Source organism: Acipenser ruthenus, chromosome 29 (assembly GCF_902713425.1).
Source record: "Acipenser ruthenus chromosome 29, fAciRut3.2 maternal haplotype, whole genome shotgun sequence".
NCBI classification, from domain to species: domain Eukaryota; kingdom Metazoa; phylum Chordata; class Actinopteri; order Acipenseriformes; family Acipenseridae; genus Acipenser; species Acipenser ruthenus.
In genome coordinates this window covers 22730239-22866808 of record NC_081217.1, presented here as the reverse complement: position 1 = coordinate 22866808, position 136570 = coordinate 22730239, and the positions used below count along the sequence as shown (strand labels likewise).

Here is a 136570-nt window from a genome sequence, read left to right as displayed (position 1 = left end):
CGACGGCTGATAATATTTTACTGTCTCCATTTATGTTCAGCCAACCGTCCCATTGTGATTGATCTTAACGACTTGCACGGATGCTATTGGCGGAGGCCATACATTTCCCTTATATAGTGCAGGGTGAAGAGGCTGGTGAAAGCGTGCCTCTATAGTGAGCTTGTTTCACTGTACATTCAAATGAAAGCTCGCCCCCACCCCCACACTCTTCATGAAGCGGATTCTTTCTCATTACGGGAGCCATGAGATGACACATTACCTGCTCTTTAAAAGATCTGCTAATTACATAATAAGCAGTTAGATCTGAAAAAGCATGTAAATACTCCTGCGTTGCCATGGCACCCAGCATGCTGTGATCTCACTGACATCCAGGCCAAGCTCAAGTTGCATCTTGACAGCCCTCCTGATGCCTTTCAACTCGTGCCATCAGCAAAGCTAAATAGCCAATGTTCTGAACTCTAATTGGGCTGCAATGCACACATCTTCTCTGTGCGAACATGTCCTCTGCTCTTATTGATGTGGAACGACTTCCATCTCTTGATATATTCGCATGGCACCGATTCACACCATACCTTCACCGCAGCAGTCTCCACCGCTCAGGAGATCTGCAGATCCCATGGCCAAGCCAACTGTAAAACACTGTGTGTGACCAGAACACAAACCTGCACTGCCCTGACTCACCCTACACACCGCGCGCTAGTGTCTCCACACATGCTGGGTTACAACAACCTGCAAGTGCGTGTGTTACAAGAGCTTCAGAGAAGCAAACAAACAAGCAAAGCCTGAGAATACAATTCCTTCAAAAGGAAATGTATGCTGCCGACATTTTAAAATAGGTCGAAAGCAGACACGATCAAGTATAGACATCCCTTTATCGTCACATCTTTTAAACAGTATTTACAATGTACTGCAACAGAAATATGAGACTTGGAATGATCTGATCTTTTTAAATGTTTAACGAAAGTCTTTGATGGTGTATCTGAGATGCTTTCAGACTGAACTCGTTTGCAAACCCACAGTATCAAGATAAACGGTCTTTCTTCAGAAGATATTTACACATACAATCAGGAAAACTAATTGGAATTTCAAATGTTGTTCTTCGGTTCAAATAAAAAAAAAAAATTTTGAAAACAGTTTTGTAATTTCAGTTTTAACAAACGTGTCTTTAAAGAGGTTAATAAAAGCTCTGTTATTTTTGGAATTATTTAAACCCACAGGCTGATCATTCACAGCAGTACAGAGGATTTCGTTAATCAAGGTTTTTGATAATGATATAAAACATCAGAAGAGGTTTAATATGGAACCTGCTCTTACTCAAACTGCTCATTTACTGTAACATTACAGGGCTGACTTGGAATTACCTTACATACACTAGAATATCATACGAGCTTGGGATCAAATGAGCATTAACAAGGACATCGCTTGTGGATATCTCTATTTGTATTAAATATGTTGTTTGTGTAGTATGTGAATTTGAGGTTTTACAGTTGTCCACAACACCAAACAGTCGTTTGTAGAATAGATGATCTCAATGTTACTGCTCTGAAAAAAAACTAGGAATGGGTGATACCTAGGAAACATTATAATGCCATTCATTGGGCTTGAACTGAATCGGCTCTTTCAGACCGAAAGGTTAGACAGTTCTGCTGTGCAATAGAGCTTAGCTGAGAGATGCAAGTTTACACTGAAACACGCTGTAAATGCGGCAGCGCCATCTGCTGGACACCCCTGAAATATATAAACGTTGAAAGACCCGAGATTCAAAGCTTAGAGGTTGATTTGATCGGTATTTATTTATTTATTTATTTATTTATTTATTTAGTAATTGATTTGCGTGTTGTGGGTGAAGCACCGTCTAGACTTCTCATCCCAGCTGGTACTGCGAACAGAAACGGCAGTTACCATGGTGATTTCTGTCCGGCTTCCGGCCTCGCATCACTCCTGCAACTGGATGATAACGGACTGACCCCTGCGTTTCAATACTCAGACACGCTGACCGCTGGCATCTTCACACTGAAAGGTAACGACGACGACGTGCTGTCGACTGTTGCTCCCATCTCTTTCTTACCTGCAGCGTTTCGGTCGCGTTGTTTTGTTGTTTTTCTGTTTTGTTTTGGGATAGCTCAACTCTCGTCTTTTTTTTTTTTCTTTTTCTATCTTCACTTTTTAAAACACTTTGTTTATATATGTTAAGTTTTGTCATTTTTTTCATTTTTACTTGCATGGGGGGGCCTGCTGTAATAATAATAATAATAATAATAATAATAATAATAATAATAATAATAATAATAATAATAATAGGACTAATACGTGTGACATTAGCACACACGGCACCATGAAGAGATCCTTCGCACGCTCTCAGCTGAGGGCGAAGTTCACAGTGAACGCTGCCTGTAACCCTTGTGTTGTTGGTTGTTTTTAACCGTTGTTTACTGTCATTCCTCCATCACCTCCTGGTTTGTTTTGCAGCGTGCCCTCTCAAGCGCCTAGCTGACATTCTCCTCTCTGCAACACGAGGTGACTTCAAGCGCGTCTGATTTCTCTTGGCTACACTTATCAAGCCTTCACCAACGTGATGCCCTTGATTAGAGCTCCGGTGGAATGCTAACAGCGCCTGATAATATTCAGCTGGCTCCATTCGTGCCCAGCCGAGCGTGGCTTCTCGACCACTTGTTTACCAATGCGGATTTTATCTGGGCATGTACCATGGGGAGGCACTTTGTGAGTTGCTCCATATAAAGGACCCTGGGAATCTGATTTGCTCGTAGGCATAGGATTTGAAGAGGGTTTTTTTCCTTCAGGTACTTGAACATGATAGATGGAACAGGTTTGATGTGCCATAAAAGGACATTGAGAGAATTTGCCCACGCGCTCGTTTCGTCTCTGGGTCGAAGCTTGTTACTGGCTGAAAGCGTGTCAATCAACCAGGGAAGCAGCTGGTTGGTTGATGTCCAACAAAAAGCTGTTCAAGGAGTGGAGACAATGTGATCTTTCAGGAGACTTCTTATAAAAGGCATCCCCCTCCTGTACAGTGCAGTCTGCACCTCCACAAGGACCGCCGGTCTTTAAATGTGTTCAGTTGCTCACACTGATTCCCCTGCCTAGCCATGGTCCCCTTCTGTGGAGCAGCCAGCACAGAACGGCGCTCTTAATAACCGTGTGATTAAACACGTGTACACGCATGCCTGCGCATTGTTTGATACAGTCCAGTGCAGGCATAGTCTGCTGTTAGCGTGTTACCCACTGAACAGAAGAGCAGTGGCGCTGAACTGTGGACTGGCACAACATCAGTGGATGTGTGAGGCGTTTTTTTTGCAGGGGTAAAGTTACATTGTAAAATTATAAAACACGTGGTTGAAGTGCCGATATATTGAAAACAAAGGAGCTGCCTCACAACTGCGTCAGCACTGATCTGCTGTAATTCCGTGCTGGAGTGACAGCAGTGACATCTAGAGGCCAGTGTGGTGAAGTATTTATTTGTTATACACCAGGGGCAGTGTTGCACTGAACGCAAAGCACTGTTGTCTGCTTTGGAGAAGCATTTAGTTCAAGTGCTGCACTGTGCATACTAGACCTTTAAAAGTGGGACATTTAAAAAACAAATAATGATTATATATATATATATATATATATATTGTAGGGTGCATTTTCAAAACATTCGCTCTCAAGTTTCTCATTTTCTGTCATGAAATGACCTTTAAAAATGATGAATTCAACACTGCTGTGCTGTAAATGCTATGAAAACATCCCCCTAATTGTAAATAACTGCTGAGTCATTTTCTAGGTATCTGACTTGGCAGATTCTTGGTGAACCCACAGTCTTAATGTGGGATGAATATTTCAAGATGGAAGCCCTAGTAATTAAAGCTATGGACCAGCTCCTCATATTAATGGAGACAGAGTGACAAAGAGTATCGGCAATCATTTAGGGGGCTTGTTCTATCCACCGTCCCAGATTAGCTTCCAGTGAGACAGATGTAGAAAGTACAGAATTCGGGAGCGCAGATGTGTTCTCGTCTCATTCTTAAGCTTTCCTGCTGTCTTCTGTTCTTTCTTGGAGTTGGATGTGGGGTGTTCAGGCTTCACGAATCTTTAACCTGCTTGACTGAAATGTAGTTGGAATGATTTCACAAGTTCAAAGTCTTTAATGATTGTATTAATGTTGTTCCCCCCAATGAGGTGCAGTGGCAGTGAGTTAGCTTTACTGACCTGTTGTTTTTATTACAATGTTACACTGTGAACCTTCTCGGTACATTCACACACAGGCAGGGCAATACATAGAGAGAAACTCTCAATAATGAAAGACAGCATTCAAAGTAAAGAGACGGAGCATCTGTTTATAAAAGGACTTGCTTTGAAATATATGCAAATAAAATAAATGGCATGAACAGAATATACGCTACGTGTGTGTGTGTGCATGCGTGCGTGCGTGTGTGTGTGTGCGTGTGTGTGTGTGTGCATGTCTGTGTGTGTGTTAGGCCTTTGAAAAGCCATCAGAATTTGCATTTTCTACTTTTACAAACATCACTGGTATATAAAAACCATAGTGCAGAATTCAGAATCATTGGTTCAGTTTCTTCTCTGCAACAGCTGGTGGGCTAATATTGCACAGGCTTGGGTCATTACTTTTACAAAGAAGCCTTCTCCAAATCTGAAGCAGTGTTCTTCGAAAGCGGTTTATTCTGAAAGCATACACAAGTGGATTGACAGCCGAATTGGCGTGGGACATGAATATGCCAATGTACATGGCAGTCTTAGGCACGTGACATGTGGGGCAGAAGTAATGAACACAGTTCATGATGTGCAGGGGCAGCCAGCAGACAGTGAACAGAAAGAGCACCAGGGCTAAGGACTTGGCCAGCTTGAGCTCCTTGCCATAGTATTTGCTGCTGGAGTCGCTTGACGCCTCCGCTCTCTTGTTCAGCTGTTTCCGGATCACGTAAAAGATTTCCGCGTACAGCCCCATCATGATTGTCAAGGGCAGGACAACCCAGCCGAAGAAGTTAAAGTACACCATGTAATCCATCCTCATGACGGTGGTGAACTGGCACACGATGCTCCCGGACGTGGCGTTCCTTTCATCCACGCCGATCTTTTCCCGGTTGTGCCATCCGAAAATGGGAACCAGTCCCGTAACTGTGGACAAAACCCAGCAGAGGCAGACAGCTCTCCAGGCTCTTTGCTGGGTGACTATTGTGCTGTACCTATTGACAGAACATAACATCATTACAAAAGAGAACTCAATGGAATAAGCTGTAGGCACTTTACATAACATTTCACTATAGAACAGCTACATTGGCTTTAGGGAGGTAGAATTGAGAGGGACTGCGTCACCTCACTGTGCCACAGTGCACCCTGCTGGCCAGGCGCCCTGTGAGCTCCAGCAGACATTGAGGAGGAAACTCCCAGCATAATTCACTCAAGTGTCTTGGAGCCCTGTAAGTAGCATTGGTCTGGTGCCAGGCTGTTCATCAAAATCTAAAACACAGGGCTTATACTTTATATACTGCAGCAAAATTTTAATATCTTCAAACAAATAGTTTGGGACAAATAGTTTTCGCTTTACTGATTTATTCAAAGTGGTTCATCAGGATAATGACCTGGATTGTGCCAAAAATGCAAAGCGGTCCACTTCTCAAGGACAGGATCGGTTTTAATTTCCCTAAAAGCTTTCTCAGCCATTGATCTGCATTGATATATTGCAGGCACGCTTTCAGACAGTTCATAGATTCAGTGCTAAGATCTACACTTTACCCAAACTGGGCTTGCATTGCCTTACAACATTCATTAATATGTACAGTTTTGTTTGCAACACAAAAGTTTGGCTTATTATGTCCCAAAAGAAATATTGTTTTAAATTGAATTTCTACTGACCTATTTTATTGAATAGGAATGTGGAAATATAACCATGCAAGCTTTTTCCTCAGAAACGTATTTTGAATAAGAATTTCCAATTCTGAAAGTAGACGACCCACACTGTGTTGCCTGCTCACTCCCATATGATGTACATCTTCAATATATATATATATAGTATATACATGTGAGCTATGAATACATTTTAGAATATATCATATCAGATGCAGTAGATGCCATAAATGAAGCTGATGACATTTTCATAAAACGCAGTGGAAGAAAACTACTCCCAGATGGTTTCACAGACCGATCAGCACTCAGTCCAATGAAACCAGACATATGAGTTAGAACTGAACAGCAGACTGTGTGCAGACAGACAGGCAGGCAGACAGACAGACAGACAGACAGACAGACAGACAGACAGACAGGCAGGCAGGCAGGCAGGCAGGCAGGCAGACAGACAGACAGACAGACAGACAGACAGACAGGCAGGCAGACAGACAGACAGACAGGCAGGCAGGCAGATAGACAGACAGACAGGCAGGCAGACAGACAGACAGACAGACAGACAGACAGGCAGGCAGGCAGACAGACAGACAGACAGACAGACAGGCAGGCAGACAGACAGACAGACAGACAGACAGGCAGGCAGGCAGGCAGACAGACAGACAGACAGACAGGCAGGCAGGCAGACAGACAGACAGACAGACAGACAGACAGGCAGGCAGGCAGACAGACAGACAGACAGGCAGGCAGGCAGGCAGGCAGGCAGACAGACAGACAGACAGACAGAGCCCTTACCTTGTTGGGATCTTAACTCTCAGGTACCTATCTATTGCTATAGCCAGCAGAGACAGGATTGAGCTCTGTGTGATTATCACAAGCAGGCAAGCGAAGAACAAGCATGTGTAGAATTGAGTTTTTAATCCAAGGCTGACGATGATGGCTAGAGGTATGACCAGGACGCCTACAGCAATATCAGCGAGAGCCAGGGAGACCATGAAGCAGAAGGTTGTGTCCCTCAGAGCACGGTTTATTCTCACCACCAGGACCACTAGTATATTACCCAAGACTGACGCCAGCGCGATCCCAGTTTCAATTGAAATGTACAGCACATCCACATGCCCCCTGATATTCATTTCCTCCGCCATGCTTGAGAACTTCTTGCAGCCGTGCTCCATTCACAGTGCTGGTTTAACCTGGGTCTAGTTTCGATGTGCATCCGATGAGCCCAGCACAAGAGCTGTATCTGCTTCCCACTACTGGCTGTGTGGAGAAAACGGTCCCTCGCAATCCAGAGCCTCTCTGGCTCTGTCCATGGGCTCCACTCTAGGTGGATGCATGTTACTGTTGCATTGCTTTGGTAAAATGCTAGCCCAGCTGTGGGCTCTTTTCAGAGTATCCTACAGCTCTCTGTTACTGAGCAGCAACCCAGATCTCAATGAAAAGCCCTCTCTCATTTGAATGGGAGGAGCGTGTTGCTGTCTGCAGTCCTCTGAAATGCTGTGGGATGCTTGTCAGAACTAGAGAAAGATGTGGTACAGTACTGTAAGCCATCGCTTTAATTAAAAGGGAGGGTCGTGTTTTACTTGAGAACTTGTTGCAGCCGTGCTGCAGTCATAGTGCTGGTTTAACCTGGGTCTAGTTTAAACTTGCATCCCATCAACCCTGACGATTGGCAGTCAGTCCCCAAAAGATGCTTTAACCCTTTAAGCTACAGGGACATATGTGGCGCACAAATAAAAAGGAAACCTGAGTGGCTCTCAAATGTACTTTAAGAAGTAACCGTTTGAAGTGCTGCTCAGCTCCTTGTGTACCTGAGGGGAATAATAAAGCAATTCCTGTTCAGGTGTTTAATCCTTGAATAGAACCGGAGGAATTCTAAGTGGCTGCAGTATTGAAATTGTATTGCCTAAAGTGATGACTCAAGAGCTTTGTTTTGTGAAAGTCTAATTCTCGTGTTTGATCCCTGACTCAGCATGGAATTGGCACCAAGTGAAACTGGTAGCAATTACTGAGCACACAGATGAGCTGGATTAAAAAGAGCCATCGACCAGCTGCAATAGATGCTCTAAACTAATGCAGTCAGTGGATCTGTTCTCCTGGTATACCCTGGTGTGGGGCATGTTCTCCTGGTATACCCTGGTGTGGGCATGTTCTTCTGGTATACCCTGGTGTGGGGCATGTTCTCCTGGTATACCCTGGTGTGGGCATGTTCTCCTGGTATACCCTGGTCTGGGCATGTTCTCCTGGTATACCCTGGTGTGGGGCATGTTCTCCTGGTATAACCTGGTGTGGGGCATGTTCTTCTGGTATACCCTGGTGTGGGGCATGTTCTCCTGGTATACCCTGGTGTGGGCATGTTCTCCTGGTATACCCTGGTCTGGGCATGTTCTCCTGGTATACCCTGGTGTGGGGCATGTTCTCCTGGTATAACCTGGTGTGGGGCATGTTCTCCTGGTATACCCTGGTGTGGGGCATGTTCTCCTGGTATACCATGGTGTGGGCATGTTCTCCTGGTATACCCTGGTCTGGGCATGTTTTCCTGGTATACCCTGGTGTGGGGCATGTTCTCCTGGTATACCATGGTGTGGGCATGTTCTCCTGATATACCCTGGTGTGGGGCATGTTCTCCTGGTATACCCTGGTGTGGGGCATGTTCTCCTGGTATAACCTGGTGTGGGGCATGTTCTTCTGGTATACCCTGGTCTGGGCATGTTCTCCTGGTATACCCTGGTGTGGGGCATGTTCTCCTGGTATAACCTGGTGTGGGGCATGTTCTCCTGGTATGCCCTGGTCTGGGCATGTTCTCCTGGTATACCCTGGTGTGGGGCATGTTCTCCTGGTATAACCTGGTGTGGGGCATGTTCTTCTGGTATACCCTGGTGTGGGGCATGTTCTCCTGGTATACCCTGGTGTGGGCATGTTCTCCTGGTATACCCTGGTCTGGGCATGTTCTCCTGGTATACCCTGGTGTGGGGCATGTTCTCCTGGTATAACCTGGTGTGGGGCATGTTCTCCTGGTATACCATGGTGTGGGCATGTTCTCCTGGTATACCCTGGTCTGGGCATGTTTTCCTGGTATACCCTGGTGTGGGGCATGTTCTCCTGGTATACCCTGGTGTGGGCATGTTCTCCTGGTATGCCTCCTTTCAAGACGATAATGACCATAATAAATGTACATTTGGCACAGACAGCAACACACAAAGAGTAAGCACCTGCGTGTTTTTAATCACTGAGAATTATTAACCTTGGAGTGTGTCTTTCAGGACCGATTGCGTTGCTCAGTCTTTCCAGGAAGGTCTCTACACTGCTGCTGCAGTTAGAGAAAGTGGCAGCAGTGTAGAGAGGTTATATGAAATCCAGTCCGCCCTTCCTTACTTAATACATTGTCAACAACAGGGCTAAAGGGACCCAGGTAACTTTGTGAGGTTACAGGATCTAAATAAGAAGCACAGGGATTTCAGCAGCAGTGGCAGTCCACCCACAAACAAATATAAACCTGGAAGAGAAAAGGCAATACCCTGACCCTAACCTAACCCTAACCCAACCCTAACCCTAACCTAACCCTAACCCTAACCTGTGCAAAGAAAATGGGTTGTTAATGTAGTGATCATGGGGGGGAGATTCCAAGAATGTGAACCCACACTATACTACAAAATGCAGTGTTATTAAATTACATTGTGCCTATGCGGTGTTATTGAAATGCATTGTGTCTATGCAGTGTTATTGAAAGTATGGTCCTACATGTACTCTTTCATGGGTTGTCATTCCTGTGTGAAATCTTTGTGTTTCATGTGAATTGATAAATACTGGCTGTGTACAGTCCTATCTGAGCAGACATTAGGTAGCTGTTGATGAATCTTATCAGTTGTTATTCATAATGTATCGGTACAATATATATGTATTATGTTACTTTATGTGTGTTTTATATGCCGGCAGGTGAGATAAAGAGTTTGTTTGATGAAGTCAAAGTTTATTCCCCTCAGTAGCCGGCCTGTTCCTGTCTTTCATTTCATTTGCTAAACATTACTGCAGTACTGTCTTCAAACCCAATGTGAACGAAGCCCTTAATAGCAGGGACCTGAGGTATGCTGAACAGCTTTATCTTATCTGTGTATATGTTATAAATAGCTTACTATACTAACTAACCATTAACCAATAAACTGAGCTGCTGTTTTACAAAGGAGTCCCAGCATTGCAGCTGCCATCCTCCCTCTGTTCTCAACAGAGGGCCTTGGCAGAGTTTCACACATTGTGTTCAGACTTGTGGCTGACAGATAGGAGAGTATTACTGGCTGTTGAGCTCATGGATTTGTCTTAATTGATTCCCTGACTGCACTTTAGAAGTCAGTTAACACGAGCTGCGTGTTAACTGACAATCTTTTAAATGGGATGCACCACTTCTTTAAAGCAATTGCATACAAGACACTTACAATAGAAAAACACAAATCACTGCAGCCTGCTGGAGCTGTGCCTCTCATCAACTTAAAAAGCAGCCCGCCTCTGCTCACACGTCCAGCCCTGTTATATATATATATATATATTGAGAGAGAGAGAGAGATTATGTCAATTACACAGGAATGGTCTTCCTAGCCGGACCTGGGTGTTTTTAAACAGAACGTGCTTCTAGCTGCAAGACCTCACACTGTGTGAAATCAATGAGCACATCTACTGGAGGGATTGTATTGAGACCCAGACTTGTTTAAAGAACCCAGAAAGTAAAAGTGTACACACACAAGAACTGGAATAAATACATTATATATACATACAGTAGTGTGCAGATTTATCAGAACACCTCATTGATATCCTTTATGTACCTACCTGCACATCTGGGTGTGAGAATTTCAATTTCCGCTCAGTAATCAGTAGTATATAACAGGCACTCGTGTGTGAAAACGTTAGACCACTTTGTGCTTTAATTACGCATTTTAAACTACTTATAAAAAGTTAATATGCACAACAAATCCAAACTGCAGAAGCAACACATTTGCACACTACTGTATATCTATCTATCTATCTATCTATCTATCTATCTATCTATCTATCCATCTATCTATCTAGTTTCTTCTGCCTCTTCTGTAACATCATCACTTTAAAACATGTTGGGCCAGGTTCTCAAAGCTGTTTACTCCAGCTCGTTATTAGCTCGTGTTTCTCTGGAAGGGTTTGTTGCACCATGCTGGCTGCAATGGAAACCCCTGCATGGACCTGACATCCACATGCTTACGGAACCCATTGTATTAAACAGGGGCTGTGTTTGTGCGGTAGCCTGAATCTTCCCATGTCTAATCCATTGGGTAAACCAATAACCCTGAGTTTCTGTGGCGATCCAGTTCAGAGACACCTGTTCTCTATTTTAAGAAGCTGCTTCCTCCATGTGGCTTGAACTATGTTCAAGTTTATTTTAAATTCCCCTTTTAGTTTTTCAAAGGTATTGTTTAGGCCGTGACATGATCATTTAACTTGACTCGTGTCTTTGTGGGGAGTCTTTTCTACATGCTTTTGATATCGGTACCCAGCTGGGGGCTGAGGCCATGACACTCCATGTTCATTAGCACCTGTAGTGTCTTATATATATATATATATATATATATATATATATATATATATATATATATATTATTATTATTTATTTCTTAGCAGACGCCCTTATCCAGGGCGACTTACAATTGTTACAAGATATCACATTATACATTATTTCACATTATACAGATATCACATTATTTTTACATACAATTACCCATTTATACAGTTGGGTTTTTACTGGAGCAATCTAGGTAAAGTACCTTGCTCAAGGGTACAACAGCAGTGTCCTCCACTGGGGATTGAACCCACAACCCTCCGGTCAAGAGTCCAGAGCCCTAACCACTACTCCACACTGCTGCCCCATATCATTGATGTGTGATATATAGATATGTATGGACCATGCATTCCTTCAGCAAAGACCGCTGGATACATGCCATCATTCCTATGGAAACTGAAGCCATTCTCTCAGTGTCAATATCAATCTCTTTCAGCTGCTTTGTCAACCACTCTATTGAAATGGAAACCACAAGCAAACCCTGAAAGTGTTTGGCTTTGATTAGAGATGCTTCAGCAATTTCATTTCCCAAATAATAACCTTCCAGGCAGCTGGGTTGGTAGAAAGTTTGATTTGGTCACAAAAACAAGATCCTGCAAGTGGCATCTTTATCTTGAAGTTTTTAGCTTTGGTAACACTTTACATTGTGTCTCTAATTACTGTAAATATACACAGTCGTTAGTACTGTAAATGCAGGTGTACTTACACAGAATTACAATCTTATTATGCATAGTTACAATGCACTTAATGTGTAAAATATTTTTGACCGGTATATGTAAGTACAGAATTGTATCAGAAAAGGTTGAGAATTAGGTTTAGAGTTAGCGTCAGGGTTAGAGTTCTATCATGCAAGGAAATGTACCCATGAAGTACATTGTAACACACATAACTACAATGTTATTATGCATGAAGTACCCATGTATTTACTAAGTAACTAGTGTGTAAATACACAGTTATTAGAGACACTTGATGGAAAGCGTTACCTTGGCTTATTTAAGATTTTCTGTTGGTTGACTTATTTTAAGTGGATAATGTCGACCCCACTTCAATATTATTTGAATGTAATATTTAAAACTTTTCTTCATTTAGATTGTGAATTTCCAACACCAATCACGGTGTCCCTGAAAGACATTGAAAACAGCGATAGGACACACAACACTAGAATTTTAATTCTTACAAATCAGAAACAAACAAAAAAAAAACAGATGTGGGTGATTTAAATATAAACTGCCAAGTGCTTAGACAGGTTCACGGGTATTTCCAAACCTGTTTCCCTGCCTTTCAGAACTGAGGGAAACTGAACAAGCTGCCCCTGGAGTTCATACTGGCCAGCATTGGGTATTAGAAACAAAGACATTCCAGCGAGGACCAGCACTAGCTTGTACTGGTTTTCAACTGGTCATACTGGTCATGATGCCACTTTACACCCAGGAGCTCCAGAGCAGATTCAGTGAGCTACCGGCCTCTGGAGGGCCGAGGCCAGCCTGCAGCTGTCCGATTGAGCTCACCGGGCAGCTGGCTAGTACAGGTCACTAACGACTGGGCCTCACAAACTCATGGGAGCGCCAGAGCCAATGCACTGTCCCAGAGGGATCCCCAACTAAGACCGGCAGTTTTGCACAGCCACGATCCACACCTGTGCTCTCCTGACTGCATGACTCACCCTGCACACCACGGCATGCTTCAGCCGGTCAGCCACTCAGGGGATCCGCATGCTACTGCTTCTTACAAGTGTTACTGTGGGTTCCCGACGGCGCTCTGCTGGGATAGTAAGAGCCACCTGTGTTTTGACAAACTAGACCCCAGATTCAGTAACTAAACCGGTCTACAGACCCTGGTAACTCCCTCTCAGTCAGGTAATAATGATCCCTTTATTGTATTGTATTGAACAACTGCAGGGTACTTTCCAGACACACGGGATGTCAGGACGGTGTTTCAAACCACAATGCCATCCCAGAGAAACCAAAAGCTTTGTATTCAGGACCAGTGTTGAAAGAGCGCTCTCGCCGCCAGTGTAAACAACGGGAGAACTCCATGCTGTGGTTAATAGCTGGGGCTGGGCTGCATGTGAAAGACAGCACTGCTATTCAGTACAGGGCTGGGACACTGAGCCAGCCTTCTTCACAGCTACAAGCACCTGTCATAACACTGCTAATTCACTGGACAGCTACGGACAACAGTTCTGCATCACCCTGTAGAATGAACTCATTAAGCTTCAGAAAGTTGACTGAAACCTGCTGAATAATGTTACCTTAACATATTGAAATGTTACGGAACACTTAGTAGTTTTCCATATACTTGTGAAAAATGTGACGTTTTGCAATCTAACATGAAATACTGTACTACTATTAGGGCTTCCGGTAGACTTTTTGCGATATCATTTTGTAGTTTTTATTTGATTACATGATGTTAAATAAAAGATCTAAATTATGTTCATATAGATTTTTACTCTTTAAATGATGCCTCAATCCTATAATTCTAGGTGTACAGAACTTTTGTCCACAGCTGCAGGGTCACCATGGGCAGCCAGGTTGGCACTGGTTAGACACACAGGTGTTGAAATGGTTCTGGAGGGAGAAGATGAAGGGATGTTGTCTGTCTTTGATACCTGTACTTGTCTCCTGCCCAGCTGTGAAATGCAGGAATACTTGACCCACATAGGAATTTTACTGACAATAAATCAGGGGTGGATACAGTTGAAGATGCCGGTAAACTGTTGAAACATCTTGAAAAACAGGATCTCTCAGCCACACAGCTAGGTGCTTTACCTGCAGAGTCCAACCATACTTAATAGAGCTTGTGTGTGTTTTTAAAAGCTGTTTCATGTCTTTATGTTTTCTTCAATGACTAATAAAGTAATGTATTATTTTTTTATTCTGTAATTAAACATTGAAATACAACCCTGGGGGACATACTCTGCTCATCTTAAAATGTAAAACCAAATAAAACTTATTTTAAAGACATGAAGCCTGTTCTCCGGAGAGTGACAGAGGAAAACCAAGAGTCCGACCCCTTACTGATGTCAAGTTTATTGCAGAGACTCCCTGATTGCAGGTGTCCCAGAGACATTGAGGACCAGCGTGGTCCACTTACAGTGTACAACACATAACACTTTCATTTTCAAGCCATTAAAAAAATAATATATATATATATGAATGAGAATATATACATGAAATGAGATAAGACAGGACAGCGACGGGTATCAAACGCATTTTATGGTTTGTTGATTACTGAAGAAAATCAAGGATATTTACTCTCCATCGTTCTCATGTGTGTGACTCCGTCTTTGACGCATTCTCTATCTCTAACCCTGTTGAGCAAAGGGGTGGCCTGTGTATTTACAGCTCTGTCATATAACAAGAAACTGCTCTAAGCGTGAGAAAATTGCTCCCCTGCAATTAAGTGTCATTAGCTGGATAGCATGGCTTTTTGTTTACCTAGCTCTGTGTGTCAGTAAACTGGCATGTGATTTCCACTATTTTCGATTCTTGTTTTGATAGCATCTAGCTGGAGATGGGTTTGGAACGAGGGCCAGGTGGTGCAGATGCTGAATAATTTTCCTGTAATGCTTCACACCTCTGGAAGCCTTGGTTCAGCCCTGAGATGACTGCTAGTCTCTGCAGGGGGTATCAGACCCACTGTTAGAGAAAGCCAGCTCAGATCTGACACACATACTATACAGTACAGAGGGCCGTCTGAATCGTTCACTTTGAAAATCCTACTGATGTAACCATGCATAATAACATTGTAAGATTTCTATTGAATGATGTAAAAGCACCGTGTCTTCGGGACACGGCCAGCGTTGCAGTCAGAATGGGAAATGGTAGCTAACACAGTAACAGTGCATGTTCTCTCACTGCAATTCCAATATTGCTTTGTGCATATCTTCCTGGATAGTTGCTGTAAATCCTGCTTTGTTGGTTCAGGAGTTGTAAATGTTTATGACTTGGTGTTTCACATCTGATTTATAAAGCTTTTGAGTAAATTTACAAAGCTGCAAATCCTTTTTAGAAATTTCAACGACTGTCATAAAAATATTATCTTCCAGCAAAACTTTATCATCTGTCACAGATGGATGACGGCAAGCTCCATTTATGACATTCATCTTCAACCAAAGCTCTGTGAACATGTGATAATTTGCATGCTACTCAAACGTTTGTTTGCGAAAGAAAATCTCACTTACCGTTCACATGTCCTTAGTTTTCTTCATTGGGCGCTGGTTGGTTTAAAAACTCAATACAAGAGACATAAAATTCTGTCAATTACTCCCAAGCATGTCCACAATACAGTAAAAAGCTGAACAACTTCCTAGAAACCCTTTAAAAAACAACAACGCAATTGAGAAGAGCAGATATTCCTGGAGTGCAAAGACAGACTGGTAGTGACCTCGTAGGACTGGGCTTCACGAAGGGTTCTACTCACCCTTTTAAATCATCGGTCTTATAGATAACAAGACATAAAGAGGGGCCCTTTGCAAAGCATTGTAAATGCTCTGTTAGCTTTAGGCTCCATCAATTAGAAATGGAATATATATATATATATATGGTGTGTAGCTAATATCAGAGCATGAAGCTTGTGATCATGTCGTCCTTGTCAGCTTGTCTTATTACCTTACCTTACCTATTTCTTAGCAGATGCCCTTATCCAGGGCGACTTACAATTGTTACAAGATATCACATTATTTTTTTACATACAATTATCCATTTATACAGTTGGGTTTTTTTACTGGAGCAATCTAGGTAAAGTACCTTGCTCAAGGGTACAGCAGCAGTGTCCCCTACCAGGGATTGAACCCACGACCTTCCGGTTAAAAGTCCAGAGCCCTAACCACTACTCCACACTTATTAGTGGCACTTTGCATATTTGTACAGAATGCACAAAACGTAATGCAATAACCTACCCTTAATGAAGCTGCAGGTTGAATTTCACTGACTAAGCATGTCTCAACATTGGTGGTTTCAAATGCAATGCGGCCCATTATACTGCGGAGCCAGTGATAAGAAGGCATGTTCGGAAACCCTGTTTGCCCAATAACGCCATTTCACTCTCACTGTAATAGGGAGGGTACACCACTGCCTCTTAACTGCGGCTCTCCACGACAGTGATTGAAAGAGGGGACACTGTTTTGTTTTGTTTTCGTTCACGGTTCATTTATTGTACCCCACACTCACTTTGTAAAATAAGAACAAAATATATATGGAAAATGTTCATATGAATTGTCACGAGCAACGCTGGCGTGTTATCCACACAGTATGGTCAGGGACTTCCTGTGGTGAACCTCAGGCCCGTTCTGTATGCTGGACACAGGAAAGTCTGCACAGGAAGTGAGCTCGTAATACCAGATCGGGATAACAGGGCATCTTCTGACTTAGAGGAATAACGAGCATGGGGAACAGAACGGTCAACAGCAGAACAATACAGGGCTTGTGGAAATACTGTTATGCTAATGTTTGTACCACACCTGTAAGTGGTTACCTGGATCTGCACGAGCGTCTTAGAGGCTCAAACAGGCTTAGCAAATCCCTTTAAAAGTTAAAGGGGAAATCCCGGTTAAAAAAATAATAATCATAAAGGCAGCGTGGAAGTTCCAAATGGGGAAAATACCAACTGAGCTTCTGCAGGTGGGGGAAAAAACGACACTGCAGTGAATTTCAAGACATGAGGAAATTCCTTCAGGCGAAATATCCATGGTGCTTATTGGTGTTGATAAACATGATACGACAAAAAACGACACTGTAGTGAATTACAAGACATGAGGAAATTCCTTCAGGCGAAATATCCATGGTGCTCATTGGTGTTGATAAACACGATACAACAAAAAACGACACTGTGGTGAATTACAAGACATGAGGAAATCCCTTCAGGTGAAATATCCATGGTGCTTATTGGTGTTGATAAACACGATACGACAAAAAACGACACTGTAGTGAATTACAAGACATGAGGAAATTCCTTCAGGTGAAATATCCATGGTGCTTATTGGTGTTGATAAACACGATACGACAGTCACCATATTAGCCGAGGAAATCCCTGAAATTCAAGATGCTGATTTCTGGATGCTTCGGTAGAAGTCGTAATCCAGGGAAGATAAATGAAACGCTGCAATAACGTTTCGTTTTGGCACGGTTGGTTAATGAAATAGCCTTTCTTAAATCTCAGGCTCCTGGGTTTCAACCCACGACCTGTAACAATCGCAATGCGTTGTGTAGTGTACATTTTTAAAAAAAGAGCTGAACGAAACATTGCTATAGAGAGGGTACTAAAGCTATACACAGGGGAATAGATTTGAAACCCTTGCTGTCAAATCGTGCTTGGTTTAAACTTTTATAAAACAGCTGTATAATATTTAGAGTAATTAATACACCCCTAACATTAGTAACATGGGCCCCCGATTAGCCCCTGAGGGATCCGATTCGCAATGTGGATAATATAACAAAACACGCAACAAAGACCTCTCGCAGAAACGGTTGCCTGCTTTTATTACAGTTTATTGTTTAGCACCACTGAACACTTGATAAAACAAAACAGACACGGTTGTTTCAATATGATTACAACTGACACGACTTTTTGTTTTCCTTATCAGTTATTTTTTTGTATGTAATCCGTTTTATATTGTTTTAGCGATTTACCCAGTTCCTTTTATTTTGAAACCCTTACCAACTTATGCAAGGTCTGCTTTCCGCCTCACGTACGGATTGTTAATACAATGCTTTTCTTGTATTAGACCAGCCTTATCGGTCTTTGTGTGGCTGCGCGCTGTTGACACCTGTAAAGCGCTCTTCTGTTTGAGGAGAGTAAGTATTGTGGCAAAAAAAAAAAAAAATAGTAATTGCCACTTTAATTAGTAATTGCATTGTTCCTACAATATGCCTCAATGTGAATATGGGATTGCATTGCGTCATTTAGGACTATATTGTGAAAGCATATACAGTCAGCACTCACATCTCCGACCCTGTCACATTTTGACTTCAGTGAAGGTTAAAAGAGTGTGACGCATAACTGAATCTTTCATTTTGACCTGTTCCAACCCTTGTCCGTTTTCAGGGAATACAAAAAAAGATACAATGTCAAAACTACATAGCTGAAAGCACTGTTTTAAAATAAGTAGGCTTCTATTTAGATGTACTGTAGTTGGTTTTGTTGGTACTATATTTTCAAACAGAAATATTTTAATTCAGAACGATAGGACTCTGAAAATATCACTTGCCAAAAGAGATGACTGGACACGTGGAGTGTAACACAGGGCATTCTTTTAAATCTGGTAGGTATTGTAGCAGTATGTAAAATTACCCGTTAATGACCCAACAGCAAAATTAAATTAAAATGTTACCCATGCGCAGAACTGCATGAAAGGCAATGTGATTTAGCAAAAGATTTAAAATAAAAGAACAACGCAGTTTCCAGAATTAAAACAGTATCCAAAGTCAGTCTTCAAAATTGCAGAATATAGTGCTCGATAAGGCCCTGATGCCACAGTTCACTTGCAAATGAAAATGCACAAAAACAACTAAAGATCACAGATTTAAAAACAATACATCACAGTATCTACACCTGTTTAATGATTAACTGTTTTACATCACAGTAGATGGTCTCGTTCGCTTTGTTGCTGCATTTTCGTCGGGTGAACCTGGAGGAAGCGCTGTGTAACTGCACAAGAAAGACACCCCGATCTGCGCATGTGAGGAAAAAGCTGGGCTGTGACGGATAATCAAATAAATTATAACATTGAAGGGATGGGCTTTGTATCAGAAAACTGGTGACGGAGTCAGAAATCGCGTGTGTGACTGTAAGTGCGTTAATTTGTTCCAGTATATAATGGGAATTGATTTGTTTCTTAAGACAAGGATGGTAAAACGTGACTGACAGAGTATCTGAGTGTCTCATATCCAAGTGCTAACTGTATACAAAACATACCCACCCGATTCTCAATCAAAGACACTTTAGTAGCAGTTCTGCCTCAGTAATAATGGTCTAGATCTATTTGTTATTGGTTGGACCCCTGGTTTTATCGGCTGTCCTGTCACATGCGTGACAGCAGGGGGATACCATCGCTACCCAGAGCAGTTCTGCAGTGCCCGAGAGAAATGAATCAAATCAAATCAAACGACGAAAACACAATAGCACTGCAGGGGGCACCTCACCCTGTCCGAAGGGAGCTCAGAACCGAGGTCATGAAATCTGCCTTTGAAGTATGAGCTCTTCATGAGTTGTATATATTATAATAATAAATAATAATAAAACCTACACTTATACAACGTATTTGACCCCAAGGCACTTCCCAATAAAACCATAAAAACAACATCGCGATGGGACCCATCAAAACGCTGTACAATAAATCAAATAACGCTAAATGAAAAGTAAATGGAAATGAAACCTGTTCAGATTACAGTTTACATTGTCTGCGCTGCCCCTTCACTTGTGATACCTCTGATGGTATTTGACTCTGAATGGTTCTTATTGTAATTATTCAAATCGTTGTTTTTTTTTTTTTGTAAGTTCAGGACTTGCTTTTCAGTTACATGCCATAATTACATGCAGCAGTGCAAGCCTCTCATGTTTGCTGAACAGTTTTTGCCGACCCTTAAAAACATTTGTTAATGCGTTACCATTGAATAAACTAGCAGAAGTGCCTCCTATATATTCAGTGACTGGAAATGACCTGGCATTATCATTACATTAAAAACTCATACATATCAGTAATATCACAGTACGGCTGCTACTAGTACATTAGCAGAACCCTACGCGATAGAAGCATTAACCCCTTTGGAGCAAACAACAATAACCAAACACAATAACACGGAGGGCAGAGCCATGGAATATTACACAGTTCCCAAAGTGGAACCCGACCAGGAACTGCCCCAGGTAGCAGATAAGAAGGGGTTGTTAATCTGCTTGTCAGTTTGATTGTCTGAGAAACTTTGCATAACTTGATAAGAATCAACGCAAGATTGGACGCCTGCTTGGCAGGGAACATGAGGGGATTTTGGAAGCACGATATAAAACTGCGGTACAAACGAGCACTCAGTGCAGGAGAAGTGAAGCCCGGTATTGGACGTAATCGCCTTGCTTCCTCTTCTACACACACAGCAGCACAGCCTGTTCGCTCTGTTTTCTAAGAACACACTGAGAGGGTGAATTCCACACTCCTTTTTATTCCTTTTTCATTCAAGGTACCTTGTCGTGTTTCACTTTGCAGATTTTAACTGTAAATTGTTGTATTATTCAAACTATTTGTTATTTATTTAGAATTGCTAATTGTATTCCTAATAATAATAATAATAATAATAATAATAATAATAATAATAATAATAATAATTGTTCATTAATCTCTTTTTTCAGATTGTTTCCAGATGTTGGCCTCCCTACAAACTGTTACTATGGTAAGTACTATATAGTACTGTAGATGTATATAGAATTTAATTTTAAAGTCATTACTCGTATAATCGCTATACTTCTGTTTTATGGGGGTTAAGACAATAGTTAAAGAAGTTGCTTGATTAATGAATTCATTCATTCATTCATTAACGAATTAATTTCTACTGATTTATTTTATCACATGCACTTCGTTTAGATTCTTCTCAAAGCGAACTTGCATAGAGAATATTTTTCCATGTCACATTTGTTTTTAAGCAAATAATAACATTAATAAATAAAAAGTCCCTGCATCTGATAAGCTCAGTCACATTAATGCATGTTTGTTTGCAGGAGCTCAGTCACATTAATGCGTGCCTGTTTGCAGGAGCTCAGTCACATTAATGCATGTTTGTTTGCAGGAGCTCAGTCACATTAATGCATGTTTGTTTGCAGGAGCTCAGTCACATTAATGCGTGTTTGTTTGCAGGAGCTCAGTCACATTAATGCATGTTTGTTTGCAGGAGCTCAGTCTCATTAATGCGTGTTTGTTTGCAGGAGCTCAGTCCCATCAATGCGTGCTTGTTTGCAGGAGCTCAGTCCCATCAATGTGTGCTTGTTTGCAGGTGTAGTATCTATCTCTCTATCTATCTATGTATATTTAACAGTGGTGTGCTTTGCACAGCTCCCCTTCTCTCCCTGCTGTGATGGCGGCACCAGCAGTGACTCAGACTCGTCCAACTCGTTTGCTGTGGCGGACATGGACCTGGATGTCATTGAAGAGTATTTAAATGAACAGAGAAGTACGAGTGCACACCTGGCTGAGGTCCAGCCTGAGCCAGGAGATTGCTGCTGGAATGAGGAAGAAACCCGGATTATAGGTAAGAGAGGGACTTTCCAGAACGCTGCTGGAAACGCACTCCGCAGTCACAACAGGCATGCCGTTATTGAATCACACTTCATGTGTACAGTTACCATGAGCTCGCTCAGCCCGTGTATTTACAGTACACGCTGTTCCAGTCGCCTTGAAACAAACTCATTTCTGACCTGATAAAGTGAGTGTAAAGTCTACATAAAAACAAACAACTCGACAGAGACGCGACACCTCAGAGAATTATATATATATATATCAGAGAATTCAATATATCCTGTTCAAATGTATGCACAAGTAAAACCAGTTGCTGTTAAGAGAACATGGTGTTATTCTGGCTGGGATCAGCCTTTTTTTCTCTGACATGAGAATTTTGCATACCACAGTGCAGTATGAGCAATTTCTGCTAAGGTTTACAGCGACTTGATTAAAGAAAATATACAAACAACTCACATTTCTGTGCAGTTGCAAAAACAGAGATCAACGTTTTCAATGCTGCTTCTCCAGACAGAGTGAAGCGTCTTACTGGGGGACTGCTGGTAAATCTGTTGCCATGTATTCAAACCAGCGTAACCCGATAAGCAAATTAAACTGATGATCACATCAGCACAGCATGCAAATCCCATGGTTCAGTCTGGGGTGTAGCCGCACTGAGACAGTGATTTACTGAATCTTTCTACATTGTATAAATTCTGCAAAGTATGCATCAAAACATGTGTTTCGTGTATCTAGGGTATTTTTGATGTTTAAGTAAATATAGTTGTAGGCTTGTTTGCTGTTCATAAAGTTAGAGTCTGCTTTTGTTTTATTAGAGAACAGCTGGTCTGGACGGTTTCCCTACGAGTGGCATCTTTACAGCACGCTTTCAAACCCCAGCTCTGAATACTGTGGGCAAGCGCAAGCCCCTGCCTGGCACAGCACTGCCAGCGTCGAGTGGGTGAGTACAGCATATCAGTTTACCAGATTAGAAAACAAAGAGGCTTTCAAGAAGTCAGCTTTCAGTTTGTTAACTTTTAATGACGGTTAGAAAAAAATCTGCTCTTTGACGACTTCTCATCACAGCATGAATAAGTCTGACCCGAGTCTGCAGGTCTGTTGTTTAAACTCCTGATCATGAAGAGCATTTCATTGAGGGTAGTTCTGAAAGCCGACACTGAGTGCTCAACTAGTGTGAGTTTCTAACCCTTGCATGGTATACAGGTGGAAACACTTCAGGCTTTCAAGGTTTCAGCAGCACTCAGCTGTGATAAGGCATGTGATGTCATGGTCGTGTGACCTCATGCTCGTGTGAGGTCGTGCTCGTGTGAGGTTGTGGTTGTATGATGTCATGCTCATGTGAGGTCATGATCGTGTGAGGTCATGGCCGTGTGAGGTCGTGGTCGTGTGATGTCGTGGTCGTGTGAGGTCATGGTCGTGTGATGCCGCGTCGTGGTCGTGTGAGGTCATGGTCGTGTGAGGTCGTGGTCGTGTGATGTCGCGTCGTGGTCGTGTGATGTCGTGGTCGTGTGATGTCATGCTCGTGTGAGGTCATGCTCGTGTGATGTCATACTCGTGTGATGTCATGCTCGTGTGATGTACAGTTGATTAGCCTCTGTATCCATTTGCAGTAATACTTGATGCTTGCTTCACATGGTGCCCTAGTGCTGCACAGCACATTCCTCCACCCATCCCTGAATGACTCTGTATACTGAGCCCCCTAACGCCCTTCTGAACTCTCTGCAGGGCCACTGCCAGTCTGGGTATGAAGTGTGTCCAAGCAGCGATTCAGACTCCCAGTCCATGATCTCTGCATCCAATGACAATGACATCCCCACCTTGGACAGAAGAGCAAAGAAAAACCCCAGCAGTCCCCAGCTAACATCCCCCATTGGTATGCGTTCTTCTAAACCAATTGCAGGCGTGCATTTATTTGGAGATTCCTGTGTGATGTCATATGGAAAGCATTGAAGTGATGGAAGTTTACCAGGGCTGATCTGCAGTTGACCATGGCTTAGCTGTGCTTGCACTACAGTGCCATTCCGTCTGATCACATCATAGCATGGGCTTTTCTTTTGTGCTTTTAATAATGTAAGGATATTTGTTTCAGCATTCAAAAATGAAATAAAAATGAATTCATGTTTAATTAATGCAATTGTCATACTAGATACAATCACTGATATGCAACTGCTGTAACAGCATTTACAAAAGTGTGTTTTTTGTGGGGTTCGTGTTTAGTCAAATCTACCGCGGGGTTCTATAAACTCCACAAGCCCACAGCAAGGTTTTAAAAATGAATCTTACTCGCATGAGCAGCATTGTCACCGGCGCCCGCTGTTTCTCCTGCAGATCTCAGCACGGGCATCGCACAAGGTCTTTGTAACTAACAGGTCTTTGTAACTAACAGGTCTTTCTGTCTCTCTTCTCAAACGCCCAGGTAAAAAGAAAGAGCGCCTCTTCCAGTTTCTCTACGAGATGCTCCAGACCCCGGAGATGCGACCCTGCGTCTGGTGGGTGCAGTCCCACAGCGGCAGGTTTCAGTTCTCCTCACAGAACAAGGAGAAACTCGCCGAGATGTGGGGGCGGAGGAAAGGCAACCGGAAGACCATGACTTACCAGAAGATGGCCCGAGCTTTGAGGAATTACTCCCGGACCGGGGAGATCTCCAAGGTGAAGAGGAAGCTCACCTACCAGTTCAGCGATTTCATTCTGAGCAGGCTACAGGGAGAGATCAAGAGAGGGAGCAAATGATAGAGAGGACTGTCAGGGAAGAACCCCTGGAAGAAAAAACCATAAATACTGAGTATTTACTAACCTTGTAACTTGCACTGTCAAACGCTGAGATCTGAAAAAACGCTTGCTTGTAAATTTAATCAGAGTTCTGATCGGGTTGAACTGTGTGTCACTTTTTTTTTTTTTTAAGTGAAACTGCCATTATGAAATCTAGTTTACAATCGTAGATGCTGAGAAAAGTGGAAAGTCGTCAGGCTTTGGAAATATGTCTGTAAATCTAAGGATTACCTTTATTCTTTTTTAAAAGTTAAAACTACTTTATAAGTAGCCATAATGTTCATGTTGGAACACCTGCCTGACTTGTTTACGTTTATTATCATTTTTTTGGAATAAAATATTCTTGTAATATACACCGGTTGTATATTTTGTATGACTTTTTTTTCTCATTAGTACTTTCGCTTGAGAACAGAAATATGCTGTAGTAACTATGCACAATAACATTATAAGTATGTGTAAATGCACATGTCTGTACTATAACTGCCATGTAAACACGCAGTAATTAGAGACTCTTGATATAAAGCGTTACCCAGTTATCCTGGCATTGACATTTTAAAGGAGTAAATCTGGTTGTAGATTGTATGCAGCCGCGTGTGAACGATCCCTACAGTACCGTGCCAGCAGGAATGTTTTGCCAGCCTGGCACTGTGTAAGGCAGGCGCGCTCCTGTTTAATCTCGTACACCTTTGTGTGCAGAACCTTGAACAGCTTTTACTGGGAGCAGCAGCGATTGCATTGTAAGTGTAGTGAGCAGGATTCGCACTGCAGCAGGTCTCAGGTGTAACATCTGGCAGCGGTTAGCTTTTACATGAGTGAATTATCATCAGCTAGACAAACAGAGGCAGCAGACCAAGGTACCTTATCAGCTACTTATTAGGATCGTAAAGGGAGTTTTGTAATGTTAATGTTTTACTGAGTTTTAGTTAAACATATATATATATATATATATATATATATATATATATATATATATATATATATATATATATATAGTTCGCCAGTTCGCGCCCAGCCTTCTCGTGTTTATAAGTGCATGGTTATTTTAGTGAAACCTGCCTGTAATTCTCTTTTGTAGCCACAAGGTGTCATAAGAGATGCACAGACTGAAAGCAGCGCTATAGTTTCCTTACCATTCAGCGCTTCGTATAGTTGTTTATTATTATTATTATTATTATTATTATTATTATTATTATTATTATCGTAACAAACACACAGGGTTCTCCTGGAAAATATAACTTTCAAATATTTCCTTAACATAAACGACTTTGTTGATCTAAATATAAGACCAATAATATTACTATTTTAATTAACGTTAATAAGCAAAATTCAAGCCAAAAACAAAACAAAACAAAACAAAACAAAAAACACAATCTTCAACTCCTGTTTGCTTGGAGAGGAAATCAAAATACAGAGCAAGTTAAAGTTCCTAATGTTTTTAAAATAATAACATGAATTAATAACATATTTATAGACAGTGGAAAGCCCAGGCCGCGACCTCCGGTGGTCATTTCCGCGGTGTGTTGCCTGGGCGACCTGCTGGTCAGTGGCTGAGTGAAGCTGAAGCTGGCGGGGGCGGCGGGGCTCAGTGTGGGATCTGTGGTCGCACCCCCGCCCCACCCAGACAAGGGCGAACACATTTTAAAATAAAAAACCGAAAGCTCAGTGCTGCCCCTTCCGGCTATCTCATTAGACACGTATCAGCGTGTCAACATGTCTAAGTAAGTAAGTTTATGTTTTATAAAACTATAATGGCAGAAGATGTGCTGGAATGTAAAAGTGCGACATACCACGGTCAAAGCCTTGTTAATGTATAGTGGCATATTTAGGGTTAAAGACACGAAGGATATTTGAATAACTTAAATACTGAAACAGAATTCAAATGTACTGCTGCAGCTGTTTGAATGGGAACGGTGGGCGGTATTTTAGTGGAATTCGTATATCTGGCTTCGTTCTTTTTCGACGGGGGCTGTCAAACACTGTAATATGTCACTCACCGTGCACAATAACGTTTATTTATATTGAACCAATTCAAGTTTGTTTTTGTTTGTTTGTTTTTATTGAAACAATGTTAAAACGACTGTGGTTACAATCTCACGTCTGAGTCACACAGCAATAAACAACATGAACTCAATACCACACAGTTGTACAAGAATGATAATACAGAACACTTTGAAAAGTGAACTTTTTATCTCCTAATGAAAGTCAGTTTGGAAGTTTCAATGAAGCTTTTTACTTGTTTAATCATGTAACAGGGTCAGTCGTCACATTTAGACGACTTGCACTCAGGTCGTCACGGCGTCTATTTTGGAACAATTTGATAACCATCCCACATGCCCAAGAACTTTGTTTATTGTTCTTCTTATTCAAATTTTCCAAACGCAAACATAAACATGAGTCCAGTGCTTACACTCGCACACACGCAAAAACAAGTATTATTCAAATGTATCTTTCAGTTTCCCGGACAGGAAAACCGCACACACAGACCTGCATGCAAATATCAGTACGGCACTGCGGTGTCCATGAGTCGGGGTTCTTTCTCCTTACATTTTCCATGTGTTCTTTGTGTTGGTACCATTTCTACTTTCACTGAATCAATGTGCTATTTCAACACAATTCAGTGTATTCTCTGTATAAAGCGCTAACACATTAACAACGTAATCGCATTAAATATTATTGATAAAATACAAGACATCAACATTGGTTTCCAATTCATATAACTTGCACTGTCAAACGCTGAGATCTGAAAAAACGCTTGCTTGTAAATTTAATCAGAGTTCTGATCGGGTTGAACTGTGTGTCACTTTTTTTTTTTTTAAGTGAAACTGCCATTATGAAATCTAGTTTACAATCGTGGATGCTGAGAAAAGTGGAAAGTCGTTAGGCTAATATGTCTGTAAATCTAAGGATTACCTTTATTATTTTTTAAAAGTTAAAACTACTTTATAAGTAGCCATAATGTTCATGTTGGAACACCTGCCTGACTTGTTTACGTTTATTATCATTTTTTTGGAATAAAATATTCTTGTAATATACACCGGTTGTATATTTTGTATGACTTTTTTTTCTCATAAGTACTTTTGCTTGAGAACAGAAAAATGCTGTAGTAACTATGCACAATAACATTATAAGTATGTGTAAATGCACATGTCTGTACTATAACTGCCATGTAAACACGCAGTAATTAGAGACTCTTGATATAAAGCGTTACCCAGTTATCCTGGCATTGACATTTTAAAGGAGTAAATCTGGTTGTAGATTGTATGCAGCCGCGTGTGAACGATCCCTACAGTACCGTGCCAGCAGGAATGTTTTGCCAGCCTGGCACTGTGTAAGGCAGGCGCGCTCCTGTTTAATCTCGTACACCTTTGTGTGCAGAACCTTGAACAGCTTTTATTGGAAGCAGCAGCGATTGCATTGTAAGTGTAGTGAGCAGGATTCGCACTGCAGCAGGTCTCAGGTGTAACATCTGGCAGCGGTTAGCTTTTACATGAGTGAATTATCATCAGCTAGACAAACAGAGGCAGCAGACCAAGGTACCTTATCAGCTACTTATTAGGATCGTAAAGGGAGTTTTGTAATGTTAATGTTTTACTGAGTTTTAGTTAAACATATATATATATATATATATAGTTCGCTAGTTCGCGCCCAGCCTTCTCGTGTTTATAAGTGCATGGTTATTTTAGTGAAACCTGCCTGTAATTCTCTTTTGTAGCCACAAGGTGTCATAAGAGATGCACAGACTGAAAGCAGCGCTATAGTTTCCTTACCATTCAGCGCTTCGTATAGTTTATTATTATTATTATTATTATTATTATTATTATTATTATTATTATTATTATTATTATCGTAACAAACACACAGGGTTCTCCTGGAAAATATAACTTTCAAATATTTCCTTAACATAAACGACTTTGTTGATCTAAATATAAGACCAATAATATTACTATTTTAATTAACGTTAATAAGCAAAATTCAAGCCAAAAACAAAACAAAACAAAACAAAACAAAACAAAAAACACAATCTTCAACTCCTGTTTGCTTGGAGAGGAAATCAAAATACAGAGCAAGTTAAAGTTCCTAATGTTTTTAAAATAATAACATATTTATAGACAGTGGAAAGCCCAGGCCGCGACCTCCGGTGGTCATTTCCGCGGTGTGTTGCCTGGGCGACCTGCTGGTCAGTGGCTGAGTGAAGCTGAAGCTGGCGGGGGCGGCGGGGCTCAGTGTGGGATCCGTGGTCGCACCCCCGCCCCACCCAGACAAGGGCGAACACATTTTAAAATAAAAAACCGAAAGCTCAGTGCTGTCCCTTCCGGCTATCTCATTAGACACGTATCAGCGTGTCAACATGTCTAAGTAAGTAAGTTTATGTTTTATAAAACTATAATGGCAGCAGATGTGCTGGAATGTAAAGTGCGACATACCACGGTCAAAGCCTTGTTAATGTATAGTGGCATATTTAGGGTTAAAGACACGATGGATATCTGAATAACTTAAATACTGAAACAGAATTCAAATGTACTGCTGCAGCTGTTTGAATGGGAACGGTGGGCGGTATTTTAGTGGAATTCGTATATCTGGCTTCGTCCTTTTTCGACGGGGGCTGTCAAACACTGTAATACGTCACTCACCGTGCACAATAACGTTTATTTATATTGAACCAATTCAAGTTTGTTTTTGTTTGTTTGTTTTTATTGAAACAATGTTAAAACGACTGTGGTTACAATCTCACGTCTGAGTCACACAGCAATAAACAACATGAACTCAATACCACACAGTTGTACAAGAATGATAATACAGAACACTTTGAAAAGTGAACTTTTTATCTCCAATGAAGTTTTTTAAATGTTTAATCATGTAACAGGGTCAGTCGTCACATTTAGACGACTTGCACTCAGGTCGTCACGGCGTCTATTTTGGAACAATTTGATAACCATCCCACATGCCCAAGAGCTTTGTTTATTGTTCTTCTTATTCAAATTTTCCAAACGCAAACATAAACATGAGTCCAGTGCTTACACTCGCACACACGCAAAAACAAGTATTATTCAAATGTATCTTTCAGTTTCCCGGACAGGAAAACCGCACACACAGACCTGCATGCAAATATCAGTACGGCACTGCGGTGTCCATGAGTAGGGGTACTTTCTCCTTACATTTTCCATGTGTTCTTTGTGTTGGTACCATTTCTACTTTCACTGAATCAATGTGCTATTTCAACACAATTCAGTGTATTCTCTGTATAAAGCGCTAACACATTAACAACGTAATCGCATTAAATATTATTGATAACATACAAGACATCAACATTGGTTTCCAATTCATTTTCTAACAGCAACGAACAACGGTAACTGATACATGTAAATGTTAGTTACCCGACACCAAAAGAAAATCATATTCAACTATGCCATAAGCGATGCCATGACACAAGAGGTATCGTGTGACGTGGTCAATGACGCATGATGGCTGGCGCGGCCTGAGATTAGAACGGCTTGACCTCAATGGTGGAGACTCTATTGAGCTTCACGTCCATAACTGTTAAGGGCACAATTGTGGGAGACTGATGGGGATTGGCCTCACCTGGCAAACAACGAATTATTGATCAATAATCCCCAGGAGGGATGGTGTTTAAACAGAGCCCTTTCTGCATTTTAGTGGAGAGAGCACCAGAAACAAGGGTGGGATACTGGTAGCATGGCAATGGTAAAACAGGGGATTTCAAAATGTTTTTTTCTGTTTTGTTTATGCTGGGCTGTAGGGTTGAGCTCTCCCCAGGGTAACCCGTACCCTAGTTTAGTTAGTGCATTCCAAGCCTAGGCTTTGTTTTGTGCCTTTTGTTTTGTAGTGCTTGCCAGCACTATCTCCTCATTATTTTGACACACAGCCTTGTGTTGAGTCCAGTGATAAGAAAGATTAAAGAAGGGGTTACTCTTTCTCTAAGCTTTGGCTTCTCACACGACCCTACAGGAAAAGATGACTCCCCCAAGCAGTTAGCTCCTCCCACAAAGCAGGTGACACTCAGTTATTAGCTCCACCCACTAAAAAAGCAACACTCAGTTAAATGTAAATATAAAGGTCTTGTCAGATAGCTAACTGAGCTGCCAGAGACAGACAGCAGATGAGACAAAAGCACTGCCTGGATTACACTTGAGAGAAACACTGTAAAATAATCCATTTCATCACGGCAACATCAAAATACCGTGGAATGAATGACATGGAAGATTTTTATTTTTTTCAAACAACACTGGCTTTTTATGCCCAGCTAATGAGAGCTCAAAACATGATTTTAAGGAAGGTGATTGGTTGTCAAGTTATAGAATATGATTCACTGTAATTGCGTTTTGATTTCCAAAACAAAACAACAACAAAAAAACAAGATTTGTCTGCGCCTTGCATTTAACAGTGAGGCTTTGTATGAAAACCACACAGAACTGAACACGTTTGCATTGAAGGCAGGAGAAGCTTCCTCCTCATTCAAGTCCTCAGCATGGCACTTGAAGACGATATTGTGTATATCGTGGTTGAGGTGGTCATCGCGCTCGTGTCCTGCCTGGGAAACCTGCTGGTCATTGGGGCAGTGAGGCTCAACCACTCCCTGAGAGAGCCCACCTTCTTGTTCATTGTTTCCCTGGCTGTGGCAGACTTAGCCGTGGGAGCTGTGGTCATTCCTCTCGCCATCATCCTTATCGCTGGACTGGAAACACATTTCTACACCTGCCTGTTCATCTCCTGTGTCATACTGATATTAACTCAGAGCTCAATCCTGTCCCTTCTGGCTATTGCATTAGACAGGTATCTACGTGTCAAGATCCCAATTAGGTAAGTAAAGAAGTCCCTGTCCAGGGGTTGTTCATTGTATAGAACTACTGTAAAAGTCCTGGAGGAAAGTCAACGTAAATGAGCAATAAAAATCTTGCTGGCAGAAACCAAATAAATGGCAATATATCAAAATGTAATATAATGCATTTTGGAAAATACACATGCATTTGACAATATACAGTATGCTGCAAAATATATTCAAATATATAAATAAATATAACAAGAAAGGTCATTTGTGCACTACAATGCTTGATATTGACGAGGTGCTGACCAGTATAAGGTAATTACATGTAATGAAAGTAGAGTCTCTACGGCAATGCAAAAGTTCAAAATTCTTTCAGGAAAACTTTCAGTTGAGATGGCTTACCAAAAGAGTTTCAGTAGAGACTTTCATGGTCACACTCTTGTCATCTTGCTTCAAAAGGATTCATTATTTAACTGTTTTATTTTCTTCCAAAAAATTAATTAAAAAACACGATTATAAAAACAAACAAACAAACCGTTTCAACACTATCGTGTCTTCATCAGGTTTTTTTTTGTGAACCTGATGAAGACACGGTAGTGTTGAAACGCGTTGACTCTACTTTCATGACATATAAATAAATATATTATTAAATACATGTACAGTACAGAGCCTGCTGACCCTGGAAATCATTTCCTAACGGTAAGCATGTGCACACTTTCTCTCACATTTACAAGAAGTCGTTTTGTTTTGCTGCTGCAGGTACAAGACCATTGTTACCCAGCGGCGTGCCTGGGCAGTAGTTGCAGCCTGCTGGCTGCTCTCCACAGTGCTGGGCATCATCCCCATGTTCGGGTGGAATAACAAAGCAAGCCTTGGGAACGAGACGATGAACTCCAGCTGCATGAACTGCACGTTCATATCCGTCATTAGCATGACCTACATGGTCTACCTGAACTTCTTCGGCTGGGTGTTGGTCCCCCTGCTGATGATGATTTGTTTGTACGTGGAAATATTTTACAGGATCAGAAAACAGCTGAACCAGAACACGGCCAACTCCACAGAATCCACAAGATATTACAGGAAGGAACAGAAACTGGCGAGGTCCCTGGCTGTGGTCTTGTTCTTGTTTGCTGTGTGTTGGCTTCCTCTGCACATCATCAACAGTGTTCAGTTCTTCAGCCCTCAGACTGAAGTCCCTCAGATCGCCATCTATAGTGGCATTCTCTTGACTCACGCTAACTCTGCAGCTAACCCCATTGTGTATGCTTTCAGGATAAAGAAATTCAGAGACGCGTACACTCAGCTCTGGAATAAATACTTTCACTGGAAAGAGCCTGGATTGCCTGGCTCCACTACAGTGGAACACAACAGTGACGCCCAAGTCACTCACAGCACAGTGGAGAGATCGAAGCCGATCTCAGCTGGCAGTGTTTACCAATGAGAGTTCAGCTGATTTACAGTACATTCGAACTGAAGAGCAGCCCCCCTGAACTCAGGAGAAAGCACGTCAAACCAGCTGCATACTCTTTAAGGCACAAATTCTGCCGTCTTATGCAATTTACTAAATGCATGTGAAATAACTTCATCTTATATATGAGCTTCCTTAACTCCCCCCCAAATAAATATAGGATGTATTGATCAGATATTAATTGTACCAAAACATGTATCTTACCAATTTTGCTAACCGATTTTAATCTAAACTTAAATCCAGCCTCTGAAGGTCCGTGGTTGCAGTAAACAAGTTAATAGATGCAGTGTGTGTGTGTGTGTGTGTGTATTGAGAGATAGATATAGATGTAGATATGCGTGGGTGTGAAAACATATTTCCATGTAAATTCATACAGTAAATATGTATGCATATATTTCAGAATGTATCATTTATACTGTATATAACAGAGCCCACCAATACTTTTGCGGTATATTTCATATGTGTTTATTTATTATTTTGTTCATAATGGTTGTATCACAGTGGTTGCAATGACTTCTCTCTGTTTGGGACACCCTTTTTCAGTGGAATTTGACAGATTTTCCAATCTGAGAAGTTTTTAACTCAAATTTCAAATCATAATATCTATTTTTTTTAATATAATCTATACCCCGTGGAGCAGTTGAAGCAGCATTCGTGTTATCTGGGGAGTGGGTGGAACCTGCCAAAGGCAAAACTGATTAATTGAAATGTATTCATTTCCGCAGCCTAGCTCTTCTGAATTTCACAATGCAAGCACTGCAAGCAGAGTTGCATACATTTGCTAAATCTTTGACTATCTGGCCCCTAGTTTGCTGTTTCTTGCTGTATCTAATATGAAGTCAGTGACCCGTCTCTGAGGAAGAAGCAATCTCATAAACTGCCGACTTGCAGTTTCATACTCCCATTTCGACCTCAGCTGTGTTTCCGTTTCTTAGTCTGAATACTTCCAGTTCCTTAGAAAACTTTCAGTTTCCAGTTTGGCAGCTTCTAGTTATTGGTAGATTCAGTTGTTTGCTTTATATAGAGCCCTGTTAAAAAGTCTTTCCTATGTGCTAACTGTATGGTGTGGTTTGGTCTTAAAGGCCTAATCCAATATTCTAATGCTTTTCAGCTCTGGAGGCCCGGATTTGCACCAGCGCTTCCTTGTAGTCTTGCTGTTTTCATCGTTGCTTGGTCTTTAGGATGAAGAGCTCTTGCTTTTCCAGCATGATGTCTCTGAACTTTGCCCTTCCACTTTCTACAGATTCTCCTTGACCCAGCCTACAGCAATGGACAAACGTTTTGCATCACCTACAACATCAGGATTGAGACCTAATTTAAATATCTATCTATCTATCTATCTATCTATCTATCTATCTATCTATCTATCTATCTATGAATATAATTTGGATCTTTTAACTTTTAATTTGGATCACATAATCAAAGAAGCTGCAAAGTGATCTTGCAGAAGTCTACTGGAAGTGTTTCATGTTAGATTTTGAAATGTGACATTTTTGAATTTGTGTCAGTTGTTTGTTAAACTACAAAGCGGTGTGTGATTTCAGTATGTTAGCGTCACGTTATGCAGCTGGTTTAATCCGCCTTTATGAAGTGTAATGAGTTCATTCTATATAGAGGGTGCTGTGAATCTTCGGACCGTAGCTGTGTGTTGTGCGCACTTTGTCTCCAACGCTGGCCTTCCAGACATTGGAACATTCCGGGTGCATTGTGACTCTGTTGTGGCTGTGACTAAAGCATGATGTTTTTTTCAGTTTCCTCTATTTCTCGTATGTCTCTATTTTTAGTCGATATGTGTTGCCTTGTCTGGTCTTGAATCCTGTGCATATGACCCTTGTGCAGCTTTACATCTCAACCATGAAGTGCTGTATATACTGGCTCTGAACAAGTCAAGGTCTATGATGAATCCGTATCTTTGCCAAACCATTGCCAGTGCAGTGCATTTATAACCATGTACTGTGGTATCCAATGCTAAAAAGATATTTAGCAATGCTTAGTAATAATAACACAGTGAGAGGAAGGGTATCCCAGAAAACCTGATTTACTGTGGTAAAGAAATAGGAATGGCATTGTATAAGCTTGGGGATGGGGGACTGTGGAATTCAATGCAAACTCTATTGTGGTAAACGTGTATACAGTTCAACTGCCCTGGACTGGACGCTGGCAGCAATTCTTTATTATATCATGGCACGGCAGTGGATGTCTGTATTCCTTCACTCGCGATGCTACACTGTGTATTGCTCTTCTGTTTCGGTCACTAAGGCTTGGTCATTCTCTGTAAATGTAACTCGATTCAGGACCTGCTGCTTTCCTGCACCTTGCTTTAAAAGCCTTGTATGGTTTTAGAAGAGCCCACTATAACCTCTGTCAGCTAGCTGGATAGCTTGATATCTTGGTCTTTGCAACACATTACCAACACTGATAGGGCACAGGAAGTTTATTCAGAACTGATAGCATCATCCTGTACGTTCATTTTCTGCAACTGTGCACCATTAAACCTGCTGTGCCCTCCAAATCATGTTCCTGTATAATGTTAACAAATATGTATGTATTTGTGGTTAATGTAGAGGTTGTGTGCACAGGATGACTGTATTCAGTTTGCCTCTGAATGGCCCTTTTGATTCAAACAAGGAACAGAAAGGAGTAGAAAACCCCTCTTGGCATGTTTTCAAGCCCACATTAACTTGTTCAGCTCTGGTTTCTGCATTTAACAACAACTGTGTGCTTTGGAACAGCCGAACAAAAGCTGAGGTCAAAGGTACAAACAGAATGGAGTTTCAGATCAAGCAAACACCGCATGATAAGGAAAACACCCCAAACCTACAGCTGGTACCGTAATGGAAAAGAGTGTGTTATACTGCAATACCACTGAAAGCACGCGTGCACTTCTGACACGAGCAGTACTCTGGGATATCACTTGCTTTGACTTTATCAAATGCAATATCGGCAGTGATACAGGACTGTAACTTTTGACATGGTTGGCAAATTACTGCCCTGCATCCAGCCCTGACCCAAGCAGTTTAGACATGAGTAAACTGTGTAACTGTTATCAAGCACGTGTGTGCTTAGCACTAAGAGTGTAAATATGCATTGTAAAAAATGTGCCGTTCTCTGCAGTTTTCTCTATGAAACCTCATCTTGTTTATGAACTTGCCTGGTAGTTTGATAGTGATTTTTTTCAGCTGTTTTGTCATTTTTCATTCATTATATTTGTGTGGATCTCTCTCTCTCTCTCTCTCTCTCTCTCTCTCTCTCTCTCTCTCTCTCTCTCTCTCTCTCTCTCTCTCTCTCTTTCTTTCTTTCTCTCTCTGTCTCTCTCTCTCTCTCTCTCTCTCTCTCTGTCTCTCTCTCTCTCTCTCTCTTTCTTTCTCTCTCTGTCTCTCTCTCTCTCTCTCTCTCTGTCTCTCTCTCCCGCTCCTCTCTCTCTCTCTCCCCCTCCCCCCCTCTCTCTCTCTCTCTCTCTCTCTCTCTCTCTCTCTCTCTGTCTCTCTCTCTCTCTCTCTCTCTGTCTCTCTCTCTTTCTTTCTCTCTCTCTCTCTCTCTCACACACACACAAGTATTTTCTGTTCTGTTTGAACTGAGGAAGTTTCACTGGAAGTGTGGAACTCTGTAGCCCTTACTGGGAATTACAGTCCAGTCAGAAAATGTGTGCGATAGATTATTTATTGAAACATGCTGAATTACATAACAATTTGTAGTTTTGACAGACTAACTAACATGAAATACTGTACTTCTGTTACGGCTTCCGGTAGACTTCACTTTGTTTTGTTGGATTACATGTTAAATAAAATCTCTAAATGTTCATCAGGTTATCCAAAAAAGAAAAAAAAAACAGGGTGACGCAATCCTAAAATTGGAGCTGATGGAAAACTTTTGCCCACAGCTGTACATACCAGATATTGTACAGAGGATTGCAATCCGCTCTGCCATATACAGTAGTTGCCACTAGGGGGCATATTAAGCTCACGAGAGGAAACCCGACTGGAGGGGGGCGTTCACAGCGCTTGCTGCAGAAAAAGAACGAAAGCGCTTTCAGAGTTTGTTGAAGGAAAACTTGTTTGTACAGCTGCATAGCTGCAGGTTAAATGGCGAAAGCCCTTTAATACTATTAGAGTGAATAAATAACCACCACCCGGAGGTCTGCCAGGTTGCCCTGCTCACTACCATCTCAAGTTTAACAATGAGGTCAAGTTTAATGAACTAGTCTGATCTGAACCCTAATACCCCCTCCCTAAAACGTATCGCCCTAATTGTATGTAGTCATTTTAGTACAATTTAGTAAACCGGGCTGGGATTAAAATAATCCCCAGTGTCATCACGAGGCATAAAAACATGATCCTATCAACTGATAGGAAAAGAGATTGTATTGGCTCGTTTCACAGGAAGGTTCATTTCACAACAGCAGGTCATGCTAACTGACATTCATATTGCAGTAACCATGACCAGGTCATATCAGAAGTAATGTGCTCCAGACTGTACCCAATAAGACTGTCATTTCCACCAAGGGGGTCTGCATCCTCCAATCAGAGAACAACAGCAGCTTGCTGTTGGTTCTGTTGGTGCAATCTTGTGTCGCAGAACGTTTTGAAAGCTGACGTCATGGTCTCATTTCAGACATACGTGTGTGTATCTATCTATCTATCTATCTATCTAACTATCTATCTATCTATCTATCTATCTATCTATCTATCTATCTATCTATCTATCTATCTATCTATCTATCTATCTATCTATCTATCTATCTATCTATATGTTTTTAATAACACAGATTTTATAAACATAACCATACATAATAATATAGTAAAACTTAACCACTCACCACGTTTGTATATTTATTTATTCTGCCTTGCATTGAAAATGCACGTTGCAAATACAATAATATTAATAATAATAATCATAATAATAATTGTAGTAACATTCTAGCAATGAGAGTTGTCCTCTGTTGGAGACGGCCTTCTTCCTGCTCGTTCCCTTGCTGCTGCTGCTGCTGCTGCTGCTCTCTGTGTGTGTGAGCTCCTCAAGGAAGGCAATAGTCTGTATAGTTATCACCTGAATGGGATACTATCCCTCCCACCAAACTATACAACCTACTACCTCACCCCGCGGGAACACTGCAGCCTCCACACCTTCCTTCAGTCCTGGACACTGCCTGGTATGTGTCCTTCAGGTGCTCATCCACTGTGATGTCATCCAGGTGGAGTCAAGGACTGCCCCTTTGTAATAGCAATGCATTGGAAGAACTAGCGGAACCGTCAACATGCCACAGCATAAAGTGTTACCAGGGAGGCGAGTCTCAGCCCAGTGGAGCTGCCCTTGTGCCCTCAGACTGCCCACAATATAAACAGCATTTCTGTTCTTTCCCTCTGGACTCCCACGTGATGCTCAAATACACCTAGCTCTTTGTATCTGCCTTGTCAGCTGGTTTGGTTTAGTAACTATTAACAGCTTCGCTGTTTGTTAATGATTTGTTTATTTTTTGTACTGGCATTGAGGCAAAGGGGAGCTTCACCCATGCTGCATTACACACGGCTCCACGGTATAAAGGAGGAGCACTTTAATAAGCTAGTCACTATGATCGCTGCAGACGAGGCTTCCACACATAGTAATACTGGTATATAGATGATTTTACAGTTCATTGTTTTTAATGATCCTGGAACTACATGTTCATCCTTCTGTACCGGAGAGGATTTAAAGACCCCCGTTCTGAGAATAATGGGGTTCACGCCAGCCCCTGCTGTTCACATCATTACAACCCCCCCCCCCCCCCCCCCAGTCCAAACATAACAATACATACAAGTTCAGTTACAAAGCAATAAGACAAGACTGCAATGACCGAAATGCCGCTGAGCTGTGAAGTCCTTCTTCGTTGGCAGGCGATTCGACTGTCTCCTTAGGAAAGACAGTAGATTGTATAGTTATCTCAGAGGGACAACGCATACTCCACAACTATTCAATCTACTACCTCAGCCCCAAGGACAGCATCATAACTGGAGCCAACCCGGCCCAGCAAAGGCCCATTCCTGCAAGAGACAGACAGAGCCCGGTTAGTTGAGTCACAGGATGCAGCTGCTTTTCTTTCAATCACTTCCAGGTATAGGAGGACCAGGTCCAAGCATGCCACACCTTGAACAGGACCTGGTCTTGACACTGGACAGCCTGGAAACATGTACAACGTCCCTGGTTTGAATGAATGACACCACGAGAGACAGCAATGGCACAGGCGATGGATTCTGCGATTGCATCCCTGTGTCAGGCTTGTAAGATTGTCTTTCTTCGTGGCAAAAGCTGGCTTACAGAGCTTTGTATACATACAGTCATTTTAATTGTGGTGCTGCTGTCTTTAATATATATCCCCAAACATGTATCACAGTTCTGATTTGTTATTGGATAGGGCTTTAAAGCCACTACAGAATTCAATTCCAGTTTCAGAAACAAATCCTTTCTTTTCTCTTCTATGCATTGCTTCCCACACCCATAATAACACAAGGATTAGGCAGCTTATGCAGAAAGATGCACGAATAAGGAACAACATGCATGCCGTGCAAAAATCACCAATATCTTTGACTTTTAAAACTCGACCATGCAAAAGCGGAACACTAGAATTGTAAGCGAGAATGAAGAATTTTGCGATGGCTTGATGCTGTTTTGTGGTGTGTGGTGGTCTACTTTAAAGGCTGAAAGGCAATCCATTAATGAACAGTAAATGACAGAATTGTGATACAATAAAAAGCTTACTGACCAACTAGCCTTTTTAGAAATCTTCACAGCGATTCCAATGTGAAAACCGGAGCCAAAGTACAGCAATAGAAAAATAAATAGATACCCACTTTTTCTTTGGAACCGTTTCAGGTTGTGTTCGACAACACCCTTGTGTGCATGTAAATCCCCCCCCCCCCCCCCCCCTCGACCCCCACCCCGAAGAACCAAATGAAGAATTTGGCAGAGAACTCAAATTGTCATTTTCGGTTCGTACATATATATCTGGGCCTGGTTCAAAACCAGGACTTTGGGATGAGAGATCACAGAACGCATTATTCTATACTCTGCGACAAAGCCTCCCAAAAACACTCAAATCCACTCTGTCATGAGAAGACCAACAGATAAAGAAACAAGAAACGACAAAGGAGATGCTGCAGCAGCACAGGCATATAGGTATGTTACATAACTGCATCATGCAAACCACAGCAAAGCAAGCATGCCCACTGTTTACTGAAACACAATCAAATACACACCCCACACAACACATGGAGGCAACCGTGCAAAAAAACCCAAAGCATAACTCACTGGATCCTCCGGGCTGCATGGCAAGCGATACACAAAGACGCACTGCCCGTGCCAGGAATGAATGCCCATTCCGTCAAAAACTGGGTTCATTCCAAACAGGCTACCCTGCGGAAGCTTGCTGTTAAACAGCTGAATTGAAACATGGCTTCCCCCAGCCCAGCTGCCTTCCACAGCCTGCACAGAGCACCGGTTCTGCTCTGGAAATCAAAATGGCCACGCATCAGCCATTTTAGAGTCTGGGCTTGACACACAAGAATGACACACATCTGTAGGACAGACTTCTCTGTGTGAACAGGACACACTTTCCCAAAGAGGGAGACAGAGTGTTTCTGTTCAAGTATTAGTCTAGTTGGGTTTGTTTGTTGTTATTTTTTTACAGAAAGCTTTTTTAGTTTAGATGTTCATAAATGCCACTGATATTTCACACAAAGTTGATCAAAAAAGCTCTGGTATTAACGTCACAGCTTAACTAAATTGTGTTTTACTAAACACCTACTGTGAAAAAATTCTCTGCAACCCAGAATATATAATACATATGTATATATAAAAAATATATTCATTTATATTTTCTATATAGAATATTATCTTGTCTAGCTAATTCGTGACTATGTGTAAATACAAATTGTGGTTCGCAAACAAGATTACTTTTAAATATTATTAAATATTTTAACATCATATTCATTGTGCTAAATCTACCCTGTGCCAATTCTTCAAAGCATTTATTTTCTCTTTGAAATGAAAACCAGGGCACCAGATCAGAAGTGCTGTCCTTTCAGATGAGTGCTGTGGGCCTCTCAGTAAGCACCAGGCAGCTGGAGGTCAGATTGAAGTCTGAAGGATGGCACGTCTACCAGCACAGCATTGAGGTACCGATACATGCAATGAATCTGCAGCTATGGACAAATGTTTTGCATCTCCTGAAATGTTAGGATTGAGACATCATATATATGAACATAATTTAGATCTTTTATTTAACATGTCATCAAAGAAACTACAAAATTATATCGCAGAAGTCTACCGGAAGCCATAATATTAGTACAGTAGTATTTCACGTTAGATTTCGAAATGTCACATGTTTCAACTGTTGTCAGTTTTTCGTTAAGTATTTGGAAAACTACAAAGCGTTGTGTAATTCAATATGTTGACGTAACATTATTCAGCAGGTTTCACTTGACTTTATCAAGCAAAATTAGTTTAATTCTACAGGGTGACCCACAGACATTTCAGCCTGCAATGTTTGGGTGTACCCCCAGATCCGCAAAGCTCTCTGAAAGCTCTAGTTTATAATCTCAACAGCTGCGGATCCAACCTGACACCAGGTAAAGCATGACAGTGCTGCTGGACATCGTGGTTTCGTGGTCACCACTGCCCTTTCAACTTTACGATATAGAATTTCACAGCGGTGCTTTTAAGATCGGACGCAGTTTCGGTTATTAAAAGAGAATCTTATTTGCAGCCTGTGCTAGCAGGTAAAAGAACATGCATGCATCACAGACGAGAGGGACAGCTTGTGCCACAATGTCAGCAGAGAGACAGATCAACAGATTTGAGGTACAGATAACATAGAAACTGCAGATAAACGATTGCACAGAATTAAGATGGATATAAATGTCATTTGATACAAATGTTACGCAATCATGTTTTACACAACGCTTTATATAATTAATTCTGGTGGTAACAAGAGATCATGCTGTATGTATATATATATATATATATATATATATATATATATATATATATATATATATATATATATATAATATTAATCACAATATCTACATAAAATAGTGTTGCGCTGTCAAAGACTTTTACAGTGAAGAATGTATATTGAAAACATACAATTCAACTAGGCAGACTTTAAAAACCTTAGGACCTGAGGGATAATATCCTTAAATAGCTATTGAAAACCCCAAAACGGGACAAGACTAGCTTATCGGCTAATGAAGGCTTTCAGCTACTTATTAACAATTTCAATTGTAATTTCTACAAAAATCACCTTTGCAACACCACAAATCAGCTTCGTCAATTTTAACAAGAGCATCCCTTTCAGTTTGCAGCTTACTAATACTACTGCATATCTGTGCACCATGTATTTATCATTCATGATTTCTACAATCATTGACCACCCTTGACGTTCTCTTGCATTGCTTGCAAGTTCTTCACCCGATAGACTTTGCTGTGCTCTTGCCATGGCGGCCCGTCGTAATCCATACATGCACGTAGTATTTTGGAGAGCGAGCGACGCAGGGGTGCTCATGCTGTCCCATACAGCGAGGAGGCCCTGTGAGAGGGGCAGTGTTGCAAGACCCAGGGACGAAGGAGACTGGCACCGTGCCAGGACGGGGAGGGCAGAGGCGCTTTGCATAAATTAGCATGAGAAGCAGAAGCCCTGAATGGCACGGGAGTAATTCATTAACATTCAGGACTCCTCTTTGGCCTAATTAACAGGGACACTGATTGAAATGTTTTGGTAAGGAATCAGGGTGCATTAGAGCAGGTCTGTGGTTACTGGGGTGGAAAGAAAAGGGAGGGGGGCGGGGGGGGGGCGATTAATTGAGATGCGGAACTAAATAGATGCTGAACAGTAACAAACAGATTATACTTTAAATACATTAACATGTACTATATATACTGTATATATATAAACCTGTTATTTATCATTTTATAAATATGTTACTATGATCTGTGTTACGTATATTAGTAACAGAGAACACAAGCATTAGATGATTTGTAAACCTGGAATTTAGTAAACCAGTTAACAGGTAGTAAATACAAATCCTTGGGTTGTAGCACAATATAATTATACAGTGGAAAAAAGTTAGTATATATTATCAAAGAAATAAATGAAACGATAAATGTTTTGAATAAAAAATAATTTACAGCAGTTTCCCCTTCCGTTGAAACCAGCGTCATGGGATTTCTTTTAGTATTTCTAAATTCAGCACTATAGTGAGAGTTAAAGAGCGATGAATGAATAGTATTTAAATCAGCATCATTCATATGATCCTACCTTTTAAAACGGGTTTTCTGCATCACATCTGATTGTAATAAACAATCGATATATTTTGAACCTCTGTCTCAAGTCTGTTAATAAGAAAGACGCTGCTTAAACACTTTCCATGCACCTTGTTAATTGCTTTCGAATTTCTCTCAACTTTCCCCCTGCAGCTAGAAAGTAAATTGCATTGGACCCTAAAGCCGTGTATTAAAGCATACAGCTGCTGTAAGTGCCCTCTGGGTTCAAAGGGACAGCCCCTCCCAGCCGTCTGGGCTCGGAGGCAAGCTGTTCACCCCCTGACTGGGCTGCCAGCTTCCCCAATACTGCCAGAGCAATGGGAATCTGGAATGAAATGCCTTTCAAAGACCAATATGTGTTTTCACAGCAAAGGCATGTAAACTAATATGGGGCTGGCTAACCCTTTCAAGGGTTAGACAGATGCCGAGCGTGTAGTGATGTCTGGAGCAGTTAGCTGCCAAAGGGGTCGACGCGTTTAAGCATTTTATAAAAAGGGGCCTTTTACTGTTGAACTGAGGAGCCAGGAGGCCACCGTACACTGTGCTGGACTGAAGGATTGGATATACAGCCCTAGTGAAACAGTGCACTTTAATCTGCTGTGCTTACTGCGCCATGGCTACAAAACAGGAAATGTTTTTCTGAGTAGATTTCCTCTTTTGTTTTGCTGTGGGTAATATATTTATATATTTTTAAATAAATATATATATATATATATATATATATATATATATATATATATAGAGGCCTTTTGTATATATACAGTCCTTAAGTTCCAATCACACTTAACAATAGTTACAAACCTGAATTATTATTTTCTAAAAAGGAAGTCAACAAATGTATTCTCTCCTCAAGGAACCAAAATGAATCGCTGTATAATAAAGGATTAAGGGAAGGAGAGAGAGAGAGAAGGAAGAGAGGTGAATGGAGGGGGGGGATAGAAGACCAAGCCCAGATGAATAAGAAGAGAAAACACAAAAACACAACACGACGAGCACAGCCGCAAAGAAAGTAAAAATGCAGTTCGGACCTGATTCTTCTGTTTAAGAAGGGGCAGACCGGACCTGATTCTTCTGTTTAAGAAGGGGCAGACCGGACCTGATTCTTCTGTTTAAGAAGGGGCAGACCGGACCTGATTCTTCTGTTTAAGAAGGGGCAGACCGGACCTGATTCTTCTGTTTAAGAAGGGGCAGACCGGACCTGATTCTTCTGTTTAAGAAGGGGCAGACCGGACCTGATTCTTCTGTTTAAGAAGGGGCAGACCGGACCTGATTCTTCTGTTTAAGAAGGGGCAGACCGGACCTGATTCTTCTGTTTAAGAAGGGGCAGACCGGACCTGATTCTTCTGTTTAAGAAGGGGCAGACCGGACCTGATTCTTCTGTTTAAGAAGGGGCAGACCGGACCTGATTCTTCTGTTTAAGAAGGGGCAGACCGGACCTGATTCTTCTGTTTGAGAAGGGGCAGACCGGACTTGATTCTTCTGTTTAAGAAGGGGCAGACCGGACCTGATTCTTCTGTTTAAGAAGGGGCAGACCGGACCTGATTCTTCTGTTTAAGAAGGGGCAGACCGGACCTGATTCTTCTGTTTAAGAAGGGGCAGACCGGACCTGATTCTTCTGTTTAAGAAGGGGCAGACCGGACCTGATTCTTCTGTTTAAGAAGGGGCAGACCGGACCTGATTCTTCTGTTTAAGAAGGGGCAGACCGGACCTGATTCTTCTGTTTAAGAAGGGGCAGACCGGACCTGATTCTTCTGTTTAAGAAGGGGCAGACCGGACCTGATTCTTCTGTTTAAGAAGGGGCAGACCGGACCTGATTCTTCTGTTTAAGAAGGGGCAGACCGGACCTGATTCTTCTGTTTAAGAAGGGGCAGACCGGACCTGATTCTTCTGTTTGAGAAGGGGCAGACCGGACCTGATTCTTCTGTTTAAGAAGGGGCAGACCGGACCTGATTCTTCTGTTTAAGAAGGGGCAGACCGGACCTGATTCTTCTGTTTAAGAAGGGGCAGACCGGACCTGATTCTTCTGTTTAAGAAGGGGCAGACCGGACCTGATTCTTCTGTTTAAGAAGGGGCAGACCGGACCTGATTCTTCTGTTTAAGAAGGGGCAGACCGGACCTGATTCTTCTGTTTAAGAAGGGGCAGACCGGACCTGATTCTTCTGTTTAAGAAGGGGCAGACCGGACCTGATTCTTCTGTTTAAGAAGGGGCAGACCGGACCTGATTCTTCTGTTTAAGAAGGGGCAGACCGGACCTGATTCTTCTGTTTAAGAAGGGGCAGACCGGACCTGATTCTTCTGTTTGAGAAGGGGCAGACCGGACCTGATTCTTCTGTTTAAGAAGGGGCAGACCGGACCTGATTCTTCTGTTTAAGAAGGGGCAGACCGGACCTGATTCTTCTGTTTAAGAAGGGGCAGACCGGACCTGATTCTTCTGTTTAAGAAGGGGCAGACCGGACCTGATTCTTCTGTTTGAGAAGGGGCAGACCGGACCTGATTCTTCTGTTTAAGAAGGGGCAGACCGGACCTGATTCTTCTGTTTAAGAAGGGGCAGACCGGACCTGATTCTTCTGTTTAAGAAGGGGCAGACCGGACCTGATTCTTCTGTTTAAGAAGGGGCAGACCGGACCTGATTCTTCTGTTTAAGAAGGGGCAGACCGGACCTGATTCTTCTGTTTAAGAAGGGGCAGACCGGACCTGATTCTTCTGTTTAAGAAGGGGCAGACCGGACCTGATTCTTCTGTTTAAGAAGGGGCAGACCGGACCTGATTCTTCTGTTTAAGAAGGGGCAGACCGGACCTGATTCTTCTGTTTAAGAAGGGGCAGACCGGACCTGATTCTTCTGTTTGAGAAGGGGCAGACCGGACCTGATTCTTCTGTTTGAGAAGGGGCAGACCGGACCTGATTCTTCTGTTTGAGAAGGGGCAGACCGGACCTGATTCTTCTGTTTAAGAAGGGGCAGACCGGACCTGATTCTTCTGTTTAAGAAGGGGCAGACCGGACCTGATTCTTCTGTTTAAGAAGGGGCAGACCGGACCTGATTCTTCTGTTTAAGAAGGGGCAGACCGGACCTGATTCTTCTGTTTAAGAAGGGGCAGACCGGACCTGATTCTTCTGTTTAAGAAGGGGCAGACCGGACCTGATTCTTCTGTTTGAGAAGGGGCAGACCGGACTTGATTCTTCTGTTTAAGAAGGGGCAGACCGGACCTGATTCTTCTGTTTAAGAAGGGGCAGACCGGACCTGATTCTTCTGTTTAAGAAGGGGCAGACCGGACCTGATTCTTCTGTTTAAGAAGGGGCAGACCGGACCTGATTCTTCTGTTTAAGAAGGGGCAGACCGGACCTGATTCTTCTGTTTAAGAAGGGGCAGACCGGACCTGATTCTTCTGTTTAAGAAGGGGCAGACCGGACCTGATTCTTCTGTTTAAGAAGGGGCAGACCGGACCTGATTCTTCTGTTTAAGAAGGGGCAGACCGGACCTGATTCTTCTGTTTGAGAAGGGGCAGACCGGACCTGATTCTTCTGTTTAAGAAGGGGCAGACCGGACCTGATTCTTCTGTTTAAGAAGGGGCAGACCGGACCTGATTCTTCTGTTTAAGAAGGGGCAGACCGGACCTGATTCTTCTGTTTAAGAAGGGGCAGACCGGACCTGATTCTTCTGTTTAAGAAGGGGCAGACCGGACCTGATTCTTCTGTTTAAGAAGGGGCAGACCGGACCTGATTCTTCTGTTTAAGAAGGGGCAGACCGGACCTGATTCTTCTGTTTAAGAAGGGGCAGACCGGACCTGATTCTTCTGTTTAAGAAGGGGCAGACCGGACCTGATTCTTCTGTTTAAGAAGGGGCAGACCGGACCTGATTCTTCTGTTTAAGAAGGGGCAGACCGGACCTGATTCTTCTGTTTAAGAAGGGGCAGACCGGACCTGATTCTTCTGTTTAAGAAGGGGCAGACCGGACTTGATTCTTCTGTTTAAGAAGGGGCAGACCGGACCTGATTCTTCTGTTTAAGAAGGGGCAGACCGGACCTGATTCTTCTGTTTAAGAAGGGGCAGACCGGACCTGATTCTTCTGTTTAAGAAGGGGCAGACCGGACCTGATTCTTCTGTTTAAGAAGGGGCAGACCGGACCTGATTCTTCTGTTTAAGAAGGGGCAGACCGGACCTGATTCTTCTGTTTAAGAAGGGGCAGACCGGACCTGATTCTTCTGTTTAAGAAGGGGCAGACCGGACCTGATTCTTCTGTTTAAGAAGGGGCAGACCGGACCTGATTCTTCTGTTTAAGAAGGGGCAGACCGGACCTGATTCTTCTGTTTAAGAAGGGGCAGACCGGACCTGATTCTTCTGTTTGAGAAGGGGCAGACCGGACCTGATTCTTCTGTTTGAGAAGGGGCAGACCGGACCTGATTCTTCTGTTTAAGAAGGGGCAGACCGGACCTGATTCTTCTGTTTAAGAAGGGGCAGACCGGACCTGATTCTTCTGTTTAAGAAGGGGCAGACCGGACCTGATTCTTGGCTGCCATGATGAATTTCAGGCGTGTTTGTTTTTTAATTTTTTTTTACAATCCCAGCGCATTTCCAACCCAAATCGTTTCCGATCGATAAAAGCTCTCTGCTCCGTGCGCTGCACAGCTTCTTTAAATAAAAGAGCCTGAATCAAAAAGTCACGTGGAAGAAACCCCATTAACTCCCCAAAACATCAAACCCTCTCTGTGAAAAGGAAAAAGACACCTGGAAATGCAGTAATACAGTAATGTGTGTGTGTGTGGAGGGTGGATCCTGTGTGTGTGTGTGTGTGTGTGTGTGTGTGTATGGGAGGGAGGGTGGATCGTGTGTGTGTGTGTATGGGAGGGAGGGTGGATCCTGTGTGTGTGTGTGTGTGTGTGTGTGTGTGAGAGGGGGGGAGGGTGGATCGTGTGTGTGTGTGTGTGTGTGAGAGGGGGGGAGGGTGGATCGTGTGTGTGTGTGTGTGCGTGTCTGTGTGCATGCGTGTCTGTGTGCGTGCGTGTGTCCTGGCAGGCTTACTGCACAAGCCGATACTAATCCCAGCCTCTGAAAGCCTTCAACACAAGGCTTGTTCACGCCTTCGTTTTGGGTCTTCCCTTTCTAAACCCAGCTTGATGCAACAGTAACCCAAAACAAAGCGCCTCTCCTCAGGGAGCCTGTGTGAAATCACAAGTGTCAAGCCCTTCCTTGACGGGATTGTCAGTTATGCAGCCATGCTTTTTAATTATGATTTTCTCTGCCTCCCAGAGGTATTTCTTTCCCTCTGCAGATTGCAGGGAGGAACCACAGAGCTTTAAGGAGCATCTTTCCGTCTCTGTCTACAAATTATAAAATGCTCCAAATACTTCCTATCCATATTAATATCTCACCAAAAATGAAGTCCTTCACCAGCGTGCCTTCAACCCATATTCCAGGAACCCCGAAACAATTCCATTGCAAACGACAGAGATTCCACAATTCTGAACGAGGGAAAGGTTTGCCCCCCGCTCATACAGTCCTAGTTGGTGGGCTTGCCCATTTAATTGCCCTTTTAAGAAAGGAGCTCTATTTTAGAGCTTGATTCGGGACAGCACAGGGGAATGAGGACGTGCTCGTGTAAAGGGAAGCAGTATATTGCACGTTGTGTAAAATTTCTTGAGGCCCGACTGGCTACCCTGAGTTCTGACTCCAGTGGACTCACAAAAGGGTGAGATTGTTCTTTTTATGAAACTTTATGCAGTTTTGAGGAACCCCTTCTTTGTTAAGGCTTGTTAAATTCTGTGTCTTATCAGTTAGCTAACAGTTTGTTAAGCTGGATGCAGGTTATATGAGCTGAATAATTGTGAATCACGACAGTGCTGGTGGCTTTAGTTTCAGTTACTTCAACATGTCTTCAGCGACCATGTGGCAGATGTTGAGAAAATGTCACCTGATTTATTTCCAGGTCGCAAACTCGTGGGCAAAAGCCACATGACTTTCCAAAACAGGAACCGCAAGAGTCTGGATGTGGTCATTACCACATATCACATGGGGTCACTGTCAATTGTGCTGTAGCTGCTGTACTGCCTTCGGGATAAACGGCAGATCTCACCGTGTGCTGAGCCGGAATCAAGAATATTTTTGGTTTGTTTCTTTTTTAACAAGTTCCTTGAAATCATTTTTTTAAAAAGGCTGTTGTTTAAAGGTAAACTAGCCTTTATGTTCAGCTAATTCATTAAACGAGGAGAGCCGGGCCCAGCACAGGCCAGCAGGAAACCTCGTTAGAAACATGCTTTCAGAAGCCAGGTACATGTCGAGACCTGGCTTCTGAAATCAACAAATCCCACGGGCCTCAGGGTGGTCTGGATGGCTCTGCTGAAATCAATCACTGCACTTGAGCACATGCACTGCAGGCTGCTGTGGATCTGAAGAGCAGTGACTCTGCACAGCTAAGAAGCCTGTCTGTAGCTTTCATCCTGGCAAATTCCAGCATAACCAAACCACCGTCATACACAGACACTAACAAGTGCACAGAGAAAATCATCATTTCTGAAGCACTGTTTGCAGTGTGATGGCCAGAAGGGCATCGTTTTAAGGGTTATTAACTATTGGTGACAGAAACTACTTAGTAATTCATTCAGTTGGGACTGTAATGATCACAGCCGCAGCTTTATGAAATGACCTCTTTGTGTTATAGGACTGAATATACGAGGTGGTATAATGAAGCTCTGAAATGGTTACAGTAAATACTGCATAGTGAAGCCATTTACTAAGTACTGTACAAATAACTTAATTGCGGTTACATTACTACACAGGAGATAGCAGTACCTGCTAATAATACAGTATTTACAAAGTAAATTATCCCCCATGACTGAAAGCTTCCCCACTGTATTTCAGTGGACAGTTACTACAAGGTAACTACATTGTAATTATACAACCCGTGTGTAATAATCGCTTATAGACTACAATGTAATAATTACACATGAGATAGTAAAAACTACACTGAACAAGTACGCGCCTGCAATGTATGTTTCTATCAAGTGGTTCGGTTTGTTTGACTCAATCAAGTTTACTCTTTTTCATTTAACAAAGCCAGGAACAAAACATACCTCTCTTTCAAAGCGCTCCCTGAAACCCGTTCTCACTTGGGCGCGTTCCGCGCCGCCATTACACAGCTGCTTATATCGGCAGAGAAGTGTGCTTTCCTGTCTCTCCGCTGGGCTGGGCTTCCACGGGGTGTTTGCTTTTCGAAGGGGGAGGTCTGACCAAGTGTGCTTCTGATTCATTCCAAATTCTTCCAAATGATGTCTTCCACCCTGGGCACGATCGAGGCTCTAAACGGAGCTGTGCTCGTCGTGTTCTCCGTGTGAATGATCTGATTCACATGGTCTAATTAGATCTGTGTCATCGTGTTACTGTACAACGAACGCCCTACTTGCAAAAAAAAAAAAAAAAGAGTTGTAACAGGAAGCTAGTCTGACGGTGACCTCGTTTGGCTTCAGCCTGTGTTCTCCTGAGGGTTCAGTACTGTAGCTCTGACAGGGGGTAGAGAGAGGAGTGAGAATGATATTCACACATATGAACAAGAACTCTGTATGAACTACCGGGACAGTAGAGACTCGGAGCTCTCTGCTCGTGTGCTATTTAAGGTGTAATGCTCATATTTGGTTGTCGGTGGTTTGATTTAATTGCTGATTGCTGCTGACACTTTTTTTTTAAAATAAGAAATGGTGACATGTGCTCTTTCTAGTAGGGCGGTGTGGTCTTGACCTGCTGAAAATGTTGAACTGCCCCCCTTTGTAATGCGGTTCCTGTTGGGTCACTCAGGAACAATAAGAATAGTCTTTGCAATGGCCGCATGTAGGTAAAGAATACAATCCTATGGAAACCGTGAATCACAAGCCCTTTTCCTCTCCGCTGTTTCACCAGTTCATATTCAGCACAGTGAAACACACGTCACGGTGGCTCAACTGATCTGTACAGACTTGACTTGACTTGACTCTTCACACCAACGTAGTCTCCACACAATAACCCGGCAGTTATAAAGCACAGAGATATAATATTCCATAAGGGAACGCAATCTGATACCAGGAATACTCTAGCTGTGCAGAACTGTGATTGTGCAGAGTGTCGCTGCGGAGCACGGCGGGCGTGTGAGCGGCCGAGCCTGAAACCAGACTCATGCTTTTTTTTTTGTTTGTTTGTTTAAATTGAAATACGGCTGTGGAGTGTTTCTGAAAAAAGCAAACTTGTTTTTTTTTTTCTGCTGTCCTTCAGTAATCCGCAGGCTTCTGGCAGTTTTTTACAAAACACCAGTAAGTTTTGTAGTACTGGGTAATAAGAAAACATAATACAGATCCACTTCATTACTGTTCATTAAGGTATCATTTTGAGGGTTTTTTAGTAAAAAATAATATCAGCCTTCATTAAATTTTACTGTACAGCGATTTAGTAAAATGGTGGGAATGCATTCAGCTGCTAAGCATGATAAACCAAAGTTATATCCTGTATAAACTTGACGGTATAGGAAACTATATACAATTGAAGTTATGTATCATTCTAATCATTTTTTAAAGAGGATGCTAAATATAAAATAATATACAGCAAAACGAATTGAATATATTCACAAAACAGAACGTTTCTTATGAATAAACAAATAATGATGACGCTGTTCTGTGCTGGCAAATATTTTTCAAACATCATTTTGAACAATATCAGTGTTTCTTGTATATTTACTTTTTCATTAAAGTGGCCAAAAATAAAATAATTAAAAATAGAGAGAAATGCATTTGCTACATAACCGATCTGAAAAAAAATGAAGACGTTTAAAAAAGTTTCCACAAAAGCCTGTTTTTTTTTTTTTTTTTGGCTTGATTAAATTTAAGACACTAAAAACAAACTTTGATTTTGTTTCCTTCTCTCATTTTTTTTTCACAAGTTTTTTTCACAAGTTCTCTTAAAACCCAATCGACCCCAAAGCCATGAAAAGTTGTCTCACTTCTACTATCACACATTCAGATGCCACTGTTCACATGTGGCAGTTCAAAGTCTGATATACGTGATAGAGCTCTGTGTCGAGTGGAGGGCGGCTGTGTTTTTGTCTGACCAGACAAGCCCTGATTGCCTGACACACGAGCGGGAAGCCAGGCAAGCCTGAACATAAAAAAAAACAAAAAAAACACGCCAAGTTCATCTGAGGAGAGGCAGGAAGTAGATGATAAATCTGGGTAGAGAAAAACAAGGCTGTGCTGTTCAGTCATTACATGAAGTGTCGTTGTCACTGGAGGTCTCTACAGCGCTGTGAAGACCCTGCTTTACACTCTGAGAGCTCAATCATTAACTGTAGCAGAGAAAGTAATCTTTTTAAACATTGCTGCAGACAAATAGTTCACTTCCGGGAGCCACTGTCCTTTGTAAAAATATTGAAGGAAATATGCAGACTTAAATATTGAAACTGAACACACGATAATAATAATAATAATAATAATAATAATAATAATAATAATAATAATAATAATAATAATAATAATGAAAAGTGAGTCATTTCAAACAATGTTCTTTTAATTTACTGATAGTGAGAGGAGGTCCAGCCCAGTATCTGAGTCTCTGAGTCTCTGAAGCCATTTCTCTAATTGCTGGATCAAACTGCCTCCCTCGTCATTGACCGGTTTGATACCATCTCTGTTTATCTGCAGCCCTTTCCTCTCATTTTCAAGTCTCCAAGGAACTTGAACTCCCGCGTTCTTTAAAGCCTGTTGATTAGATACCTTGGCATTCACAAAACCTTCTTTTGCACGTTTCAAGAAAGTTTTGCAAAACTTTATTCTTGAGTTTCAAAACATAGAAAGAAGTGTGTGAATGAGGGTACGAGAATTTGTCTGAAACGTCCTGAAATAAATTAAATTTTAAATCATTTCAACCTTTTGTGCAAAAAAAAAAAATCATTTCTTTATTTTTGTTCTTTTTGTATACTGCAGTTATACCTCCTTTCAAACACATACATATATATATATATATATAGATTGCAATTTCAATGCAATCAAAAATACAAATGAATGGAACCACTCCTTCTCTGGTGAAGAATTGTGTGTGTGTCAGAATACATGAACTGGATCCTGCTGGTTTACAAGCATGTCCTACTCCTCTGAATATAATCTATGAACAACATTCCCCTGACGAGAGGAAGCCAAATCTGCCAGGTTTCATATTGTTTTTCAGCTTGATTCCTGACACCATGTTGTAAAGAGGTGTTGTCAGAAATACCCTGGAGCTAAACACTGCAACTTTTATTCGAACTGGTGCAACCAGATCTTTAAAGTAGATGAATTATACAATCCTTATGAAACCTCGCTCTGTGCAGTAATACAGAGTCAACGCTGCATATTGGTACCATCTGAAACATGTCCTTTGTTTTCTGTGTCTTTCATATGCGAGTTCTGTATGATTTAGGATGGATGAGGACTATGTGTATAATCTTTACTTCGTGTGAAATGCCTGCTCTTTCCTGCCAGAGTTGCTCAGTGGAACCAAAATGCAAAAAGAAGAATGTTCTCTAAATGTCTGCCGATAACAAAGCAGCTAGTGACTTAAAAAATAAATAAATAAGTAAATATTTTTGTTAAAAAAAATTATTATTTGGTTTTGTGTTAAAACAGAACAACGTAACATTTGTTTGTGAGCGACTCTTTTTCGGCACGAGGGGAAAGGCTGTTGAACTGATACTGTAAGTTTAGGCCGTCTTAACCACCGACAGAGAAACCCTAATCCACACAGACCGCAGTGTGCCATCTGTTTCCAAATGAACCAGGCAGTACCCACAGCTCAAACACTGCCTCAGTTGCTGCTTTCGATGCATCTGTAGTTTTGTTTCACCTTGGTTTATACGCAAGGTCTTTGATAATAACTTAAGCTGGACTGTTTCCATCTTTCTAAAATGGAACAAAAAAAAAAAAAAATGACTCTTTGTGACTGCAGATATAAATTTGACAGCACCTTCATGAAGATCTGACCCTCTCTGCTCCAAGCATCTTTTCATTTCCTGCCCTTTTGCTTTCCGAATGCCTCGACCTGGCTGCGGCAAGATGGCGCAGAAAACGACAAGAAGAAGGAGAAGAAGAAGAAGAAGAAGAAGGAGGGAGGAGGAAAGAAAAAGGGGCTGCATGTTTTCAAACACCTTCAGTAAAAAGAAAAGTGTTAAATACCTGTGCAGCTTTTGAAGCGCTCGGGTGGGGATCTCTGCTAGCTGAAGCTGACGGGGGTCATGGCGGCGCTTGGGCGCGGACTCCACAACACGTTTCTGTGCCCCGTGTTCGCCTGCACAAGGAGAGAAAGGGAGAGGGCTGCGCTCACGATCAGCTGCACTCAAACAGGGGATGTGGCTCCCAGTCTGAGCAATTCTGCTGCCTCTCTCTTTTACCCTCTAAGCTGCTTTCTCTCTGCATTCTCCCTGCCCATTTTGGCCCTGCTGCCAAGTGGGAGAGACCGAGGAGAGCGTGAGCAAGCGCACGAGAGAGGGAGAGAGAGAGAGAGAGAGAGAAAGAGAGAGTGAGCCAGTGAGCCAGCAAGAGGGTTGGCACACAGACACACACACACACGCAGCCATAAAAAATAATGCTGTCTCCCCTGTCCTGAATAGACAATGTCATGCAATGAAGTGACAAGTCACATCTTGTGCATGTTAATTCTTTCAGGGGAGGGGAGGGGAGGGGGGGTGCAATACAGTACAATCCCCCCGACTGGCTCCCGCAGAATTTAACAGACCCCTTCAAAACAAAAAAAAGAAAATTTATTTCTGGCAGTTTCACAAGTGGGACAAACACAACAGGATACTTACCGGAGCTGTGCTGCAGATATTAAAGCTGAGCTACTCTAAGTGATCGCTGCTTTAAAACAGAAATGAGAGCGTTGCTTCTGAGCATGCACTGGTGTCTTTTGTCGGCACTTGGCACCCGTCCCAGGTACTGCGTGCCTGACTTTTCCCGTCCTGGGTAATCATTTAACACGTCTTTGGCAGCTTTGCATCTGCCGGTTTTGTTTTGTTTCAGGATTTCTTTTTTTTTTTTTAATTAAATGCACATAAACATCCTTGTTAACAGTGCAGCCGTCACAGAGACTCTCCCGCTTCTCGCTTCCTGCACACCCCCCGCCTCTGAAATGACTCTTTAAATAATAAAAAAAAAAACAGATACGTGGATTTCTTTTTTTGTGCTCCTGCTAATTTTCTTGCTGTGCTAGTCTGCTGGAGTGAGGAATGGTGGTTCTACGAGTGAGTGCTGTTGGTTCAAGAAAAAGGCTGCAGCTCCTGGCAACGGCCGCCAGCTGGCAGAATAATTCCTGCCTGCTGCCCAATCGGAGTCTCAGGTCCCTGTGATCTCACATCAGTGCCAACGAGGGGAAGTGGTGCCGTGCAGTCCAGCTACACCAGCACTGTCCACTTCACCATGGCCTGACAGAGCTGGGCTGTGATCACACAGCCCCGGCCTTTACACTGGAAATAAAGGTCTGTGCCTCTTATTTCCAGGCTTCTTTTTTTCCTCTCAGGCAAAATCAGGGGCAGCAATTTGTGTGACGTCACTTCTTTTTGTTATTTTTTGATTTTTTTTTTTTAAGCTGGCTTTGGACGACGTGAAATAAAAATACAATTTATATAAATATAAATATAAATCTGAAAGGAGGGCGGCTGAAAAGATAGGTCTCTAAAATGTTCTCTCTCTCTCTCTCTCCTCTCCCTCTCCTCTCTCTCTCTCTGCTATCTCTCCTTCTCCTCTCTCTTGTAAAAGTTTCAGCTGTGTGATTGCTCATCCAGCCCTCCCCTGGCAGACGTTCAGAAAGCTATTCTTCTTGTTTCAAAGACCCGCGTTGCACTCCGCCCTCTTTCCACGGCTCTCCATTCCACGACTGTGCCCAGTGTGAGGCTGCAGCTTGTCTATACGGCTCTCTGCTCCCGGATAACGTTTATTGTAAGGATGAAATACACCATCCACATTCTTTTAATGCAGTGTGCAGTCCAACACCACATTCGAGTCCAGCTCAACTCACTATATTTCCAATACAGGACTCAAAACTCCCTTTTATTTACAGACTGTTATATGTAATATATCCCTCTGTACAAAAAGTCACAGAAAATGTTTCTGGCAGAATGGTTGCTTACCACGGCACATCTCACCAGAGGGAACTCACAAATGATTCTGCTTAGCTGTTCATAGACAGCAGGTTTTTGGGGTGTTGTTTTAGGTGAACAGTTGGTTCCTCTACAGCTAGTGGCTTGGTGGTACACTCAAAGATCACAGGCTGAAATGTCACCCTGTAATAACACACAGCGACGGACAAGTGCTCTACAACACTCTACAGAATTAAACAAACTTTGCTTCATAAAGTCGAATGAAACCTGCTGAATAATGTTACATTGGCATGCTGAATTATATACTGCTTCGTAACTGTCCACATACTTAACAGAAGACTGACAGCAATTGAAAAATGTGACATTTTGAAATCTAATATGAAATACTGTACTGCTATTACGGCTTCTGGTAGACTTTTGCGATATCATGTTGTAGTTTCTTTGATTACATATGTCTCAATCCTAAAATTCTAGGTGATGCAAAACCTTTGGCCATAGCTGTACTTTTGAACTGCTGTTACTGCCAAGAATGTAGTTTACAAAATAGCTCTAGCTATTGGGAATAGCACACCTTTCCTTAGTTTGAAAAGGTGTGCTTTAGGATTAGGGTCTTAATAGTGTTGTAGAAAAACATTGTGTCTCTATATTCCCTGATGGAGTTCTGGAAATCAGAATCACTAATTGAACTAGTTCTGTTATTTTCTCTTAACTCTTCTCTTTTCTATTCCAAATACATCTTTTGTATCATTAAAAAAACGTTTGATCGATTTTAGCATTTTTTTTAAATACAAATGACATTAGGTCCCCTTTAACATTTAGTTATTGAAACCGACCATGAAACAAAACGCTGTCCATTTCAGACCACGTAGCGGTGTGTTTTCATGGGCGTGAGTTCATATCAACGGCAAAGTCAATACAAACAGTGCTTCTTAATGCTTTGACGCCAAGCAGAGACGCCTGCTCGAGGTAAAGCTTCCTCAGCCCTCGCCTTCGCTTCAGTGCTTGTGTCTGGCTTTGGAAATTCGAAAGAAGCACCAGCTGTTCTTTCTGAGACTCTGCCCAACACTGCCTGTGCTTCATACTGACATTGCTTTCAGAGACGAGCCCATCTGCTTTCTGACTGACTGCTGCTAGACGCGCAACTCAAACTGAAAGGAGCGCGCAGCTCCACAATGTCACACTTTATATGCCAATTAACTCCCTTTGGTTTTTCTTCACTTAGAAACGCATCATCTTTGCAGTGGATTGTGGGATTGTAGTCCTGGGCAAGGTGCTGTCTCTGATTTTACTCGATAAAAAAAGAACTACAAATCCCAGCTTCCGCAGAGGATCCTGTTTAAAGAAAGGTCACGTTTGTGAAGCAGTTGCATTCGCTAGTTTTGCATTTTCACTGTCAGCTTGCTGCAGTTTATTTGCTTCTTGCAGGCTTTTAAAACACTCAGTGTGGAAGATACTTGCCATTGATTGGCACTAAACTGTAAAGGTGAGGGAAGGGCAGATTTTCTTGTTTTGAAATTGGCACGCTAATAAATGGGTGTGTTTCAATTGATTTAAATACCCTGAACATACGAGTATCTGCACACCCCTACTATAGAAACAGGTAGAAAAAAATACACCACAGGATTGCATTAGAACAATTCTACAGCAAAGGGATGGGCCAGGAGGTCCCTTATCCTCTATCAATGACACAGATCTGCGTCCAGTCGCGTCATGCAGAGCTACACCTACACTAACACACCTTCGCTCAGTAGTTTTAATACGCACCACTCAGAATGACAGCAAACTTCATTCAAAACCAATGTGAAGCTCTAAAATCTTATGGAAACGCAGTCTCCCTGTAAACGCGGGACCCTACACCTTTAAGACTGCAATCGCTCCCCCTCCCCAGATCCCTGTCCTTCCTTAGGCTCCCTGCCAAGGCCTGTGTTGCTTTCAAGGGTTTGTGTTAGCGCCAAAAAAGCTATTAGTCTAGACTGTCTTAATCAGTCACTAATCCGAGCAATTTGCAGTGTTTGAGGTGCCAGTCCGTGCCGCTGCATTCCCTCGTGCAGGAATGACAGCTGTCTAGGGAGTGACAAGACAGAGCAGCTCCCAGCCAGCGTCCCCGGAAAACTGGGGTTGGCCCAGTGTTCAGCCTTCATTTTTTGGCCCTGTCAGAAACAGTACACATTTTTCAATCGTCCCACTTTTGCTATTGTGTTCACATTTTACTGTAGCAGTGTACTCAGCAAGTTAACAGCAGACTCATTTAGTACATTGTGTTAGCACCATTCAGAAATTAAATAAACAATCTCACAGATTATATTTGTTTAATAATTAATAGTCTGTCTTGGACCGTGTCTATTTTTTTTTTTTTTTAATTTATATATATTTTAAATGATATCTGGCTAAAGTTAGTTCCCTCCAAGTTTCCAGTAATACAAAGAAGCTGCAATTTTTAAAAAAAAACAGGAAAACTGAACTCAAGATCACTAGAAAGATCCATCAACGCCTGTCTCTTCATTTCCAGTTGTCCCCCTGCTTTTAGTACGGTGTTTAGGCAGCAGCACCATCTAGTGGGCTTTCCTAGTCACTGCACCCTTATCCAATACACAGTGTTGTATAAATTAAAATAGCTTTACCTATAAACTGTTTTATTCCTTTTAGAAACATAAATAAATAGATAATCAGATATTTTTTTGTTGTTATTATTTGGTATGCCTTCTCCTTATCCATGATCTGGGCTGATTACTGCTAATGTAACCCGAGCCAACTCAGATCGCGTTTGCCATGTGACTTCAGTTTAAGTGTTGTTAGAAACTGTGCATTAAAACACAGCTGAAAGAAGCTTAAAGCTGCTCAGCGGGTCCCTCTTAAATACAGAGAACATTCAGCTGATTTGTGTTTTGGACGCAGGCTGGTAAAACAGCAGGCATTCACCCACGGAGGTCTGGGTTCAGATCCAACACATTTCACAAGTGTACCTGGAGAGTAGACATGATTTGGAGAGCTCTACTCGGACCAGCGGGCAGCTGTAAACTCTTCTAGAAAGTTTTCCAGGTTCTAATAATGAGATACAGATTCAACCTGAACAACAAGGGGAGCACATTGGATACCTGTGATCTGTCACCCACACCAAGCTGGTCTTAAAGAGGGGATCAGGACAGAATGGAACATGGAATGAATTCTGTCTGGGTGGGTGTTTCTCTGCCTGACTTACAGAACTGAGGTGCGCTGGAAGATCTATGAGGTGAAGCTTGAACTTGTCAGAATTGCACAAGACAGTTCCCCATATTCCAATCTCCAGAAAAAGCAGTGGCACAGATCAAATACCCCTCATATTCCAATCTCCAGACAGCGCACTGGCACAGATCAAAGCCTTCTTTCCCATGAAGCTTGGTTCTAACCCATTGGACTGGACCACTAAAGCAAAATAACCTGATCCTGACATGACTTCAATAACACCCCAGCAAGTCTGCTGATTAACAAAGGCTGAATCGAGCCACACAGCAGATGTGAACTGAAAAAAAACTCTCAGAAGGATAGCTGGCACTTTCTTCAATCCTCTTAGAGGGGGCCAGGAGGTTAGGTAAGCAGGGGGGGAGGGGGGGCTGTGGGGAGTCGCGTGTCTTTCTAGCTCTGCATTCACTCACAGGAACGAGAGGCTGACCTCTGCATGCAGTTTTATTCGGACAGCATCGGAATCGCAGATAAGAGACTCATGGGATATTAGTGAGAGACTGTGACAGACTCGAGGTGAGAGAGACGAATTTGGCCAGGCTTTGCTGCTTGGAGCGTTGGGCTTTTTCAGATGTTCCATGTTTTAATTTAGGAGGGGCGTGAGTCAGTGTCGAGGGAGACTATATGAGTCAGACAAGCTAGTATGCACTTCTCCATTGCAGTCATCTTGGGATACCTTCTCAGTGCAGCATCGCTCTTGGACCCTGAAGAAGACCCGCACACTGTGTCTCAGTCAGGGGGAGGTGTTAGCTGTTGGTGAAGTCTGGTTTGAGGTTTGCTGTGGTCCTGCACCCTTATGCCTCTGCAGTCAGATATTCTGCGGGAAGTCTGGACCTCAGACAAGTAAGTAACCGTTCCCTTTTCATGTAAAAGTATTTACATTACATGGGAGTGCCCGAAAAAAAAAAAAAACCTGAAGAAACCAATTCTAGCACTTCTCATAAGCACCCGTGGAATAAAGAGATTTAGGGATACAATTAAGGGCTATTATATCATATAGACAGAAGTCAGAATTTAACCATTAGCTAATTGTTACAGTCCAAAGATGTGCATAAAATACACGATAAAATCAGAAATGAAAAAAAAATACTCTAATATAAACACCTCACAACCACAAGAGCGCCTGTGCGCCACTGAGAGAGGACAACCAGGGGCACTGAACTGAATCCCAACCGCTTAAATATACAGAATAAATATACAGGCTTGGTTCCATAACAAACCAAAACAATAGTAATAAATACAAACGCGGTCTTTCCGCCTCAGATCTTGGCATTGCATGCAGTCTTACCAGCGAGGGTGTTCCGTACCTCAACCACAAGGTGGTAACGTGTGTAGAGCAATACACGCACCAAAACACAATTTAACAAAAAATACAAACACAACACCTTACAGCACATGTTTGTATAATAATAATAATAATAATAATAATAATAATAATAATAATAATAATTTGAAGACTTTGAATTTTAAATCAATTAGAAACATTTCACAGGTCCAACTGCAAAGCCGAAACAGTTTGCAAAAATAAGTTAAAGAAGTAATGTTTTCAAAACATTACGATCCGACGGGTCATATTATCCATAACTCGATTTCCTCTAGCGCCTCTCGACTCGAGGCTACGTTTACTCGTGTTTTTTTTTCCAAATAAGAAAACAAAAACAAAAAATGAAGTTGTAAAGTGTCACACACACCTTTCACTCCAAGATGCTAATGTAACTCCCTATACGCAGTTTAAACATGTACTTTTTAAAAAAATAAATACATAATAAATGACTGTATTGCCGGCATACAGTAAGGCACAGTCTTTATAAATCGGTGACGAATTAAGTTGCACTCAGTAATTTTACTTATTATAAGTACTGTGTTCACTTGATCAGTTTTGAATTTCTTATAATACTACACGGTGATGTAGTGTCAAAACATACGCGTCTGTTGTAATACAATACTGGAGTTGTGTGAAAGTGCTGATCCAAACTATTTCCGCGCTTGTATCACATTGCACGGCGGTGGCTCGTTACCTTCCAGATCTCCTTTCTGGTTTGTTATTTTCACTCGAGTTGCGTGTCTTCCTGTGCCCATGGCTGGCTCTCTTCATTATTACGCAGTTTTCTGGTCTAAGGACATTGACAACCCCATCTCAGCGGTGCACGCGGAGCCTGTGCGCCGCTTCCCTACGAGGTATCTTACCGAACCGGGTCTGTCCATTCCAAATGCGTTCTGTTTGAGTTCTGACTGAGAGTGCTGCATACGTTTTCTAATCAACCCGGATGGCTTCCCCATCGTTTATTATTAAAACAAGCTTTGATTCGAAGTGGAAACGGGTGCGAGGTGCCCGTGTTGCGGATTAAGGGAACAGTAAACTGTAGAAACCCTGTTAATAAAACGATATCAATCTTTTTGTTACAGCGACCAGGATGAAGATTGCGCTTCCCAGCTGCACAGACAGGTAGGGATGTTCACTTTGACCAGGTGTGTTAATCACTGAGCAGTGCCTGAGCACTACCGGCAGCATGCTGATCCAAATGATCTCGCTGTCAATCATTTTCTAACTGAAGCCAAGGGTTTTCAATAACCCTGGTCGAGGGAACCAATGATCACTGTGTCCCTGGTCTTATAAGGATCCATACACGTCCCAGAAGATGACTGTCCATGGTTCTACTGTGCATGCAGGTGGATACAACGCCTATGACACCGTTTGTTTTTTTGAGAATTCATCTTTCCACACTAGAACATTGCTCCTGCCCCCACCCCACCCCACCCCACCCCTCTCTGCTCCGGGTGGTTTGTCCCAAACAGCGTGTCATTTCCCTGCCAGATGGACCTCAGGTAAATCGGATGATCTCCTTTAGCGTTCTGCTGAGGGCTCACTGCTGAGCTCAGCTTTCACAGTACTTCCCTAAGGAGCTGGTTATCTGGTTGTTTTTTATCTGGTCACTATTGGGTTTTCCGTGGATTTTTGAACGCAGGAGGTCCTTGAGTGGATCCCAGTCCCCTGACATGTCTGCAGAGAAGGTAACGTTGTGTACAGGGAGGTGGTCTGCGTGAGGGGTCTCATTGTAATTAGCTAAGCACTGATATGATTGCGTTTGGACTGAGGGAGCTGTTTTACGGTGAGGCTCTGGTAATGCTGGTTGTAATAGACCATGCACAGAAAGTTTGTTTGTACTTGGATAGCTCCCTAAAAAAGGTTTTTGGATTTAGCAGGGTGTTCTGTTTCAGAACATCAGGACACGGTAGTTCCAGTCCAGGACTGCATTGCTTAGAGCTGTGACGCAATCGTATCCAAGCAGAAACTTCAGCTGAGAATCACAACCACAGTAAAAATCCACCCAGAAAAAAAATAAAGTACAGTATGGTTTTTAAAAAATAACACTACGACAACATGAAATCAATTCTGTTCTTCTTCTGAGTTTCTTCTGAAAATGAATGGAATGAAACCAGACACAGGAGGTGTGCTAGTGGAGAGTAAAAGTACATATCTACCTTTAAAACTCACCTACAGGTGTTTTCTCAGTAGCGAGCCCATTACGGAAGTCCCATGTATAATATATAAAAAGAGTTTCTAATTTGTGAGATCGTTGCAGGCGAGGTTTTGGTTGTTTGGGCCGCTGTAGCTGTCTGCTGCTCTGCACTGCTGTGTAAATACACAGGAATTCGAGACACTCCATGGAAAGGGTTAGCGACTCTTGTGTTTTCCTTGCTTTTGGGATTGTCACGTGTGACGGTATAATTAGAGACACAAGATTGTCCAGTAATGAGATTAGGAGCTGTGGGGCTAATCCTCTGCTGCTGTATTGCTGTGGAGACCAGGGTGACCTAGTTTCTCTACCAGGATGAAGACTGGGAGGGCTGGGTGCTGTTTATTAGAATCCTGTCTGACTGGCTCTCTCACTGCACAGTGAACATGATCGCTGGCTTCAGTTTTCACAGATCCACCCCAAACGCTTACCATACATCCCTGGACTCCAATAGACCTTTCAGATCGGATAACAGTTGATTTTACACATTTTTAGCATATGGAACGAATATTAATTGCTGTAAAACATATCTAAACATGAAATCTATCTGTCTGTCTGTCTGTGTGTCTGTCTGTCTGTCTCTATCGATCTGTCTGTCTGTCTGTCTGTCTGTCTGTCTGTCTGTCTGTCTGTCTCTCTATCGATCTGTCTGTCTGTCTGTCTGTCTGTCTGTCTGCCTGTCTGTCTGTCTGTCTGTCTGTCTGTCTGTCTCTCTATCAATCTGTCTCTCTTTTATTATTGCAAAATACAAACAGCCGAATATAAATATACTGAAGATCTGTGATCTTTCTGGCTAGGTTATTACCCCGCGTCCCTTCTCATACCATCATATGCAGACACAATGTAGCATGCCTGCTTATCTGTCTCCTCTTTTATCCAATGCTATCCCTGCTGCTGCTCCTGACGGTAAGATCATGTTGTATTTGACTCTTATTTTACGGCACGTTGTTCTCAGATTGTTTTTCCACGTCTTTATCTTGGATGCTGCTGTAACCCTTTAACCTCCTTCTCCTAGCTTCATAATACAGCTGTAAACGCAAAGCCATCCTGGCAGCTATTAGGAACCCATATAATGTTCTATAGTGTGTGTAGCAGTGTGGATGTGGGGTCCTAGTGCCAGCGTCACAAGACGTCACTCATCATAAGCAATCTCATATATTCTGATGATTCTCTGTTAAATTGGGCGGCCACACCATCTGCATGATCTGAATTGGTTCCTCTCAGCTTACAGCTGGACGAGATAGAGAGACGACCACGATTGCCAGTTCTGATTATGATGCCCGCCTTACTGTGTATAGAGGGGGGGGGGGGGTCAGAAGAAATCTTCATAGAGAAAACTAAACAATATACAGCAACATGCTAAGGACGTTGTCCTCCGATATGGAAATGTATGTTTTCAAAGCCTTGGTTATTACTCCTCTAACCCCTCAGCTGTGTTTGTGCAGGATCCGTCCCGGAGTAGAAACCCAAAAAGAAAAAGCAAGAGCCCAGCGTGAAGCAGGCCAACGGCACAGAGAGCAAACCCAGGAAGACAAGGAAGAGCGATGAGCTCCATCCACCAGAGCAGGAGAGTACTGCCACACAGAGTAAGAGTGATACAGCACTCACACAAAGAGTGATACAGCACTGCCACACAGAGTAAGAGTGATACAGCACTGCCACACAGAGTAAGAGTGATACAGCACTCACACAAAGAGTGATACAGCACCGCCACACAGAGTAAGAGTGATACAGCACTCACACAAAGAGTGATACAGCACTGCCACACAGAGTCAGAGTGATACAGCACTCACACAAAGAGTGATACAGCACTCACACAAAGAGTGATACAGCACTGCCACACAGAGTAAGAGTGATACAGCACTCACACAAAGAGTGATACAGCACTGCCACACAGAGTAAGAGCGATACAGCACTGCCACACAGAGTAAGAGTGATACAGCACCTCCACACAGAGTAAGAATACTTACCTACGCTTTACCATGCTTTCACGCTACGTTATTACACGTTGCCGTGCTTTCACTATGGGGCACCTATAAGGGGAATGTAGGTATTTTTGATTAAATCAAACACTACAAACAAGAGAGAACAATCATGGTGTGCTTTCCCTTTTGTTCTTGTGCTGTTTGTTTGTTAAACTGTAAGCAGTGTGTTTTCTCTTCCCTTCTTCTGTGGTTTAACCCTCCTAGATGGAAAGAAAGTAAAGAAAAAGAAACACGACAAAGAAAAGGATGAGCCGGCAGAAAAAGAACCAAAGAAAAAGACTAAAATGATACCCAAAAAGAAGAAAGGTGAGAGGATAAACAAATATATACGGTACGGAAATGTAAACCACACCAGTGGAACCAGTACTCTACATCTGGCACGCCACTGGAACCAGTTCTCTATAATGAATTTCTGAGCCAACGCCTGCTGGTTTTGTTTATTTTTTAAGACTCGGTGGACGATGATGACGGAGATGAGCAGGATGACCCCCCAGAAGAAGCTCCCGCTAAAAAGACGAAAAAGAAAACTCAAAAAGACACGGCCTCCGGAGACGCCGTGGACAAGAAAACCAAAACCAAAGGTGAGTTTGAGGAGCTCTGAGAACATTTCAACCTAGACAAACCTAGACGAAGGGTGCCTGTATGAAAGCTTTTAACAACGTTCATAAAATCACGTCATCACGTCATCACCGAGAGGATTTCTACGTCTTTGTGTACAGTACAGGCGATGTCCCGCCACCAGAGCCCCTGTTTATTAGGCTTTGTTTAACTGTGAGACCGGTTTCCAATGAGTGAATACCTGAGAAGTGTATTCATAAACTTAGAGCCAGATCACATTCCTCGGCTCTGGTCTTCACCTCTCTTCCAGGGGCCCTGTTTCTGGTTTCAAGTGGGTGTCTTGTTTGTAAGTCAGGGGATTGTCACATTGAGCTTCTGCTGTAGTTTATTTCAGTTATATTGCAGCATCAGTAGACGTTTGTAAAGAACATTGTCCCTTTTCTCAAGAGGAGAAAAATGACACAGAAGCCAAAGGGAAGGTGACTAAACCCAAGAAGAAGGAGTCTGCCTCCATGTTCCAGATACACGGGGACAAACCAGAGGCCAAGGGGAAAAAGAAAGGTGTGTCACGAACTGCCTGCGACTCCCAGAGTCCAAACGATTTTCTTTCAGGATTCATTGAAGAGAACTCGTGGGTGTATGAATGCATGTCAATCTAAATTCTGAAACTGAATAAGAAATTGAGTCAAGTTTTACCTGAGAATTTAAATTGAGGGTTAGGGTTAGGGTAGGAGTGGAGGGTGTATGGAATGAGTTAGGGTTAGGGTAGGAGTGGAGGGTGTATGGAATGGGTTAGGGTTAGGGTTAGGGTAGGAGTGGAGGGTGTATGGGATGGGTTAGGGTTAGGGTTAGGGTAGGAGTGGAGGGTGTATGGAATGGGTTGGGGTGCAGGAGTCCTTTCTCTCTCCTGTCCGTTTCATTGTATTTCTTTTCTGTTTTCTCTCCCTGCACCCCACACCCCTACCCACACTCCCACCCACCCACACGCACACACACGCACACACACCCACACACACACGCACACACCCACCCCACTGCAGAGTCAAAGTCAGAAGGCGAGGAGAGCGGCAGTGACTCCAGACAGAGCAAGACCAAGAAGAAGAGCACAGCAAACACAGCAAACCCCGCCACGATGTTCCAGACAGGGGGCGAGGCCAAAGACAAGAAGGGCAAGAAGAAAGGTGGGTCTGGGGAAGCCTCCGCTAGAGGCTGGGACGCCTGCTCTCTGTGTATCTGGAGCACTGCTAGCATGGTATGTTAATTAAGACATGAATAGAGGGCGCATTGAGTGGGAGAAGAGAGAGCTGTGTTTCCAGGGGAGCAGTCAGGTATGTTTTAACAGTGAGGGAGACTGTTGTCTCTCTGTATGTGCCCTGCAGTTAAGCATGTTTTGGCCTTGTTTTGAGGTCCTGGTTTTTAATGTCAGTTGAATGCTACTTTGAGTTTCTACTGACATTTGTTTATTTCTCATGGTGTCTCCGTGTCTTTGTGTCTCTGTGTCTCCGTGTCTCCGTGTCTCTGTGTCTGCACAGGTCCTGCGAAATCAGAGGAGAACAAAAGCGAGGAGGAAAACGAAGCAGCCCCGAAAAGCACCAAGAAGAAGGGCAAGGGCAAAAAGACCAAAAAAGTGAGTTCTCACCAGCCTTCTGCTGAAAGACAGACTTGAGAAGAATAGTGAATGGTACGCAGAGGTATTTGAGAGATCACAGAGGGGTGTGTCTGTCTGAACCACCAGCGAAGGGTAGTTGAGTCTCATTGGCTGAGCTGTGGGCCACCCCATTGCAACTGCCCATTATTATAGATTCATGTCCTGTAGAACAGTGGAACACTATTGTTTGGCACAACTGTATCCATGGCGTTAGAATGGTGTGACATCATAAGAATCATAACTGCTCAGTGTAGCTCCCAAAGTTTGAGGTCTGTACGGACGGCCGTCCAGCCACCACCACTACATATATATATGTATATTTGAAAGGCTGCGTGTTTACAGGAGGAGCGCCCCCCGTCGCCCGTCATCGAGGTGGACAATCTGGAGGAGTTCGTGCTGGGGCCCGCCCCCCAGGGTGTGACGATCAAGTGCAAGGTCACCCGCGACAAGAAGGGCATGGACCGGGGCCTCTACCCGACCTACTACCTGCACCTCGACAACGACAAGAAGGTGAGGAGTTCACCAGCAAACGTCTCGGGGAGAGGGAGGGGTTTATTATCCAGTTTATAAATCTATAAACTGGGGTGCCAGCGCCTCCTTTTAAATGTGGACTTGGCTTGGGCTGCTAGGTATTGACGCTCACTGTTCCCTACAAGTCTATTGACTCTCTTCTGACTCTCTTCATCAGGTGTTCCTATTGGCTGGGAGGAAACGCAAGAAGAGTAAAACGTCCAATTACCTGATCTCTATAGACCCCACAGACATGTCCCGGGACGGGGAGAACTTCATCGGAAAGTTGAGGTAAAAACAGACGATTCTAACCCGCCCTTGCAGGTGTGATAACATCTTTTCGCTGTATCTTGGAACAACTCATCCAATCATGTGGACACATGTGGTATGAGCAATCCTCAGGTCTTTGTCCGAATTCAGCCCATGGGCTCAAACCTCCACAGTCGCTGCTGAAAATCTGTCAAACATGCATTCTTTTGACAGGTCCAATTTAATGGGGACCAAATTCACTGTGTTCGACAACGGGATCAACCCTGACAGGGCGAACTCTGATTGGTCGAAAGTGCGCCAGGAGCTCTCGGCTATCATTTATGTAAGTAAACTATGTAACAGTAGAAGGAAGGTCTAGAACAGGTTTGATGACAGACAGTGTGGTTTTGTAGCAGCATTTACCTTCCTAAATCATTCAGACATGCCTTTCCTTGCATTGCTTCCTGTTACAGGAGACCAACGTTCTGGGATTTAAAGGCCCTCGCAGGATGACTGTGATCATTCCTGGGATGAACGAGGATAGTGAGCGCGTGCCGATTCGACCCAGGAACGTAGGTGTCTTTTCCGGTCATGAGCCAGAGAGCCTGCCCTGGGTTCTGTTAGTTTAACTGCTGAAACCGAATCAATCTCCGATTCAATGAGCTCAGATTGCAATACTATCACACCCACCTGGCCCTGGAGTCAGATTCAAATTCAGATTCAAAGTGCTTTATTAGCATGACCAGTTTAGGAGTCCCTGATTAGGACCCTGTGACTGTTTTATCTTCTTACATAGTTATTTTTAATGCAATACCAATTGGAATTCATTAAAAAATTCATCTCATTGTGTTTTATTTTGATCCTGTGGAATAGGGTGGAGTCGAAGACAAGATTTCTAAATCTCCCCCAGACCTTTTTTTTTTATTGTGATGCTGAGAGACGCTGCCACCTCGTGGATAAACTGTGAAATAGCCGATGTAACAAACCTCACAAGGCATGTTAGTTATGTGTGTGTGTGTGTATATATATACTGTATATATATATATTAACAGGATACATGTTCTGCTCAGAGTCTCCCTTGTGCAGTCTAACCCCTCTTCCTCGCTCTCTCCTCTCTCTCTCTCTCTCGCCTCTCTCTCTCTCTCTGTCTCTCTCTCTCCTCTCCTCGCTCTCCCCTCTCTCTCCTCTCTCTGTCTCTCTCTCTCTCCTCTCCTCGCTCTCCCCTCTCTCTCCCCTCTCTCTCCTCTCTCTGTCTCTCTCTCTCCTCTCCTCTCTCTGGCAGGATAATGACGGGCTCCTGATTCGCTACCAGAACAAGAACATGGAGAACCTGATCGAGCTGCACAACAAGACTCCGGTGTGGAACGACGAGACGCAGTCCCACGTGCTCAACTTCTCCGGGAGAGTGACGCACGCCTCCGTCAAGAACTTCCAGATCGTGCACAGCAATGACGGTGAGCTTCCCGGCTTCTCTCTGCTATGAGTTACACTGACAGGAAACAGGGTGAACCAGCAGCCCCCACCACGCCCATCGCAAGCAAACGAGTGTTTCAACCGCTGGGCAGACACACTGAGGGGGGATCTAATGCTTATTGCTTTCCAATCCCAGCCTGCTTCCTGGAGTCCAGTTATGGTACGTGGAGTGTCTTCACTCTCTGTCCCTCTCTCTGCTTCCTCCCACAGTGGACTACATTGTGATGCAGTTCGGGCGAGTCGCAGACGATGCCTTTACTCTGGATTTTAATTACCCCCTGTGCGCTGTGCAGGCGTTTGCCATTGCACTGTCCAGCTTCGATGGCAAGCTGGCCTGTGAATAGAGGAGACGAAGGACAGCCACGCCCTCGAGGAAGCGAGACAGCGAGTCGGGACAGGCTGCCCTTTATGTTTGTTTGTTTTTTTAAAAACTTCTAACCAATTCCCCACGTTGGACGTGTCCATGGAAGAGCAAGAAGGATGACAAGCAGGTGAAGGGATGCTGGTGTTTTGACGGCTCGATTACTCAGAGACTGCAATACATGCGGGAAAAGAAAACCTTCTCCCAGCTAATCCAATTCAAAACTTACATTTACAATACATCAATTAGGAATCCAGATTGTATCTCTGAAATCTATCTTTTTTTTTTCTTCATTTTTGATATATTTCAAATATATTCTAAACATTAAAAATATATATCCTTATAATCATGGAAAATGTGTAAACTATGTATGTCTTCCAGAATAAACAGGGATGGTAATTAGATCTGCCTCAATGGCTATAAATTCTAGTACTGCAGCAGAATAGTTTAGTGCACAGTTTTGAAGCTGCATGTAAAATTGATGACTGCAGCCCCTCGTCCCCACCACCTTGGGTACCCTTTGTTCTCCACAGCGGGGTGCTACAGTGCCTACGAGCAAAAACTGCAGAGAACAAAGCGGCTTTGTGCTTCTTTAAACAGTCCTCAGAGATGCTGTGACAGTGCGCATAGTGTGGGCTGTAAGTTCTTGTTGAAGATTCAGTGGCAGTGGTTCTGTACTAGGGGTCCATGGCAGTGAAGGAGCAGCTCTAGTGGTCTGACAGTGACATGAAGCAGAACTCAATCAGGATGCCACCATAACTTTTGCAGTGCCCATCTAGTGTTAGCGAAAGTAAGAATGAGGCGATCTTTCAAAAGCAAATGTAACAGAACAAGCCACACATGAGCAAATTCATCATAGGGTTTTAATGGCTAATACCGCTTTGAGCAAATGTTTTGCAGTGACTTACAGAAGTAAGAGAGACACTTGTGGAAGCAGCGCTGAGCTCTGTGTTGTGCATGACAAGGTGAATGTAGGCTGTTTAGCGGGACACGTACTCTGTTGTGAAGGAAACCAGTGGGAGGTGTTGGAATGGTGCCTGTAACTTTTTGGCTGGTCATCAAGATATTTTTGTACCAGGTGAGAGGTCTGGCTGTCAGGTCAGCGCAGTTACTTTTAAAATGGTCAGACAGACAGAACGCAGATCCGATCCACACGAATCATACCAGGACCCGGGATGGAGCGATTTACCACTTCACCTCTTGGAATGGTACATGCTATCACATGAGGAAACGTGACTGGAAAATGATATTCATACAGCTTTTAAAGCAATGTCAATCAGAGTTACCCCTAAAAGTAAGTGGGAGATTCAATCCAATCCCAGATATTGTGGAAAGCTCTGTACAGTGCTGGGATTTGAACAAGGAGATGATTAAAGTGTCCTGCAGGGGGAGTCATTGCTGGAGTTTAAGGCGTGTTAACAGAAAGCTGGGTACACTTTGCTTAACTCCTGGGCAGGGTGCCAGCAGTTACCTCATCAGGGCTGGTTTTATGAGAAGGGGAGGGACAGAGCAGGGGTTCGAGTTTAACTCTTCGTGACTCGCTGTGGAATGCTGAGAATTCACCAGCACTCACAGGAAGCAGCTCCCTATCTGGAACGCAGTTGCACCTGTCCACAGAAACGAACAGGGAGCCCGAGGCTTTTCAACTCAGCCAGCGAGTCTGCGGCTGTGAGTCGACCTCTTCCCCGTTTCTTCTTTCACAGTTTTTATAAAATGGGAATTTTGCCAAGAAGTGACGGATAGAATTTGAATTTGTCTGTCTCTCGTGTCCAACGTGTATCGAATCCTCATTTTAAGCTCATTTTATTTTTCAACATTCTTTTTTTTTTAAATGTGAGCCCCCTCTATGAACAATATCATCTTTCAATATTGATCACAGCACAACAATGTAACACAACACACTGAAGACTGAATGTGTGGGAAGATGGGGTTCGCATTAAACAGGGTGCAGGGTAGGAAACATCACACGCATACGCTGGGAACCATAACCTTGTACAAGATTCACCATTTACTAACTTGCAGTTACAGAGGGGGGCAGATGGTATAGTTTTACCCCCATACAGTCATTTCTAAAGACACATCACCAAGAAAGTTTCTTCGTCAGTCAGTAAGCCTGTTTTTTAGCAGAAACAGCCATATAGATTGTATATAAAAAGATGAGAAACCTGTTAGAGCAAAAATTGTCTTTCCTTTTGAAAGAAGTTCTCGGTTTGCTTCCTGTCCTTTCAGGCAGTGTTACTGTTTCACTTCCTAGGGCATGTCACCGGCTGCACAGTCTGTCAGTCAACAGGGGAAGCAGCTGGTTGGTTCCTGACAGGAATGAAGTAAGTGGAGAGTGGTGAGGAGAACTCCACTCTGAAGGTGAATGACTGGAGAGAGTGCAAGAGGACACAGCAAGAAGAACATACATCTGCTTTGTTTGTAAAAAAGTTTAATAGTTTTCATGGTCGTACACTGCAGTTATACCTCCTATCAAACCTATATAGCGATACTGTGTGTGCTTTTACTCGTGCGAGGGTTAATTCATAGGCTTTCACGATGCATTTGCAGAACATGACCTACAGTAAATATCGCGAGCGTCTGTTACAAGTCGAGGGAATTCTACACACGGGAGCCTGGATAAATACACACGTCTTCTTTAGTTTGGGTTCATATATCCATTGCATTCCGCCCGAAATGTAGTTGTGTATCTCCGGGTTCTGCTGAAATAAAGACGGGCTAGTTCTGGGGGATTTTCAGCGTGGTATGATACTGCGTGCGTTTGCACCCTGGGGAGAGCCGTGATTCACCGGAGTAATGTGTAACTTGAGGGGGGCGGGGTTTCTAAACTCGAATCTGCCCCCTAACTTTGTGATTGACACCCGTAGATTGCTCCTCCCAAAACTTTTTTTCCTTCGTTTTTCACAGTGCCTTGCGTTGATTCCATACTTTACATTCCAGCTTTACTGTCAAACCAGGAGACGTATTTATTGAAAATAAAAACACAAGGCAAAATAAATAAAGAAATAAACGATTGCGACTCGTAAGCGCCCATCTGTCGCTGGATTTAGACAGACACGGTGTTCTAAAGGTGAGTGTTTGGTTTTTTATTTTGTTTTGTTTTAAATACGTTTTCTTTGTCTCGGTGTTTTTCTGTGAAGTTTTCAATCTCAGTTCCTGGTCGCTGAAGTTTTCGGATCTTTGTCATATTTCACATTTTTTTCCCGTGGAACTCCCCTCGTTTGGGAGGGAAGGGGGAGAAAACAGATTGTTTTTTTTTTTCTTTTTCTGAGCAGTGAATTGATTGGTTTCCTTACTGCTAAAATAAACTTATCTGAGTTTGAATCGTTGGTGTCTTTTTTTTTCTATCTCTGTGAATCCAGTTGTTGTTAGAAGTTGAACATGATGGTTTTTTTCTGTGTTTTTTTGCGCGCAGCTGCCGGGACGTGCCCCCCCTCCCCTCTCTCTCCCCCAATCGATCCGAAGTTTCCAAAACTTTTTTGGGGGGGAATATATTCTATTTGTATCCGGGAACCGGAAAAAAAAACATCAAACTCCAGGATTAATAAAAAAATAGAATTAAAAAAAGCCAGTTTTTTTTAATTTTACGAAGCAGATTGAATATTTTATAGGTAAGTACAAATGCTTTGGCATGTGTTTTTTTTTGTCTAATGAATGTTTTTTATGTGCTTCGCGTGTTATTAAAAGTGATGTGTACATATGAAAATGAGAAAACGATTGCACGATTTGTTTTACGTATCGATATTTAAAAAATAAACGGAACGCGATGTATTTTATAAATAAATAATAAAGCAATAGATAGCTCGATAGATACGAACAATGCGGAATGCCGTGTTTGAGTGCCGTGATTTCTGCTAGTTTTAAAGCACGAATACATTGCCCCCTCGCTGAGTAAATCAGTCCCTCCTCGCTTCTCATTGTTCGCTCGGCTCTCTGACTCGCTGTTGCATTGACCGGGTGAAATGGCCCGGCGGAGTTAACTCCAGGAGTGTGTTGTTTGTCTTATTATTTACAATTATTTAGTAACGTTTTAGCAAAGTGGAGTTAACCAACGCATTTATGTTGTGATTAAAAAACAAACAAACAAGACCCTCTCACTAATTCTGCACGCAATACCGTGTTCTGTATGCCATGTGAAATGCAGGCCCTTTTCGGTCGTGTCGTATGAAACGAGACAGATTCAAGTAGGAAATGACTGCTTAACTTCGCGGGCTGTTTTGTATTTGGCCCGTGGCGGCCGCTGTTAAGTTTTTTTTATTTTTTTTTAATGAAAACTCCCAATAGTTTTTTTTTTTTTGGCATTCCCAGGCCTGTGATCACTCCAGTGGCGTCGCTACCTTGACTGCATTGCTTCACGTGCTGTGTAGAGCAGCTGCGTCTGTCATCATATTAACAAAGTACCGAGTACCGGGTAATGTACCGGTGACGAGAGCACCTCGCAACGTACCGGTGATGAGAGTACCGGGTAATGTACCGGTGATGAGAGCACCTCGCAACGTACCGGTGACGCGAGCACCTCGCAACGTACCGGTGACGCGAGCACCTCGCAACGTACCGGTGACGCGAGCACCGCGCAATGTACCGGTGACGAGAGCACCGGGTAATGTACCGGTGACGAGAGTACCGGGTAACGTACCGATGATGAGAGTACCGGGTAACGTACCGGTGATGAGAGTACCGTGTAACGTACCGGTGATGAGAGTACCGTGTAACGTACCGGTGATGAGAGTACCGGGTAACGTACCGGTGATGAGAGTACCGGGTAACGTACCGGTGATGAGAGTACCGGGTAATGTACCGGTGACGCGAGCACCTCGCAACGTACCGGTGACGCGAGCACCGCGCAACGTACCGGTGACGCGAGCACCACGCAACGTACCGGTGACGAGAGCACCGGGTAATGTACCGGTGACGAGAGTACCGGGTAATGTACCGGTGACGAGAGTACCGGGTAATGTACCAGTGACGAGAGTACCGGGTAATGTACCGATGATGAGAGTACCGGGTAATGTACCGGTGATGCGAGCACCGCGCAGTGTACCGGTGACGCGAGCACCGCGCAGTGTACCGGTGATGAGAGTACCGGGTAACGTACCGGTGACGAGAGCACCGCGCAACGTACCGGTGACGCGAGCACCGCGCAACGTACCGGTGACGCGAGCACCTCGCAACGTACCGGTGACGCGAGCACCTCGCAACGTACCGGTGACGCGAGCACCTCGCAACGTACCGGTGACGCGAGCACCGCGCAACGTACCGGTGATCCAGTATCAGTGCTTTACAGCGCGTCGACACAGCGTTACTGGGCTGATAAAGCTGTAAAGCGCTGCCCGAGGCAATGACCACGTCAGCAGTAACTCTACACGAGAAACAGTGTAGATGAGTTTAAAGATTTACTCCAGGTATGTACGCTCTCATAAGGGAACGGCGCGTTACTAGCGTCGATATTTCTTTGACAGACAGACCTGTGGCCAACCTGCAACGAAAAGATTTAAACACAAATCTGAAAAGCCCATCAGCCATGCTGAGCAAGTGGCCAGTTTAGACGGTCCAGAGAAAGAGATGCGAGTTTTCTGGAGCAGTGGCCAGCAGTTTTCTAGTCCATACAGCGTTATTGCAGCATTACTTTCATTGCAGAACATGTTGCTGCTGTTTTGACGTAGTAAAACCAAAACCAAAGAAAAGCTTAGAAATGATACACCAGAAAAAGCACAGGTTAGCAGGAGCTGTCCTCCATTCTGAATCTATCTGACACAGTGATTCTGGCTGTCTGTCTGGCCACAGTAGCTGGGTGAATCCAGTGGTCTAAGGAGGGGTCCTGGGTGTGCTTGTAGGGCTTTAGGCTTCCTGTGGAATTCCTAGACCATTCTATTGGGTTTTATTAGTTCCAAAAGTGTTCTAATCATTGAAGAGTTCTGATTCTGAGTTCTGGAACTCCTCGTGCTTCTATTGTGGCTGTTCTAAGAACACATTGTGGTTCAGTATATAAATAGTTCTTAAATTAAGTTATCGATTGGTCCACTTAAAAAGGCTCTCAGTATCTATACACACACTTCACACGTGTGCAGCACTAAACCTGTATAACCCGATCTCTCTTTCTCAGGATTGATAACAAACTTACAGGCTGCTCCTAGGGAGTCTAACGTTTCAGTGTTTCCTTTAAGCTGATCTTATGAAATGTGAAAAACGACCTGTTTCCTGAAGTATGTCAGTAAAAATCTCAATGTTTTTATTCGTTCAGCCCCGATGTTAGTGAAACCCGAGCTATCCAGAAGCTCCGATGTTAAACTCGTTTGTGCACCAAAAGGAATTCAAATTAAAAAGCTTAATTCAACTTCTCACCACTTCCAAAACAAATGAGCATGTTCCTAACCGATATTCCGAGTCTTACAGCAATAATGCGAAACCCAGATCCAGTCATTCTATCGCCGTGTGATTTCTAGCAAATTGCAAATTGTACTGTGTACCCAAGTTACAAACCCATTTTTTTGATGAAAATGTCCCTGTTTCCCTAACTTCAGCCACTGTGCTGTGTGTGTGTGTGTGTCTCTCTCTCTCTCTGAGTGTGTGTGTGTGTGTGTGTGTGTGTGTGTGTGTGTGTGTGTGTGTCTCTCTGAGTGTGTGTGTGTGTGTGTGTGTGTGTGAAACAGTTTGACAAGTGCAGGAAAAAAAAGGACCAGGGTTCAAACTGGGGCTGAGCCTATACAAGCTTACCCTGCAACAGACTGGCCTGTGTGTTTAGTGAGTCAGGGCAGGAAGCCTGTGCTTTCCAATATTGTTTCCTTCTAATGTAAACGCAGAGACAGTGTATCAGTCCAGTGTTGTAGCTCAGCAGTCGGTCACAGTGTGTGCAGACGCACACAGTCCAGTGTTGTAGCTCAGCAGTCGGGCACAGTGTGTGCAGACGCACGCAGTCCAGTGTTGTAGCTCAGCAGTCGGTCACAGTGTTTGCAGACGCACGCAGTCCTGGTTAGCAGTGTAACAGTTCACTGAAGTCCTGATACGATGTGTCTCAGCACATGCAGATTCTTCATTATTGAGCTGCAGTGAGCCGTGCTGCTGTGCTTGTGCTCTTGCAGACGTTTCAAACGGCACATGCCTCTTTTACGATAGGATATATCTTGTAAAGAAAGTATCCCGTTTCATCGATACTCCGTGATCGTTACTCCCACAGTAAGCAGTCGGACCCGGCTCACAGGGCATTACCGCCTGGTAGTTTACCAGAGCTACCATACCGACCAGATCACATCCCAGCGTCAGGGTTTCATTGCTGTTGTGAAGTGGTGAAGAGGGCCTTATTGTAAACAGGTTCAGTCTCTCTTTTTATTTACTTATTCAATGCCTTCCTTTTTCCACCGTGGCAAAATACAACATGTTTAAATGTAGCAGGAAACATCGAACACATGTCTGAAATGATTTGTGCTCTTCTGAGAATGTGTTTCTCCTCATTTAAAGAATCGGTCTTATTCACTGACTGGAAGAATCTCACAATTCACACAATAGTCTGAATTGTTTTCCTGCCTTTTCCTGTTGCTGTTTTAAAACCTGAACTGCCAGGGCTGGGCTGAAAACAGCACAGGATGATAGAAACCCTCGTCTCCAGTTACAGTGCCTCAGTTCTAGCACACGCTACTGAGAGAATCAGAAGAGGCTAGCAGGTCGTCTTGTCCCCTGGTCTTTCCGCATGTGTGTGTCACTTCATTTTGAATCTATGTATAGAGTTGTGAGAACAATTGCTGACAGCAGACAAGAGAGTCATTCTGGGAACCTGTTTGTCTGGGTGTTGGTGTGCTGTCAATGGGAGTCTTTGTGACGTGCCTGTGTATCACAAGCAGTGTCCTGTGTATCGCAGCATGTGTACGTTTGGAGCCCTAATGAAAGTCCTTTGGAAAATATTGCACTTGTATTCCATGTATAATAGGCAGTATAGCAGCGATGTACCGGAACGTCACTAAAATACTGAACAGTCTTAACCCCTTTCAAGTAAAGCTGTTGGTATGACCTGCAATAATCCCCATTGAAAACCAGGTTGGAAGGAACTATTGTGCAGCGAGAGCAGAGGGGTGGGCTGTCTGGAAGTTCCACTCGCTCAAGGATTCTTAGACTGCGATAGCGAGTGCATCGTGGTAAAGTCTGGAAAGAATTAACATTCCACCAAGCAGTCTCCCAGTATTACTGTACTGTACAGTGCTGAGGGAGTGGTGCTCAGAACACTGGTTCAAACCTGGAGGTTTCTGTGCGTCTGAGAAGTGTATATACTGTAGCGGGTTCTCCACTACTTCAGTACAGTAGCATCGTTCCTCTAATGGCCGTGAACAACCCACTCGCCCCCTTTGTGGAATAAACACAGAACTTCGAGCTGAATGTTTTAGTGTTGAATACTTTTTTTTTTTTTTTTTTTTAAGTGCTGGTTCCCTCAAGCAATTAATATCAGTTGTAGGGATTTTCCTAAGTCAATATAATGTCAGTGTTTGTGTTGGGAGAGGCTTTGCTCCAGTAAACCTGTGGGATGGACAGGGGCAGAAGTCCTGCTAAAGGGTCGTTGCAAACCCCTCTGTAACCTTCGAAGGTGCGGTGTACTGAAGAGTAGAATAAGAAATGTCTCTGTTTCTGTTCGGTGAGCTTCAGGGGGTCGCTGTTGGCAGGAAGTTGGCTGTGTTGATACTGTGTAGTATAAAGTGTAATTGTTTGATTGCAGGAAGTTGGCAATGTCGTTACTTTTGTATAAAGTGTAATTGTTTCGTACAGTTGTTTTTCCAGTAGTGTGGCCGTTCAAAGCTTCTGGCTAAGAGGAACTATACCTGTAATCTCCAAAATCCTGCCACTGCAACAACGTGAAAAACACAACGAGTCCGGACCGTTTCCTTCCTGTCCCTCAAACACACGCTCAGCAGCAAACGCGAGAGGGTGGAGACCAGCGAAACGAAGCGATGCGCGCCACGGCGTTGTCTTTCACTTTGAGTTAGTTCTGCACAACAAAGCAGGAGCCCTTCTTGAAATTCAGGTTGCCCCACCAGCCTCAGCCCTTCGGCGGGTGTTTTCAGTACAAAACGCCAACAACAGTAACCGCTGTTGCTAGGTTAAGACTTTTCAAGTAAAAACAAAAAATAAAAACTGACGGAACAGGAATCGCTGAGCACCAACTGCAAATGATTTGTGCAGATCCATTGTGAGTAAGAGAAGTCCCAGTCACTCGCGTCACACGCTGCTGCGGGGCGGAGATTCTGTCAAGCTTCCTGGAGACTCTTGCACTCGCACATTTCGTGTCTCAAGTAGTACGCTGTAAAAGGCACTGGACGAAAAGTTTGTCTGCGGTCTTTTTTTTACAATGGTGCTCTTGTTAGTTGTATGACCAGCTGAGAACGCAAATGTTTTGCAGAAGTGTCCAGTAAGCAAAACAAAACCCACGGACACCTTACACGTTTTCAGTTGTTAGGTCTTTTTTTATGGTGAATGATGGCCGACATTAACCAATTTTACTGAACTTGGATCAGAAATAGGGGTGTATCTGTGAGTGTTTGCAGTGTGGCAGAGCTAGGGCAGTGTTGGGTGCGTGTATCTGTGTGTGCGTGTGTGTGTGTGTGTGTGCAGCTGCCTGCCTGCCTGCTGCTCTCAGTTTTGATTGCTTCCTGAATGCTGTGCCAGAGCGGAAGTAGGAGGAAGTTATTGGAAGGGTTGGAGAGAATGTATCCCAGCCAAGCACAGAGCGGGGGGGGGGTGTCTCAGTGATACAGGACGACTTGAGCAACCCTGCCAGGATATTGCAGGAGTGCAGATCGAGGCAGGAGTCTGAATCTCTGTCCTCAACCCTGGCTCTGCCTCGGGCCTGGCTAATCTGCTCATCTCCTGCTTATGAAAGTGTATCGCTGGTTTATTCTATTTGGGGCTCCCACGCATTCGAAATGAAAGCGAGTGATTCATCGCTGTTAATTAACACACTCGATCCGACAGCTTCATGATGTTTACGTCTCATTTTCAGACGCTTCCTGTATGAATGGCTCGTTTGTTTCAGTTGTACACGGATGTGACAGATCAGTTAACTGTCCCTGACCAAATGTCTTCAATTCTATCCTAAAGGACTGTCTGCTACATGTTTTCAGCGTGGTCTCTGTGCTTCGGCGGATGTAGTTGGCTCTCCAGTTTGTTTACATTCCTCTGGCTTCGGCTGCTCGTTGCTTTCTTCGGGCTCACGACAGGCATGCTGTTACGCGCAGCAGGGGGAGGTTATTCCAGCTCTGCTGTAGCTCAGGGAAGCCAAACAAAAACGTACACAACCTCCTCATGTCCTTGGATTTGCGCCGAGCGGTCTGTGTGCCAGTTTGATTGCTTCAGCGCCCGCTGCGGTTGCTGACCGCAATGGTAGGATTGCTCAAAAGGTGCCACAGAGTCCGAATGATGTAAAGCAAAATGATTATGACCCTAAATGATAAGAACAAAAGCTGCTTCTGACTGGAAAATCCTTTTTAAATGAAGGTGCGTCTTCCAGTCATCTCTTATCTCGAATGGCAGGTTATTCCAGTCCAAAGGGGATTGTTAAACTCTTGTGGTAACGCAGAGACTCGCACGTCGTGCAATCACACAATTACCTGCTGAGGCTTTTCTTCCTGAGAAGGTGGATGTCTTCCCTTTGTTGTGGGAGTCCTGCGGCTGTGATGGCCCCGTCTGGTAATCTCCATGTATTTTTTGACCAGGCAGGGTAATGGATCCTCACTCCTCCAAGCAGTAATACCTGAAGGAGATTAAGAACCCGTTTTATTTTTTTTAATTCATTTTTTTTTTTTTTTTTTTAAGAATATACAGGTTTTTATGTTCGAGGTTTTGTATTCTTCTGAAAACAGTCACAGGATATATCCACTTCATGTGTTAATGTGCTGAAGTGCAGCATTAGTCACTCCTGAACATTTCTGACAGGACCAAGTCAGGAACTCTTTGAAGTACTGTGGCTAATCAATCCTTCTTGTGTGAGGCCGTTGCCGTGGTTGCTAATGGGATGTTGTTACAGGTGCTGCTGTCACACCCTCACCTGGGGTCCCATGATAATGACCAGCTTTCTGCTGCCTCGTTTCAAAGTGTCTTCCTGGTCTGTAATCTGTGACCTTTTTGAAATCCATTGCCATCTCTGTTTGAAGCACAGTTAGGGCCCTAACTAGAAATAACACACAGAGTACGACAGCATCTGCTGCCAGCTAAACTGGAGAGAAAGCAGAGAGCAAGAGTCTGGATTCACATGGGCAAGCTGTGTCCAGCAGGCAGGCAGAGCTGTAACACACTCTGGTAGAATATGTTGTCTTACAGTAGTAAAACATTTCGACAAGAAAGCTGGAACATTCTTACTTTTGAGGCCTGCTGCGTGCAGCGCTGTCTGCACGTTTATGATTTGAAGGTAATGCGCTGAGGAAGCGACTGCAACGCCCGTCATGGAGAATCCTGAACAAACAGCACACCGCCTCTGCGCTGGACTCTGAGCGAAAGCCCTTCTGAAGCCCTGTTAACAACAGCAGTGATTGAGACTTTAGTCTAACACAGAATCCTGCTACAAAATGAGGGTTAAGAGGCAGAATGGAGGCTTCTAAAGTGCTGTGTGGTGATACAGAAACCACACAACAACTACGACTTTTACCATGGAAGTTGTTTCACCTTTAATAGAACTTCCACAGGGTATGTTTGCAGAAATCGGCTCACTGCTATCTAGTTCCACATTTGATTTTGTAGGCCCGCTTCAGGTTAGCAAGGCTCTCTGGTAAGCTGAAGTGTCCTGGAGAGATCCATTGTTTTCTCAAGCCCCTTTCTGTTCTGGTCAGACCTGTTCTTGTGCTCAGACAAAGGGAGCTGGTTGGTGAGTCTTTCCTGGCTGCCTGCCACAGAGTGCTCCCCCTTCCTATTGAGGTGCAGAAACCGTGAAGCCAGGCTTTGAAAAGAAGGGCAGGCCTGGACTGGAGAGCGGGCTCCGGGAGTCGCTGTCCACAGGAGCTAGTGAGTGATGGTGCTTCTCCGCTTCCTTCTGAGCTGCGGGTTTCCTTGCTGCTGTTTTTAAATAGGGACGCATATTCAAACAAACGTGATCTATCTCTGTTTCCCCAGGCATTCGTACCCATGTTGAAAATACCAATCTGATGTTTCCTGTAAACAGATTTGTTCATTTTTTGTTCCTGAGCTGCAGTGGAGCTTCCACACCACGCCGAACTACCTTCTGTTACAGATAGCGTTTGAAGGAGAAAACGCCTGACACATGCAGGCAGATACGCAGCTAATCTCCTGATTGAATACTGGACAGGTCATCATAAATAACAACCGATGCGTCGGCATGCCGAAAAGCAAGAAGCCAAACCAAAACCTTCGCCTCTATATTATTACAGTTAGGACAGTAACACCTGCATTGGGGAACCTGTTAGAAACATTCCATCTGTTACTAGAAAACAAGGAGACACCCAGTGTTTTTAATTAGACTCTGACCATGCCCAATACAGCACGTGATCCTGGGTCGCTACCGTAGCTACAGGGGGCTTGAGATTGGAGAGCAGGGTGAGAAAGCGATTGAGCCTTGCAGGTGAAATACATGCCGCCCAGCAGTCGATCAATCCATCGATTGTTTAGTCTCTAGCAGCAGCTGACGAGCACGGTAATGAACGCTTACCCGGGTTTAACGTTGGGATGTAAAGTCGAGGGTTAGCTTTAATAATCTGTGAGGAAGAGACCAGCTCAAGCTTTCAGCTGAAGCGCAGTGGGTGTGTTGGGATGACAGTGATTTAGCACTTTCTTAGTCTTGTGTTTGTGTGTTTCAGTGTAGCCCCGTGCTCTACGACGTGAAAGACGTTGCCAGAATCATTTGTCTCTGTGTTGGTTGTTTGTTGCTGGTGTGAATGTTGTGATTCGGAAGTTCTGGGTGTTTGTCTGTCTTGCTGTGCAAGGCTACGGCATTCCTACAGGAACAGTCCTTGTGTCTGAGCTGGACTCCTAAATCTGTCCCGCCACCCCCTCCCCCTCTCCGCCTGACTTCCCTGGTCATGTCCTTATTTGGGCAGAGACTCTCCGAGCGAGAGGGGGAAGGAGGGGGTCTGGGTGACATTATGGAGCTCCCAGGCTGGAGAAAACAAAAAAACAAACCTCTGTGAAAGGCCTGCTCGCTCACTTGGGAGTTTCTTAATAAGGAGATGTCTGGAAATTCAAGCCTTGTTCTCGGCTCCAGTTGTCAAAGACACATTTTTGTTTTCTGTTTGTTTTTGTAATTTTTTGTGTTTTTGTTTTTTTTTGGTCTCATTAGAAGGGCTCCCTGGTTTCATGAAGGTCACTTTTCTCTTTTGGCTCAGAGTAACTGAAGCTGTCATCTTCTGCACTGTGTGTGGAGCCCATATAGAACACAACTATAGTCTTACAGTACAGAATACTTATGTGTTACTGGGCAATAGTGTAGTATTATTCTGTATGTGTAAAATAATGCTTTTTTAAATCCTCTTTGAACTCGATTTAATTGCAACGCTGTTCTTTTTCCTTCTTTTCATTCTTTCTCTGTTTGGTCTTTTGAACTTTTCAACAAATTAATAGTAATTAATACACATTCTATTTGTGTTACAACAGCTTTTGAAGCATTTTTGGTCTGAAGAGATCACTGTTTAGAGCTTCACAGTCTAGAGAGATCAGTTTAGAGCTTCACAGTCTAGAGAGATCCCTGTTTAGAGCTTCACAGTGTAGAGATCACTGTTTAGAGCTTCACAGTGTAGAGAGATCACTGTTTAGAGCTTCACAGTCTAGAGATCACTGTTTAGAGCTTCACAGTCTAGAGAGATCCCTGTTTAGAGCTTCACAGTCTAGAGAGATCCCTGTTTAGAGCTTCACAGTCTAGAGATCACTGTTTAGAGCTTCACAGTCTAGAGAGATCCCTGTTTAGAGCTTCACAGTCTAGAGATCACTGTTCAGAGCTTCACAGTCTAGAGAGATCACTGTTCAGAGCTTCACAGTCTAGAGAGATCCCTGTTTAGAGCTTCACAGTCTAGAGATCACTGTTTAGAGCTTCACAGTCTAGAGATCCCTGTTTAGAGCTTCACAGTCTAGAGAGATCCCTGTTTAGAGCTTCACAGTGTAGAGAGATCCCTGTTTAGAGCTTCACAGTCTAGAGATCACTGTTTAGAGCTTCACAGTCTAGAGAGATCACTGTTTAGAGCTTCACAGTCTAGATAGATCACTGTTTAGAGCTTCACAGTCTAGAGATCACTGTTTAGAGCTTCACAGTGTAGAGAGATCCCTGTTTAGAGCTTCACAGTCTAGAGATCACTGTTTAGAGCTTCACAGTCTAGAGAGATCCCTGTTTAGAGCTTCACAGTCTAGAGATCACTGTTTAGAGCTTCACAATATAGAGATCACTGTTTAGAGCTTCACAGTCTAGAGAGATCACTGTTTAGAGCTTCACAGTCTAGAGATCACTGTTGACGATGTTGTGTGCGCAGCTTAACCTGGACTCTCTAAAATGCTAACGTTTTTTTGACAGCCAGGAGTAAATAGGGGACTATCCCACACAGATCTTTCCCCTCTTGTGAATTCCCGCAGTACAGGTAGCGTGCTTGTGTGTAGGAGTGGAGAAGGTGCCTGTGTGTGAGGGCAGCTGCTTGTGTTAGCAGGTGTACAGTCGCTGCATAAACATGAGACAGCATGAAAGAGGGGAAACTAATCTCAGAAACGATTGAAGTGGTCCGACCCGTCGCTCCTGCTTCACGTGTCAGAGCCTGGCGAGGGGCGCTCAGGTCTCTGCACATCTCTGTGGTCGTGCCTGCTGTAGGCATCAGACATCTCCCTGCAGCAAACAGCAGGGCAGCTGGCTTTGATAAAGCAAGCTGGTAAACCAGACAGACAGCTCTGTTTGTCTTCTAATCCTTCGATTTTTAAAGATTGCCTTGAAGATCCCTACAGCCCGGTTTAGTCCTCCCACCTGACTAACATTTGCTAACACCGTATCCCTTTTCCAGTCTGCAAAGTCTTGTACATCTCCCCTATCCCAAGCCAGCGAGGGCTTGCACATCTCCCCTGTCCCACGCCAGCGAGGGCTTGCACATCTCCCCTGTCCCACGCCAGCGAGGGCTTGCACATCTCCCCTGTCCCACGCCAGCGAGGGCTTGCACATCTCCCCTGTCCCACGCCAGCGAGGGCTCGCACATCTCCCCTGTCCCACGCCAGCGGGGGCTCGCACATCTGCCCTGTCCCACGCCAGCGAGGGCTCGCACATCTCCCCTGTCCCACGCCAGCGAGGGCTCGCACATCTCCCCTGTCCCACGCCAGCGGGGGCTCGCACATCTCCCCTGTCCCACGCCAGCGAGGGCTTGCACATCTCCCCTGTCCCACGCCAGCGAGGGCTTGCACATCTCCCCTGTCCCACGCCAGCGAGGGCTTGCACATCTCCCCTGTCCCACGCCAGCGAGGGCTTGCACATCTCCCCTGTCCCACGCCAGCGAGGGCTTGCACATCTCCCCTGTCCCATGCCAGCAAGGGCTTGCACATCTCCCCTGTCCCACGCCAGCTGTACAGTGAGATGGTTTATTTGCCATTGGTGGTCGAGCCATTGCTTATGTAATTAATTTACTAGCTGTGTTGTATTCACAGATCAGGCTGGTTTCATTAGAGCTAATCTTGGTATCATCAGCCTTTCAGTCCACTATACCACAGCTAAACCTAGTCCAACCCTAAACCAGCATCCCTAGTGGACCAGACCCCAGATGCTTTGTATGTTCAAATAATCATTTTTATCACACAGCAAAATGTAGATGAAGTGTAATCGGTGTTAATCTTTTTAATGTCTACATTCTTTACAGTCTCGCCTCCATCTCAATAGCAATGGTACATTTCTGTCTGCACTTTTCTAGGTCATGGCGTGTCATTGCATGGGCTAATGAAGGCTATTTCATGGAGCCAGTTCTCTGAATTCCGTTAAGGTTGGGACTGGTGGGAATCATTTTGAGCTATTCACCCAAGCTTAATACCGTATCATTAAAAAAAAAAAAAAAAAACTTAAAATCCTGGAGCTCAATGGAGCTCCCAAAATCACGTCTTGGAGTGTAACCATTAATATGTCCCCCCACTGCAACACCGGGTGTTTCAGGGGACAAGTTTAATGGTCGCACTCTGGGGTACCCGGTGTACTGTGCGAGTTCAAACATGATTTCACTGGCCTGCGTAATGTTTGAGGGTTAGACAGTGACCAGGAGGATCATCGAAGTGAATCAGGAATAGCAGTGCAGTTCATTTCACACCAGTGTTGAATTGTTCTGTAATACCTCCACAGTGAACCTCATGCAGCTTCCCCAGGGCAAACGCAGCCTGGTTGTTATTGTGTTTTAGTTCTGTTAATGCATTGCGTAGAGAAATCATTGGTCAGCTGTAAAGACCCCGGATGGCATCTCAGGAAATGCAGAGATTTCTTCCTGATTGTTTGGGCTATAGTCAAATGCTCTGCCCTTTTGAATTCCCTTCTGAAAATCGAATAAAAACGCCTTTTAATGGTCCCTGAAATGTTGATTGCTGAAATCGGAAACGCTGAAATCACTTCTCTGTGCAAAAGCCAGCTTTGGAAAAAAAAAAACCACACTTGAGAGCATTAACTGGTTTGAAGAAAAAAGTACCGACAGCGGGATAAAACTGCACTGCCGCAAGAATGTGCTGTGGTGTGCGGCGATTAGTTAGCGCTTTGAACTTGATTTTTTTATATAGTAAGATTCATTTGTCATGTGGCATTTTTCAGGATTCGTTTTTGCGTGCCATGTGGTGTCGTTCCCTTTTGAGCGAGAACTCTAAGTGCTGATTCTGATATTCTTTTCAGTCCTGGCTTGTTTTCTGGGTGTGTTGATGAAGGAAATTGAGGAAAGGTGTAGGAAACAGAGCCACTTGATCAGTCTTTAGATGAGAACTGCATTGCTGGCACTAGAGAGCAGTTTAAGGGGCTGTCCCTCTTTGTCAAAGCCCTGATACTGACCGTGCCTCTCTCTCTCTCTCTCTCTCCCCTCTCTCTCTCTCTCTCTCTCGCTCTCTCCCTCTCTCTCTTTCTCTCCTGTGCTCTCTCTCCCTCTCCCTCCCTCCCTCTCCCCTCTCTCCCTCCCTCCCCCCTCTCTCTCTCTCCCTCCCTCTCTCTCGCTCTCTCCCTCTCTCTCCCTCCCTCCTGTGCTCTCTCTCCCTCCCTCCCTCCCTCCCTCTCTCCCTCCCTCTCTCCCTCCCTCCCTCCCTCTCCCATCTCTCTCCCCTCTCTCTCTCCTCTCTCCCTCCCTCCCCCCTCTCTCTCTCCCTCTCTCCCTCCCTCCCTCTCCCTCCCTCCCCTCTCTCTCCCTCCCTCCCCCCCTCTCTCTCTCCCCCTCCCTCTCCCCTCTCCCCTCTCTCCCTCTCCCTCTCTCTCCCTCCCTCCCTCCCTCCCTCCCTCCCTCTCTCCTCTCTCCCTCCCTCCCTCCCCCTCTCTCCCTCCCCTCTCTCTCCCTCCCTCCCCCCCTCTCTCTCTCTCCAGGCCTCCAGCCCGTGCTCTCCGTCTGGCCCAGGAGGAGCCGCCACCATTGCGTCGAACGAGTGGAGCGCGAACGGCAGCCCAGAGGAGGGGCGGGACGATGGGGCCGAGGGGCTGGACAAGTCCATGGAGGGGGATGCCGAGGGGGTCTGGAGCCCTGACATTGAGCAGAGCTTCCAGGAGGCACTGGCCATCTACCCGCCCTGCGGCCGACGCAAGATCATCCTGTCCGACGAGGGCAAGATGTACGGTGAGTGAACTACACAGCAGCATTGCTCCGGCCCCCTCTTAGAAGCAGCATTTAACAGGACTGCTTAGCAGGGCTGCCGTTGGAGCTGGAAGGGTGTTTGGATGCAGAAGGTTGAGTTTGTTTTATTTGTTTAGCGACTGCTCGCAGCTGTAGCCTCTTGGGTTTTGGTACTGGAGTAAGGTGTTGGTTACAGCGCCGCCCCTCAGGCAGGACTTGGAATTGCAGGCAGGGGCTTGGGTGCAGATACTAAAGCTGTATGCATGAGAGCTCAGCCAAACCAAACAGCCACACTTGTTTGTAATTTGTTCTGATTCATTGTGGTGTGACGCATTCTCCAGTGACTCTGTGCTTAAAGAGATTAGAGACGTTTCCCGAGAGCCAGATTTTAAGGTAAGTAGGTCATTGCAGAAACTGCCTTACAGTACAGTCAGGTTTCCAAACGGAAGAGATCATGCCCTGAAGTCGTTGAATTTTTTTGTTTCAGAGCTTATGATGTGTTAGCAAGTGCCATACTCCAGTGAATGCTGTAAAACTGGAAAGTGTTTCGGATGTGTAAAGTCATTCTTAGAGCTCGATGAAATCCGTGTTGTTTTGTTCTGATTTCCATTTGATTTTTTTCTGACTTCCATTTTAAAAAATGTAATTAGGTTTATTTAAATGAACTGAAATAAAGGTGAGCACCACAAAACCGTTAATCTACAGGCGTCTACTTCTTTCATGTTCATTGGATTGAGAGTGTTTTTTTTAATCTAATTGTATTGAAAAATAGTACTGCTAACTTGAAAAACGTGTTGTATATTTATTTATTTATTTATTTATTTATTTTTTAGTGCAGTGTGGGGCGCTCCAAAGCAAACAGATTGGCAGGAAGCCGAGTGTTTTAAAAAAAAAAAAAAAAAAAAAAAAGTTTTGAAATGGATCAATTCTCTATTTACTGCTGTCCCTGTGCCTTCTCTGTGTGAACACTGGGATCTTATTGCTCAAAAGTGACATCTAGTGCACAGTGTGTGTTTCTAAAAAAAAAAAAAACTTACTTTTATAAATACGCTGTGGCAGATCTAGCCTACATTACATGTCTGTGGCAGGCAACTGGAAGAGAAGAGCAGCTTCTTCAGTCAGGAGGAATCCCTTCACAAACACTTCGAAGGGTTCAGTGGAGGGGGAGCCTTTGTTCTGCAAGTCTACCGAAGGCTAAGGTGCAGTGCCTCTGATACAGGGTTACAAATCTTCATTACTATTAAATACAAAGCATTGAGTCGGGATCAGGCTGCTTCTCTCCAGTGCGTGGGATGGGGAATGCGAGCCTCACTGGTTCTGTGGGGGTATTTTGACCCTTGGCTTATCCTGTAGAATTGGTCTGGATAGAGGCCCACATTCCAGTCATTTTTATCTCCAGGCTGAGAGGGACACGCATTCCTCAGCGGCCCGCAGCTCTTTGACAGGAAATATAATCCTGATGTGACAAAAAGGGAAGGTTTGTTTCAACAGCCAGGCATTTTCTCCTTTTGTGGAAGTGTAGTCCAGCAGGCTTTCTCCGTTCCGCAAGGGCTATCCCCTTTCACACGCCAGACTGCGCTCCGAGCAGAGAACCCCAGGATAACTGTGCCTCCCCCCTCCCCAGAAAAGCAATCCTCCCATCCGAACAGAGCCGTCTGCTGCACCCACCAGCGTCTCAATTACTTAATTAAATCAGTTGTTTTCTTAATTGGTCAACACTAAAACAATTTCTAGGTCTTTAGTCCATTGATGATTTAAAGATCCTCCGAAAACCTGCAGGATTGTGGCTCTCCAGGACCAGGGTTGGCCAGCCCATCACTAGCCTAACGGGCAGTGATGTGATGCTCTGTCGGGATGGTCCTGCCAGTGAGATGAGCCCCCCCCCCCCCCCCGGTAAATCGGCATCCCCTTTAAATCATTCTTGGGGGGGAAACCATCAGCAATGCCATGCTGTGCTCTTCTGAGGCGGAAGGTCAAACCTGAAACCGTGCCCCAGATCAACAGTCTGCTGTTCCGAGATGATTGATCATGTGCAGCCGAGGGGGCAAGAATCGGGCAGGCATCAGTTAGCACAAGGTGTTCCTCTCGCTGACAGAAGGGCACATCTGCTCCAAGGGTACGCGGGGAGTGCTGGACAGAGCAGGGCCTGTGACAGCGAGCAGCAGCAGCCTTGAGCTGTCAGGTGTTGCAGGAATAAACCCGGACAGCAGCGAGAAAGAACACGCACAGGGCAGCCAACAGCGACACCTGCTCTCTCCACATGGCGGAGTTTTCCAGTGTGTGTTCCCCTCGTGACTGCTGGAGAGCAGTGCTGTCGGGTGTGTGCGGTTAAATAAAAGCCACTGGAGAAACTGTATCGTTTCAAACAGGACTGTAATGCTGCTGGGAGATGACACAAATTAGAACAAATGAATATGTGTTATGTTCATTATCCCATAGCCTTATAATCGGGGTTACGTTTGGTATTTTGCCATCGCCAGGCTGCCTAAGTTTCAAACACAAAGCTACAGTACAGATTCTTATTTTGTATCGAAGGCATATTGTCAACCATCAAATAACATTCTTTCAGAAATGTCTTTTTTTCAGTCCTGCAGTGACCTCCTTTTTAGCGATGAAAGACTGTTGTCAGTAATGGCAGTAATATTGTTGTCAGTAATGGCAGTAATATTGTTGGCAGTGAGGGCAGTAATATTGTTCTCTTGCATACAGGACATTACCCAAGAGACCGGTGAAGCTTTTTTATTTCATGGCTTTTGAAGTGAAATAAAATGAACAAGCTGCACACTACAGAACTTGTATCCCTGGTTTAAGTGGTTTCCGAGCCTCTGTTTCTACGGTTCTCTTGAAAATGGAGGGATAGTGGACGTTCAGTTGGCAGGTGTTTACCTGGACCACGCCAAGCTGAACCTTCGCTCGAGATCGTCAGCCTGACAGCTGGCAGGCGCATTTAAAATAAATGAAACAAGCCCTCCGTCTCTTTAAGGCAGGGCGGCTCTTATTACAAAACTTTCCATGAAAAACAAGTCAGTACCTGCCACTGCAATTACTGCTCTGTACCTGAGACCAGGTTAGGAGAGCTACACACACACACACACACACAGACACACACACAGAGCTCCACACACAGACTCACACACACACAGAGCTCATCACACACACACACACAGAGCTAGAGCGAGAGAGAGAGAGACACACAGACTCACACACACACACATATACATACATACACACACACACACAGACACAGACTCACGCACACACACACACACACAGACTCGCACACAGAGCTCCACACACAGACTCACACACACACAGAGCTCATCACACACACACACACAGAGCTAGAGCGAGAGAGAGAGAGACACACAGACTCACACACACACACATATACATACATACACACACACACACAGACACAGACTCATGCGCACACACACACACACACAGACTCGCACACACAGAGCTCCTCACACACACACAGACTCACGCACACACAGAGCTCCACACACAGATTCACACAGACTCACGCACACACAGAGCTCCTCGCACACGCACACACACATATACATACATACGCACACACAGAGCTCCACACACACTCACACAGACTCACACACACACACAGACTCACGCACACACAGAGCTCCACACACACACACACACAGACTCACGCACACACAGAGCTCCACACACACTCACACAGACTCACGCACACACACACTCACGCACACACAGAGCTCCACACACACACAGAGCTTCACACACACACAGAGCTTCACACACACGCACAGAGACTCACGCACACTCACAGACTCGCACACAGAGACTCACCCACACGTGCACGCACACAGAGACTCGCTCGCACAGACACACGCACACACAGACTCACGCACGCACAGAGACATACGCACAGAGACTCACCCTCACACAGACTCACGCATACAGTGACTCACACACACAGAGTGACTCACACACACACACTGACTCACTCACACACACTCTTGTATTGCTATGTATCGATGGTTCAGGGGGCATTACATTGACTGCCAATAGAAACAACAGGGAAGCTAAATGTGCTTCAATTTTATCCCTAAAAGGATAGAAAAACAAGGACACACACACTGACACACACACACACACAGAGAGACACACACAGACACACACAGACACGCAGACACACACACACACACACACTCACACACACACTGACACAGACAGAGAGACACACAGACACGCAGACACACACACAGACTCACACACACAGACACACACACTCACACAGACAGAGAGACACACAGACTCACACACACACAGAGACACACAGACTCACACGCAGACACACAGACTCACACGCAGACACACAGACACGAATCGACAGAGGCCTTGTTCAGCTGATCTGTCTCTGCTCCTGCCTTTCTCTGTCTAGTTTATTGAGCCTTTCAGTCTTTCATAAAACCAGGGTGGTTATCAGACATTACTTTTGGAAATGCAGAGGGTGTTTTGCTTGTGTGGCTGCTTTTGTAATTTTCGCATATTGTAGCAACATGGGCATTCCCTAATGATGCACCAATCCCAGGTCTTTATCAGGGAGAGTGGGCTTTGACACTGCCGGGGTCTGTTGGAATGATCTAAACTGTGGCGGATCTTCATCTTATTTTGCGGATCTCTTTTCTCTATGTTTTAAAGGTAGTAAATGATTAAGTGGATCAATGAATCAGCTCAGAATGGGTTTTCATGTGCGTGTTTTTCAAGCGCTGTGAAAGACGTTGAACCTGGCGGGGTCGACTTTCATTCCTTTCTTCCTCTGGCTGAAGAACAGAGAGACTGCAAAGAAAGAGAGGTGTTCAACTGGGGTGTGTTTTGGAGCGTTTTCTGAAGTCCTTCACTTTGTGGGAGGTGTGCTTGACACTGATTATTGCTGAAGCTCGAGGGGGAGGGGGGGGGGTCTTATCTGTTAAAGACCTGAAAATGCCAGGACCCAACCAGGGGAGGAGTACTGGCAGTTAGGCTTGTTACTGAGCTCTGGGTGCAGCCCTAATGATAAACGAATATACTGGATTACGGGCCGTCACTGACATGCAATGTGTGTGTGTGTGTGTTTTTAAATGTAATCTGTGAATAAAATACAGTTGTAAAGAAGACAAGAGTAATCTAGAACAGTTTCGTGAATATCAAAATGTTTTTTTTACCCCCCCCCCCCCCCCCCAAAAACAAACTAAAAGGTCCTTAAAGACAAAATGTAGTTGGTAGAAACTATTTGTGTTGAATGCTGAGGTTATTGTGAAAATCGCGTTGAGGGAGAGGGAGAGGAGAGAGGTGTGTGTCAGTGTGTGCATGCGTGTGTGTGCGTGCATGTCAGTGTGTGTGTGTGTCTGTGTGTGTGTGTGTCTCAGTGTGTGTGTCAGTGTATGTCTCTGTGTCTGTGTGTGTCAGTGTGTGTCTGTGTGTGTGTGTGTGAGCTACTCAGCTGCTCAGTAAATCTCCAGGTCTGTTCTTCATGGAGGAGAGGCCTGTGGGGAACAGCTGCAGCTCAGCTATCCCTCCTGATTTATTTCTAATTTGGACTTCTTAGAGCTCCTGCCAGGCAGGGAGAGGATCAGAGGCAAACCCCAAGGCTCCCGGCCTAGAGTGTGGGTGTTGATTTGAAATCCGAACGTTTACTGAAGTGACCACTGTGTGCGTTCTGCAGTGTTTGTGAAGAGCTCTATTTGCATGGTGGCTGCTGAGTAAAACCAATCAAACTGTTTTTACTTGAAAAAATAAATACAGAATGTTTTTTTTTTTTTTTTTTTAATTAGGGATTAAGTGAGTTATCAGAATTTTAAATACAATAAATACTGTAAGCATGTTTCTAGAAGAAACCAGAGTGGCCAGCTAGGAGGAGACAGTTGTTCATGTATCGATCTGGAAGTCCATGAAACTGTTCAAACTAACATGAGTCAACTGCTGTAATGGAATTGAAGTGACGTCAGCACTGCCACTGTATTCTAAACAACTCTGTAAAGTGATGAATCAGTGTGAAGACCAATCCACTGACTGGTGCCTAGAGGCACTGTCAAGCATTGGGTTATTTCTTACGAATTTACCACCTGTTGTGATCAGCATACATACTGTCACAGCACCATTGGGAGGGACGCGTTGCTCTGAGATGTTCGGAGTGCTGCGATTGAGCTCCTTCAGGCACCCTGGTCGTCCCCTCAGCCTCAGAGGGAAGGAGAGGGCACAGCGGCTTTGCTTGCGAATGCCTGAATCCTAACTGCCTCACAGAAATGCAGCTGGACTGGTTCTGGGGTGGTTTCTCATCGCCAGCAGCATAAAAACCTGTCTTTCTTTCGGCTCTATGAAAATGACTCGAGTTATTTTGGAAGCTCTGTGAACTTTGAACTTTCAGCCAGCTAATGAGCTGAAACAGTCCCTGAAATCTTCATGTTAAAAGCTCCGCTACTGTCACGAGCACAGGATAAATAATGTTAGTTTTGTATCTGTTTTAAAACGGGTTACCCCTTAAGCTTTCTTGTATACTGTTGGGAGTATTGCTAAAAAAATTAAATCTAAGCTCCAGGAAATTGATGCAGCTCATATTATTTTTGAAGGTACTGTATGTCCTTTTGATCTTATCAGTGGGATGTATCTTGGGTTTGCCTGACTGTGATAATATCTTCTGTAGTAGAGCAGGTTTAATGATGTTACCCTATATCGCAACACATAACGTCACTCTGCCTCCCAGCCTCTATACGAACCATCCCCTGTAACGGCTGGTAGCGCATGGTTTCCCGAGAGGCTGCAGCACAGTAATCAGGCTCGATGCACTCACAATAGTTTCAGTGCAGTGTTTGTTTCTGTGGGGGTGGGGGCTGGAGGGGCAGGCTGTCTCTCCCTCAAACGGATTCCAGCAGGTGTTGGTTGATTGGCTGGGGCAGAGTGTTTTCTTTTTCCAGGATAGCAGCGCGGGGGGCAGTGGGTAGAAGCAGATGCACAGGCCTGGCTTTGTGTGGACAGGGTTACAGCCCCTGCAGCTGCTCCTCTGCTCTCCTGTCCTTTCTCACTGAGGTGTGTGCGTGTGTGCGTGCGCTGGGGCAGACCAATCGGACTGGTTTGCACAGACGTGACAGGCTGCCCGGAATGCTCGGAATGTGCAGAGACAGAGGCAGGCGTGAGCAGCCGCAGGAGGAGGAGGAGGAGGAGGAGGAGGAGTGGAGGCTTCTCACTGTCGTAAACCCGTGCAGGGTCCGAGGGGCCAGCAAGGCTGCCAGCTCCTCTTGTGTTTTCCATTGTCCATAAATGGCTTGTTCTCCATCAGTTCAACTGGAAAGTGAATTTGCCTCTAGCCAATTCCACACAAGTTTTATTATGCTTGTATAATGCTGTCCTTAGGGGAAAATAATTGCGGGACATCAATGTGCTTGTGTTTCACATACCAACACACCCTTTACAGTTCTACATAGATGCTGTGCCACGCTGCCTCCCAGTCTCTCAGCTCTAACCACTGTGCCACGCTGCCTCCCAGTCTCTCAGCTCTAACCACTGTGCCATGCTGTCTCCCAGTCCCTCCTCTAACCACTCTCCCACGCTGCCTCCCAGTCCCTCATCTGTAACCACTCTCCCACGCTGCCTCCCAGTCCCTCATCTGTAACCACTCTCCCACGCTGCCTCCCAGTCCCTCATCTGTAACCACTCTCCCACGCTGCCTCCCAGTCCCTCAGCTCTAACCACTGTGCCACGCTGCCTCCCAATCCCTTCGCTTTAACCACAGTGCCACGCTGCCTCCCAGTCCCTCGGCTCTAACCACTGTGCCACGCTGCTCCCCACTCATTTCTTTAACATGTCCCTCACGCAGCTTCGTGAGTGCACAGCCCATGCGAATGCAGCTGTTCTCTTGTCTGTGGTTGGAAAGCTGTTGAGTGCTGCACAGCGATCAGCGCCAGGGTTTATTTCTTCAAACCCCGGGGGATTCCGCTGCTTTCCTAACAGGTGGCCATGAGATAGAGTTCCTCACGACGCAGTGTCTCCCTGGCCAAGAGTCCAAGCACAGCCTTCTCATAGAGCCCCACATGTCTCATTGTGTAGCAGAGCAGCGACACGTTCAAGCGGTCTTACTGAGGCATACAGTAGAGGCACTGTTAGTTGTCTATATTTAGAATTATATTGACCATTAAAAAGCACTTCAAATACAGCTGTACAAGTACATTGCAAACCAGAGATGCTATGTATTATTCAGTATTTTAATTGTTGTACACAACATGTAGTCTTAAATACATGCATGCAGTTCTTCATAAACAATAGTTCCAGCAGTTGAAGTGTAATTAAACCCAATGTACATTCTGCTTCATTGCTGCTTCGCTCTGTAGTATGCTGAGGAGTCCCTGGTTGTGATGAGGTACTCGTAGGTTTGTGCTGCACTGCAGGACTCATGCTGCGTAGAGTCAGTGATCGGGGGGTTAAGATGTGCACCCCACTTGCTTTCTGGTCTCGTGGAAGTGGTCGAGGCTTCTGATACAGGCTGACCCAGGACTCCCCTGGGAGGTTTGCAACCCGGCATGGAAACGGATTACTCTGAAATACAGCAATGGTGCCACCTGCTGGTGAGCCCATAGTGTCATTACAGAGTTTCTTTCAGGCGTTTAACTGGACAGCTGTGGGGTTTGGTTCAGGGGGTCCTCGCAGGAAAAGGTTGAACCAGGAGGAAATGTCCTTTCAAACCCCCCACCCGCCACGGACAGGGGTGCCTAATTCTCAACCCCTTTGTTTCAGGTTACAGTGTGTCAAAGTAGGGAGTTTAAGTTTCTGGGCATGCCCCCCCTGCCCTCCTCCATTGTCCCCGAGTGCCCTCTCACTGCTGCCCAGCCAGCCCCTGCCTGCCATCACTGGCACCCAGCCCGGGCCTCCAGCCAGGGCTAATTCGGGCAGCGCTGGGGGTTTCGTAATGAGGAGGGACACCTGTCCGGCCGGAGCACGCTGCCTCTCTCGCCAGCGAGTGACATTTTCTAACAGCATGCGGTCACCTGTCCTCTGCCTGACTCCCCGAACTGAGGCTGCAGTGAAAACAGACTGGCTTCCCAGGACCCCACTTCTGTGTTGTTGTTTATAAGCGCTCTCGTGCGTCGCTTCGTATGACGTTAACTGATTCCAAGTGAAAGCTGTTCAGTTCGTGCCTTTTTTTTTTTTTTTCTTGTTCTGCTGCAGCAGAGTTTTTAATTACACAAGTAGTGTTTATTAGTTTTTGCTTTGGGTCTGTATTGAGGATAGCGACTCTGCCCCCCCCCAGTGGTGATTACTGAAAGTTTTCCAGTACGTCATGAGAACTTTAAACTCAAAGGTCTGTATTTTCAAACCGTAACTGGCGAGTTAATTAAAGACAGGAGTGAACCCAAAATATGCCCCACCGCTTCTTGGTCTAGCAGATCAGTTGTGTGTAAATTATTCTCAGCAGCTTACATTTTCGCTGTGGTCTTTGAACGGTTGGTGAAAGCTTCGTGGAAAGTGCTGACAGCTGTGGAAATCGTGTGACTGTGTTGCTTGTTTTTACACACTGATGTGCAGCTCCTGTGTTGCTGGTCTTGACACAGAGTTTCTGCTCTTTCTTTCCACCTCTAGGTCGCAATGAGTTGATAGCGAGATATATCAAGTTACGGACAGGAAAAACCCGCACAAGAAAACAGGTAAACGCAAAGCTTTGCTAGTGCCCTTTCTGAATTCACAGCCAGGGGGCGCTGTACTCTGTTCTTGCTGTATTGCACCATGTCTCTCAGTCTGTATAAGCTATTCTTTGATAATAACCCACTGCCCTATTGTGTGTTGATAAAACCCCAAAGAACCAAGACATCGAACTCCAAATGCAGCCTGAAAAATAATCCCCGGGGATCTCGCCTCTCTTAGCATAGCTTTCTTTTACTCTGCTTCCATTCGCTCCCCTGGTCTTTGTGCTAAATCTGAAGTCTATTGTGATTTTAAAGACTGCTTCAATCAATTCCCCTCTTTCCCTTCTTTCTCCTCGGCTGAAGAGATTTCATTCTGTTAACCTGCCCTCCCAGCTCATGGCATTAAGTCCTGGGATCAGCCCAGTTTGTGAAGCTCAAGGAGCCGTTTTTTTTTAATGCTTCACAAGCAGGCTGTGCATTTCACAGCCTGGATTTAACCCTGGACTTTACTGTCGTCATGGTTTTGTAAGCTTTGATAAAACGGGGTAGCAATTCAGATGTGAAATAGAGGCAACCATCTGTGTGGCTCTGTTTACTAAGCAAAAAAAAAGAAAATAGTGTTTTGTTATAATTTGTATATTTATTGTAAACTTGAGATGTGCAAAACTGACCTGTGGTCCAGCCAACCAGACCAATATAATCAATAATGTGTCGAAATAGAAAAACAATCAAACAGTGACACGTTTGTTATGAATACGTTTGCTGATCAATGATCAAGTGTGCTGGACACAGTGGAGCCTCAGTGTTGCACTTTTGAGACAGGTGTGTGTGTTTTTTAGTTCGATTTTCATGCGTAATGATTTCAACGTTCAGCCCCTTTTGAAAAGTGCACTTCATAACCCCCCTGTGTTTTCAGCCCTGCCTGCACCCTGAGTCAGATCGGTGTAGTCTGAGAGCTCTGAAGTGTTGTGAGTGCTCCTGTGTGTACGTGTGTGTGTGTAACCCTGTTTCACACCCCTCCCCTCAGGTATCTAGTCACATACAGGTGCTAGCGCGGAAGAAAGTCCGGGAGTACCAGGCTGGAATTAAGGTAGGTGCCGGCTGGGGGTTCGAGGGGGTCTTGTCGGGCATCGCCTTCCTCTTTGGTTACGGCTTCTTTTTTTTCTTTCTTTCTTTCTTTCTTTCCTTCTTTTTTTTTGTTTTCTTCCCTCTCCGCTCTTCTCTTCTGCAGGTTTCTAGCCATTTGCAGGTTCTTGCCAGGAGAAAATCTCGCGAGATTCAGTCAAAGCTGAAGGTATGCGCTTCTCTGCGGGGGCGGGGCTTGTAGAAGCTTGGCTTTTAGAATCTAACCAATCAGCTGTCAGCGCTGCAGTAGTCGCCACAGGGAATAGGATTTTGCTTTTACTGACTGCTTTGGGGGGGAGGGGGGAGCTAACAAGAGAATTGCTTACAGTGCAGAATAGACGTGTGAGTAAAATATAACAGCAACACATTATTTCAAGTGCCTCTTCCATGCAGTTTTAAGAGTCGGCAAGTGGCTGGTAATAGTTCTATACATTTCCCTCTGCACAAAAGGAAGTGTAGCAGAGTTGTGATGTCAGAGGCACACAGCTGGACAAGAGATTTAAATCAGCCTTCTTTTAGTGGTGTAGTCAGCAGCCTGAGTTCTTAATTGAGTATCACAGACGCCTCTAGCGACAATTATCTCTGCATCAACGACATTTTTCAAAATCGTGTGTCCCTTTGAGAGTGTCCGAGTATATGGGACGTGTGTCCCTTTGAGGGTGTCACAGTATATGGGACGTGTGTCCCTTTGAGAGTGTCACAGTATATCGGACGTGTGTCCCTTTGAGAGTTTCACAGTATATTCACAGTTCAGGTTCAGTAAGTAAATGGATTTTAAATCTGCATGTGACGTTACGTTTTAGTTTTTTATTTTTCTGGTTCACAAACACGGGGCAGCTTCTGCTACGCTAATACCCCCCGGGGCAGCTTCTGTGGCAGATCGTCGCTGTTTTATTACTAACCCCCCCCTAGTGCTGCACCCCCAACCCCTTTCCTGCTCTCTGCTTTGACATCACCCTTTCCTCCTTTCCTCCAGCGACGGGAGTTTTCATTCTGTCCACTCTAAACTGGTGACTGAAACCGTGACTAGCAGACACAAAGGGGCCTCCTGAGTGGGTGTGGGGGCTTCACCCCCGAAACCAAACCAGCCCAATGTCCCATTGAGTCAGAGACGTCCCGAACCATTCCATTCAGCTGTCCTAGAAAAGGGAGCTGTTCCGTTGAACCGGAAACTCTTCTGGAATAACGCTGGCTTTATTGCTGCAAAATTAAATAAGAAAGGTTTTTAAAGCCTGATCTTGCAGGGATCAGCAGTGATGCTGAACAGCAGTTGCACAGGAACGTGCAGGCTTATTAAACTCTATGAAGCGTGTTCATGCATGCTTTTTACCTAAGGGAGGGATAGCAATGTGTTTTACTGATTTGGAGCTGGTCACTCGTTTTCTTTTTAAAGGCGCTGCATGTTTTGACAAACCATCGCAATGTGGTTCACAAGCACAGGGCTAGAATGAACTGTCTAGTGGATTTGGTTTTATGTAAAGCTGCCTGCAGTCTGTCTGTGTTAGGCCATCCGTTTTAAACTTTGAACACAGTTTAATATTGTTAAGATTGTGACATACTTGCATGTAGTTTGATGGGGGGCCAGATTCAGCTGTAGAGCATTAGCTTGTGAGGTAGTTTTGCACGACTGGAAAAATACAAAACATGTTTTTGTCACTAATAAAGATATGTCAGGGTTAATTATTCCTAGTCCTCTCCATCCTTCAACAAGTGCTAAAGAAGTGGGGAGTCACTGCCAGGCACACAGCTGCTTTGTGTCAGGAAAGTAATGGGACTAGGAGTGCCAGCTGTTTCGCATTGGTTTGCTGGCGCTGTTGGTCACTATGCAGTCAGTGGCATTGATTTTGAGGCCAGGTCACCAATGCTTTCTTTGTAATCTAGCACCAAAAGAAACCCTAAAACCTTCATGATGTTTCACTGCAGGTGCTCAGATGTCGTGGTTTATTTTCAGTGTTTTTGATTAGCCTGTGTTGGGGTGATGATGAGGTCAGATCAGCCCTGATGTCTTTATCTGTAAGTGCCCCATCGCTGCCTCCCTGCCTCTCTGTGCTCTGAAGCAGCATGCCTGTGCTAGTCCCTGCAGCAGAGAGGGCTGTGAATGGTGTCTGCAAGACCCTCTGTACAGCATCTTAGGGAAGCATTGATTTTGCCCCAGCTCTTCTGATGGTAGCACGGCCAGTGTTTTACAGGACGTCCCACACACCTGACATTTCCATCATGGCTTCACACGGGACATCTCTGGAATATTAAACCGTCTGAAGCGTCCAGGGTACTGGCATTGCCCTTTTGTTTAGCGAGAGTGAAGTAAGCCCCTCCTCCTCCTTCTCACATAGCAGTGCTTCAGTCACCAGTTTTGTGTCCTGGGTGTCAGATTGGGGTCCTAAGGGTGGGGATAATGAAATGGAACTAATTGAGACTGGCCATACGCGTTCGTGTGGCGGTGACCGATGCAGTGTGTAGCGTTACTGTGATCCTAACAGGTGTAGAGCATCAAATGCACTTTTATTTCACTCTTCCCTTACCTTTGTATAACGAATGCATTCGGTTTGTTCCGTGTCCCGTTGAGATTGAAACCGTGCCCATGAGGAGAGCGCACAGCCAGGGGGATGCTGATCAAACACTGCATTTGACATCCGTTGCTACATTTGCACTCTTAATACAGTACAGCACTGCCCTTCATCTCTGTGATTGCGAGTCTGATTCAGAGTTAAAATGAATAAAGGTTGGATGTAACGGAGGGTAGGTGTTTAGACCGTTCCCTGTGCTTCCTGCTTCCACGTGCTGCTCAGAAACAAAGGTAAGGGAAAGGTTAAGAAAGGGACATTACAGTGGCATTTGAAGCTCTACCTTTTAAATATTTCTATATTAAGATGTTTTTTTTTTTTTGATAAAGTTGGTGTCTTTTCAGACATTTTCCAGTTGCATGTAAACTAGTCTGAGGAAGTACTTTTGATATTTTCTAAACAAAACAAAATCATTGTTAAAATGTTACAAAACTGAAGCAAAGGCTGTCCGAGAGTCCTGCATTTAACCCTCCGAGCTGTTTGTTTGCCCCTGTGCCAACAGGAAGCAAACTTCATAGCAGTTGGCACGGGAACGTCATGCTTACTTGACGAGTGGCAGAGTTTCCATTTGCTTTGTGTTTTAAATTTAAATTGAATTTCCAAACGCAGATAAACACACTGCGATTTCTAGGAGAACAAAAGCTGTAAAATAATCGTGCAATTGGGCTCTCGTTCCTGGAAGAGGCAGAAACCCTGAAGTGATATTCTAGAGTTCGTTTGCCTTTTTATTTTTAATTCCATTTTGAATACACTAATGATGTCTTCTTTCCTTGATTTAGGCAATGAACCTGGTAAGTGAATATTCGCCTCTCTTACAAAATGCATTGCTTGCTCAGGTGTATATATCTATATATCTCTATCTCAAAGCTCCTGGAGCAAATGACCTGCATTAGCATGGCAACATTCACAGCCTCCTGTGCAGAAACCCGTCTTATATAGCTTCTCACACTGCAAACGAACAGTGATGTCTAATCCTGCTCTCCTGGATCCACTTGCAGCTGGGGCTGGGGTTGTGTTTATAGATCAGAAGCCAGTTGTTCTAGTATGTGGAAGATCCAGATTGAAAAGGGAAACATTCTTGCATTTGCTGCATTGCCCTTCACTATGTCTCACATTCGAAGGGTTGAAAGCAATGCGATTTTAAAGCCTGCTATTTGGAAGCAATATGAATGATTTCGGTCTGTTTAAGGAACAGGACTTGATCAACTGTGATACGTGCTCAAACAGGATAGGTCAGCGACAGTGAGGCTCAAAGACTGTCTCCTGGTCGGTTAATACCAAGTAAGCCACCGTCTGCCCTGATCACAGCCTTGACACAACGCGGCACAGACTCCACAAGGTGCTGGAAGACTCCGCTCCGTTCAGTCATCGCCCTCGGGGGGCAGCATCGCTGGGGAATCCGCAACGAGGCTCCAGTAATCCTACCGAGTTTGATCAACCACCAATCAGGACAATCCTGACACGTTCATAACGCTGCCGAGTGACCCCAGAAAGGACAAGCGGGGAAGACGCAGTGAAACGCCTCAAACAGTTGCTTCCAAATACTATGTTTTAAAGTCCTGGTGCGTGCTTCTTTTCAAACCCTCCGAATGTGACCTGGCGTTTTGAAGCAGTGTGCCGATCGGCCCGCTGTGTTTGAGGCTGTGGATCACCAGCAGGATGCTTCAGTGGTTTTCTCTGTGTTTGTTATTCATCTTTATGGCATCTCTTTTTAAACTGTGCTGCTCTTGCAAGTGCGTACTGGTTGTGTTTTGCCAGGGTACTCTGCTTCAGCTTGTTTCGCAGAGCAGGGGCTTGATTCACAGACTGTTTGGTGGGTTTCCTTTCCTCTTAGAAATGTGCTCAGCCTTTATTTTGGGATCCTATTATAGAATGCACATTTTGAGCGTCCTCTCCATTTTGTTTTCACCGTAGTAAACGCTGAGCTCACCCCCTTATCAAGTTGAGTGGTTCAGACGACAATGTATTTTTAATCAGATTTTTAAACGTTTTAATAATAATAATGTGCTCGATATCATTTCATTAAAATGTATATAATTTGAGATTTGTCCTGTATACTGATAGTGTAGTAGTTTCTCTCTTTCTTACCCATTTCATGTTTTTGTTTTGACATTTCATAGCAGTGTTCATCATAGTACAATAGCCAGTATAGTTTCAGGGCATAGACTAGCACCCACAGTACAGCTGGTTAGCACAGTATCTAGCATAGCGTAGGAGAGCATTGTGGATATTGCAGTGATCAAACACCACCATGATCCGTTCACACACACACTTGTCAGGCATGTGCTGTTTGGGTTGTTGTTTTTTTATTAATATTTTATTGTGTTTGATTTATTCTGAAGACTGAATTCTACCTGAAAGTGGCTTTGCTGCTGAAGTCCCTTTTTATATTACCAGCTGATAGGAAAATATAGTTAGCTATCAAAGAAATGTGTGTGTTTTAATGAGCAGAATATTTGGTGTGGCAGCAGAATGGTATTGCTGTGGTCATGTTGTGTTCTTGGGGATTGGGGCACAGTCAAAATCGACTGATTGCTGGAAGATTCACAGTTTATTTTTTTTAGTTCTGTATAGATCAGATTGCTATATTCTGTAAACGTGTTACTGTCGGTGTACTGTAAAGCCACAGAAAACCCTGTGGCATCTATCCTTGTAAGTATTTTGCAGTAAGGGAGTTGAAACATAAAACGTGCAAATCATTTCTTGTGTTGTTTCGTCTGGTAAGAAGTGTCTGTAGAATTGGGTTTTACAAGAAAAGCGATGAGAAATCAAAGGGTGGACAACACTTTAGGAATCGAAGCCCACATGCAGGCCTTGCTGCAGATGCTCGCCATGCCTTCCTCTCTGCTGCGTCTCTCTGCCACTCTCCGCAGGACAAAGCAAGCGGGTGCTTCTCCTGGCTCCTGCCTGCACTGCTGGTACTGAGGATGTACCCACAGCACAGCTCACCCAACTTACAACTAATCTGCCTAAACAAACAAATCTGAGTTAGCTAGCACTAGCTACAGGGATTTTTCAATCAATTTTCAACTAGCTGTTATGTATGAAGTGTCCAGTAGGTGGTGTTAGTGTATATATACCAAGTTCTGGGGGTATGCAGAATTTAAATGGTTAAGTGTTATAAAAATACTTCATTTTGATATTTTACTGATAATTTCATATAATGTAATATAATAACGTTCCTGCAAGGAAGTGTTTTCAGCCTTGTACTAGAATCCTGTGATCACATGATTCGTTGGAGACACAGCGACTGCTTGTGCCAGGGATGGCTCGATTACACACTTCCATGTTGTATACCATAACTATATAAAACTATACTGTGAAAAGCAGCTCTCTTTAGAATGATCTTGGTCCTTTACCGCACTGTTATCAAATGCAAACCACCAAACGTCAGCTTCACACTGCAGAGATACACACCAACTCCATCTGCTGGGCACTTAACGAAATGCAGCTCCTTCCTGTGAAATGCTCTCGCAAGCAGCTGGCGCAGGCTGGTTTGGGAACTGGTGTTGCAATTTGTACCCACCAGATACTCAAACAAAATGTGGGTGCTTCAGTACATCTTAACTGTCTATTATCATCTTAAAATAAAAAACATCTCTGTTTTCCATTCCTTCTTTTTTGTGTGTCGGTTTCAAGAACTGCAGGTTTATTTTGTCTGGCTTTTCTTGCTCTGAGTTCATCCCAGAAACTAGCTCTTGCTCTCCTGTTCTGACTTCAATTCCTGCTCCGCTCCGCCTCCCTTTAAAAGAACACTCCAGCAGGATATATACACACAGAGCTGATTCGTACTGCTGTCCTTCACCAGAGGTTGTATGCTGTAGGTGTCCACAGTTTTTCAGCGTTTTAAATGCTACTAATATACTAAAGAGACTTTTCTTTTGCTATAGTTTTGAGCAGTGGCTCTATTGAGGTCTGCATGATCATTTCTTGCGAGCTTAAAGATTTAGAAAATCTTCAAATTACTTTTTTTTTTCATATAGTTTTGCTGGCTCCCATTTTTAATGACGTTAAATTAAATGACGTTTCATACTAGTTAATCACTAGACACAGTAGAATTGATACCAGAAGGCTTTCTTGGGCCCTGTAAGCTGGGGGCCCATCTCTGGAGTGTTCTTTTATAAAAGCTTGCCAACAATTGAATTTCTTCCTGTGATGACCGCTTTCGGACCTTCATTCCCTGGTGTGGCTTGCTGGCCTCTGTTGTTGTTTCAAGCCTTGAGAAAGTACGTCTCAATTGCGGAGGCTCCGAACACAGAGTGCTCTGGTGAACTCACCTTGGAATGGAAAGTGCCGGGTCACACCGAAAAATAAAACCACTGTTAGATATGTAACAGGCTTAACAAACGATACGCAGCACCTGCATTTACAGCTCTGGCTGTGTGTACTAGAAGGGTACCAATATCACCCTGGGGCAAAACTTTCCTTTGGAGTTAAAGAGCGACACTATGAGTCTCCTTTGGGGTCTTTACACCAGACCCCTGTCACAGGTTCAGAATACAAACGCAAGCAGGTGGACGGCTAATCAGACTCGCTGAACAAACACATCTGCAAGGACTTTGTTTGAGAATAACCAGTGGTGCTCTCTGTCTTTCTAGTGAATATCGTTTGGTAAGCCTGTGTTTTTTTTTCTTTTTTGAACGTGTGTCACCTTGAAATCTCAGTCTTGAAATGTCTCCCTTTTCTCTGTTTTAAGGATCAGGCTTCGAAAGACAAGGCCCTCCAGAACATGGCTGCTATGTCGTCGGCACAGATCGTGTCTGCGAGCGTGATGCAGAACAAACTGGGGCTCCCCCCTCTACCCCAGCCCTCCTACCCCCCGCCGGCCAGGGTGAGCACATCTCCATTCGGGCAGAGCTCAGGGCAGCACCAGGGGCTGAGACTCTGGCCTCCGAGGTCTATAGAGGGGAGGGAGGGAGGGGGAGGATTTTTCACTCAAAGCAAGAAAAGCCAGATTTCATCAGTCGAAAAACAGTCGGATCACAATCATTGAAGTCAGAACCCCATATCACCTTGACATGGCATACAATGTGTGTAGAGAATCGGAAACTCCCCTTTCAAAGTGTACAGCTCCATGTGTATTTAGGGAGGCAGTAAAAGGCGCGCCATTTAATAAATGTCGCTGTGCTTTAACAGAGCATCTGATTAACCTCTTGCTCCCACACGGTAGAGCCTTCATCGAGAGGGCACGATCGCTCGTAATAAGTTTGTACTTGTCAGAGTAGCTTGTAGTTTATCTGGACAGAGCCAGATATCTGAACGGAGCAATATTTCTGAACTGTCCGTGTCTCGGTTTGTTGTTGTTGAAAGATGCGGCGCTCCAGTCGAGCGGAAAGGCTGTGATTGGCTGACTTGGCAGTTGCAGGTACAGGATTGGTTGCTTTCGTTGGTGCAAAGTATTGATTGGCTGGTTTTGGTGGATAATGAAATACATTTGGGCCAATTGTGTCTTTGTTCAGTAGTTGCTGTCCAATGGATTTGAACTGAGTTTTCATTACAAGTCACAGTGAAAAGGCTGGGAGCTGCGCGGGTTGATTTTAAGTTTGCTTCACAGCTGATGCTGTTGAAGCACTGGAATGTGATCTTATCCATGTGTTCTCTTAGTATGTCACTGTCTGTATTCACTCCTTCGCTAACTACAGTAACCCTTACTATGCTTTAGCTAACGTTGATCTAGAAAGCTGGCAGCAATTACTGACGAGAAGAATGTTTAGCTAGATAGTTAGACAGTTCTCTCTCTCTCTCTCTCTCGGTGTCTCTCTCTCTGTCTCTCTCTCTCTCTCTCTCCGTGTCTCTCTCTCTCTCCGTGTCTCTCTCTCTCTCTGTCTCTCTCTGTCTGTCTCTTTGTCTGTCTCTCTCTCTCTCTCTCTCTCTCTCTCTCTCTCTCTCTCTCTCTCTCTCTCTCTCTCTCTCTCTCTCTCTCTCTCTCTCGATGAAGCTGGTAACCCATTCAGCATTATTCCTCTAGCACAGAGCAGACATGCTTGCCTGCATTACAGTGTGGCTGTGCATTACAAGTGAACGTCATGCATACATTACTGTCTGTCAAAACAAAACTCTCACGTGTGCAAAAACGTCCAAGTTAAAGTAAAGGGACCAGCTGTAAACAGACGGGATATCTACTAAAGATCAGATATACAGAAAGGATCAGCCCTGTGAAGACTTAAATAAGACTTCTTTTTTTTTTTTTCCCAGCAGTTTTGGACCGGGCCCATCCCAGGCCAGCCCGGACCTTCTCAGGAGTGAGTACACACAAGTCTTTCTATTTGGGCTTAACGTTTGGAAGGAGGCGAGTAGCTGCTCCTAACAGGGGGAAGCACAGTGCAATGCTTTACTGATAATACAGTCAATGCTGTTTGAGCTTACTCTGTGAGGCAGCTTTCTGAAGCATGACCATTCCGGTTCTGAAACTACATTTACCCCAGTTCTCGAGAGAATAAAGGATGCACTTTACCTGAACTGTAGAAATAACCCTCCTCCAGTTTATCATAACCATGTTCTCTCTTTCTTTCAGCATCAAACCGTTTGCACAGCCAGGGTACTCCCTTCAGGGCCCAGTCCCGCCTCCGATATCCGGTGCGTAGCAGCCTCTAATATTTGAACAGTCCGGAGTAGATCTGCTGGAATGGGTGACCCTGTTGCTGTGGTTTGTACGGCACAGCTGGTATTTCTTTTTGAAGTCTCCTCTCTTTCAGTAGGTTACGAGCCCATGGCTACACCCCTGCCCCCTGCAGCCACAGCAGTCCCTGTGTGGCAGGACCGTACCATCGCCTCCACGAAACTACGCATGCTGGAGTACTCGGCCTTCATGGAGGTGCAGCGAGACCCCGACACGGTACCTACCCCCTGAAACACACTCGATGAGATCTAGGGTTAGGGGCATGGGGCTGCAGACTCACAGTCCGCACACACTGGTACTGCCACAGGACCAGAAAGAAAGAACTTGCAAGACATTAACTAGATTGATGAAGGCAAAACACGACGACAGAAACACCAGCATGGGAATGGGAGTTCCTCCAGCGGCTTCTGAAAGAAATCACAAAGCATACAAGTGAACAGTGGTCTGTTCTCTATCAGAGAGGTGTGGTACACAGGCAGGGCAGTGGGGTTTGTCACAGTGGTCTGGTCTCTATCAGAGAGGTGTGGTACACAGGCAGGGCAGTGGGGTTCGTCACAGCGGTCTGGTCTCTATCAGAGAGGTGTGGTACACAGGCAGGGCAGTGGGGTTTGTCACAGTGGTCTGGTCTCTATCAGAGAGGTGTGGTACACAGGCAGGGCAGTGGGGTTTGTCACAATGGTCTGGTCTCTATCAGAGGTGTGGTACACAGGCAGGGCAGTGGGGTTTGTCACAGCAGTAACCTGACCCCAGCTCTGTGTTTTTTTCCTGCACTACAGTACAGTAAGCACCTGTTTGTGCACATCGGCCAGACGAACACGTCCTACAGTGACCCGCTGCTGGAGGCCGTGGATATCCGGCAGATCTACGACAAGTTCCCCGAGAAGAAGGGGGGCCTCAAGGAGCTTTACGAGAAGGGCCCGCAGAACGCTTTCTTCCTTGTCAAGTTCTGGGTGAGTTCTGGGTGTGCTGTGTGCTCTGTGCTGCGTCAGTCCAGTGCTGTGTGCTGTGTGCTCTGTGCTGCGTCAGTCCAGTGCTGTGTGCTGTGTGCTCTGTGCTGCGTCAGTCCAGTGCTGTGTGCTCTGGGCTCTGGACTCTGTGCTGCGTCAGTCCCGTGCTGTGTGCTGTGTGCTCTGTGCTGCGTCAGTCCCGTGCTGTGTGCTCTGTGCTGCGTCAGTCCCGTGCTGTGTGCTCTGTGCTGCGTCAGTCCTGTGCTGTGTGCTGTGTGCTCTGTGCTGCGTCAGTCCCGTGCTGTGTGCTCTGGGCTCTGGACTCTGTGCTGTGTGCTCTGGGCTCTGGACTCTGTGCTGTGTGCTCTGGGCTCTGGACTCTGTGCTCTATGCTGTGTTCAAGGTGTCTAATGGTTTCGCTCGCTCTTTGCAGGCGGATTTGAACAGCACCATGCAGGACGGGCCCGGATCCTTCTACGGGGTCAGCAGCCAGTACAGCAGCGCCGACAACATGACCATCACCGTCTCCACCAAAGTGTGCTCCTTCGGCAAGCAGGTCGTGGAGAAGGTGGAGGTGAGGCTCCCGGCACTGCTGCTCCGAGCATCGCTGCATCTGCACCCCCGTATCGACCGTCCCGAGGCTGCTTTTCTGTGCGTTCCAGACATGCCAGCGAGCCAGCGTGGCTGGAGTAGAAGGGCTTTCATTTGAGCACGCCAGCAAGGCTCTGAGCTTCCACTGTAAAGCTTCTCCAGTTCATATGCTATGTATTTAATAAGAGTTTGGCACGCTGTGCCGTTCGAATCCCTGTACTGTACTTGGCAGTACTGCCAATAGCTTTGCTAAGCGTTTCTGAGGGTAGTAAATCCTTACACTTTATTTAGCAGGGAGTGGAAGGGCGGTTTTCTGAAAGAAAAGTAAAACCATTGCAATGGGGAAAAAACGTAGAAAGCGCTTAGTGGCAGCAGGGAAAGGATCGTTTGAGTAATGAGCTGCAACATAATAAGCCCATCAGAACAGACAGGACTGTGCCCTGCTGACCCATGCGTTTCTCTCCCTGTGCAGACAGAGTATGCTCGAATGGAAGGAGGGCGCTTTGTGTACAGAATCCACCGCTCTCCCATGTGTGAATACATGATCAACTTCATCCACAAGCTGAAGCACCTCCCCGAGAAGTACATGATGAACAGTGTGCTGGAGAACTTCACCATTTTACAGGCAAGCCTTTGGGAATTTCAACACAAGCCGGGGGTGTGGGTGTGACGCCTCTGTTAGCTCTGCTTTCTGATTCATGGGTTCCTGTGGCGTGGATTCTTATTCCAGTGAAGACTCTGCTGTTTAAAGCACACTGTGACCTCAGTGTATCTCACTCTCAAGTACAGCAGCTGCACCAGAGTGGAACAGTTAACCTGTCCCCCTGCAGTAAAAATAAAATAAAAACACTGCATTTCTTCTTCGTGGTATTTAACACTGATTTATTTGTTGCAGGGGGGAGGCAGTTAATGGTTACACTCGGGGTACCAGATGTACTTGGAGATCATGCTTGAGTTGCACTTGGATTAAAGACCTATCTGGTCAGCGAATGCGATTGAGCGATGAATAGATTCGTTCAGATAATGACAGCTATCCGCAGTCCGAACGGCTTGCGGCTGAAAGCTGCTGTTTGGGTCGTGTTTCAGTGCGAGTGTCCTTGCAGTGATCCTGTGCTTTCCTGTCCTCCTTCTCCCCCAGGTCGTTACAAACAGGGACAGTCAGGAGACCCTGCTGTGTATAGCCTTCGTGTTCGAAGTGTCCACGAGTGAACACGGGGCGCAGTACCACGTCTACAGGCTCGTCAAGGACTAGGGGTCCTGCGGGGGAGCTGGCCACCACGCTGCCTGAAAAAAAAAAAGATTTGTAAAACCAAAACAAAAAACTATTTTATAGCACAGTGGGTATTTTGTACTTCAGTATCAATTTTGTAAAATAGGAAATGTATGAAGTTTTTTAAAAAAACAAAAAGAACTATGCACTATTTTGTGTAAGGGCAAATCTTTTTTTTTTGTTTTGTTTTTTTGTTTTGTATTTAAACAGGTTGCATCAGTAATGTTCCTTTTAAAAATATATCTTTTTTTCAGGGATGATGTTAATATTAGCTTCTGCGTTGAGGGAAAATAAGAAGGTACGGAGAAAAAATAATGTGTGAGAAAAGACGAGGAGAAAAGTGACACAAAGGTCTGGTTTATCTGCAGCATCCATACCTCTCCAATCAGGCAAAATGAGAAGACAGCTTGCTTTTAAACAGCACATGAAACAGTCAGGGGAAGGACCACCAACGTGCAGCATTACAAATCTGACATCCTTTTCCCTTCAATTTTGAAATGGACACTTCAGCTAATGCGCATCGCTCTAAAAGAGGCTGACTTCTAGACCATGTGAGGTTCTTTTTTTTTTTTCCCAGATCCACAATATATACACAAAGTCATAATATTAGACGTGGGTGATGTCACATTCGGGTGCCTCCTTTGCATTAGCTTTTATGTTGAAGAAAGCTGGCAGCCTTAATTAGGCTTCTCAGCCCCTGTGTGCCCCAGCTCTCTCTTCACCAGGAGGGTCCATATATTTTGGCTACGGAGATCTTTTCATTTCATACACATACAGACAGGATAACACACTCCTCCTGAAGACGTTTCAGTACAAATAAACCCTGTTGTGTTGCCAGTATTGGGACGATGTGGCAGGTGGGTCTGTTTTAATTGCATGAGAAACTCTTGAGCACAGGCACACAAAGCCTGCTTGAATTGTTCTGTACCAAGCGGGAGAGACATTTGTGATGCAAACGAACGGTACTGCACAGCGACGGTCCTCTTAACGGCTTGATTAATAATAAGTTGCACTCCGGGACTCTGTTAATATCGGTGATTAAACGGGGCTCTAGCGGGTCAGCCCATGTCTTGCTCCCCGTTTTCATTTCCCTAGGCTGTGCTGACCTCTAGCGGAATGCCCTCGGCACTGAAAAAAAGACACAGCACACTGGTCTTGACTAATGTATTTTGCTTTTTTTTTTCAAATATCTAATGTGAACTGTCAGTGTATGTTTGTGCCACGCTTTTGACACAGTGACTGTCCGGCACCCAGGTCAGTTTGTCCTGCACCCGGACGGTCAGTGTATTATGAAATCCTCTTTCTTCCACCTGCTCGCTTCTCTGTACAGTATTTCAGAACACACGTGTAATGCCCACAAAGAACACTGAAGTAGCTAAATCCCAGGAAGCGGGATATCAGATCTAGAACTGTGACCTTTTAATCTCTAAACTCAGCTTTGAGGTTTTGGATTTTATGTTGTATGCTTTTATCTAAAACGTTTAACTACAGGAGTTGTCTTTTTAAAAATGGCATCATCTTCTGGTTGCTTTTTGAACATTTTCTGACACTAAAAAAAAAAAAAAAAACTACTACCACATCTTGAAAGAGGGTAATGTGCCTTTTCTATGCAGTGTAGATGAAATGTATTAAACAAACTGTCTTTACACAAAGTGAATGGTTGCTTTAGGTGAGGCTGTGGAGCGAAGGGAGGATATGTTACATAGGAAGTCTGGGGGCCTCTGTGTATTTTCTGTGCTGTGAATAACACTCAGAACTGTAAGTCCGAGCAGCACAGATCCTGTTGTGTGTCGTAGATCTGCCACACAACTCCACGAGAGGGGTGTGCGCACCAAAGAAGCATCCTCTGACTATCGGGGGTTTGTGTGAGGGGACAGATACCAGAATTATTTGGATGTTTATGTTCATCCATAGTTTAAACCTATTCTAGTGAGGATTAAAAGCTAACTTTTTTTTTTTAGTTCCATTTTTTTTTAGATTTTTTTTAAAACAAATTGTAAACGTGGCTAAATTGTCAAACGTGTGTCTTGGTTTAAGAAAGATATTCATGAGCGATGCCTAACGGAGTTTATTGTACTGTATAGCACTTCCTAATACAGTAGCCCTGGCCACTAGGGGGTGCTGTTTGTACCTGGAGACAGTGCAATCTCCTGGGCTGCTGTTTGACTGTGCCCCCCCCCCCCCCCAGCTCTCTGTGTTGTCAAGTAGCAAATAAAATGACAGCTCGGAACTACTCCTGAGCTGACCCACCGTTTATTACCTGCCTCTCTACAGACACTGTCAGCTCTGTGCTGCTCCGCGACAGGAAACAACTTATTTAAAGGGCTGGGGGAGGGAGGGAGGGGTATTCTTCAGTTTCAGCAGCTTGTAACCAGAAACAAGTAAACAGGTGAGCTCACGCTTCTGAATGTACTGCCTGGTGGGTCCAGCAGAGGGCGTGATGCTGAAATACACTACAAACAGCCCCAGATGGAGGATGAGCAGTGTCTGTGAAACAGATTTCACCGATCCCCAGCGATGCCTGGCTCGCTTTTTCTAAACTTTTCAAACGGGCAGGCTTGTGCTCCTGTTAAAGGTGTGTGTGTGAGTGTGTGTGTGTGTGTGAGCTGGTAATGAGCGATGTTTAAAATGTGTATTGTTACGCTGACGGACGGAGGGAGGGAGGGAGGGGGGGTGTGTATGTGGTGGTGCAGTCTGACCTTGGTTCTTACTATTGTGTTGCATTCTTGTATATTGTGTTGCCTAGACTGTGAGGGGTTGGATCATATAATCAGTGTATTGTGTATAATCATTCAATAAAAAAGCATGGTGTCTACGGAGCCATTGTTTTTCTGAGACACAATAAATATATCTGTTGATTGGGTGTCCCTTTTTCCCAGTTCACTTGGGGTATGAGCTGCTGCCACACTTTCAACACCTTATATCAGAAATCATTAGAGATCATTTCAGAACCGTGCTTCTACCCAGATTTCAAACTCCGAATGTTCACGTGTGTTAAAAACATGTAACCCAGAGAAGATCCCAGCTGCTGTCTGACGTGATGGGGCTCCTCCAGCGTGCTCTTCAAAGAATGACTGCCACCTGGCTCCAGCTGCTCTGTGAAACTGCTAGATGTGCATGCAAACAATTCTTAGTGGATTCAGAATGCATGCACACAATTCTTAGTGGATTCAGAATGCATGCACACAATTCTTAGTGGATTCAGAATGCATGCACACAATTCTTAGTGGATTCAGAATGCATACACACAATTCTTAGTGGATTCAGAATGCATGCACACAATTCTTAGTGGATTCAGAATGCATGCACACAATTCTTAGTGGATACAGCGAGGGGCTGAACGTACAGTAGAACGGACATCAGCAGACAGCACTGGTGGGGTTCTAGTCATGCAGATTCCTGCAGATCTAGCTAAAAGTGATTGCTGCCCATCATCGATACAACTGACAAAGCTTCTTTGTAATGGTGCAACCAACTGGAAAGCCAAGGCTCTCTGAAACAGACTCCTATACTACTGCCTGTCTAGCAGAGGATCAACCAAACCAACCCGGACACCATCCACCCTGCCTGCAGCCTGGGTCACCTCACCAAACATACAGGAATGGTGCTTGGGTGAGAACCTGGCTACTGTCCTCTAGTTTACATTTCTTCTTGAAACCCCGCCTGTACCCCACTCCCCTCTTTATCAGAACTCTATCATTGCCTACCAGTCTGAACTCTCTGATGGGAATACACACTGTCCAGTATTGTATTCTCTTCAAGGGATTTGATCGCATTGCACCTAACTTTATAACATGATTCCTGACCCCTAACCATAAACCTTGTCTTTCTGTTGGGAGCTCAATGTCCTTGAACGCTATGCAGTAGAGCCTGTCTTACCCGATCCGGTTAGATGGGACACCCTCTATTAACCGATGGGCCTCTGCCACGCACGTTTCATTTACACACGCTGCTACCAAACGAACGGTACTGATGGAAACTGAGCCTCGCACATTGCATTAGGGGTCTGGCACAGTAAATCCATGCCTTACTTAGCGGGACGGAATGCATGCAATTGCAGATAAAAAGACGGTGAGTTTGGGTATTCAGTTTCCCTTTTCACGTGCTGCCGCTTCACGTAACTGTTTAACCGCGTTCCAAATAAGTTCCGATATTACAGGGTGCACCGCAGTTACTGTATCCCTGTTGTCTGGTTGTTTTCGAAGCAGCCATGAGGGATAGATGCAGTGTCAAAATGGTTTTATTTTAGTGTGGATGTGGCCCGGGAGCTTTGTGTTTGACTTGTTTGGATCTCATATAAATGACGTGTCCAGCGTGATAAGGGGCACCGGAGCGTTAAAAAATAAACTAAAGACTACATCACCCAGCATACTTTGCGACGCGTAATGCGTCGCAAGGTTCGTAATGGGCATTGGTCGAAGAGGCACTGCGCTGCTGGTAGTGCCGAGCTTTGCAAGATAGCTTCTGGCTTGTGTTTACTTCTGCACTTCACAGACTACAAGATAGACGACAGGTTTTGGTTTTTATTATAGAGGCCAGTTTACATATACAAAGGGAATTTTATTAAACTGAACACGGAGACTCACCACAAGACTAGCCAGCGGTGCAGCCGGAGGAATTACTGTAACTGCAGTGCTCGACTCTGTGAACAAAAGGTACCGTTACAGCAAAAGTTGAGACTGAAAATAAAATAATAATAATAATAATAATAATAATAATAATAAACAACGTCATTGTATTCGTAATGTATAAAAAGGGGTTAGGTTTATAATAATGAGGCTGCACTGTATGTGTGTTGCTGTCTCACTTCGGTGTCACGGCTCGGGTATGAGAGTTTGTAATTAAGTCAGGTATTTAAATGCATATTTCTAAATTATGCAAGGCTTGGGTATCGCCGGTGCGTGCTGAATTAATTCTACTAGTCGCGCAGCGTGCCATGTGATGTGTTCAGAAAGACTTGGTTATCTACAGCAGATTACTAAGTGGCTGCACCTGGGAAAGGAACCATTGCATTGACTTAGCGCTGCAGTAGTACCTGCTCGACCCGATGCGGTTTGAAATCCCAGCTCGCCGCACGGAGGTGCGTATTGCATCTTTAGCAGCAAAGTTCAGTGCCCTGATCTATGACGTCACAACAAGCCGCAGTTTCAGTTTCACTCGGAACGCTGGGAATCAGCAGCGCATTTCACGTGACTTCTTTAAGCATGCACGTGAGTGCAGCGTTGCATTTACGAAGTGCAGTATTTTAAATATGATTTACACAGCTTTAAAAAAAAACAACCCTAGTTTGTAATGCGCTACTCCAGTTAATTTGAAGTTTCATCCCATTGGATGAAAACGGTACTGCGTCCGGGTTATTGTGATACGAGAGAGAGAAATGCAGATCCTGAAGCATTGCGTCCTTCTGTTGGTCTGTAGGTCCTGTCGGATTTTCAGCATGCTGGTTAATCTAGGAGAGTGTAGGGTAGTGCAAGAGTAACAATGCGTTATTACTGTAAGAGTGCCGGCAGCACTTACACGTGAATCTAATCCACGGAAACGCGTGTTGTGGTTCTGTACCAGATAAGAATGCGTTTCCCGGCTGATGTTTTTCCACCTGTGTGACCACGTGAGTTTGTTTGGCAGCACCAGAGTCCAGCTGGAGAGATGAGATACTGTCTGAATTAAACACACCCTTCATTTCACTCCAGCAGGAAGAGCTGAAGGAGTTAACACTCCACTGTTGCCATGCCGACCGCCCCTGCTATAAAACTGCGAGTGTTCTCTCTCAACTGCTGGTAAGTCCAGAGGTCTCCTGCAGGCTGTAGCACCTGTATGGCTTTGTGTGAATCAGTGACAGTTGTTCTTTGCACCTTGAATGATACTGTAAATATAGATATACATATCTGGAGTTTGGGTTTTGAAAAGCTGACTCAGGAACTAAAGAGAAATGCAGGGCAATGCAGTTTCCCCTTTCCACACAGCCAGCCTGTCACACTGTGAGGCTGAGATTTCAAAAAGTGCTCCGATCAGCACACGGAGACGTGCGAGTCATCCTGACCTCAGGAGTTTATCTCTGCTTTGAATTTCATTTCCTCTGTCAGCTGATTTAAACCTTTCTGCTGCGTCTGCTCTCCAACTCTTCCCCGTGTACCTTCTCTCTCTCTCTCTCTCTCTCTCTCTCTCTCTCTCTCCCCCCCGCTCTCCCCCCTCGCTCTCTCTCCCCTCGCTCTCTCTCTTGCTCTCCCCCTCTCTCTCCCCCCTCTCTTGCTCTGTGTCTCTCTCTCCCCTTGCTCTGTGTCTCTCTCCCCCCTCTCTTGCCCTCTCTCTCTCTCTCTCTCTCTCTCTCTCTCTCTCTCTCTCTCTCTCTCTCTCTCTCTCTCTCTCTCGTCTCTGCAGTTTTGTTAATGTGTTCATTAGATGATTGTGATCCGGGAGACCTGCCATTGAAAGCTCCTCAGCCCTGGCCCCTCTAACTGAGAGAGCCGCACGAGGGATCACTTTGTGTGTCGTCTTGGTTGTGTAACTTCTCTTTCAGCAAGTTTCTTCACACTGCTCTCTCTCTGTTCCAGGGGGATTCACTACTTAAGCCAGCACTGCTCCGAGCGCTATGAGATGATTGGTCAGTTATTGAAGGAGGAGGAGCATGACCTTGTGCTTCTGCAGGAGGTGGGGCTGTGAGAGTGTGGTGCTGTCACATGTCTGATCTCCTGCCTTTACACCAATAAGTGCTGGGCTTTACTGTACAGAAATGAGAAGTCAAGAACTGAAAGTACATATAGCTAGCAAAATAATTCAGTACAGCTTCTATAATATGTATCTCATTCACTTTGTAGATCTCACATATTCTATATGAGAGGCACGTATTAAAATGTGGATTTGATTTTTAATAATATTTCTTTTTCATTGCATGTATACATCGAATATGTATGTAGACACACTTGCACTGTTTTCTGTGCTGTACTTCCCTTTAAAGGAACCCATCCATGCAGATGTGTTCATCCCATCTAGTTTTCTTGAAATCCAGTAGCACAGGCTCTGGGTTCTCAAGTGAACTCCTCTCTCGTTTGCGTGTTTGTTTGTTCTCAGGTGTGGAGTGAAAGCGATTATTTGTTCCTGAAGAAGACACTCGCACACAGCCACCCTTACACCCACTACTTCAAAAGGTAATGCATTATTTCCGTCTCTGATCACAGAAAATGTCTGCAGAGCAATGGAAGGGTAAACGCTAGGGGTACGCCAACCTGTTTAATCGAGAAGACGTAATATGAAGTCATGGTGTCTTTCTCTTAATAAAGGGTTGTGACCTGATGCGCAAAAGGAATTGAAACCTAGCCAATGGAAAAGGGTGTCAAACCCCTTGTTAACATATTCCACTAGGTGGCAGTAGAGACACACTTGTACATGCCTGCTGCAGCTATCAGAGACAGACACACTGGTCTGGTCCACTTTACCAGCTGTAGCGACACCCCTTGTTTACTTGTCAGCCTGTACTCCAGGATTTGAGTCCTTTGTTTGTAAAATGGAAAGCGTACAGTAATGGGTGAATTGTAAGGAACTAACATGGGGGTGATGCTGCGGTCAGTGCTAGGGACAGTACTAATGATAGCCTGCAGGGTAGTTTCAATTGCAGCGAGTCGACCCTGCGAAGCCAGCATGAGGGAATCTAATTGATGCGCAGGGCTCTTCTCCATCAGTGTGTTAAACCCAGTTACTGCTCAGAGCTGTGTCTTGAACCCGGAGCTGGCTGTCCCTGTGGGTGCTGCTGTTCGTGTCTGAGCTGTGACGCGTTCTTTCTGTCTTGTTTGTTTTCAGTGGGGTGATAGGAAGTGGCTTGGCTGTGTTTTCCAAACATAAAATCCTGGACACATTCCTGTACCGCTACTCTATCAATGGGTACCCGTACATGGTGAGTGTTGATTCAGCCTGCTGTTCTTTTTCAAGTGGTGCCTCTTCAGTGCCTCAGGTGTCAGGCTCACACTGTCTCTGTTTGAGCAATTACTAAAACCTCAGATTACATTGTTTGGTTCTCCCTAGATGTTTGTAGTTTGTTGGATGAGAATTACATAAAGACTGACGTCACATTTAGAAATGTTCTGGTTAATTCCGAAGCGACTACATTAAGAGCTATACACGGAGTTGCCTAGCAGCGTGTGTGTGTGTGTTATAAATACATGCGTGTGTGATGTTTATTCTTGTTCCGTGACTTGTGTTGTGTTTCCCAGGCTCACCATGGTGACTGGTTTGGTGGAAAGGCTGTGGGAATGGTCATCCTAGATATCTGTGACCTGACAGTCCATGCGTACGTCACCCATGTGAGTGAAGCATTTGTGAGTTTGGGACTGAGGGCTGTCATAAGAGGGATTTCACCTTCTCTATATAGAAAAGAACTATCCCCAGACATTAGAACTACTTCCAGTAAAAACCTGTCTGAGCGTCGCTCGGGACCAGAGAATTGTGCTGGATTACAGAGTTACTGTCAAAAATGTATAATAACCTCAATGACATCTTTATTAGCATGAGCAGCCCATTCCCTTCACACTGTACCTGCATGGGGATTCAGCACCATTCCAAAAGAAAGACGTCCCCTTGCTCTCACTGTACCTGCATGGGGATTCAGTGTAATGTAGTAACTGCACTGTACTCCAGTGAGGTGTCTCACACACAGAACTGCTGCTTCTCTTCCAGCTGCATGCCGAGTACTGCAGAGAGAAGGATGCCTATCTCCCACACAGAGTGGTGCAGGCCTGGGAGCTGCTGCACTTCATTCGGTAAGGACAGCCTGTCTCTGAGCACGGCTGTGTTTTGAAACATATCCGATTACAATGCGTTTTTCTATTGTGCTCCACTGCACTGTTTAGTAGTGGCTGTGGAAGGAGAGTTCCTCTCTGTCTGCAGGCACACCTCCGGCGGAGCGGACCTGGTGATCTTGGGAGGAGATCTGAACATGCATCCTCGAGATCTCGGGACCCGGCTTCTGCTCGCATACACAGGACTCCGGGATTCCTACACTGAGGCGGAGAGGTTTGAGGTGAGTGCTGGAAACATCTGAGGACCAGGTCTGCTAGACCTCGGGTCACGCACAGGTGGACTAAAGCAGGGCACAGCCAGCGAGTCCGGTCTTTATCGCTCCGCTTCATACAGAGACACTGTGCTTCTGTTTTGCACAGGGTTGTGAGGAGGGCATCACTCTCATCGCAGAGAACCCTTTCATCAATAAGAAAGAGCTGGAGCCCTTTGAGAATGGAATACGAATCGACTACATTCTCTTCAAGGTGGGTTTAATACCAAGCACTGCTCAAGTATGCGCTGTCACTGCACTGTGCTGCGATGCACTGGCCAGCTGTACTGCTTGTGTGCTTCTGAACTCATGGAATATGTGCTCCACATGCCGTTAATACAAGTGATCCTCGGATAGCAGGCTGCTCCAGCGTGTAGCACTGACTGTGCTGTGCAGGTGCAGATCCAGTGTATAGGACTCTGTCTCTCTGTGCTGTGCTGGTGCAAATCCAGTACACAGGACTCTGTCTCTGTGCTGTGCAGGTGCAGATCCAGTGTAGAGGACTCTGTCTCTCTGTGCTGTGCTGGTGCAGATCCAGTGTATAGGACTCTGTCTCTCTGTGCTGTGCTGGTGCAGATCCAGTGTATAGGACTCTGTCTGTCTGTGCTGTGCTGGTGCAGATCCAGTGCATAGGACTGTGTTTGCTGCTGTGCTCGTGTTGTTTTCTAGCCTGTGTGCTCCGTGTGTCCCTGCAGGGCTTGTCGAGAGTCTCTGTGAAGTGCGAGTCTCTCTCCACCACCACGGGCTCCGTGCCGGGGAAACCCTTCCCATACTCCGACCACGAGGCCCTGAGCGGCGTGCTGCTGCTGCGGAGCGAGGAGGGGGGCGGGGACCGGCCCCAGCGCTGCTCAGCAGGTACAGCCTCCATTCCGCTCGCTTCACACGCGGTGCAATTTCTACTTCGTCCTGTTAACCTGTGTTGAAAACACCCCCTTCATTTCAGTTTAAGGCATATGCACTATGTGAAAATACATATTTATATATATATATGTATATATTTTTTTATATGTCTGTATGTGTTTATAGAATTGCATTACTTCACAACAACATTGTAATTTGTCGTCTAGAATGATATTCATGGATTGAAAGATCAAATCAGAGCTAGGTAGATTTCTATTATATCTCTAAACACTGCTGTGCTTGCAGATCAGATCTGAATACACAGGGCTCTGTAAACACTGCTGTGCTTGTCAGTGCAGCCCCCTCTCACTCCTCTTCTCTCCCCGCTCTCAGAGCCGGATCCTGGGCTGGTGGACATGGTGAACGAGGCTCGCACGGAGGTGAAGGTGGGTCTGCACAGCGCTGAGAGGATGCGTGGCACCGTGGCCCGCATGGGGATGATGGGGCTGGCGTTGCTGCTGGTGGAGCTGGTCATCGCGCTGGTGCCCTGGCTGGCACACAGCACGGAGCACGCCTTCCCCCGCGCCTCCTTCTACCTGCTGGGGGCGCTGTCCTTCGCCACCCTGCTGCTCACAGCCCTGCTGTACATCTTGTACTCCACGCAGGTGAAGACGCTGCAGGGAGCGGAGGACCAGATGAGGCTGGCTGTCACAGGGCTGCAGGAGAGGCTGCAGAAACACTCGCAGACACAGCCAGTGGAGCAGGGCAGAGTGCAGGGAGAACCAACAAGCACCCCAGCAAACTCTCCTTGACTTCAGCATTGGAAAGATGAAACTTCAAGGTTTAGTGACCCCCCCCCCCCCCAAAAAATTTTTCTTTTGTAAGTAATTCTGCTTATGAGTTCTGGAAGAAGGCAGTAAAGAATCCTAGTATAATATTGAACCTGATTATGGGACACTGCAGCTTTAAGATCCTGTTGTTTTTTGTGATTCCCGTCCCGGGATTGGGATTGGGTTTGGGAGTTGGGAGTTCACCGGCATGTCGACTCGACAGTGGCCAGTCGTTTTGTTCCTAACCCTGCTCCATGGGGTTTCCTGTGGTGTGCTAAGGTGCATTTTAGGCAATGGATTATAATTGACCTATGATTGGATTAGGAATCCACTTACCTTGACTTGACAAAATGTTACAAAAGAAAGTTTTGCCCACGTCCTGTGAATGCAGGTCGTGGTGATCTTTGTTTTCATTCCCTTTAGAACGAAAAGCAACTGAACGCACTCCATTTTATTGAAGTCTTTTTAGTCACTTCTTAGTTTAAATTCTATTCTCAGGGACCATTTTAAATTCCACTACGTTGTACTGTGTTCGAGTCTTCATTGGAAAAGGACACGTGTCACATATTTGCATCTGCTGTCTCTCGTGTTTTTATCTACATGTGAAGTGTAGTCCACGTTCCTTGAATAGCTAATGCAGGCAAACGATCCTGTTCATATAATGACTTCTGAAATGAAGAACCTGACTTATACAGAAAACACAACCACTGCATACTCTACACAGGAGTGTGTAACCTGACTTACACAGAAAACACAACCACTGCATACTCTACACAGGAGTGTGTAACCTGACTTACACAGAAAACACAACCACTGCATACTCTACACAGGAGTGTGTAACCTGACTTACACAGAAAACACAACCACTGCATACTCTACACAGGAGTGTGTAACCTGACTTACACAGCACACTCCAGTCCCTTCATTTCAAAGCTTTTCAAAGCATGTGTCTGCATGCATTACAAATGCAAATGACCGTTCGGAGCCGCGTGAAGTTCAGGTTTTGAACGTCAGTGTGTGGAGCCGCACTTGAGTAAAGAGACGCGATGTTCAGCTTGCGAGACTGCGCGTTCCTGAGTGGGAACTGAAATCCAGTTTAGATGGGGAGGCCCCTTCTTGGTTTTGGAAACATAAGCTGAGTTCATACAGCTGGCTGTACATTGCAGCTCTTGTAAACAGCCTTCTGAGTGACCGGTTTCTATCTCTGAGCAGCAGGTGATTGTGAATGAAATGGATTGGACTGCATTGGTTGGCAGTTTGCTATAAATCTTATCCAGGTTACCATGAGGTTTTCTTGTGCTTTTTACAAAACTCTGATTTTAAAACATTAAAAGTTCACCCTCCTGTTTTATCATCCATCACTTTTTACATATTTTAAATGTAAAACACAGACTAGATTGTGTGTTTTTTGCCTTTCGTTTGAATGCTTGTGACTGATTTCACAACTAAATGAATAGTAATAAAGCATATAATCAGGGTTTTAAAATGAACACACAGTCATTTTATTAAAGTCTGGATCCAAGTGCCCGATGCTGGCAGCTCTTTCTCATAAGCCCTTTGCGAGTCCCTGCTGTGCGTTGGTGATAACCGCAGTGCAATTCAATCACTGTCTTGGGATGATCGCTCTCCCCAGACGCGCGGCACGCTTCAAATACTTGGCTCTAAATGTTATGCTTGCTTAGCGCTGGTGACGATCCATTTAGTTTTACCAGTTATGCAGTCCATTGGCCCTTGCATTAGTGTTCATTAAACCTGCGCTTTATGATCTTCCCCTGACCCCGGTGCTTCAGGGCCGGTCGAAACAGACCCTCAAACCAGATTCCTGTGCAGCCCTGTGGCTTCATTACATTGCAGGAGCAGATGTCTCCCACACACACACCTGCCCCTCTAGAATAAATATAGACCAGCAAGAGGAGGGGAAAGGGAGCCTGCCATGTAGAACAAATACAGGAGATTACCAAGAGCCTGCAGGTTCCTTTATAGAAACAGCCCACAGCACAGGGCTCTGGAAAGGGTGGGTAGTGGAAGTTGTTTTGCCTTGAACTGCCAGCTTGTTTGCTCGTTCTTGTTTTTTCTATGTGAATCAGATCCCAGGCAGGCCAGCGTGTGCTCAGTTTAATGTCATTGCTCCTCCTTTGCACCGTTTTTTAAAAGTCTTTGTGTAAAGTCTTACTTCAAACAGACTCTAGTCGTGTAGATTCCATTGCTGGGTTTGAGTTTTTCCCTGGTAGTGATTTTTCAGTAGCTGTCGTTTTTGTCATTTTTTAAGTACTGTATACTTGTGACGTCTCGGCTAAAAAATATTTTTGAAATGGTTTCTGATAACTGAGTTGAAGGTTTTTGACATCAGGTCAGAAAGTGAGATGCAGCTGAATGGACCTGTGTAAACTCGTTTGAACACAGAGAGACGTCGCTTTTTAGTTTCAGTTTTCCCTGCTCGTGGAGGATTAGTGTCAGTACGTTTTGAAGTCTTTTAGTTCCTGAATTGAAATCTTTATAAAAATTATTATGGGACGGTTTTAAATGATGGATGATCTATTTGAACCAAGTACAGTATTTTGGTGATTTTCTTTTTAATTGAATTTTATTTGATGTGTTTTTTTCTTACATGACTGCTAGCAGACTACAGGGCCAGTATCCTGGGGTTTGTTTAGATAGATGAGAGGGACATTTTGTCAAATTGCACCCGGGTTCACTGTGGGGACACAGAGGTGGTGGAAAGGTCTTGCACCATGTGTCTCCTTCCATCGCAGAGCACAGTTAGAAACAGCTGGCCAAACGTTTAAAAAAAAAAAAAAAAAAAAAAATAGGTGGATAGTTTTCCTTTTTATCCTAGAAACAATTTCGATACGTGTGGCGATGTGGCAAACCGCCACGGTTTAAAAAAATGAGGAATAAAAAAAAGACTTTGAAAACATACTTCAGCAGCCACCACAGTACAGTATTGTAATTCATCCATCCGGCCGTGTTCTTCAGGGTCTGGTCAGCAGAGCTTCTGAATCCATTCCAATGGGCAGTGGAACATCACTCGCTGACCATTCCACACGCGGATACATTATCCCATACGTTCCATACGCTACCTTTGTGTTCCAATGACATTCTAGAATGGATGAGTGGTAATCTGATATTCCGATCCAGAAAGGACCGTGTATTCTGAGGACAGGTTAACTGTTCTCCTTATTAATAGACAGTCTTGTATTCTTAACCTTGTGTACATACACTAACCTTATACAGCAGCACAGTTGCACACACTTTATCTTAACCAGTGCTAACAAAAGTAGAGGTCATGCCATGATCGTGGATTCATTACAGTAACCCTAACCTACCTCGTGGAAGTTGCAGAAACAGTTTCCAGGGCAGATTTGCATGAAGGAGGGAAGCCTAGGTAAACACTTACACTATAACCGCACTGTATAACACATTTATAATGCCATGTCTGGCAACATTATTATTTAACCTGGTCGTAGTGGCTTTCAGTTATTAGTACAGGATGTTGAATTGCTGACTGTCTTGTTTTATTTTAAACACAAGTGGTAGATTCCGTGATGAAAGGGAGTCTTTTTCCCCATTCCCAATACTTCATCGTTCATTTATTTTTAAAGCGAGACGTTTCTGTGTTGATTTGCAGCAGTGATGCTGGTTCTGTGTGCTGTCAATCATGCAGAGTTATTGAAGAGCTATTTTTAATAAAGACTGTATTAATCCACTCCTGTGTGTGTGTCTGTCGCTTACTGCTGAAAGATCTGGAGCCTGTGCTCAGCACGTTTTCTTTTGCCTCTGATCAAGCTTTTCTGTAAAGACTTTTCATATGCAGTGCGGTATGCGTTGCCGGACAGGAAAAAGTGTTTTGTGCAAGAAACGGAATCTAGTTCCATACCTAAAACAGCTTTTCTCGTTTCAAAAATGCTCGGGCATCAGAACAAAGCCAGGGATCTGTAAAAGAAAACAAAAGCTCACGGGGGTCGGGGGGTCGGGGGGTCGGGGGGTGTCTGTCGGGACACTCGGGTGAGGAGAGACTCCCAAACTGTTTAAATTGTTTGATGGATTCATGATGGCCACTCCCTGCATCACCCTGGAAAAGCCCAAGGAAGAAGGCGAGCTCCCGAGCGTTGTGAAGACTTCGAGGTAAGGTTCATTATATATATAAAACATATAGAACAGGTTTACTGCACTGTGTTCACTCTTCTTTCTGCACAGCTGAAGACTGCAGTCTCTTGTTACTGAGACCTTGGCTCTTATTTTGAGTAACCGTGATCAGAGTCGGGGTGTTGGTAACGGCAGAGAGCTTGAGCGCTCCAAACTATCGGAAACGGGATGGGATTCTGGGCATGTCTGGCAGACACATCGTGCTCCCCAGAGGAGCGGACATTTGTAAAGGAAAATGCTCTTTAAAAAAAATCTATGAGGGTCTATGCTATGAGTGTTAATACTTCTCATATATATATATATATATATATATATATAATAAGCGTGTGGCTTCCATTGGAACATGTGTTCTTTATATTGTGTCCCTCGTCAAGCTGCGGAGTCTGAAGCTGCACAGCAGAAATAATTCCACTTCCAGCAGGGTTGACTTTGTACAAAGTTTCAGAGCTGAAACAGTAGAAGTTGGATGTTTTTTTTTTTTTACCATTCCATTATGAAGTAAGCGTTCATACCCCCTGCTTCTGTACTACCTGCACTTTTAATTCATTCTTACTGAGTGACAACCCTTCCTCATTTCATACATTTAAAGCAGCTGCTACTCTCAGTGAAGACCTTTAAAACTGGATTGCAACCAAAAATAGACATTTTCATAAATAAAAGGTAGTGCAATATTTTACCACAGCAATGCAATTTCCTTTTGAGTCACACGTTTTATTAGGTACAGATTCATTGAGATGCTATCGCAGGACACAGCCAGGAGGATATTCAGTCTCGTTACAATGAGAGAAGTCCATACATTAAAATACAAGACGCAAGGTAACCAGTCCAGCAATTCCAGCAGCATCCCCTCCTCCTGCTGCTGCAGCAGCTTTCCGTACGCCAGCTTTCTAAAACAAACATGAGGAATAGAAGAAGAGGTTTTGAGAAGCTGAGCAGGACGTCAGTATCACTTTTCTAGTGTCCCACGGTACAAACTAAAAAGGCTGGGTGAAAGGGTACTGTCGCTACAGGCCACTTTGTGCTGTTTGTTTGTTAAAACTGAACTGTGTCGTTTGACTGTGTCGGCCTCGCAGTGTGTTTGTTTTTAATGTTACATGACATTATTAGCCAATTATCCAACCGCTGGCATATTCTATTCCATCTATGTTTTTATCAACCCTTAAAAGAGAGTGCAGAAACTCACCTGCTTGGAGTGGCTTCCATTCCTTCCTGCCAGTCCTAATTCGGAACTGTAGAATGCAGAGAAAGAATTAGAACAGGGAACAAAACGATCGCCATTCTACTACAGGCCTGCTGATGTCAATTAAAACAAATTATATATATCTCAACAGAAACGTTGCAAAATCACAGCCAATGAACACAAATATATCATGCAGTGAGTTATTCACTGTTCCACACTATAGTGCTGTATTGGGTTTGTTTTATTGCATTACGTACAAACTGACTCTGTATCAGAGTTCCTAAATCACACGCTGGTTTCCAGATCCTAAATCACGCAGCTAACTTGAAACGGAAAGCTTCCTTGTGCCTGCGCTGGTAGCCCTGAAATACATTGCTGACTGCGTGCTGGAGGAGGAGGAGGACGGGGCTGCAGCTGTCCAGTCAGGGTAATGTGATGAAGCAGCATGTTATAGATCATTCCAGTTATGCAAGTCTGTCAATGGGAGAGGCCACACTCCTCCTGCTTGGTGCACTGCCATCTAAGGCAGTGATCTGGGGAACGATTCTATTTGCAAAACCACTTGACCTACAAAATCGCTGTCGTCTAACCCTGAAGCGTATCACCGATGATAGCTGCTCCTAGGGGAGCTGTGTTTTTGTTTTGTCATTCATTAAATATATATTAAATTATTTGATACAAGCGTTGCGCATACTTACCCCTGCGCTGTCCCGCTTTCAGGGAAAGTTTTTCAAATTGAAAACGTTTGTGTTTGACACTCACGCAGTGTGAGTGAGGGTGTTGGTTTTTTTAAGGAAAAGAACATATCTTGTTTAATGTAACTGATTGTTAATGTGGCTCACAGGAAATTGAAAACCACGATGTCATGAGAAAACTAGCAGCCTCCACATGTTAGGAATGGCTTCTGTGTAATTAAAAAACACAAAACAAAAAGCTCTGTGCAGTGGACAGTCAACGTCCAGGATCAATTCACGTACCTTTTTATAGCTAAAAATGAATGAATGTGTGTAAAAGTGACAAACATCAGAATACCTAAAACTGGTCTTCACTTTGCACGGCTTATGGTATTTAAAATGAGATTTTTACATTTTATATCATAATAAATTAGCACTTGTAGCTGCTTCTGCTGTAACATGGTTAAATAACCCTTAATGGAGCATGAGATATCTGCACCTTAAATTAACCAAGCATACATCGAAACGTATTTAAATATGGTTGGTAATTACTTACCTTCTCTGGAAAAACAACCCACCCCCCTCTATCTAGCGCTACAGCCCTGAAGACACACATCCAGTGGGGTGCATGCTCTACTGACCTGTGTGTTCGGAGACAGCATCTACTTGTCTGTTGGGACCTGGACAGCTAGTAGAGGAAAGTGAATAAGTTACTGGTTTAGACAGCAAAAGAGAAGGCAAATGCAAAACACCAAGTCAGTTCATGCACTAAGTTTACCACTTTACTTGCAAAATGTTATCAGGAGAACAATTTTTAAAATGTTCGTTTCTTGTGTTGGAGCTTTTAAAATGTGCCATTTATTACCTCCTACTGTTGCAAGAAGGATCATGCATGGTGATGCACAGTGCAGTGGTGGGATGCGGGTTCAAAGGGAGAGTGGATCAGGCATGGTGATGCACAGTGCAGTGGTGGGATGCGGGTTCAAAGGGAGAGTGGATCAGGCATGGTGATGCACAGTGCAGTGGTGGGAAGCGGGTTCAAAGGGAGAGTGGATCAGGCATGGTTTGCACAGTGCAGTGGTGGGATGCGGGTTCAAAGGGAGAGTGGATCAGGCATGGTGATGCACAGTGCAGTGGTGGGATGCGGGTTCAAAGGGAGAGTGGATCATGCATGGTGATGCACAGTGCAGTGGTGGGAAGCGGGTTCAAAGGGAGAGTGGATCAGGCATGGTGATGCACAGTGCAGTGGTGGGAAGCGGGTTCAAAGGGAGAGTGGATCAGGCATGGTGATGCACAGTGCAGTGGTGGGAAGCGGGTTCAAAGGGAGAGTGGATCAGGCATGGTGATGCACAGTGCAGTGATGGGAAGTCGGCTCACTGCAGCTTTACGGTTGTGATCCAGTACGCTGCACTTGTTCTAGCTGGGTGACAGCATCGTGTAATCCAGCCCGGCTCACCTTTGACGTCCAGTTTGCAGTTGACGACGGCCTCCCCATGGGGGTTGATGGCCTTGCAGCTGTAGACTCCCCCGTCGAAGGTGCAGGGTTTGCGGATCTCCAGGGTGCACAGGCCCTGGCTCGTTATCTGCCTGAACTTGGGGTCCTCCCCAATCACCATCTGGTTCTTCATCCACAGGATCTTCGGCTGGAAAAAATATATCCCATCAGACCAGCGAGTTTGTGATTCTACGCCAAGGAGTGTGACGTCAAAAGGTAGATATCAGATTGCCAGCTCAATTTGAATTGCACACATAAAACTTATCATCACTGAACACTAAATCATAATAACGTCCGTAATATTAATAGAAATGGTACCCAAGCCATCCCAAGACCTTCTGCCGTATCGTAGTACCACATCAGTGCCAGGCAGCCCCCCCACTGTGCAATATTAATCCCCAATCCATTTCCAAACTCCCAGAGGCACTGGAATGTGTTGCTAATCAGCGTAGTTGTGGAATTTGGAGGCTCACTTCTTTCCCTTTGGTTTTGAGTAACTTGATTACGAGCTGCAGTCATTCCTGCAGAACAGGGGTCCCGTCAGGCTCCTCCCTGGTATTTCACACCTGCCCATCTTCAATTCATCTTCTCTAATGAGCCTGCTGCTGCTGCTGTAGCACTGGATCAAAATACCTTCTCTGTCTTAAGACCAGCGGAAGGTTTAAAATACATCTGCATAAAAGTGTTTCTCTACGGCCTGGAGTTCTGTCTGCAGAGGTGTTCCTGCAAAACTGCAGATTTACTTATTTCAAAACCGTGGCCTGGAATCATCCCTGAAAGTTTTAGCAACGTAATTGCATGGTTTCCCGTGCTTTTCCTAAGCTTACTCTGTTAAGATGCTGTAGTGCAATATAGAAGTATTGTGTATAAAAGGGAGGGTTCTAATGAAAGCGAGTGGTTCATTACCTGGGGGTTTCCCCGCACGGCACAGAGCAGCTTGGTCGTGTAACCCATAGTGGCTGCCCTGTCGTTCAGAGGCTGGGTGAAACTGGGTGGCTCCGAATAATCACGATCCTTATACTCTGGAGGTTTGTACTGAATGCCTGTGTGAGAGAGAAGGGGGCTGAGGAACGCAAGACAAGAATATACAGCACAGCGACTGTGTGAGAGAGAAGGGGGGCGAGGAACTCAAGACAAGAATGTGTATGTCGAGTGTTGATTTGATCAGCCCTGCTGGGATACACAGATAGGATTACCCAGTTATATAAAATCATCTCATGCAGGTGGGGTATCTGTTGATCAAATCAAGCCCTACATATTGGAGGTATTTTACTTTGTTTTGTTGAAGCAAAATAATGTTACTATTTAACCACGCTAAACTATTCTGTTGTCGCATTTCCTTTAGGGGTAAAAACTTTGGTATAACAGTTAATAGTTGTGGAAAGTTCAAAGACAGAGGAGGGAGTTCTCTCACCTGTCTTCTGAATGTAGGCCAGATCCTTTGTTACAGCAGCGTTCTCACTCAGTCCACACCTGTTCTCAGTGAAGACCCTGAAGCTGTAGGAGTTGCCCATGATGAGATCGGAAACCGTGCAGTTAAGCCGGTGGTAATGTTCCAAGACCGTGAACCACTCCTGAAAAATCAACCACAGCAGGGCCTTACACATGGGAGTACTGTGTGTGTGTGTGTGTGTTATATATTCAAATATACATCCCTTTCACAGAAGAGCTCACGATTAGACTCATGAACTGCTTGTCATGCAGAGTCGTGCATTGATGTTGAGGATGCATCATAATTTATTATGCATTGTGATTAAAGATACACAGATAATTGTTTGAGTGAAGACTGTGGATTTCATCCCTGGATCCCAGAAAGCATCAAACCTGCACTCCAGACACCTGCTGGCAAGAGGCAGCCCCTTTAAAGAAGAAAGACTTCCTCTCTGAGAACGCCAAACCATGTGCTGTAACTCACCCTGGACTCTGCCAAGACCTTTTAACTGTGCAGTCTGGTATCGAAGTCTATAAAAAGACCCTTCTATTTGAAACAGCGCACTGCGTTTGCAGCTTAAAGTAGACAAGATAACTCCACTCAGATTAAACATACCTCACACACAAAGTGCTGTAGATAAGTGTTATCTTTCTGTAGTTAGTGTAGTGTTGAAAGGTTAAATAAAGACTCTGGCTATAGATGGTAACTCCAATTAACTTCACTGAGCCAGATCTCAAAGACCATTCACCCCCTCGGTGCTGGGGATTCTCTGGAGTAGAGACCACTAAACTTATTACACTTTAAAACGACCCTCTTATAGAGCAACGGGTGTCCAGTACACTTTCAATGCATCTTCTCCCATCTGTTTGCTATTTAGTAACGTTGCTTCAATAAATTCAGCTGCCACTGTCTCTGCTTGCTTTTAGCTAAATCAAGTTTCCTAAAACTTTGGAAGTCTACTCAAGCAGAAAAAAACTTCCCAGCAAATTCAGCTTTGGGCCAGAACAGAACTGGCAATTAAAACACGGTTTTGTTTTTACAGAAAGGACTAACAATCTTCATGCTGTAGTTCTCTCCACACTGAACAGGTCCTCAAGAGGGGGGTTAACTGGGACTCTCTTACCCCAGTCTTCTTGTCTGCTTTCTGGACGGTGTAGCCAGTGATCTCTGCGTTTCCGTCGTCCTTCGGTGGTGTCCATTCCAGGGCTGTGTTGAATCCCCAGACATCCACCAGCTTGATGCTGGAAGGGGGGCCTGGCAGGTCTACAGGACAAAGAGCAAGCGTGTGTATATATATATAATAAAGGCCCTGGTTTTTCATTAAGAATGAAAGCAGTCAGCAGGCTGCATGCAGTGTTGTGAATGGACACCTCAGGATGTTTGTTTATCCAATCTGTACTGCGTCCTGTCGCTGCAGGAGAACAGGCTTTGGAATCCCAGTGCCAGTAAAACGTCATCGCTATCAAAAGATATTCATTCACGATGTCATTCCATATGAATGCCTGTCCGTTCACACAGGCTGAGCGGCCTGGCCTCTGAACCTTACCAACGATCTGGATGGTGATGGTCGCCTTGTCCTCCAGACTGTCCACCTTCACCGTCACCTCGTATTTGCCAGAGTCCTTCCTCTCGCTCTTGCGGATGAACAGGATCGTGTCTCTGTCACTGTTACGCACGCCCACTGCCTTGAGATCCAAGGGCTGGCCATCCTTCGTCCAGCTCACCTGGGGTTTGGGTTTACCCTGCGCACAAGGAAATGCTTTTTAAAACAGACAGCGCTCTAGAGAAGAGAAAGGCATTTTCTACACCTGTACTCAATCCCCTTCCGGGTAGACCGGTACAATTTCTCGCAGCAGTAGACTTAAAGTTCACTCCCTTATGGATTTTGTTGCCATTTCTTGTAGTTTTCAAAGCCCAGAACAGGAATTACTTCGACACTGAAGTCTGACTGCACTAGGTTTAAAAGTGGGAAAGATTTATCTGAAGAACCACCACGACATGAAGACAGTGCATGTCTTTACTGTATGAAAACGCAGTCGATGGCGCCAGCACCTCAACACATTGACCCTGGTGCACTTACCTGGAAAGGGATGACCAAGTTGACCGTGTCACCGACCTTCTTCACAAACACTGTTCTCAGGCTGCGAGGCAGGCGGATTCTGGGGCGATCTGGATTTCAAAGCAAAACAGGGGCGTCAGTGAGAGCAGGAACATTGCAGTAACGCCTGCCATTACCTTGGAGCTGGGTGTCCCCAATGACGTGACGCTACTGAAGAGGACTGCATACACAGAACAGAAGCACATTGACCAATGACAGCCTCGTCCTAGCGGAAGTGCTCTTGCGCTCTCTCCCGTGGCACAAACGCATGGTCGTTTTCTATGTTTACATGAGCAGGGAGCGGTGTCCGAGTGAAGCGTGTGGGGTTCTGTTAGTTTGAAGTGCCCCTCGAGAGCTGTCCTGTACTGTTCAGTGTCTGAGAGGCAGTGTTTAAACAGCACTGTTTCCAGACCCTGTTGGACACACAGATCCAGTAAGTGCCTGGCAGCTCCACTGAGATAGAGTGCCCTCCCTTTGCTCTGCAGTGGTCTCTGGTATTTTTCCAAGCAGCTAACACTTGTCACGATCACTCTCCTGGGAACGCTGAAACCCGAGACAGGTCACTGTGCGTTCCATCCAAGGATTCCGAGCAGGGTGCCCCTTTTATTTCTTAAGCCCTGCTAATCACCGCACTTCCCAGTTATTTTCCAAGTATTCGTGCTGGGCCGGGATCTGGATTTAGGAATTCAGAAAGCGTCTTAAAAGCAGCAGTGTCCTCTAATTGAGTTCAGTTCTACTGTTTAAGGAATACATGCACTTTATCAGAGGAAAGCAGGGCTTGGTGTCGGTCCAGTTTCTATTCGTTTGCATTCCCTCGTTAGCAATGCACCGACACTCACCAGAATAAATGTAAAGCCTTGTATTGAGTTTGCATGTTTGTAAACCAGTCCTAATGCAACATAAATAAAGAATGTGAGAATGTATTTCCACACAGCTGCTGTGTTAGCAGGGCAGTGAGGGGGAAGAAAAACACTGTCAAATACCTTTCAAATGGACATGAGTTAGGCACAAAACAGACAGACACTATATGGTTTATGTAATATTCAGGAGTATGTTTTCAAAATGCACTAGGGTTTGCTGTGCAATAGGGAAGTGTGGAGCTTTGTGCAAGTCTAAAGCTCTCTTGGTACACAGGGAGAGAGAACTTTCAGGATAACAACACAAGAACATTTACGAACGAGAGGAGGACATTCGGCCCACCTGAGCTCATCCTGTTCAGAGCTGCCGATTGATCTCGGAGCTTTGCCAAGTCGGGTCTTAAAGGATCCAAGTGATTCTGCCTCAACAACATGACTAGGTAACCCATTCCATCCCCTCACCACTCTCTGTGTGAAGAAGAGTCTCCTTCAGCAACATGACTAAGTAACCCATTCCATCCCCTCACCACTCTCTATGTGAAGAAGAGTCTCCTTCAACAACATGACTAGGTAACCCAATCCATCCCCTCACCACTCTGTGTGTGAAGAAGAGTCTCCTTCAGCAACATGACTAGGTAACCCATTCCACCCCCTCACCACTCTCTGTGTGAAGAGTCTCCTTCAGTCTGTCCTCAGTCTATCTCCACTTAGTCTCCAGCTGGTTTCTGTGCTGTGCTTATTGTATTGTAAGTATAGGTTCAGATTAACTACGACAGCTCCTTTTAAGATTTTAAAGACTTCAAATCATCTATGCAGCCTGGGCTGCGTTGCAAGAGCGTTTCTTACCAACAATCTCCCGCACCACCACTGGCTGTTCCAGGGAGGCGGGTGCGCTGGGGCCCCCGGGGTTGACGGCCTTCACGCGAACGTGCAGCTTATCTCCGGTGGTCAGGTTCTTGATAGCGTAGCGATTGGAAATGATGAGCTCCTGGTTAGCAACAACCCAGTCTTGAGCTGTTGAGAGAGTAGAAACACACCACAGTGATCTCTACAGAAACACACAGGACTCCTTTACCAACTTCAAACACCCCAGAGTGATCTACATAGAAACACACCCCAGAGTGATCTATATAAACACACCCCAGAGTGATCTACATAGAAACACACCCCAGAGTGATCTACATAGAAACACACCCCATAGTGATCTATATAGAAACACAGCCCAGAGTGACCTATATATAAACACACCCCAGAGTGATCTCTATAGAAACACACCCCAGAGTGATCTCTATAGAAACACACCCCAGTGATCTCTATAGAAACACACCCCAGAGTGATCTCTATAGAAACACACCCCAGAGTGATCTCTATAGAAACACACCCCAGAGTGATCTATATAAACACACCCCAGAGTGATCTATATAGAAACACATCCCAGAGTGATCTCTATAGAAACACACCGCAGAGTGATCTATATAAACACACCCCAGAGTGATCTATGGGGTGTGTTCCTATATAGTGATCTATATAGAAACACACCCCATAGTGATCTATATATAAACACACCCCAGAGTGATCTATATAGAAACACAGCCCAGAGTGATCTCTATAGAAACACACAGGACTCCTCATTAAAGGCGAGGCTCTATTTTACAAGGCTGCCGTGTAGAGAGAGATTTCTCACACTTCTGTTCACCTTGCACTTCTCTAAGCAGATGGTTTAAATCGCAGATGACAGCTGTTCTAAAATCCACTTCAACATTTTCCTGAGACTTGCATACGTGTGTATAAGCGAAGGGATTGCCAAATTATATTTACCAGTTTGACAGTCCTGGCACTTGTTTTATTTGTAATGTTGGTTTGGAGTTGGAGCAGGTTTACATTCACTCTCTATATCTATGATAATGATAACGCGTATTGCATTGGGCTCTCAGCTGCATGCATTCAACACTACAGCCCTGCTTGCTCAGCACTCTCAGAATATGCTGAGGCTCTGGCACAGCCTCCTTCACTGCTTCTAATTTTAGCACATCAGTGTATCCTGTCTTTAGACAGCTCTTGCAAAAGCCACATAAATAAATAAATTCAATTAAAAAAATTAAAGCTACAATTGCGTGAAGCACCGCGCTGTCCCTTAAGAACGTGTGGAAGCCTCTCGCGACACGTGCTTGGCTCCTCCTCGATAATGCGCTGTCTGGAACACAAGCGTTTGAAATACTAATCCATTTAGAGACGGTCTTATGAAACTGCACGGTCCTTGACCGCGTTTATGAGATGTTGCCGTGTCAGATCATGCTTTTAATATCTTAGGTGCTCGCCCCTTCATTGCCCCTTCAATGTTAAGGAGCGGTAGTCGTCTTGCAGCGTGTTTTAATTAGCACGTCACCATAAGTAACGCATGTATTTAGGCACTGCTTAGGAAGTACAATGTTGCAAGCAATGTTCTTCCCCCTTTACCAAATGTAACTATTTCTGTCTAAAATAACACAAAACAAAAAAGCTTCACACGTTACATAAACAATACATACATTATTTATTTCGAAAACATAAATGTTTGTTTTTAAAAAAGTGAATAAATAAATAAATTACAGTTCTAGTAAAATAACCAACACTTGTTATTTTGTGTGCCAAATAGCGTTCCAACTTACTGCCGTCCCTGCAATACTCCACTGTGTATCCGTCCAGCCCAGAGGCACCGATATTCTCCGGGGGTCTCCATTTCACTGTCAGCGTAGTGTCGTTCACATCTTCCAGGGTCAGGTTAACGGGCTCGCTGGTGGGCTCTGAAGTAGGAACAGCGCATGCACACTGATGAATACAGGAGTGAACTATTCAAAATGTAGACATGCATTAACGGAACTAACGAAGCATCAATAAATCCATGCATTTCTTTTTAAGGAACGTGCAGTCAAATGTCGCGCAGGTCGTTACGCTACCTGTATGAGTGCCATGCCTTTTCATTTACCTTCTTTGGGCTTCTCTGGCTCTGGAGGAGGGGGAGGAGGAGCTGCGGGCTCCGCTGCGGGCTTCTGCTCTTCGGCAGGCGCTGGGGCTGCATCTCCTCCGGCCGCTGGCGCAGGTTCTGCTGCGGATGCCGGTGCAGCCTCAGCGGGTGCAGGGGCCGGGGCGGGTTCGGGTTCGGGTTCGGGAGCAGGGGCAGGAGCAGGAGCAGGCTCTGCTGGGGCGGCCGGCTTCTCCTCTTTTTTGGGGGCCGCTTTCTTGGCGGGGGATTTCTTGATTGGTGCCGGTTTGGCTGGCATGGTGCTCAGATACCCAGATGAATAGCCAGACCTTCGGATGAAAGGCTCCAAGGGTCTTCGTCATGTTTTATATAGCGGCTGATATTACAGTAAACGACATTTCTTAACTCCACCCCATGCTAAACTTTATATAGAAGAACAGTCAGCAGCGCCCGTCCCATTTGACCAACACAACACCTGCGCAGAGCAGCTGTCTGTAGTCGTGGATCGCGAGTCTGGTCGAGTCAGACTGCCTTCCATCTGTTTACATTGTAGTTTGCTTCACTGCGCTACTGGCTGCATAACCCCATCCCCCGTGATGAAGGATTGCTGGGTTTAGATCTCTGGAACTCAGGCTCAAGTAAGGACATGGAGGGGAGGGGAGGATCCTACCATAACGGGATGTAAATAAACATAGCTGGTTTTTTGGGGGAGAACAGAAGTGTCACACATTAACGCATGCAGTAAACCAACTCATTATATCCCATAATAAACACGGATCATTATTGTGGGTGTTTTAAAAACCGAACACATCATCAATGTGGGGACGTTAAGGGACTGCAGCATTTCATAATAACAAGAATACCAGAAATACACTGCAATCAAATTCACGTGGGCAGCGGACATGAGATACAGTAACACGTCATTGCGTGTAAAGCATGCAAAGGTAATTGCAATAAATTTCAATACAACAAATGA

At 44.5% G+C, this 136570-nt stretch overlaps 7 protein-coding genes and 1 long non-coding RNA gene across 37 annotated transcripts; 5 read left to right on the top strand and 3 right to left on the bottom strand.

The window, feature by feature from the left end:
- Window positions 1–4204: 4204 nt before the first annotated feature.
- Window positions 4205–7263, bottom strand: LOC117966051 (adenosine receptor A1-like). The gene is made up of 2 exons (XM_034911439.2): window positions 6655–7263; window positions 4205–5204 (listed from the first exon to the last, which is right to left on the bottom strand). The coding sequence occupies exons 1-2, from the start codon at window positions 7032–7034 to the stop codon at window positions 4562–4564; spliced, it is 1023 nt and encodes a 340-aa protein (XP_034767330.2). The 5' UTR covers window positions 7035–7263; the 3' UTR covers window positions 4205–4561.
- Window positions 7264–20469: 13206 nt separating this feature from the next.
- Window positions 20470–24778, top strand: LOC117434002 (transcription factor Spi-C). 4 transcript variants are annotated; one of them, XM_034056485.3, is made up of 6 exons: window positions 20470–20607; window positions 20777–20817; window positions 21347–21669; window positions 22472–22596; window positions 23382–23529; window positions 24073–24778. In XM_034056485.3, exons 3-6 carry the CDS (start codon window positions 21363–21365, stop codon window positions 24384–24386), a joined length of 894 nt encoding a protein of 297 aa, XP_033912376.3. In that variant the 5' UTR covers window positions 20470–20607; window positions 20777–20817; window positions 21347–21362; the 3' UTR covers window positions 24387–24778. The 4 variants fall into 4 exon arrangements, with proteins under 4 accessions (XP_033912376.3, XP_033912395.2, XP_033912385.2 ...); XM_034056504.3 differs by having other exon boundaries at window positions 20473–20568; window positions 21474–21669; XM_034056494.3 differs by having other exon boundaries at window positions 20473–20607; window positions 21474–21669.
- Window positions 24779–28579: 3801 nt separating this feature from the next.
- LOC131696512 (adenosine receptor A1-like) lies at window positions 28580–35988 on the top strand. Of its 2 annotated transcripts, none has more exons than XM_059004173.1 (2): window positions 28580–28781; window positions 31969–35988. In XM_059004173.1, the coding sequence occupies exons 1-2, from the start codon at window positions 28774–28776 to the stop codon at window positions 32648–32650; spliced, it is 690 nt and encodes a 229-aa protein (XP_058860156.1). In that variant the 5' UTR covers window positions 28580–28773; the 3' UTR covers window positions 32651–35988. The 2 variants fall into 2 exon arrangements, with proteins under 2 accessions (XP_058860156.1, XP_058860155.1); XM_059004172.1 differs by lacking the exon at window positions 28580–28781 and adding an exon at window positions 30097–31244.
- A 1505-nt stretch (window positions 35989–37493) lies between these two features.
- Window positions 37494–55430, bottom strand: LOC131702133 (uncharacterized). Its single transcript, XR_009309298.1, has 3 exons — window positions 54762–55430; window positions 54130–54241; window positions 37494–38694 (listed from the first exon to the last, which is right to left on the bottom strand). It is a non-coding gene; the product is annotated as an uncharacterized LOC131702133 (long non-coding RNA).
- A 4250-nt stretch (window positions 55431–59680) lies between these two features.
- On the top strand, window positions 59681–69971 carry LOC117964397 (tubby-related protein 1-like). Of its 8 annotated transcripts, none has more exons than XM_059004443.1 (14): window positions 59681–60110; window positions 61674–61713; window positions 64248–64371; window positions 64975–65076; window positions 65220–65351; window positions 65755–65889; window positions 66369–66509; window positions 66861–66955; window positions 67319–67486; window positions 67665–67777; window positions 67970–68078; window positions 68209–68307; window positions 69018–69189; window positions 69419–69971. In XM_059004443.1, the coding sequence occupies exons 1-14, from the start codon at window positions 60064–60066 to the stop codon at window positions 69550–69552; spliced, it is 1611 nt and encodes a 536-aa protein (XP_058860426.1). In that variant the 5' UTR covers window positions 59681–60063; the 3' UTR covers window positions 69553–69971. The 8 variants fall into 8 exon arrangements, with proteins under 8 accessions (XP_058860426.1, XP_058860427.1, XP_058860429.1 ...); XM_059004444.1 differs by having other exon boundaries at window positions 59683–60110; window positions 65776–65889; XM_059004446.1 differs by having other exon boundaries at window positions 59683–60110; window positions 64231–64371.
- Window positions 69972–71920: 1949 nt separating this feature from the next.
- On the top strand, window positions 71921–112890 carry LOC117962618 (transcriptional enhancer factor TEF-5). 15 transcript variants are annotated; one of them, XM_059004426.1, is made up of 15 exons: window positions 71923–71990; window positions 72477–72639; window positions 87043–87289; window positions 96881–96945; window positions 97952–98014; window positions 98156–98218; window positions 101393–101404; window positions 105310–105444; window positions 106809–106855; window positions 107128–107189; window positions 107309–107448; window positions 108009–108182; window positions 108613–108753; window positions 109243–109395; window positions 109909–112890. In XM_059004426.1, exons 3-15 carry the CDS (start codon window positions 87166–87168, stop codon window positions 110020–110022), a joined length of 1293 nt encoding a protein of 430 aa, XP_058860409.1. In that variant the 5' UTR covers window positions 71923–71990; window positions 72477–72639; window positions 87043–87165; the 3' UTR covers window positions 110023–112890. The 15 variants fall into 15 exon arrangements, with proteins under 15 accessions (XP_058860413.1, XP_058860417.1, XP_058860415.1 ...); XM_059004430.1 differs by having other exon boundaries at window positions 71921–72639; window positions 106812–106855; XM_059004431.1 differs by having other exon boundaries at window positions 71922–72639; window positions 106812–106855; window positions 107312–107448.
- Window positions 112891–114029: 1139 nt separating this feature from the next.
- LOC117431466 (sphingomyelin phosphodiesterase 2-like) lies at window positions 114030–124456 on the top strand. 5 transcript variants are annotated; one of them, XM_059003887.1, is made up of 12 exons: window positions 114404–114695; window positions 115731–115817; window positions 116592–116688; window positions 117109–117185; window positions 117835–117928; window positions 118245–118334; window positions 118708–118790; window positions 118918–119050; window positions 119190–119294; window positions 119776–119935; window positions 120314–120366; window positions 120586–124456. In XM_059003887.1, exons 2-12 carry the CDS (start codon window positions 115768–115770, stop codon window positions 120730–120732), a joined length of 1089 nt encoding a protein of 362 aa, XP_058859870.1. In that variant the 5' UTR covers window positions 114404–114695; window positions 115731–115767; the 3' UTR covers window positions 120733–124456. The 5 variants fall into 5 exon arrangements, with proteins under 5 accessions (XP_058859869.1, XP_058859870.1, XP_034764069.1 ...); XM_059003886.1 differs by lacking the exon at window positions 114404–114695 and adding an exon at window positions 114030–114111 and having other exon boundaries at window positions 120314–124456; XM_034908178.2 differs by having other exon boundaries at window positions 115734–115817; window positions 120314–124456.
- Window positions 124457–125586: 1130 nt separating this feature from the next.
- LOC131702171 (myosin-binding protein H-like) lies at window positions 125587–135967 on the bottom strand. Its single transcript, XM_059004418.1, has 12 exons — window positions 135598–135967; window positions 135281–135415; window positions 133479–133646; window positions 131758–131846; window positions 131224–131419; window positions 130801–130940; window positions 129660–129819; window positions 129152–129288; window positions 128207–128393; window positions 127392–127438; window positions 126080–126125; window positions 125587–125783 (listed from the first exon to the last, which is right to left on the bottom strand). The coding sequence occupies exons 1-10, from the start codon at window positions 135890–135892 to the stop codon at window positions 127413–127415; spliced, it is 1533 nt and encodes a 510-aa protein (XP_058860401.1). The 5' UTR covers window positions 135893–135967; the 3' UTR covers window positions 125587–125783; window positions 126080–126125; window positions 127392–127412.
- Between the last annotated feature and the right edge of the window lie 603 nt (window positions 135968–136570).

Excerpts from the sequence above, each read along its gene's own strand:
- LOC117966051 (XM_034911439.2), bottom strand. The coding sequence starts at position 7,034 with ATGGAGCACGGCTGCAAGAAGTTCTCAAGCATGGCGGAGGAAATGAAT. Across the intron at positions 5,205-6,654 it reads AGAGTTAAGATCCCAACAAG|GTACAGCACAATAGTCACCC; the intron begins GTAAGGGCTCTG and ends TTCTGTCAATAG.
- LOC117434002 (XM_034056485.3), top strand. The coding sequence starts at position 21,363 with ATGCGTGCTTGTTTGCAGGAGCTCAGTCCCATCAATGTGTGCTTGTTT. Across the intron at positions 21,670-22,471 it reads GGAAGAAACCCGGATTATAG|AGAACAGCTGGTCTGGACGG; the intron begins GTAAGAGAGGGA and ends TTGTTTTATTAG. Across the intron at positions 23,530-24,072 it reads CCAGCTAACATCCCCCATTG|GTAAAAAGAAAGAGCGCCTC; the intron begins GTATGCGTTCTT and ends TCAAACGCCCAG.
- LOC131696512 (XM_059004172.1), top strand. The coding sequence starts at position 30,913 with ATGGCACTTGAAGACGATATTGTGTATATCGTGGTTGAGGTGGTCATC. Across the intron at positions 31,245-31,968 it reads CGTGTCAAGATCCCAATTAG|GTACAAGACCATTGTTACCC; the intron begins GTAAGTAAAGAA and ends TTGCTGCTGCAG.
- LOC117964397 (XM_059004443.1), top strand. The coding sequence starts at position 60,064 with ATGCCTCTGCAGTCAGATATTCTGCGGGAAGTCTGGACCTCAGACAA. Across the intron at positions 60,111-61,673 it reads GAAGTCTGGACCTCAGACAA|CGACCAGGATGAAGATTGCG; the intron begins GTAAGTAACCGT and ends TTTTTGTTACAG. Across the intron at positions 65,352-65,754 it reads CAAGAAAACCAAAACCAAAG|AACATTGTCCCTTTTCTCAA; the intron begins GTGAGTTTGAGG and ends ACGTTTGTAAAG.
- LOC117962618 (XM_059004426.1), top strand. The coding sequence starts at position 87,166 with ATGGAGGGGGATGCCGAGGGGGTCTGGAGCCCTGACATTGAGCAGAGC. Across the intron at positions 107,190-107,308 it reads AGTCCCGCCTCCGATATCCG|TAGGTTACGAGCCCATGGCT; the intron begins GTGCGTAGCAGC and ends CCTCTCTTTCAG. Across the intron at positions 109,396-109,908 it reads AGAACTTCACCATTTTACAG|GTCGTTACAAACAGGGACAG; the intron begins GCAAGCCTTTGG and ends CTTCTCCCCCAG.
- LOC117431466 (XM_059003886.1), top strand. The coding sequence starts at position 115,768 with ATGCCGACCGCCCCTGCTATAAAACTGCGAGTGTTCTCTCTCAACTGC. Across the intron at positions 119,051-119,189 it reads CTGAGGCGGAGAGGTTTGAG|GGTTGTGAGGAGGGCATCAC; the intron begins GTGAGTGCTGGA and ends TGTTTTGCACAG. Across the intron at positions 119,295-119,775 it reads TCGACTACATTCTCTTCAAG|GGCTTGTCGAGAGTCTCTGT; the intron begins GTGGGTTTAATA and ends GTGTCCCTGCAG.
- LOC131702171 (XM_059004418.1), bottom strand. The coding sequence starts at position 135,892 with ATGCCAGCCAAACCGGCACCAATCAAGAAATCCCCCGCCAAGAAAGCG. Across the intron at positions 130,941-131,223 it reads CATCACCATCCAGATCGTTG|ACCTGCCAGGCCCCCCTTCC; the intron begins GTAAGGTTCAGA and ends TTTGTCCTGTAG. Across the intron at positions 129,820-130,800 it reads AAGCAGACAAGAAGACTGGG|GAGTGGTTCACGGTCTTGGA; the intron begins GTAAGAGAGTCC and ends TTGATTTTTCAG.